Source organism: Anthonomus grandis, chromosome 5 (assembly GCF_022605725.1).
Source record: "Anthonomus grandis grandis chromosome 5, icAntGran1.3, whole genome shotgun sequence".
In the NCBI taxonomy this organism is placed as follows: domain Eukaryota; kingdom Metazoa; phylum Arthropoda; class Insecta; order Coleoptera; family Curculionidae; genus Anthonomus; species Anthonomus grandis.
Genome location: NC_065550.1, coordinates 17,759,866 through 17,874,504, shown reverse-complemented (window position 1 = coordinate 17,874,504; position 114,639 = coordinate 17,759,866). Strand labels below are relative to the sequence as shown.

At 31.5% G+C, this 114,639-nt stretch overlaps 3 protein-coding genes across 4 annotated transcripts; 1 reads left to right on the top strand and 2 right to left on the bottom strand.

Annotated features, from left to right (window-relative positions):
* Positions 1 to 20,299: 20,299 nt before the first annotated feature.
* On the bottom strand, positions 20,300 to 20,695 carry LOC126736165 (fork head domain transcription factor slp1-like). Its single transcript, XM_050440394.1, has one exon. The coding sequence runs from the start codon at positions 20,693 to 20,695 to the stop codon at positions 20,300 to 20,302; it is 396 nt and encodes a 131-aa protein (XP_050296351.1).
* Positions 20,696 to 27,426: 6,731 nt separating this feature from the next.
* Positions 27,427 to 36,690, top strand: LOC126736755 (uncharacterized). The gene is made up of 5 exons (XM_050441287.1): positions 27,427 to 27,645; positions 27,774 to 28,184; positions 35,923 to 36,209; positions 36,263 to 36,416; positions 36,477 to 36,690. The coding sequence occupies exons 2-5, from the start codon at positions 27,802 to 27,804 to the stop codon at positions 36,535 to 36,537; spliced, it is 885 nt and encodes a 294-aa protein (XP_050297244.1). The 5' UTR covers positions 27,427 to 27,645; positions 27,774 to 27,801; the 3' UTR covers positions 36,538 to 36,690.
* An 8,703-nt stretch (positions 36,691 to 45,393) lies between these two features.
* LOC126736291 (nucleolar protein dao-5-like) lies at positions 45,394 to 103,680 on the bottom strand. 2 transcript variants are annotated; one of them, XM_050440576.1, is made up of 14 exons: positions 103,378 to 103,680; positions 103,113 to 103,256; positions 91,752 to 91,890; positions 91,517 to 91,685; positions 91,247 to 91,466; positions 91,066 to 91,117; positions 84,865 to 85,232; positions 82,244 to 82,444; positions 69,225 to 70,147; positions 66,029 to 66,260; positions 65,398 to 65,945; positions 54,229 to 54,916; positions 53,052 to 53,433; positions 45,394 to 46,052 (listed from the first exon to the last, which is right to left on the bottom strand). In XM_050440576.1, the coding sequence occupies exons 1-14, from the start codon at positions 103,412 to 103,414 to the stop codon at positions 45,902 to 45,904; spliced, it is 4,254 nt and encodes a 1,417-aa protein (XP_050296533.1). In that variant the 5' UTR covers positions 103,415 to 103,680; the 3' UTR covers positions 45,394 to 45,901. The 2 variants fall into 2 exon arrangements, with proteins under 2 accessions (XP_050296533.1, XP_050296534.1); XM_050440577.1 differs by having other exon boundaries at positions 91,352 to 91,466.
* Between the last annotated feature and the right edge of the window lie 10,959 nt (positions 103,681 to 114,639).

The window sequence follows — 114,639 nt, the reverse complement described above, 5'->3', positions numbered from 1 at the left end:
TAATTTTTTTTTTAATAGCAGGTATTAGGATAATTTGGTAATTATTAGATTACATTTAATATGAAGCTAAATTAGAGCTTTCTTTTAAAACAAATAAGAGTTTTTGCTTTAATTATATAAAGCAATAAAAGAAAAGAAAGAAATAAATTTTAGAAATACACTGCTCAAAGCAATCAAATTAAAGCTCAAGAAAAGCCTAAAAATATACCTTTTTAATATCAAAATTACATACTATTTTAATATTAAATTATGACTGCAGTTATGAGATAGTCAGTTCAAAATTTTTTGATATTTTGGAAAGCAGTATCAAATAGAGATTAAAAATGCACAAAATTTTATAAATATTTTGTACAATTTATTACCCCGTTTTTTATAAAAGCACATAGAACTTTAAGGCAAGCTATCACTTTCTAATAAAACATTATTTATGATGTACAGAGTACCCCATTTAGAAAACAGTAACTTTGGATCATATCTTCTAAAAAAATTACTTACTTTTTTTTATTACGCCATTGAGCTCTACGTAAAAATATCCAATACTCATTGTAGTTCTTATATACCATGCTTTTCTTTGAAGTCCCCCCCCCCCATTTATTTTTTGAACGGGTGAAAAAAAATTTTTGAAACTTGGCATAAGTAAATTGGTCTATAGATACTATTTTTCACTGTAAACTAGGTAGTTGTAAATTCCAAGATGGCGGCTGGGCGACATCTTGAGAAAAAATTTTAAATAGAAAGGGGGGTCGTGTGGTACTTCATTTTAAAGGTCTCAATGAGTACTTTATAACCCTGAAATATTAGACCCATATCTTAACTCGTTTCAAAATGGCGGCCTAATAAAAAAGTATTTTTTTTTATTTTAACGTTTTACATTTTTATGATTTTTGAATAGGTAAAAATCAGTATACGAAAATAAATGCGTCACTATTTTATTTTGACATAAAAACGACAGTTCTAAATGTCAAAATAACACATAAGCGCCATCTTGAATAAATGCATTAAATAGAAATCTTGTGTTACCTCATTTAAAAGGTTTTATTGAGTACTTTTAATATTTATTACATGAACTCGGTGGACTCCGTTTTGACCTGTCTAAAAGTAACAGCCAAAAAAATACACTGTTGCGATTTTATTAACGTTTTTAATAATAATATACAAATAATTTATAATTTTTGAATTTTGGATTTAAAGATTAACTTTTTGGTTTCTAAAGACTTACTGAACCGCCCTCGTATGTCACATTTCACGTTAAAGGTTATTGAACATTATTTAGACATTCCAAAAACCAAATAGCTATTAAAAAAACTCTAAAAAAAATTTTAAGATATTTTTCCTTAACCGGTAAATTACTCTTGTATCGGTCATTGTTAGATATTGTTTAGTGTGTTTGGCAGTTTGAATTTATTGTTTTTTTCAAAATGGTTAATTCTCGTCCATTGGAGGAAAAAGTAGAAGCAATTTTTATTTATGGAGCAACGCGTAATTTTCATGAGACTGAAAGGGTTTTCAACGAACGTTTTCCTGATCGTCCTATTTGCCGTAAATATTTAAGGGAACTTGTAAATAAATTTACAACTACTGGTACTGTCTAGGATAAAAAACGCCCAGGCCATATGTCTATTTCAGAAGAAAAGCAAGTCCAAATAATTGGCGAAATAATAGAAAATCCCCAACATTCTACTCCAACTGTTGCTGATATCTGTGAAGTTTCAACTTCGACGGCATGGAGAGTTTAAAAAAAAAATAAGTTTCACCCATACAAGATCCAAATGGTCCATCAACTGACTGAAGATGATCCTGACCGAAGAGTGAAATTCTGTGAAATTATGGCAGAGAGAGTAGAAAGGCAACCTACGTACGTGCGCAACATTTGTTTTAGCGACGAATGTACTTTTTTTTTAAATGGTAATGTCCACAGACAAAATTGTCGATATTGGAGTGATACCAATCCACACATTTTTCGTGAAACCCGATCTCAGTATCCGCAAAAAATCAATGTATGGGCAGGAATATTAGGGAATCATATCGTAGGGCCGCTGTTTTTAAAAGAAAATTTAACAGGTGAATTGTACTTAAATATGCTGGAAAATGCTATCGATCCTCTCATAACAGAAATTGTTGAGGCTAATGTACATGAATTTGACATGGAAATTACATTTCAACAAGATGGTGCTCCTCCGCATTTTGCCAGGAATGTGAGAAATTATTTAAATGATAATTATTTTGGTCGTTGGATAGGTCGTCGGGGTCCTATTGAATGGCCAGCTCGGTCACCAGATTTAACGCCGCTAGACTTTTTTTTGTGGGGATACCTAAAGCAAAAGGTATACGAAACAGAACCTGCCTCAATTTTTGAGCTACGACAAAGAATCACTAACATTTGTCAAAATATTGAGGCAGATGTATTTGAAAATGTTCGACGTGAATTTTCAGATAGGTTATTATGTGTCAAGAGGTACAAAGAAATCATTTCCAGCATCTTTTAAATTAAATATTGTTTTTCTTTTGATAAATTGTTTATTTGCTAATTGTCAATTAGTATTTCATTGTATTCTATTAAAAACGTTAATAAAATCGAAACAGTGTATTTTTTTGGCTGTTACTTTTAGACAGGTCATTGAGACCTTTAAAATGAGGTATCACACGACCCCCCTTTCTATTTAAAATTTTTTCTCAAGATGTCGCCCAGCCGCCATCTTGGAATTTACAACTACCTAGTTTACAGTGAAAAATAGTATCTATAGACCAATTTACTTATGCCAAGTTTCAAAAAATAAATGGGGGGGGGGACTTCAAAGAAAAGCACTGTATAAGATCTATCAAATATCTATCTATCCATAAGAAATTCTCCTTTAAACTAAAAATTTTCATTTTGCTCCATCTGTCTCAGAAACTGCAAGGTTCTATGCTTAATTACCACGAAAACGATAGAATGTACCTACAGTGGCTTATTTGCAACAATAAGAATGTGATTTTATTTGCAAATGTTTATAAAGTGTAAAGATCTATCCTAGCATAAAACCTATGTTTTTAAAAAGCATCATAATGAAGTGTTGATTTAACTGTGAGTTTAGCATAGTTTACGTGTTATTTAGTTTTTTTAACTTTAAGTTTCTCTTTAAGTTTAGCTTCAGAAGGAGCGGTTTTAATAAGTGATATTTTGTTCTTTTGGCATCGAAGATTAGCTAAAGAATCTTCCTGAAGCTCAGTGATATTTGATTAGCAAAATCTTTTCGCCGGTAGACTTTACCTGACCTGAGGTCTATGGTCCTAACATTGATTATTGGATGCCGTGTCGGTAGGGCCATGATATCTCGGAAAATATTCATAAATTCCGGAAGGATTAATAGTTTTCCTTGTTTTAATCAAATGCATTTTCTAGTTCTTAAGTAAACTTCATGTAGGGTGGGTCAATCAAAAGGCATTTATTTATCTGACATATACGGTACAAATATTTGGACTGCTTGCTCTGAAATTCTTAGCTTCTTGGCTATCTTCAGGCTCCTGATCTTTAGGTTTTAACAAGGGTATATGTATTGATAATATTAGATATTATTAAATGTTATTAGTTAAGTTAATAATAAGAATAGTTTTTTAATATTTTTTTTTTATTTCTGTAGTAGTAAGTTTCTTAATTAAATAGTTAAAATGACATTTATCTGAGAAGGGTTATCTCAAAAGTGATTTTAAAAAAATCTTACTAGGTTCTGTATTAAGATTTTTAAATCTGTTACTTAATAAAACTTCAGCTCCGCGAATATTTTTTTCTTGAAAAGAAGACGAGTTTAATTAGTTCTTTCTAATTTAGAAGGGAATAACTGTATATTACAATAATATTTATTGTAAGTTCACATCTGAAAATGAATTTAGTCAGAGTAATGATTTTGCCAGCTTAAGGTTTGATGTTGTTAAGTCGCGATGTAAAGAGATCCTATATTAGCAAATATACTGAAATTGCTATATATGGAGTCATACTGATATTTTTAAATAAATTTTCAAATCCTTTTAATCCTGTTTGGGAATTAGTATCTGGTAGTAGTACAACTGACACAAAGTAGAAAACTATAATTGAAAACTTTCAAATGTTCAAAAAAATCACAGAATAGAAAAAATATACGTATTATCAGTATATAAACTCCTGGACAAAATTTTCGCACCACTAATTATTTTGTCAAGAAAATTTAAATAAAAATAAATATCAGTTAAAACAGTTATAATATCTTTTCTTGTATAAAAAGCAGAACTGGACAAAAACTATGTTTATGCTTTATCATGGAACATGCTGCTCGTGAGGAGTGAGAATACATCCGCAGGAAAGTTTTCATAATTTGATACGAGGAATGCTGCGAAGACTTCAAGCGGTCATTGCAGCTAGAGGTGGCAATACACGTTATTAAGAATTCATTATGGGTCTATTGTTTTATTTTCGTATCAAAATTGAAGTTAGTGAAAATCGATGCTTTTCCTTGTATTGAATTTAGTTACTTAAATCTCGTTTTGTTAAATAGAATATAATTGTTTTTGTTAATTAATAATGCATAGTTAACAATGCTTATAAGCTTAAAATCTCTAAAAATCAAGTGGTGCGATAATTTTGTCCAGGAGTTTATAAAGGCTTTAATAAAGTAGCGCTTACCTTTCCCTAATTCGAACTAAGTGTGGCGCCATACTAGTTCTTTTCGAATTGCGTTTGAAGCGGCTAAAATCACTATTTCTACGTTAAATGGTTTCCAAGATACCATGAAAAGCAGTATTTAACATACACCATCCTACCGACTGCGCCAATTATAACGTTAACTAGCATCAACTATGTGATATTTACAGAAGAATGGAATAGCTTTTCTAAGGAGCGTGTTCAAAATCTGATGTAAAGTATACAAATACATATATTGCAGTTATAAGAGCCAAGAGGTAATACAACATATTCATTTTCGGACAGAAATGTTAAAATTATCTCGTAGTTTTTTTCCATTAAACTTAAAAAAAAACACTGTTTCCAGTCAGCCTACTTTTCCACAAAAAAGTACAAAAAGTTACAAAAAAAAGAACTGCATTAATGGATTATAGTGCAGACACAACGAGACACGTTTCTTTTTGTCACCTTCTATAATTGTGATGATTATAAAAAATGTAAATAAGAAAATATTGAAAATTTGGCAATGTCAGAGTTATATCGTTGATTGAATATTTGGGAAATATTCAATCAACGGTTATATAAAACACAACAAAGATTTTGATAGTTTTAGCATTTACGATTGTATTGGAAATATATGTCAACAGTCATAATAGAATGTTAAATTTGACGTCACTTTAAAACGGGCCATATTTCGACTACCCTAATAAAATCTGATACAAAGAATTGCTTGCCTGTGAAAGATATCTTTTCACTTGTAATGTTAAGTTTTTAGGACAATTTATTGAGCCATGTGTTTATAATTACGCTCAAGTACTCTCAGTAGGAAGTGTCTAAGAATTTTATTTTGAGATACCATATTTGATTTACTAGTAAAATAGTACTAATAGAAACGAAAAACTTCTGTTACTGTACCTTTGGTTAACGTTTATTTTTGTCACCGATAAAAAATTAGCTGAATTTCGCAAGGCTTAAAATAAAGATCTTTATCATCATTATTATTATTATTATTATTGTGGGTCACGTATTACTTGCGAGAGGTCTGAGTGTTGTACATACTTTATAGATATTGTAAATATATCCAAAGGAGGAATATTTAATCTTAGCAATATTATAATGGTGACTTAAAATTATCAATTTGAGAATGAATTGAGTGTCAGGAATGGCCGTGTGATAATATACCCAGTGTAAGAATTTCGCCAACCGCAATAAAACCTAATACAGAGAATCATAAAACAGTTATACCACTAACCAAAACTCTTTATTTCATTCTCGATGACGAGTGTAGCATCTTTGGGAGAAGATTAAAACTAACCTAAAACTACTTATAAGTTGCCTTATATACAAAAAAGATGTAAACAATATAAGAAACAATTTAAGAAGCGCAAAGTTTTTTAACAAAGTTGAAACACTATCTAAGCTATACAATTGACTATACGGGATTAGATCTTTATCCTTATTAAAAATATTTTTTTGATTTTTGAATACTGGTAAACTTTCGTATGCATCTAATTTTCGATTGTTATTAACTGGTTTAAGTAATTTTAAATTATCTGTTCCTAGAAAGTGGACAGTATTTAAAACATGTTTAGCCAAACTTGACTTTTCAACTCTTTCATACTTCACATGGGCTTTATGTTCTTTAAATTTCACATTAATTAATGTTCTTGTTTGCTCTACGTTTTTCTTATCACAATCGTTACAATTAATCTTATAGATCACGGACTTTTCAATGGTCTTCATTTAATGTTTTGAGTTTTCTAAAAGATTCTTAACTTCGCTAAACTTTGATACTCCATTCTTAGACCTAATTTTTCTAAAACCCTATCAAAGCCTTTTTTTAAGAAGATAATAGGATGAGATAAAATCATATAGTATTGTAACGAAAGTTTCCTTATTTTCATCTTGAAATGTAGTACAGTTCTTAAGATTAACTTTAAATGTAAGTCTTTTAATCAGCTTATCAGTAATCCTATCATAGCAATTGACGCTAGCAATTGTTTCAATTGTTTCTTTTTCTTTATTAAATTTGTTACTACTTACTTAGAGGAAATTAGATATTACGATGTACCGAGAAATGCATGCTGGCCATTTTATGTTGAAAACAATGATTAGAGTCACAAGATATGTATCGAAAAGTATTTGTTTCTATTTTCTATAAGTATCAAATTCTAATCGATTATTATTTTTGATGGTGGCTTATAACACCAAAGCCAATTTTGATTTTTAAAAAAAAAACGCTAGAGGACTTTTTTTCTTTAAATGAGCCGGAGAATACGTGGTTTTGCTATGTTGCGCCGATTCTGGGACACATTGTATAATATTACTTGTAAGTAGTTTAGTTTCAATCTTCTCCCGAAGATGCGAACATTGTTAGCGAAACTCGTGTCGTGAATAAAATAAAGAGTTTTAGTTAGTGGTGAGACTATTTTGTGATTTGAATATCATACCAAAGGTTGCAACCATAGGACTCTTATGCAGAGAATTGCTTGCTTGTGAGAAATATCTTTTCTTTTTTGTTGTTAAGTTCTTAGGATAATTTAATATTTGCAGGAATTTAATAAATGTTGGAGCAAGGTGATTATATTTCTCTCAAGTGCTCTACTAAGAGTAGATACTTCAAACTGAGGTACATGTTCTGAAAAAATTTAAATCGTTTGTAAAAATGGCGTTCCGACTTTCAATGGTCATCACGTAAGCACCGCCCATCATCAGCTCCTTCATATATACATATACATGTATATTGTTGCTATGATAACAAAGAAACAATTGCAATAGGAACAACATAAACATCAAGAGTAATTTTTATTTATAAAGCGTGTTTATGTTTTTAAAAGGTTGAGAGTCATATTCATAATGACGTTCGATATAATAAAGATAACAAGGAAAATGTAAAGGGCGTATAGAATATACACCCTCATATAAATAACTTCAACGTGGCTTTGAAACGAATCTGAATGAAGTAGTAAATAAACAGAAATTCAAGACATACTCTTTGGCTTCTATAACTTTCTTCTAGGTTCTGTTTTGAGTGAGCTTCTAATTTGTTTAATTCGGTTTTTCAAGAACCGATCTGTATTTACCAAGTATAATTTATTTAGATACCTAATACACATAATCATATATATATATATATATATTATATATATATATATATATATATATATATATTATATATATATATATATATATATATATATATATATATATTATATATATATATATATATATATATATATATTATATATATATATATATATATATATATATATATATATATTATATATATATATATATATATATATATATATTATATATATATATATATATATATATATATATATATATTATATATATATATATATATATATATATATATATTATATATATATATATATATATATATATATATATATATATATATATATATATATTATATATATATATATATATATATATATATATATATTATATATATATATATATATATATATATATATATTATATATATATATATATATATATATATATATATATATATATATATAAATATATATAATATATATTCCATACCTGTATACGGACAAAAATTATTATGTATTATTTAATATTATTAATAATAATTATAATAATTGCCATTCAAGATCAAGTTGTGCCAACAAGATAATATAAAAAACATATTTCGAAGGAGGCAGTAAATATTACCAAATGACACCTTGGTAACCGGGAAGAAGAATCAGTTCTGCACCGTATCTAAGCATGTATTTATGTTACCCCTAACGTGTCCAAAAATAAGCATAACAACATGTCAAGTAATCCACCAACTCTGCATGCTGCTCGTAATGCACAATTGACTTCGCTATTCTTTTCTATGACAACCTTAACAAAACAGAAACGGACGAGTTTAGGACATGAGTAAAATGCAGGTCGTAGAGATTAACCCACTGATTATATCAGCACATGGCCTAGTTCATAAAAACACAATCAAAACATTTGGCAGAACTTAAACTTAGCGCCCTGCTTATCTTGCATGCAAAAAACAGTTGTTCTTGGCAAACCACAGCGATTATCCAAAGAAACCTCTTCAAGAATTACCTTCTGTAATCTTGAGACATCCGGTTACTGAAGAACGCCACCTATGGCTTCATTTAAAAAAATTATAATAATAATACTTGTAAAATAAAATAGTAAGACAAAACATACTCTACATTATCTAATCCCCAACAATAATAATTATTCTTAACAAGATACAAAGCGGGCATTGTAATTATATAAATATTTTTTTATATTTTAAGAATAGTAGGTTAACTGCTTTATTTCCATAAACAACAATCGCATTTATCAAAAGTAAAGCAATAAAATATAATTTCAAAAACACAGAATTTACTTTCGTGCCAGTTGCTAGGTTGTAACGAAATTCCCGTCTCCTGTTGGGTAAAGATTTAATTAGTAAATTACAGGCAATTTGTAAATTACCCGTCGTTTGCTTAACATACTTTTTTATCGGCTATTACCACTAATTTCATTTTTTTCCACGTTCCAATCTTATCTTTTTTGGTCAATTATTACGAGCATTATCAGAGCTTTGTATACTTAAAACCAGTTTAAGTGGTGGATGTAATTAAGAAAGTAAATTTAATTATTTGTTATGTGCTTAAATAATGATTAAGATAACCCGTCGTAATCGGGATTCTAAAAAAAAACTAATTTACAAATTATTTAACATCAATTAGAGGAAGGGGCATTTCAAATTACGAAGATTGGTAATTTTACTGGATGTAGTAAACCTAGTGCGCTAAATAATAGATGCTTTTTACAATACTTATACAGGGGGTCTGCAAAAATCCGCAGTCGACCAAAATATGGGAATTGACCCACACATACCTTAGTCCAAAAGTTAGTAGTTTACGACATACAACGTGTTAAATTTACAATTTTATTTTCTATTTTCCCTTATTGCTTGAGAAGCATTTCAGATTTTAGCATATATTTTTTATAGCCAAAACTTCTAGAGTGCGTCACTTACAGCACTATTTTGGTAAATAACTTATCTAGACTTTTTTGCGCTACCCTGTATACAAAAACTGACCGAAAAAGTTTCTCACATGTTCCGTAAATGCCGTTTTTCATAAACACCTCATTTTAGTTTATTAGTTAGAGACCATCTAAATAGAGTTTATTCAGACCAGTGGATAGGCCGATCAGGACCTGAATCGTGGCCGGCTAGATTTAGTCAGATTTAAATCTTATGGATTTATTTTTCTGGGGTGATTTGAAACGATGCGTTTACGATACGCCAGTAGAAGCTGAAGGTAATCTTCGACAAAGAATTTTCCACCATATAGCAAGGAAATCAAAAATAACATCCAAATGCTTTAGAGAGTGCAGCAAGGATTAGTTCGTCGAGCTCAAGAGTGTAACAGGCAAGATGGTGCTTACTTTGAGCAATCTTTGTTGTTAGTTTTGTCGCCATCCTGATTTGTTATTGTTAGAAACCATAGGAACACTACTTGGATATTATCCAAAGCAAGTTGATTATTATGTTATACATACAGCGCAGCGTGACAATTTAAAAACTTAAAATGAAGATGAGATTTTGTAATGTTTTTTATTATTTAAATAAATGTTCAAAATACTGGCATGGCTCTTAAGAATTCTAAAATAATAAGCCCGTACGTATTTTGTATAATTTTTTTTGGGATGCATGGTCTTCTTGCCGAAAAGAAGCATTGTTTATAAACGTTTGCATTTTATTATCATAAAATTTACCTTAAAACTAACTTGTTCTAGTATTTAGTTTAATTTAAACGAAAGGCGGAACTTCTTATTTTTAACAGTATAGCATGCTGAAAGTGTAAACATTATTTTCATTTATGGTTCTCAGGATAAATGATTTTTTAAGGACAACTTAACGTCTTAATAAAAGGCATCCAGGTCAAAATGTAAGTCCGGAGTTTGTTTGCCAACTAGTAGCCAAATTTGAAGAAGCTGGGTCTGTTACGAATAAAAAGAGAACTCAACAGAGATTTGTTGACGAAGCAGCGCACATTGAAATACTGGGTCAATTTGCAATGAATTCAACTTGATCAACTCGTCAAGCAGCTATATAACTGGATTATTTCGTGAATTAATAAAAAAGGTACTTAACGTTTTATCCATAATATCTATAATAGTTTTATTCATAAGTTTTATCCCTATAATCTGCATATACTGCAAGAACTTGGTGACGATGACCCGGACAGAAGAATGAAGTTTTGTGAAATAATCTAGATAGATATACTGCAGAACCTCGATTAGTTAAAAATATTCGCTTCAGGGATGAGGGTACTTTATTATTTAAATGGGATCTGAATAAACAAAACTGTTGTTACTGGAATGACGAAAACCCAAACGTATTTAAAAAAGTGCATACCCAGTACCTCCAGAAAATTAATGTTTGGGATGGTATATTGGTAGATGGTATTATCGGCCCAATATTTCTACCAGGAAATTTAAATGGCGACATATATGCTGAAATGTTACAGAGGTCTATCGCACCACTAATAGTGCGGGAATTAGAAAATCAGAGGGATATACACGGAAATTTATTTCAGTTTTGTTGCTTTTATCTCAGTTATCACGGAGAGATAACTGTTGTTGTTTTTTTTTAGTATATTTTTTATTTTTATATTAAATATGTTGAAATTTTAAAGAACAGTTGTTAAAAAAACAGCTTTCCAGTTGTTATTTAATTGTGGATAAACTAATGAAGTATTGAACTACCGCGTTCTTTCTAATCAATCTTTAATTCCAAATGTATTGGCAGTATGAATAATAAAATTTACAATTCAAAGAGGTAATTTTTGATAAGCAGCATGGGTTAAGAGGTAGTAGGTCCACGGTCACCAATTTATTTTATTGTTACAGCAAACTCATGGAGGACTTGGAGAGGAGATATCAGGTTTACTACATTTATGCTGACTTCTTCAAAACATTTTATGATTAGAAGTCGGAGTTTTCCTGAGAGGTTCTCAAGTAGCTGTTCAGTTTTCTTAAAGATAGAGTGCTTGTTGTGAAGGTTGGTTTTTCGTCAGGTATTCTTCAGGACATGAATAGCTCGCATTTATTTTACAGATTTTTCGGGAATTATTTCAAGGCCTGTCTGAGGGGCTTCTATTCTTTAATGTTCACAAATATTGTCAAATTAGATTTGATATGATATGTTAGAAGGGACATTAATTAGCTAATAAAAGTAAAAAATAAATGAATATTAACAGTTTTTAGATGTACATACATGAAACATTTGCACGAGAACAAATATAGGTTAATTGTTTTATTCTATTAATGATCTATAATTAAAAATGAATGATGTTATAAAGGAACACAGCTATACTGTCTCGAGTCTAGGTTAAATTTCAATGATCAAATAAACACTATGGCTATGAAGGTAATTAGAAAGTTGGGATTTACGCTAGGATTTAGATTTATACTTTGGGATTTACAATTGCTTATAGATCAAGGTTAGTTAAATCACAGCTTAAATATGATCTAGATATCCGGCTCCACCATACAATATCCAAACGTTATTCATAGAAGGCGTATGAGTTGTAAAGGTATTGCAAAGTATTGCAGGTATAAATTGAAACTTGATGGTATTATTGATTATTGTTGTTAGAAAGAAAATATAAATTTGCATAGTAAACAAAGAATCCTGTTGCACATCTGTTTTATATATGAGTTATTAAATGATATATAACTGCAAGAGTGACTGTGTAAACTTAGATAAATAGTAGACAATAATAAAATGCGAATAGAGTTTGTAAAAAAGTTTTGTCATGATATTTTATGTTTTTACCCCTTTAGGGAGAGAGTTTTTTGTTAAATTTTGACCCGTAGCACTGATGATGGCTATTTGTTAGCCAAAAGCACTTTGCTACTAGTGGATGAAAGATATATACACATTGTACAAATCTCTTCTCGCATTTTATTATTGTCTATTAAATGATATATTTTCTGTCCATAATTATTATCTGAAATACATTTTGCTATTTCACAAAGAAATATGCATTAATATATTTTGTTTTTATTTACCTTTCATAGAACTAATTATAGTAAACATTCTGTTTAGTAATATTTATAATATTATATAATTCTGTTTAGTAATATTCTGTTTAATAATATTAATTTCATAATTAGTTCGGGGCTAGAATTTAATTAAATAATTTTTGTTTTATTTATTACCCTTTTATATCTTATCCTGTTATAAAACTATTAAGTACTTTTTATATTCACTCCACATCTTTATAAAACATATTTCAATAATTTAACCACAGTACTATTTTATAAACTAAGAATGAAACCAAATCTCTTATGGGATCGATATATTTCCCTAAGAATATCCTGTATATTGTGCTTGTTATGTTTTATCTATTATTCTAGATCTAAATATTTTAAAGACTTCACTTCTCTCAAAATACTTTAAGTGCATTCAGATGAGTTTGACAATATATTAAAAATATTTCAACTTAAGATTCTTACAAAAAACTACTAACCCAAATGCTTCATAAGTATCTCTAAGCCATAACGGTCAAGCATCTTGATCAAAGAACGGTAATAATGTATTTTCAAGGAGCACAATCAAAATATCACCATTCCATAGAAATATACTCTAAAGAACTGAAGTTGTTGAAAACTATATTTAGCCTCTAGGAATAAAACTCCCAATGGTTTATTTATGTATTATTTGATTCTGCGCGCCTTATAAATTTAGAAAATTCATCAACTTTCCGAACTACGCGATCTCTAACGATAGTCATTTCTTCTGCTAATTATAATATTGTTTTATCAGGTCACTAACCAGGATACATTAGGACATGTTTAATATATTCGAGGTCTATTAACCCAAATTGCCTGGATTTTGGTGTCAATCCACCGCGGAAGCAAATAAGTTTTATTATATCCAAAAGTTTTATTAATATCCGAGGTTATTGATCGGCATTTCCAAAAATAGCGAGCAAGACCGTGACATCAAAATTAGAATGAACAAATTTCTACTCGAAAACAAAACATCGAAATAAAGGGACGTGGAAAACAGAAAAACAAAATGGATTCCAATCTAGTACTTAATATAGCTTAAGATTGAGATAATTATTTTAACATTTAATTTTTTATAAATAAACAGTAACAGACCCTTAGGATTAATAGTATAAACTTCTACTAGTAACCAATTGGAATGCGTTCAATTGTTCCAACATGTTATCTGCAGGGTGTCCCGTAAGTAACTAAACGTAAGCTTATATATGATACCAGGCACCAAATAGAACGTTTTAGCTTAGAAAAATGTTATTATATGTGTTAAACCTATTATTTGAAAAACATTTATTGAAATATATCAAAATCCATTGCAATAATTAAAGTAAAATTTGATGCACTCTTAGTATTTAGGAAGAGTAACACAAGTATGATACTTACTTTCAGGGCCGTATCTCGACCAACATTTTGGGGGGGGGTTAGGCCAGTGACATTTGAGATATTAGGGATAAAAAAAACTTTAATTTGTAAATAGGTTTTACTAAAAGAAGATACCAATTTAAACTAAAAAACACATTTAACAACGTTAAAATTTAAAAATAGTAATTATAATAACAACTGAATATTTCTTTACTTTTCCCTCGCAAAACGATTTAAGACCTCTACGGTATCAATTATAATATTTCTATGCACGCTTAAAAGGGCAAGTCCTGTTAGCCGCTCCTCGACCAGTTGAATTGCGCAAATAGTCTTTTAAACGCCTTAGCGATGAAAATGATCATTCTGATGAGGCTGTAGATACAGGTAACGTAGCCAGAATTTGCAACAGAGTATGAATATTGGGAAACAAAGATGGATTACATGCTGATAATGCATCAAGAGCATTTTTTGACCTATCTGCTTGAGGCAGCTTAATCCATTTTTGTTTCCACAACTGTAGTTCTGCAGATAACGTATCTAGGTCCAAAAATTCCTCATATGGTAAAAAGTCTTCCATTTTTACTATGTGTGCTTCGCACATATTTGGTACTAGACAATATAACGATGAAAGTGATTTTTCGTGATTTGCAAATCTTGCAGATTTTCATCAGTTCTTCTATAAATTCATCAAAAAAAGGAATTGCAACTGTGATTCGAAAATATTGCTCTGCAGTAGCTACCATGGCATTAGAACGATTCTGCTGTCGTGAAACTATTCTAGGTATTTTTATGCATTCTTGATCATCTATAGACTTTATAATAGCTTCAGATTTTTTACAAATATTTTTGAGTTCTTGATCTGTATTCAGTCTCATATTCCTGACCTGACTAATAACAGTATTCACATGCTCAACAGCGCTAAATAGATCAAAATCCACAGTCTGGAGAATTCTGCATAACGCTAGAGTAAAAGCAAATAAAGTGGACGCTGTTAACATACTGATAATAAACTCACTGGTCATAATAGCTCGAAGGAACTGCAAAGCTTTTGAAGAAGTTTCGATGTCTCTTACTTGTTTTAGTTCTTCTAATGTTTCAATAATGGGTTTAAAAACTTCAGTAAACCTAATTAGTCCATCATGATTTTCCACCCACCGAGTTTCACACTTGGATGTTAACTTACTCCATTTACTATTTGGAACATGTTCTTTAATTTTATTTTTTAAAATCTCAGTGCGCATAGCTGATATTTTTATAAAATTTGCAATAGATTTTATTGTTCCAATACAATTGCTGATACTCTGAACCTTACAGGAATGGGCAAGAGCTAAATTTAAAGAATGAGCACTACAGTGCACATATATTGCTGCTGGATATTTTTCTCTAATTATAGCCTGGACACCTTTAAAACTTTAAAAAGTAAATTAAAAAAAAGAGTTATAGTTACCAGTCGTTTCAATTTTATTTTACGTTATAAGATTTTCGGGGGGGGGGGGGGGTTTGAGCCCCCAAAAGCCTGAGCCCCTGCTTACTTTACCGTTAACTGGGGCTACATACAACAGTGGTTGACTAAAATGGTCGTCACTTTTTTGATCTGTACGCACATTTCTAAAAATATTAAAATATATGAAACAGCATTTAATTTTAGCCACAAAACGTAAATGCCTTTTTTTATTTCAAGTTTTTTTATTTAAAATAGGCCGTTTTCAAAAGAATTTTTTTTTACTTAGAGATGCACATGAAAACTTAATCTAAATTTAATTAACCAAAGTAAAAATATTATAAAAAAAATAATTTAAAAGTTCATCATTTACTAGGACAAATCCTTCTACAATCTTTTGAGACAATTCTTGACAGCTATTTATTTTATTTACATACATGTGATTTCAAGTAACCCCAGAAATAAAAATCTAATGAGTTAAGAGCAAGCCTACGCACTACGCTATGGATATTTACTATCTTTACCAATCCATTTATGAGGATAAATATTGTCTAATTTCTGCTTTGCAGTGAATGAGGTACTGGTACACCAACATGCATATGCCAACTGTCCAGTTTTAAATTTAAAGGCATATTTTCTAAAAGTATAGGATCATTTCTCAAGAAGTTTTTAGTTTTTTCCATTAAGCCTAGCTGACAATTTAAATGGTCCCATAGTACAGGCACCACATCAAATGGTGATTGAAGAGTCATGTGGAAAATAGTGTGTTCCATCGAACGTACATGCTTATTACCATTAGATATTTTGATTAGATAGGAAAAATACCCCTTCTAGTAAGCTTGGTCTTTCCGTAAATAAAATTTTATTTAAAAAAATTGATTATTCAATTTAATTCAATGCACCCTTTGAACAATTTACTGATCTGGAAGAAGATTTGAATTAGAGTGTGGATGAAGTGATACGGATATAGTTTTTCTTGGTTTATATTTCTGTAAACCAACGAATATTTACACAAGTGGATTAATACGTCTTAAGTTGGCCTCAGAATTTGTAGTAACTCTAGCTAAAATGTTATCTTTTATATCTGCTCCAATTACCCTTGGTTTTATCCACTCTTCTCTAGTCTTGGCCCCGCATTTGTTCTTAAATAAAATTATCCTGTTTCACCTAATCTATCTTACAAGGCTTTAAATATTTGATGTTTGGGTTGTGTTCTATTTGAATACCGATCGAAATAAATCTTCGCTATTCTTCGTATTTCTTCTTCAAAATCTTTAGTAGGAGGTGGAGGTACTCAGTAGTTAGTAGGCTATTTTAACAATTAAAACTTGGTTTGATACTTGATTAAGACTAAACTAAGTTATAAATAGATATTTACATTCATAACCTGGATGTCTGAATGGAAATTTTTTTTATGTAGAACTAGTTCTTAACATTTCACGAGTGCTACTTTCTCTTTAAAATAAAATAATTTTTAAAATTCTCATTCTTTACTGAGGAAATCTAGTCTTTTAAGTTATTTCCGTTTAACGAGTTTCCACATTAGCTAAAATTTGATGGTCTGGAATACATTTTAGTTAAGCTGTTAATACTATTGATCACCAATTGATTTTAGCGAAACTAACATATTTAGGACTATCTAAGGTTGTAATTATTTTCTTTAAGTTGTTTCTTAAAAACCGATTGCTCTGTGCTAGTTTGAAAATAGAATTTGGCAGCAGCGTCAAATGCAACTTTTTACTTATGAATGCAGTAGCACAAGGATCGATATTCGAGCCTCTTTTTTTCTCAGGTAGGATATGCAAAAGGTATGCAGAAGGATATGCACAAGCCTAAGTACAACAAAACGCTGATGGCTCTGATATGAGTTTCTTTTTTTCCGAGTAATTTTCCAGATTTCAACAAACTTAAGTAACATAATTATCTGACGCCAGAAATATTCAAGTAAATAACCCCTTTTTGCCAGTAGTTAGTAAAGCAAAGAATTGCGTTCATTTTAAACGCACAATAAACCAAAATCAATATATGCATTTAATGTACATATTATTCCATATTTTAAAAATATCTCGATTTTATCAATGTTTCATACACATAAATATATCATATCTTGTTGTTTAGATACAGAGTAATAAAAAGCAGAGATCCACCATATCTAAAGGCACTTTTTATCGCTCGTTATCATATTTATTTTAATTCTCAAAATTAATATTCGATTGCATGAACCGGACAAATTCAAAAATCTTTTAGCTATTTTGCAATACAAATGTGGAAAGTCTTGTACATGATGGAAAAGAAATATAGCCTAACCGTTTCGAGAAGTATATTAAATAGTGCCATTTGGAGGGCTAAATAGAATAACGTAAATTTGATTATTTGAGCATTTTGATATGTTTGTGTTATTTTTATATGCTTTAAAAAAGCTCGTTATAATTAAACTATTATTATATGTATGACATTATTAGTTTTTTTGTTTTCGCCTACCTCATGCAAGTCTTCTTCAAGAACTGAAATTTAAATGCTTTTTTCAGTGTTCTGTTCTCCTCTTTTGCGCACCTCGTGCACTTTTTCTTGCTCCATATTTTTATATTTATATACAGGGTGATCCATGAGGTAATGTCAATACTTCGGGTACGTATTCATGGCCGAAAAATAAACATAAAAGTGTATGCAATATATGTGTCCGCAAGGCCTTCGCCTTTTAAATACAGGGTGTTAAAGTTTTTATTTAATTTTTCTATTTTTATAATAAAATCTATCATAATCGGAGTAAAAATTATAATAAAAAAAAGTAAATATCGAAGTAAAAATTGGTATCCGAGGGTTTTAAAATTACATAATTTTAAATTATGTAAATCTTTTTTTTTATGTTTTTTTTTATCAAATACACAGAAAGTGGCTAAATGTAAATCGTATAATGTATTTCGGCTTAGATTAGGCCATCCTCGGGGCGATACAAGATAAAAATCGTTTGCCTATAAACATAATTATTTATTATAATGTATGCACAACCATGAAAACGTAGTGGACAACAAAAAATGCTTATTACATACAATTATCTTTTGAGTTCTTAAACAGAAGTAGACTCAACTAATGATTTAATTATAATATTTAACTTTAAAGTTTGTCTTGTTATATCTGGGATATTATATTATAAACTTGATATTTTAGAACCTCGTAAAAGAATTATCTAAAATGAAACAAGTCTTGATAGCTTTTTTTCTGTGATTACTTTTTCTTCTTCTGTGACTACTTCGTCTTTTACCTACTCATCCTAGTTGCCTAGTGCTCACGAATTTGGTTTAGATAGTTTTGCACAAACATAAAAATTGAGAGGTCGCGTTGTTATGTTAAAACCACTGCATATTTATTGATTTAAATTTAGTATCAAAATTTAAATCATTTCAAATATCTTCAAATAATATTGACAGTAGCGACAGACTACCTTAAGTTACCAAAAATAAGCGTTTTTATAAGTGGCGATCTCATAATACTACTTCATTATTCATTCCAAACTTGATCAATTTTTCCCTTTCGTGTTATTTAAACGAAAAAAATCGACTGTACTAGCACGTATTTCTAAACCATGCATAAAAATTTAAAAGGTAAGTTATAAGTTTCCTTGTAGAAACTTATATTTGCCAGAGCATTTACAACTGCAGCTGCATTTATATTTTGGGATATTTTTTGACTGAGTAAGACTACTTTGGCGAAATAAAATTGGTTTTCAATAGTACTCAGATCTTTGTACTAAACACAAGGAAACTCATTTTGTACAAGCCATTAAAACTTGATCCTGATTTTAAATCTCCATCCATTCAACATCGACAATAATTTTATGCTCCGACTATTTTTCCGACACTGTAAAAAATAGCGAATAAAACTACGATATCAAAACTAAAATGGAAAATTTTCCACTGAAAACAAAATACCAAAATAAAACGACGTAAAAAAACAGAAATGATGTTGAAATTTATATCTACTGATATAGCTTAAGATTTAGATAAATATTATGCGATTTAATTGTTTATTACACAATCAGTATTAAAAACTCTTAAGCGTAGGATTATTAGTACATATACGTACTTAATAGAGATTAGAGGAAATAAACAGAGAAAAATACCAGAATGTGTTTAAAATTAGGTATACTGAGGACATGTATGTGATTATATTATTACAAAAAATAGTACTTCGTATTTTAACATTTTTTAAGTGGCGTATTACTATCTTATAAATCATTAAATAAATTTTCCAATAAACAGAATAATTAAAAATTAACTTTCTTCAAAAAATACGATTTTAATTTTATGTTGCCTTGTCCTGATGATGCACCTATTAGTTGAGAAGCCGGTAACAGTATTAAATGAAATGTGACTTTCGAATTTCGAAAACTTTTACTCTTTATATTTCTTTCATTATAAATTTGAAACATTTTATAATTTAAATACTATTTACCTAATTTAAATCACCGGTAAGGAAATAATTTTCTAGACTCACAAACTGCTTTTATAATCTTGAAATATATTTTGGTGATCATAAATAGAAACACTTATTTAAAGGCGAATTACCACCAATTTGGATGTATAAAAAAAACAGATTAAGAAATAATATGGCGAATTCCATAAGTAGCTTTTAGCATTGTCCTACATCATTATCTAAATATTACGCTAGTATTGAATTTTTAGTTACATTATAATGGTACTGAATTAGAAAAATTATATTTCATAATAATTCTTATAGATATTTTCCTAATTGAAATCACAGGTAAGGAAATAATTCTCTAAATTCACAAAGTGCTTTTAAAATCTTTGAATATATCCTGGTGGTGGAAAATAATAAGGTCCGGGTGCTGCCATATGTGGATAATAAAGTTGTTCATATCTATACTGTATTTCTTGTTGGTACATTTGTTGGTAGTGCTGGTACTCTAGTTGTGCCTGTTGTTGCATTTGGTAATTCACCATTGGGTTCACATAAGAGGGCGACGGTACTTCACTTTTCCTTAACTTCTCAGTATTTTCGCCAATGAATAGGTTATGAGCTAAAGGATGTAGGAACCATAAATTACCTTTGCCGCCATCATTAAAAGGTCTTGGCACTTTTATGAAGTATTCACCGAGGCTTAGGTTATGCCTAATTGAATTTTGCCAAGATGGTTTTTTTGCTGGGTTCTTGTAGTAAGGGAAATTTGCCATAATATATTCATAAATATTGTTTAAACTTGTCTCTAGGACTGTTTGTTATAGCCATCACTATCAATGCGTTATACGAATAAATTGGCTTATCACTGGCACTGGCACTGCGAAATCACACTCTTCACTTACAGCATTCGGGTTATTGGCTCTTGCAGAAAACATAATTACACTACTGATTTTGCAATGATACTAATAAATGTTCCCAGCTCCATTTGTGCTATATATATAATTTCCAAATAAATTTGACTTAAATCTACATATCTCCATCTGGATAACCTGTTTTTCCTATAGACTTACATCATTTAAGGAGATTTAATTCGGATAGTTCAGGTAATCGATTTAATTGTATAAATTATGATTTGGTGGATAAGGGCATTAATATCAATATCTATAAGTTTGATAAATGAAGTTCAAGAGAAGACAAATAATAATAGATAATGAGAAGTATAATCTGTTTTCATAGAAGCATGGATTAGGCATTAATCTGCTGTTAGAGTGCATAATTATTACAGGAAATTAAATTCGAAAGTTCATCTTAAGTAGGTAAAAAGTGATGTTTTTTACTTTTCTTTGTATCTCTATTGCATTGCATGCGTATCTATTACTGTCTGTCTGAATTGCCATCACATTATATTTTTGTTACACTCCTTACATACGTCAAGTAGTTTTTTTATTACAATCCAACTTAAATATCATCAAAATTGAGTATGAAATGAATTATTACAAATAATTAATTTTTAACTTTTATTAGTGAACTTACTTATGGTAAGATATCTGAAACCAAGAATTACCAAAACAAAAAAAACACTAATCAGGCTTTTAGCTTTTAGGCTGATCAGAAGTTTTATGCTTGACTATGAACATTTTTGTGAATTTCTATTCTCTATTTTTGTGAAAAAGCTTCTCCTGACTTAATCCAATCCTGACCTGTAATATCTAACTTGTAAATGCACTATACATGTTATTACATGTCAATAGGATTAAAATCAGGCAAGATTGAGAAGGCCATTGGTTAGTACTGCCTCTGCCTATCTACTTATTTGGAAAATTATCATTTAAATTTAGTTATGGTTTGTCTGAAAGGTGGCAAAACCATCATGTTCATCGCACATTCAAGCACATTCCTGCAACGTTTATACCTGCATCAAATAGCGAAATTGATAAAACATTTAAAATACGAAATAACATATTTTTTGAATTGTATATACAACTACAGAATCGTATACATCGCCAAACCTTAACATCTACGGCATTACTCAGTTTTGCGGTACTGATTTCTGGAAGAAAATATCATCTTAAATATCATAGTTAATAATACATTCATAACACATATCCATAATATTTTTTTCAGCATCTAAGGAGGCCTTTCTTGATGTTTTTTTCTAATTGTTTGACAGTTATTACGTATAATAACAAAAGACATTAAAAACAGCTACTTTAATGCCAAAACCTATTTTTTAATCGAAACTCGAAAGGAATAATACGATCTTTCAGAACTATTGACAATAATCGATAAGAAACTAAAACTTTTTTATCAAAATTTTATGTTGAATAATGAATATTACACTGTCTATTAGAAAAGTTAGTACTTAATTCCTTAACGAAAGAAAGATTAGGCTACCGACTACAAGACCCCTCAGAGTTGAAGGCAGTACCGCTTCCTGTGGATAGCCTCTAGCCGTCATCGTTTTAATAACCTCAGTATTAAGGTCGACAGATACATAGCGAGAGCATACTCTTAACCCTTTGACCGGAGAGGATTCTGAGACACGGCTTTCGAGAGCTAAGCAGATTACTGCAAAGAAGTTTTGTCAAACGCCTCAATATTCAGAAACGTATGATGTGCAAACAGTAGTGTAGAGCCAGAACCATAGATGCCAATCTGGTAGGCGTATTATTATTATACATGCAGTGGTCTCTCAATCAAGATGCTTTCTTTACTGTATCGATCAATTCATTGTCTTTACAGAAAACTAGTAAGACTAATTGATCGGTAAGATTTAGGGTCTGTGTTACTTTTTCTGGGTTTCGGAATAAGGACCTCTTCCATCTCTCGCCACCTTGCTTCGGAAAATAGCTCTGGGCCAGGCATGTGTTTAATCTAAAAATATGGGTAGTATAAATTCCATCCATGCACGGAAATTTGAAAGGAGAAATGACTTCATTACTCATTTCACACTCGTGCTTTGTGCAAATCGGATCCAGAGATCTGAGGGAGGGTCGAGGAATGATTTGAAACCTGGACAACTTTTTGAGGTACAATAAGCTAATATCAGGTAATTGCTTATTGGTTTCAGGCAAAAAAAATATTTTAGTTAAATTTATTATTAGCCTAAAAAATGAGCTAAATAATAAAATTACGGAGACAAATGTATAGCCTTATTTTGGATTTAGCGAAGGCCTTTGACTCAGTCATCTCCTCTTTTGAAGCACTTGGGCCAGTTCTTTTCAATATTTATAGGTATGCATTACCCCTGAAAAGTTAATCTGAAATTGTATAAGCTGATGATGATACACCGATCAAATTTCGGGTGAGGACATTGGAGCTGGTAAATAAAAATTAAGGGTCAGATTTGCTAGGATTGATGAAAATTATCTTGATAGGTTTAAAATAACCTCAAATATAAGGTCTAAAAAAACTTTATTATTAGAATGACCAATGTACCAGATAACAGATTAATAAGCAGCTTTTAGAATAAATAATAAATAAAAAATAAAAATTATTTTTTTATTTTCATAATTTTTTAGTTTCTGAAAGGAATCTTTTTTTCCTCTTTCATCTCTTTCTTTTTGATACGAATATATATTTTTGCATCTATACCCATAAAATAAATGGTTATTATCCACTTATAGTCAATAACGATGGTGTAGTATCTTTATTGACTGACTTATAGTAATAACGATGCACGATGGTGTAGACATATTATATTTTATATTTTTATTTATGTTTGAGTCAGTGTGTAGGTTTTGTATTTAGATAGGTCTGATGATGCCCTAATGCAGCGAAACGCGTAACCTTTTAGTAGACGCTTGATTTGTGAGACTTTGACTTTGAGTTTAGTTTCTCCCCCTTTGGTCAAGAAACCCGATGGTTGTAGCGATGCTTTTCGATATAAATATATTTTTGTTATCTTTCATATTAAAACATTGAAAAAGTATCTTGCTTTCCTACTGTTTATTTATGTAAAAAAATTGAAACTGATAACTTTAATAATTTTTTCTAAAATAAGTCGAGCACAGCGAGCGTGCATAATATCCAGATTTTTTGAAACGATAACATAACTAACTAAAAAACGCGTACGCGGGTGTACAACCCGTTAAAGCCATCATAATGTTAAATATATAAAAATATGTACATCTTAATTTTAATTAAAAAATAAACTTAAAATAAACGAACGAGTGAACAAGTGAAAAAGTAACAGCCATGGGACTCCTGCAACTTATTAAAAATATATAAATATTGTTCAATGCTTGCAAGACCGGCCAGACCAAAATTGATACAATACATTAACCTAAATTTACCGAACATTGACAGGAAGAAAAAAATTAAAAATGTTTACAAACCATACTTCTTTCAAATTGGTCGACATATTTGGGCTGTTTGAGAATTTTAAAAGAATTTCTTTCCTCAACATATATGATAATTCTTTTTAATCAACTGTCTTTAATATAAACTAGTAAATTTTTCCAAATGTATACGCCAACATACAAAGAAAATTAATAATAATAATAATAATAATGATAAATATTGTCTTAATTTTAGTAAATATTTTTAGAATGTCAATATCACTGGTTTACATATTTAAATCGCCAAGCTTCGTTTTTTACTTAAATTAAAAAAGTTTAAAAGTTCTTGGCTTGGTTTACGCTTTAAAATAGAATTTACGAATTATTTATTTGTTTCTTCCACATTTTTTACCTCTTTAGGAAGGCCAAATATGTTTTGTGTATTAAAATAATTACAATGATTTACTGCAGTCTTTATACACCATATCAAAGTGGTCTAGGGACAAAGCTATTGAAAAACAATTTAAAGAAGTAAAAATATCGAAATATCGAATTAACAAAATCAAGTCTTTTAAGAGTTAAGTTAAGAAAATATATGATCACCCCTGTTGTTAATACCAGCTCGACATCTGTTTGGCACCCTCCTAATTTTAACATTTTAAACATGCTCGATAGGATTAGAGTTAAGGAATTGATTAAGCAAAGTTTAGGCAACCAAAAAAGAAAACAAACATCAAAGTTCCGCCGTGGCACCTGTTTTGTCTTCTTAAATAATTTCCAAGCAAGGCGCGTTGCTAGGTGTTGCCACATCCTCAGACTTCTTGAATCAGGACGTAAACCAAATCTTGATTCGTCGGTAAAAAGAATGCACGCCTTCACGCTCTTGCAAATTCTGATGTTCTTCGGCCCATCATCTTCTGGCGCGATTTCCACGGGAGAGTATTGGAACTCTAACTGGTACTCTGTCTAGCGTAAAGAATGTTTTAAAATAATCTCTTTCTTATTATTTATTGAGCAGTGACACTAATGCCATGAACATTTTGAAACTTACTTCTTATCGGGTTGGCAGTAATCTTGGGCTTCGTAATGCCTTAAGGCAAATAAACCTACCATGTTTTAGCTCTTTTGCTCTGGTTGGACCAGTATGTCTTTCCGTCACACCACCAGTTCATTAAAATCTCTGGTACAACCTTCCAATAGCGCTCTTGGTAGTAATAAGGAATTTACAACTTTTGCGACGTCGCGAATGTTCATACCACTCTGGATCATACCAATGGCTCGTAATTGTCTTTTCTAATCAAGACATTGCCTTTGCATATGGACTATGTTGCACGCATAATTGAAAAAAAATTTCACTACTCTGGCAGCAAAAATTATACTGAATACATTTCTCAGTTTACCAAATATGCCTTAAAGGTTTTAAACTATTTATTAATTATCAATAAGAATAACTTAATAGCAAAAATGTAATAAGGTATATTCTAAGGTATGTGCAACACATAATACACACCATTTATCTAGACCATTTTGAGCTGTGTATATTTAACGTCTTTTATTTAATTTACCTAATTTATTTAATTTAATTAAATTTTTTATTTAATGTGCGCCAAAAAAAGTTTTTTTTCTATTTAAATTGTCGTCGTAATGAAATTTCGCTTTTAGTACAGTCAAGCTAACATCAAAAAAGCTATAAATTGACAAAAAATTGTCTGTGGTCTCATACTTTGGGAGTTGTTAGTGGTCCACTAACAGTGAAAAAACTGCATTTTGGGGACTTCGGCGCACTTTAACATTGTTTCCATAGGTTTTACAGCTTTGTTACACGAGATTAAAATTGTAGAGAATTCAATTCTCTTATTTTTTTATGTTATAAAATTTTATGTGAGACTCACGGTTTGAAAGACTGACGACCTAAAATTGAAGCAAACATTTTTTAGCGTTTCTCAAAAACGGAAAGGGGGAGGATTTGATTGTCCGGATTTCGCAATAAGATTAGCAATTAAAACCAGGGTGCAGGTGGCTTAGTAATCCGGTTAAGAGGAGCATGTAGGTCTAAAAGGGTTATTATATTAATATTTCAAAAACCAGTTCTACTGTTAATCTTTCATACCATAGATGTTGTATAATTGTTGTTTATATTATGCCACCCATGAAGCAAATTCGATCGTTAAGTTGCTATACAGATATAGAGGCCTCAAAACTACCAAACAAAAGTTCGGTATGAAAGGTAGATTAATGATTTGTACACAGCCTACCACAACATTCTGAGTAAGTCAAATATTCATATTTGACCAAAGTTGTTCAAGTTGCAACAATCCTAATTCTGGTCTTCAGATAAAAAGCTAATACTCCTCTATCTCTATTCATAATAAGCATTTTAAAAATCATTGGTAAGAGGAAACCGAATTCCTTAATTCTCAAATCTATCTTTCTAACTAAAAATACAATGTTCTGTTTAATCCTGGAAAATAACCTAAATTTTACTTCTACTGCGCTACTGAACTCTACATAAAAATATCTAATTATAGTAGATTTTTTTTTAAACTTATACAAGGCTATGATATTAAAAGTAAGCTGTTTTAGTGTCACATTTCATCTCAAAAATAAAAGCCAAGGTTGCTAATGTGCCTTATAACATTAAAAGCTTGTTGAGAAAAAGTTTGTGAAAATAGCAAAGTTCCATTTGTACTACTGGGGAAAAATCGTGTACCTAATTGTAACCATAAATTACTCTATGATTAATTAGTGTTAAAACGAAAATTGAATAGGGTCACAGTGTTAATTTTAGCCAGCTTGATGTATTTTAGAAGTTATTTAAAAAAAAGATTTCAGCCCCTTTTGTCCTTCAGCGCATCATAGGAAAGCTCTACAAGCAAAAACTTTGTTAAAATTTTGCAACGTATCCAAATCCTAGAGATTCTCCAAATATTAACTGTCAGCAAATTATAATACATTAGAAAATATTATTACAACGTAACGTACGATCTAGTCGGGTACGATCCTGTCCAAAACAACAATTTCCTTTTCAGACAGCATTTTACTTTTCCCTGCGTCTTTAAAAGTAATTTAATACGAAAAACCGTACTGACCTTAACCTATTGCAAAATATGCTGCGGAAATAATTATGCTAATAGTTTATTTTGACCCAGTAATTATCACATCACACGCAAATAAAAGAAACTATATACGTTGATTTTCGGATTAATACCTTTGTCACATACGTCCGCATTTCTTTCTATAGAACCTTATGAATAATTAAATTTCTTTTGTAAAGTTTAAGAGTAATTATTTACAGGGGGCATACGAAATATAAAATTGAACCTTTAAAATGACAATTTCTTACTTTTTTAGATGTTTATATTTAATCAATGAGCAATTTTCTTAAATTATTAAAACTTTCTAGAGCCATAACAATACAGCCGCAGATCTATTCCAATACTTAGGTAAGTAATATTTTATGAATCACCTCGTAACGTAATTTTTTGAACACCGCATGAATACTAAAGCCAGAGAAAAGCAGAGACCTAGATGATCGATTAAACTATACAACTTATTTTTTTTTTTGCTTTAGTTTTTCTTGGCTTATCACGCGGTGAGCAATGCGGTGGTTACTTTTGCTATTTTTCGGCACTTTAGCCATAGCCGAAAATGTCCACAAAGTTTCTTCCAGTGATTCATATTTGGATGCCTATCAGGAGACTAAAACTAATGCCAAGGTAACCAAAGCACAAAAAAAGAGCGATGGAGTATATCCAGTTTATTCCGGAAACGCTCAGTATTTTGGACCATCTGATTCGTTTCAACCTAATTATGGACCTCTGCCAAGTAGTTATGGATCTCCTTCAAACCATTATGGACCACCTATTGATAATTATGGACCATCTATTGATAATTATGGACCGCCAAGTCCACAGTATGGACCTCCGGTACCTAATTATGGACCAGGTCCTGCCTATGGGTCTTTTGCTGAACCGGCTCCTCAGTAAGTTTTAAAATGAATAAATATAAAGATAGAGAAATGTTCATGGTCAAATGTTTGACACTGATATTTTTTGAATAAACCAGAAGTGTTTTAGCTTTCTAAATATATATTTTATATATATTCAGAAGAGCGAATGTCATATTTACGTCACTATCTGGGGCAAATGGAAAAAGAGATTGGCTTTATTGGATTAAGCATTGGATCAATATTCTTTTAAAATTTAATTTTTTGTTTATCGTTGTTATATCTGCAGGTTTTAATACCCTCTCATTATCATGAATACAGTATTATTGTCCATAATTAAAAAGTCAAAAAGCAACATACATTTTATTCAAATTTTATATTTAATAATTTTTTTTGTTAATTTTCCTAGCAAATCGTGACTCTTTTTAAGAATATTTTCATGAAATAAGTCAAAACAGTATTTGTTACCTAATACTTTTATAAAAGGACGTTTCTTATACCAAAAATTAAATTAGGGTAAAAAAACTTCTTTAACAAAAAAGTGTAGGGAGCAAAATTCTATATAAATTATCTCACACGTAACAGAAAATAGAGGGCGCCAAAATAACTGAAAATGATTTTGTTTGCATCTTAAAATTTTTATTAAATAGCGTCATTTCATTGGTTTTTGTCTATGTTAAGCAAAAGCTTGCCTAGCCTTTCAACATTAGTTTTTACAGGTATTAGTTTTAATTGCATTTTGCCATTAACCATCCTACATGATAACAATTTATTATTCACTAATAATAATTAAAAAAGTAGAACACATTGAATAGAAGTCGAGTGTCACTTCATTTGTTATCTTTAAAATATTTTCGCAATTAGAATATTCCTTGAAGTCGCATGTCTTATCAAAACCTTATTAATCGTTAATTTTTAGGATTACTATAATTTTGTGATCTTACTATAATTTTGTGATCTTACTCAAACTTCCTTTAAACCTTGATTTTAATGAAAGCAGTATCAGCAGATCTCATAAAGATACAATTTTGGTATAATATTAAAGTTATCTTTTTACACCTGCAGCTCCATGTACCTCGGTATTACTTTTTCTATTTCAAGTTGACCTGAATACTATACCATTGTGCTTACTCCAATAAAGTGGTTTTATGTATTGACTACTCCTAGAAAACTAAGTTGAAAAGCACATTGCATTTATGTCATACTTTTTTTTTGTCGGCTAAGCAAATTCTTAATGAACACCGGTAGTTCTTGAACCCCCGGTAGTGTGAGACTACGTAACCGGTTACTCACTAACTTCCCCGCTGGATGGTACAACTTGGATCCCTGCACTGCGGTTTGGTTTATTGCAGTCCTATTGTGCCCATAGTCAGACTTACTTTCATTGACTTTTTATCGCAAAAACAGTGTATTATGCACTTCTAGGCTGATATACGGTATCAATAAGCACAAATCAATTCTAACCTTCTAAGAATTTTCCGAAATACTCTTCTACGTATTGGCAGAATATGCAGGAAAAAGTTTAATATTCGCCCTCAGCATATGATACGTAAAGGTTCAGTAAATGTCAAAATTAATCAACAAGATATTAAATCATTAAAATTAATCAATCTCTCTGTTCTCTTAAATAGTAACACATTCATCTTTTAAGACTCTTTTTAATGGTGGCCAACTAAGAATACGAGGTACTGTATCTCGGAACATACTCATCGCAGACGCTAATTACTTAATTGCTTATTAGTAAAACGGCCAAGAGAAAAATCTAGAAAATATTTTGAAGTTTCTAAAATGACCGCTAGGGAGCGTAATTGCGATCTTGAATCTAAAAAAGTAAAGTTTTTGTTAAAATTTCGCTATATACAAAAAACGCTAAACAAAAAAATACTTGATCTTTAAAGTAGAGAACAATCTGAAACTTTTATCTTCGACAGTTTTTGTTGTATCTCTGATAATAAAGTTGTGAAGGGTATTCAAAGGTTTCCATAGAAAATACTTCCTTGAAATGGCTTAGTCGAGTTTAACATAATTGTGTTCTTTGAAACGAGCCATTCATGGGCTTTAACTGTTTTAGTATTCGAAATTTTGTAAGTAAAAAAAAAATTAAATGCTTTGGTATGAGAAGGTTTTTTTTCATGAAAAGGTAGCTAAATGTTGCCCAAACAGGCTTGCTAAAACCGCATCTCGATATCTTATTCCTAACCTAAAATTTAGGCCAAAGAAAATTTTACGAATGTTGAATGTGAATAATAATTTTTCTTGAATTTTCTTTTATCTTAATTTGTAGCCCTGGTTTTTCATATCTTCTCTGGTCGTAGGTTGGCTCTGAAACATGATGTCCTTTATTCGACCCCATAAATAAAAATCAAGGCAAGTTAAATCTGGTGATCGTCGAGGCCATGGAAAGAGACTTCTAATCTCTTCTTCTCTTCCAATCCATCGCTGTTGAAAAACTGCATTAATGTGCTCTCGCACAGCAATAGCAGTGTGCGGGGCAACCATCTAACTGCAAAAACATGTTTTGCCGTAATTCCAAATGGTACATTTGCCAGCAACAACGCCAATTGATTGGTCAAAAGGTTAAGACAGGCGTTGCCATTGTTATTTTTAAGAAGGAAAATAGCGAGCAGTGGCACCATCTGTAAACATCACCAACTTTCGCCAAGATGGAAACTTATTCAAAAGCTTTCGAGTACATATTCCAAGAATTCTAAAGACCTTATTAGTGAATTTGGCCACTCCGAAAGTTCTTTATAATGTTGCTTTGCTTAAAATAGATATACAGAGCAGCTCTTAATTGTATCTCTCCCCTCTTATCTTTTGAATGCGTTTATATAAAAATTTGAAATTTGGCACACATCATTAGCAACCTAAATACTACTTTTTGGTCCCTAGCTCATTTTGCAAAACTTCAATTGTCAATGTCAAAAAACAAAAAAAGGACAAAAAAAAACAAAAAATCTACACACAACAACACAATTATATTCTAGGGTCAAAAAGCATTCAGTGGGAGCGTTCAAATGATGTATCGCATGATCCTCCTTTCTCTTTAATTTTATTTTTTAAAATGATTATTTTGAAAAATAAAAATCGCCATTTTGAAGTTTTGCCAAATGAGCTTAGGCCCAAAAAGTAGTATTTAAGTTGCTAATATTTTGTGCCAAATATCAAATTTTTATATAAATGCATTCAAAAGATAAAAGAGTGTGCTGTGATATACTGTGCTGTACTAGTTAGTTCTTTTGTAATTTCTCAAATTACAAGGAAGAAAGGTCGAAAGGAGGTGAAAAAAGGTCGATTGGCAACCTAGACGTTGCTGTATCAAAAATTAACATTGAATAGACATTATCAAAGCAACATGATGATCAACATAATTTCTCGGAGGCTTATACAACGTTAAATAAATGTTGCGTGCAGGCGTGAATTTTTAAAAGAAAACTTAATTTATTTTCAGATAGCAAATGATATTTAAAAACATAATTCATATAGTCACAATGTATATACATAAGATTGGATTCATTGGAGTGGAGTGACTAAATTACATCCAAATTTTCTATACTCCAACTGAGACTTACAGTAGTGCAGGCGTGCTTCAATATAGAACGGAATGGTGATGAGTCAAAATTGAAACATTTTGTTTAAGTAGATCATCTGACATCAACAACACATTTATTCAACGTTGAATTGAGATCAACGTAAAATATGACGTTGATTCAACAAAAAAAAATATCGTTGTCTCAATTATGACATTATGCCGTCTCATCAACGTTAATTCAATTGGTGTTAAAAATGTAAATCAACTTCCGAAACAAAAAGTTTCGGAAATTCAACGTTTATTCCACTACAACTTGCTGCCTGGGAATAGCACTGTCTTCAAATCTTTCTCTGCAATTCCCGAAAAAAAGTTAATAACGTTTGATGCATCATCAAAGTGTTACACATTTCATCGTCGCTTTTCGATACTCATTTGCCAAGATGGCAAAAAACATCTTTCAGCAAATATTATGAAGACCTTTAAAGAAGATAAAACTGATTTATACAATTATAGCCAAAATTTCTGATCTCAAACTTTTCCGAAAGTGCAATTCTTATTTAATTCCATTAGATTGTTGTCTGTTTTTTTTTAATTACTTATATCACTTTTTGTAAAAAGTTTAAATTCATCACAGTTCGTGAATCTCCTATAGATTATTCTAAGCAAAGAAAAGAACCATTGAAAATTATAGTAATAATAATATTTGTATTGCTTTAACGGATATTATACAGGGTGTGCCGTTGATCATGTCACAAACTTCTAGGGCAGATAGAAAACGTCAAAAGAAAAACAAAAGTTCATATAAACATGGGTCCGGAAAAGCTTCCTCAGGGAGCTAGAGCTCTTTGAAAATAACCTTTAAAAACTAGTTTTTTTTAATAGCTCCGGAACTACTTTAGCTACCGCAACCAATTTTGGGAGGTAAATTATTGTTAGTACGTTTATTCTTTTGAAACTACTAAATAAAAAAAAAATTTACCAGGGGCTTCAGAATCAGGGGGGTATTTGGTAAATTTAGGCCCATTTCTTTAAGACTTTAATTTCTGCCCGTTTGGGCATTAGATTATGATGTTCCTATGCTTTTTACATAAAAAGGTGTGCTCTTAGTAAAAGTCGCTAAATGGTAAATATCACCGTTTTTGTGAAAATTGACGAAAAGCAAGTTATGAGATACAAAAATGAATTACCTACTATTATTAATAAACAATAAAAAAAAATCTGGCGTAAATAAAAAATAAATGTTTAAAAAAAGTTAAGGTAGCCACTTTATTAAATTGGTACTCAAATGAATTAACTGTCACTTTAATTACCTGGAGGCATAAAATGTTTAAATGATTTTAAGTGTAATAAAAAAACAACAAATTAACAATTTTAGAAACGTAAACAAAATTTATTAAAGATTGGTATTACAAAAATAAACTTAAAATATTAATTGCTCAAAATGCCGGCCGCCACGATCGATACATTTATTGTATCTACGCACCATATTAAGGTTGACGTGGTTAAAAATATCAGGCGTGGTTTGGATTACTTCAGCAGCTGCGGAAATTCTGGCCACCAGGTCTTCTTCTGACTCGACTGGAGTTTCATATACGAGACTTTTCATATGCCTCCAAAGAAAAAATCTAAGGGTGTCAAATCTAGTGAGCGCGCTGGCCAGGTGACAGGGCCTCCGCGGCCAATCCAGCGCCTTCCAAAATTTTCATTTATAAACTCGAGGATAATAAGTGAAAAATGAGCTGGCGCTCCATCGTGTTGTAGACATAAGTTCTGTAGTATATTTAGGGGCAGATCATCTAATAGTTCTGGCAGTACATTTCTTAAGAAATTTAAATAAATATTTCCCGTTAAACGAGGAGGCAACATAATTGGACCAATTAAGCGTTGTCCGAAAACTTATGTTGATAGCTCCTAAAATGAATACCATAAGGGTTTTCCTCACTCCACACATGATTATTCTTAGAATTAAAAATGCCTTCTTTTGTAAATAAAGCCTCGTCAGTAAAAAGGACATATTTTGGAAATTGAGGTTCTTCTGTACACCGGTCAAGAAACCACTGGCAAAAATTCACGCGGGGCATAAAATCATTGGGTCCTAATGATTGCACCTTTTGCAGGTGGTAGGGCCGAAGAAGCTGTTCATTAACAACATTTCATACCCTAACATGATTTACATGCATCGCATCAGCTACTGCTCGAGTACTTACTGATGGGTTATCTTCAAATCGCTGAAGCACTTCTTCCTCAAAATCCGGGATTCGGATGTTCCTTTGCAAGCCATTATCTTGGCGATTTATTTTAACGGAGCCAGTCTCCCTGAGCCGTTGATTGACCCTTTCAAAAAGTGTGTGAGCTGGGATTCGCCTTTCGGGAAACCGCTCTTCATATAGTCGAGAAGCAGCTCTACCATTACATTACATCGAACTTCCCCATAAATTAAAAGCATATCGACGTATTCAGAAAAAAGTGTAATCTTCCATTACTTAACCGTAATAAAAAGGGAATTAATATCATGTAAAAAATACTGACAGTGACAAATTTAAAAAAACACTGACAGTGGCAATGAATTAGCATTATTATTATTATTAAAATAATTAATTCAGGTGCTGTATCTTAGTTTGGTTTTAGTCAATTTCCACAAAAACGGTGATATTTACCGACTTTTACTAAGAGCACCTTTTTTATGTAAAAAGCATAGGAACATCATAATCTAATGCCCAAACGGGCAGAAATTAAATTCTTAAAGAAATGGGCCTAAATTAACCAAATACCCCCCTGATTCTGAAGCCCCTGGTAAATATTTTTTTTATTTAGTAGGTTCAAAAGAATAAACGTACTAACACTAATTTACCTCCCAAAATTGGTTGCGGTAGCTAAAGTAGTTCCGGAGCTATTAAAAAAAAACTAGTTTTTAAAGGTTATTTTCAAAAAGCTCTAGCTCTCTGAGGAAGCTTTTCCGGACCCATGTTTATATGAACTTTTGTTTTTCTTTTGACGTTTTCTATCTGCCCTAGAAGTTTGTAACATGATCAACGGAACACCCTGTATATTAATAATAATAAAACTTACATATATTAACTTTGTAAGTTATGATACATAGTCAATGGAGTAGAAAACTATACACCTTTTAATATAAAAATATCTCTTAATAAATCTTAAAATCAATATGCACATTGTTAATTTATTAAAAAAAAAACTTCTTACCAATAAAGTTCAGAGAATTACATAAGGTTAAAGAATTTAATCACATAAGGGAAAAGTACTAAGTACAGGCTACTTGAGGATAAAGTCGAACTACAAATAAAATTTTCTGTGTGTTCAACTAAATATCAAAATAAATATGTATAACAGTTCCCTTGAAAGCAAAGCAAGTATATACCATGTGTTCGCCTAAATATGTCTTATTTGTCGACCACGCGCCCAAAATCATTAGCATATGGGTATACATGATTAGGGGAGATAGTAACGAACCAAATGCATTACACCTAAATAATGTAGTTAAAGATCCCTTCGCGTCATTATTATAAACACTATATACAGGCTTTTCACCCCTTTCTGTGAGTATCTTTTCACCTTTTGGACATAATGGAATCGCCGTTTCTGCACAGTTACAGATTCTCATGAAATCATTTATGTCAAAGTTGTTAAGTGTAATTTAATTTACATCAGCTCTTAAATCAGGAAGATTTTGTAGTACTCTGCGGCAAAAATTCAGGGCACCTATTGAAAAAGAAAACATTCATACCAATATCGGACTGGTTTACCATTTGGAACGAAACGTCCTCTTTTCAGACCCTGGTTCTGTGCAGTTTGAAATCCATATCACTAAGTGACTTTCTTCGTCAATATTAAGAATTTCTTGTCTTCCTCTCCATAAATATTTTTACAGTTATTTCGTCTGTCAATATCGATTTTTGAACCCTAGATTTTACTGGCAGTTCGGAACGATATTCCACTATTAACTGCTATTGCGTTCATGGCATCTAACCAGTATTGACTCCATTTTAATTTTTTTTTCCGTTTTTTTGCCTTGTGCTTGGCACATTTAGCCACGTGTTCCCATTTTAATTTTTAAAATTATTATTAATTTATACGATTTGATTCACTCATAGTCCCTATAAAATAACTACTGCATGCCAATTTAGGATATGATCGATATAGCTGGAACATCTAACTTATAAGCTAAATTTCATTTAGCAAATAAATAGAATAATTTTTTTCAAACCTACCTTTTTTTACTAGATATGGCCCACCAATCTACGGTCCACCAGCCCAAAACTTACAAGTATTTTATGGTGTGCCTCATGCTATGATTAGCATCTGGGATAAGCTCTGGGAAAAGATTAAGTGGAAACTAGACCTATTAACCATCGGCAAAATTATTTTAAAATTAATTATTTTCAAGAAGATTGTTAACTTTATTGCCATTATCTTTTTGCTTCTGTTTATTCCTTCTCTTAAGCACAAGAAGGGATTCTTCAGTACCGAGAATGATGAGGCAGAAAGGGGAATTCAAAATACTGGAAATGGTAAGTAATTTTGCTTAACTTTTTAATATTTAATAATAAAGTTTATTTTTCAGTAATAGATGAAAGACTACAAAATATAGCATCGTTTGTAAGCCAATCTATTGAAAAGTACTCGACACTAGAAAGCCAGGATGCTGATTGTAGTACTGTTTACTGTAGAATCCAAAGAGATCTCAAGAATATTAAAAATGAAACTACATATAACAGGTAATAGTAATCAATAAATATATATTTCTCGAATGACGTAAAACATTAAATCAATTTTAGGTTAGTCGAGCTTTATGCAAGAGATTTTGAGAGCAGCCAAAAGAAAAGTGCCAAAGTTTGATGCAAACAAACTTCTTGTAGTTTTAAATTTATTTATTTTATTAGGATTAGATATTAAATTATTAAAGGAAAGACAGGCTGTACAGAATAAATAGAGTTATTATGATTTAAAATCCAAGGGGATGTTTTGCGAAATAAATAAATAAAAAATGTAGCCTTCATTTTCAACTCTCAACTAGTTAGAAGGAATTAAGTATCAAAAGGAAAAAAATATATACACAAGTATCAGTTAAAACTAATTTGACGTTCACAATGCAATATGTTTTACATAGAAAAATAAATATTTTAAAGCTTATCACAAAATAGTTTTCATGTCCAACTACTTATATTGCAACTACATATTACACCTAAGTTATGCGTATACATATATTATAGTTACAAGCACAGTTGTTTTAAATTTACGTCTAAATGCTTGCATTGAGATTACAAAATAACCCAATATTTTCTAATTATAAAACTTAAAATGCTAAAATAGTGCTGTTCTCAGGCCTAATTTTTCGGCTGTTGTTTCAATATTTTCCATAAAAAATCACAATAAAATTACAACTCTCGCCCTTTTCTGCAAATTAAGCCGACCAATCTCCGATAATTGGGATAACCTCCAAGTTACATATGGAAAATAAATATGACAAATACAGAAATTTTGTATTTTTTTACTTTTCTGCGATGTGAACATTGCATTACAGTTTACTTTAGACTTTGGTTTATAGGTTTATATAATTTCAGGACATACATTAGGTTTGTATAATTTCAGGACATACATAAAAATACATGTCATCCCTCGTCAGGTACCCAACATTTCTTAATTTAAAAATTGTTCGTTTCTGTTAAAGTCCCATGGAAAAAAGGCCATGGAATTCAGTTAATCTATTTGACCAATTTGGAAGCGTAAACTATCAATTATTACGCCCAAATTTTTATACTCCCCACACTTAACTGAAAATTTCCATTAGTTCATCCTTAGTTCTCCGAAATATATGGCGACTGATTAGGATACATTTCTTACTCCATTTTAATGTGGGTATTTAAATATAGCTTCCAAACAACTATTAATTTATCTTCCTAATATTATTTGACTTTTTGAAAGCAGTATACAACTACTTATTGCTCAGTATATCAATACACGTTGAAATCCTTTACTATAGTAGCTAAGTTTACTGTGAAAATAGTAAGCAATAACAGGTCTGCAAGGTCCTAAAATTAACCCTTACCGAATTCCAGTTCCTAAGGCCAGAGTAACAGATATAACTTTATTCATTGGAACACTTTGAGTCAGATACTTCTGAATCATTTGAACTATCTTATCTTTAATAAGGCTTTACTGTAATATAAAAGTATTATACTCAATACTCAAATATTTATTTCTCTAGACTCATACAAATAAGTATCGGATAATGTCAAAAAATAAAACTATAAGACCTAAACATGCAATTTTTAAAAGGCCTTAAGGAAAAATAATAAAAAATCTACAATTAACTAAAAACTAAGAATATAAGAAAACTAGAGCTTTTAACAAACAAACAAATGTGAATTATGGGACTAAAGACGAGACGCCGCAATTTAAATATTCTGTTACCGTATAAAAGGAATTTTTAATTAAAATTCTTTTTAATGAAGCTTTGAAATTATTAACCTTCTCAATTTTTTTTATTTTAATGGGAAGATTATTGTATAATTTAATTGGTAAAACCACTGGGCTGTTTGCCACTTTGGTTAATTTATGTTTGGGTAAATCCAAATTTAAGTTAACCCTGAGTTCATAGTGGGTACCTCTGTAGAAAGAATAGTCAGACAGGTTACGCTTTATATGCATGACCGAGTTGAAAATAAATAGGCAAGGAAATGGCATAATTCTCAAGTCTGGAAAGAGTGTTCTACAAGAAAATGTATAAAACTTAAATAAAATAGTTCTATTTTTTTTCTGGGCTGTAAGAAGAGTTACCCCAACACATTATGCCATATGACAAACATAACTGGACATAACCATAGTAATAAAGGAGTATCATGCCAATATCGATTTTATTACCAAAACTACCCCGGTTGAACCTCTAGATAGTTCTTCTAAGTCACCACTCGACGTTGATATAACAATATCATCTGCAAACGCCGCTATATGGTTGCCAGGAAATTTGTCCAAGATGCTATCAAAAAATATAACAAATAACAGTGGCCCCAAAATGCTACACTATGGGACACCACTAATAACTGGTAGGGACTCAGACGCAATTGAGACATTTCCATTCTTAAATATCGTTTTTTGATATCTACCCGTTAGGCACGATTTAATTCATTTATGGGCAAGACCACGTATACTACAGTCATTTAATCTATCCAACATTAGGTTAATATTTATTACATCAAACGCCCTTTTTAAATAAAAAATAGGCTTACACATTTATCGTTTAATTCCAAATTAGACACGACATATGAATATAGGGACAAAATTGCATCTTGTGTAGAGCGACTCGTCCTGAACTCAAACTGGTATTTACTAAAAAAAATTTAGAAAAGACTCCAAAGGTTTAGAGAAATGCTTTTCAAAAACTTTCGAAAACACCGATAAGAGTGAAATTGCTCGATAATTGGATATCAGATGTTATCACCTTCTTTATGGAGAGGGACAACAAGAGAGTTCTTCGGAGCAGATGGAAATGACCCCTCCTGCAATGACAGATTAACAAGATATGTAATCGATGTCACCAAAAATTCAAGGACGTCTGCTGTCCTCGAGATATTATTAGACTTAGCAAAATTTCATTATAATAGGTACGTTTGGCTATTTTGGTTTTTAAAAAATGTTGTTTTTTTAATATATTTTTTCGAATCTTTTTATTATGTGTGTTATGACCTTCATTAATCAAATCTTCTGTCATCCACGACCTGCGGGTGTTGGGCTTTTAGGATAGCATCTTTCCAGAGAAAAGGAATCATATACAGCAAACTGAAAAGTGTTAAAAAAAAATTCAAACTTAGAATCTAAGGAGGATCCATTCCATCTATCATCTCCATCTATCACATCCATCCACAAAAAAATTAATTCCAATTTAGATTTGACAACATAGAATAAAATTTTTTGTTATATTCCCGTGTAAAGAACCTTTTTTCATAAAAAGATGATATATTATTAGGCAGTAAGGGCACTGAAATAAGCTGCATGAAGTGATCATAAAGATCGCAGTGTACAACGCGAGCGCAAATGTCATCGTTATTATATAGGTAAATATATTGTCAATAGTAGATTTCAATTCTTGAATGCTCAATAATAGTTTTATGCGACCCAAAACTCGAGAAAACATTTAAAACTTTCAAGGAGTTTTTACATGACGAATCTTCAAAATGTACATTAAAGTCAACACGTATAACCGCCAAAGTAGAGCTTAATAACTTCATTTAATAATCCTTGAGATCCTTGCGAACATAAATTGCATCTCTCATATCAAAGCGTAAAAATTACCTTCAATACAAAGTAAATTTATATCTATATAAAAAGTTTGAGATTTATTTGAATTACACCAGGTTTCTGAAATACAAACTACATGAGGAAGATTTACTGAATTTAGGACAATTTCAAGCTCTAATACTTTAGTTCGTAAACTTCGAATGTTAATATGACAAACTAATAGGCGATTTTTGTCGCTATTATTTTAGAATTAACGTATTTCTTTGGTGCGATGCATCCCTAGAAAAAGGTGCCTCCCTATTTCGAGTAGAACTAATCTTTGGAAAACGATATCTATTAATACAAGCTCCAGCAGGCCAAAATGATGGGGCTGGTAAACCTGATTAACACAGTGTAATGGAAATGATGCAATAAAAGATATTCCCCTCTCCGTTTTATTCAATTCTTTAAATTTAAAAGCTATCTCAGGTGCTGTAACTTTTAGTAGGTTTGCTAGTCCCTCTGCAGATGCACTTGGATGAAGCCGATATACATGTAGATACCGAAGTTTAGGCATTGATTGAACATCGGAGGAGAACATTAATTACCACGATGAGCTTACGGCGTCGTCGAATGGTAGACGGTGAAATAAATTTACCCGTATTACCTAGATCCTTATACGACGATGTTATCAATAGTTATTAGTTCTTAATAATACTTAACCAAAAAGTGGATTGAAACACCTAAAATTAATCTACCAGTTAAAAATGTAAGGTACGTATTTAGGAACACTATACGAGCATAATTATTTCCAGTATCATCCAATTCACACCTGCTTTAATTTAAATTAATGATTAGGTCCAAGTTAAATTTTCATATTTGCGCAAATCGATCCTGTTCAATAAGAATACATTTCTTTCAACGACTGATAAAAAAATATCTCTGGGGCAATTCACCTTTTGCCTTGGTAAACATTTATTTGATTTGGTTCTACAAATTTGATCAAAATAGACTTTTTGTGGCGTTTTTGGGCTTGAAACTCGAATATGCATATGCTATTATTTACCAAAATGTTGCCCAATCCTCATTAAGAGCCTGATGATATTGCTCACATTTTAGAAAGGAATTTTCAGTGGCTGTCTCAAACAGATAAAAAATTAACAAAGAAATACTATATCTCTAGTATTTGCCTCTCTTGATTCTATTTTAAATAAGAACTGTTAAGAAAAAATAATACAATAATAAATTTAAGATAAAAGTGGAGGTACAGACACAGTATCTTAAGTGCGATTCGATCAGTGCAAAATAAGTAGTTCTTGAGTTTTTTTGGTAGTGACACAACGATTACGCTATAACAGCCTAAAGTGTTTTTTATTGAAAGACTTTAAATGACAGATAAATTTAAATTTGTAATATATGTTTAAACAAGGATATTTGGAACCTTAAGCAGCCTTTTATTTTTTTCATATTTTTTTTTTTTTTTATAAAAGGTAAATACAAAATTTACAGCATCACAAAAACGACAAAGGTTACATGTTTCGCTTGACTAGAGCATCATCAGACCTAAATAATAATTAAAATAATGTAACCCGAAAAAAGGAAAATTCAACAAAAACTTAACATAACATACACAAAACACCTAACATATAAATAAACAAAGCTTACAATAAAGTGGCACTAGGTGGCCATCAAATTCAAACCTTTCATTAACACAGGACAGGTCTAAGCTTTTAAAAGCTTTACTAATTTCCATTGTCTCCAACAAGTCTAATTTTTTACTTATTGCACTGATGAAGTATTTTTATATTTTGGCTGTCAGGAAAATTATGTTTGGAGTCGAGGAGGTGATTAGTAAAAGCCCATCTGGTGACTGTGATATCGGTATTTTTAAATTTATTATATTGGGCCTTGTCTTCACTAATCCTAGTAGAAATCTTCCTACTAGACTGGCCGACGTACACTGCAGGGCACTCTTTACACTTAATCTCATAAACTCCCGGAGAAGATAGTGGGAGTAGTTTATCTTTAGTTTTAATTAGATGTCTTTTTAATGTATTATTGGTTTTAAAAGCTGGGGTTATGCCAAAGGGAGAAAAAAAGCGGGATAGTTGTGACAAAATTGGTCCAAAATAAGTAAACGACCTAAAAGTTTTGATATAGTTTGTTTGTTATCTGGTAAAATTAAATGATAATTTATACTTGTTCACGAATTAAAATTTCTTAACAACAATTAAAATTGATTAAATCTTCCTACTAGAACCGACCGATGGCTGTGGAGGCTGAAAATGCTCTACAGTCAACGGATACATTAAATAAAAACATTTTAAGAGCAAGAATAATTTCCTTTTTAAATCAAAATTGTTTCCTTAACAATAAATAAAGAATAAGTAAAAACAACAACTATTAAGATCAATAAAAAAGAAAATGAGGGACAACGATATAGTTTTCATAAAAGCCGATAAGGAATCATGCTTACTTGCCTTAAAAAGGGACGATTACATAAATAAAGTAATGGATTTTCTAAACACAGATGACTTTGAAAAGGTCGACAGAGATCCGACAGGTCCATTCTTTAATAAATTTAAAAAAAAAGTCTTAGACATGACCTTGGTAACCTTAGAATATTTCAATTCCACAAAACAAAAACTATATCCCATGAACCCTAAAACAACTCTATTATATGGGTCGTCAAAAGTCCATAAAACTAGCATGCCAATTAGATCTGTGGTTTCCTTTGTTGACTCCCCTTGTTACCAGTTATCATCTTGGCTTAATAACGTTCTTAGAAATGTCTCAAACTTCAAAGCGCCATATTCTGTAACAAATTCAGTGAATTTTGCCAAAAGCTTTCAGAACGTTCACGTTCCAGATAGCTTATATCGCTAGACGTGAAAAATTTATTTCCAAGCATTCCACCCGCTGATTGTCTGGTCTTAGTCAAAGATCTTCTCAGGGAAACTTGATTCACTCTTGGTGGAAAATCTACTTTTGCTCCTTTCTACTGTGTTAGATCAAAATTCTTGCTGAATCAAATTCTGGCTCTTGTTTATCGCAATTTCTTAGTGAAGGATTTCTTAGTAACTTAGATACAAAAAAAATAATGAGCACTAATTTTAAAAATAACATCATCTTTTATAAACGGTATCTGGATGATATATGTATGATTTGGAATGGAAGTGAGGTAGAGCTTACAAATTTCTATAATTATGATAACTCTCTTCATCAACAGATAATATTATACAATATAATTCAACATCACCGTCCTCACATAAATTTGCTGCTTTCCATTCTTTGTTTTACAGACTTTTTAACATCCCACTTTCTCGTCAAGCTTTTAAAAAAGAATTCCTTACCATTAAACAATTAGCAGTCAGTTACTTTTCCCTCTTAAACCTATATATAAAATGTATTTTCAGTATGTGAACAAGTATAAATTATCATTTAATTTTTCAGACAACAAACAAACTATATCAAAACTTTTAGGTCATTTACTTATTTTGGACCAATTTCGCCACAACTATCCCGCTTTTTTTCTCCCTTTGGCATAACCCCAGCTTTTAAAACCAATAATACATTAAAAAGACATCTAATATCTAATTAAAACTCAAGATAAACTACCCCCACTCTCATCTCCGGGAGTTTATGAGATTAGGTGTAAAGAGTGCTCTGCAGTGTACGTCGGCCAGTCTGGTAGGAAGATTTCTACTAGGATTAGTGAACACAAGGCCCGATATAAAAAATTTAAAAATACCGATATCACAGTCATCAGATCGGATATTGCTAATCACCTCCTCGACTCCAAACATAATTTTCCTGACAGCCAAAATATAAAAATACTTCATCAGTGCAATAAAAGTAAAAAACTAGACTTGTTGGAGACAATGGAAATTAGTAAAGCTTTTAAAAGCCCAGATCTGTCCTGTGTTAATGAAAGGTTTGAATTTGATGGCCACCTAGTTTTTAATAACCTTAAATAGTTCTAGACTCAAATGATGGTTAGATTTCTGAAATGTATAAGGTGATTTGATTGTTTAGCTGAGTTTGTACATAGATACTGCCACTTTATCGTAAGCTTTGTTTATTTATATGTTAGGTGTTTTGTGTATATTATGGTAAGTTTTTGTTGAATTTTCCTTTTTTCGGGTTACATCATTTTAATTATTATTTAGGTCTGATGATGCTCTAGTCAAGCGAAACATGTGACCTTTGTCGTTTTATTAAATGTATTTGTGATGCTGTAGATTTTGTGTTTTTACCTTTTTTAAAAGTGTATGATCAGCATCTTTGGGATAATGGATGAATTTTTCGAGTTTAAAATTTAGTGTCAATGACAAATTACCAGGTTTATCTCTCAGTTTCACCATTTAAGGTTAAGAAAGCTGATTTGCATCACATTAATGTTCATCTTTTTAAAGTCCACAATTTTGGTTGTAGTAAAAAAACATTATGCGTATATTTGGCTTTTGGATATGTTAGATAGAGTGAGAAGTAATGAATTAGGTAGGTGAGTCAGTTGAATCACCTACTTTGTACTGATTTGGCTCCATATTGGCAAACTTAAAGCAAAAAGAAGAACACTCTCTGTTAAAGCAGGAATTAAGAGCATATGCCAAATCAAAAACGATAATTGATAAATTAATAAATCTTATTTTTTATGCATCGCGGCTTACAATTACAATAGGTACTTTAAAAAACTGTATTTTAGGATTTAAAGCTACACCAGAAAAATTCCCTAGATTCGTCTCAATGTTCCACATCCTGATTGAAAATTCCAAATTCTGAAAAAAATCATTAAGCAAACTGACCTCTTCTGCTAAAGATCCAGTGAGATTTATAATCTGTTAGAGACTTAAAGGTTCTATAGTTTTTAAACCTTTCGCATTAAAAGATATAAGAAAAATGTTAAGAAGTTATCAAGTTTGATACTCATTTTAACTACTTTTACAGAGCTGCAAAATCTTTATTAGTTTCTGAATCACAGGGTGGTTGCAAATAACAAAAACTATTGATATAAAAAATTCATAAAATACATTTAAATTAGAAGTATTCTACACTCTAGCATTCTAACGAGAAATTAAAGCTGTATACCTAAACTTATCCAAGTTTCGGAAATAGCTTAAATAAATACCATAAGAATTGGAGGAGGGTATAACAGATATCGCTTATAAATCAACCCTTTGCAGCAACCATTTACATAAGCAACTAAGTCATTAAAAACCTTTAATTTTTGGATTTTAGACATTTTTTTATACTTTTAATGATTCAACAACAAATAGTTATTTAGTCTCCTGTTCCTATACATAAAAAAATTAAAAACAAGTGTGTAAAGCTTTAAAATTATTACTATATTAAATTTTTAGAGAAAATTTCAAATAAACTTACTATGTCAACAATTTATTACATATTCTTTTTAATTTAGGACCCACTTCTTTTAATTCACCTACATATGAAAAAGATCGAGAAAAGAAAAGACGTAAATCACTTAAATAAACAAATGTATTAACATAATACAAAGATTTGCTATGATTTGAGGAAAAATCGAAGCAAATGTTTTGCTAAAATCATTAAAAATAAAAAAGTGATGTTTAAACTTAATAAAATAGCTTGATAAAGTTATTACACTTTACATATTTAAGGGTAGAATTAAATAGAAACTTACTTTTCAACAATTTATTATCCTATAGTTTTGAATTTAGACCTACTTTAGGCTTAATTTAATTTTACTTATGAAGAAGATATGTAAATAATTTTAAAGCACAAATATACAGTGTGTCCTAAGAACCTATGCTCTAACTTAACCTATATACATTTTTGGCAAACAACAACTTTTCTGAACTTTAAAACAAAAAATACAATTATTACAAATAACAATATGGCGAATCGACACTATTGGCACTAAACAATTACTCTTACACTCATTTATTTTATAAATTAAACATAATTTTCTCAGTCAGGTACCTTAAGCACATAAAGGGCTAATAAGACCTTAAGTCTTGTCAGTAGGACCGTGAAGTTTGTTCAAAATTGTCTTTATATTCTTATCATTTAAAGACAAAAAAGGGATTTGGGTACCTTTCATCCTTTTCGCAGAAGAGGTTGAGCTACTGCTGTCAGAGCGATGTTTTCTCTTTTTTGCACTGTAAAAGAATGAAAAAATGTAAGTTAAGTTTAGAGGCAAAATCGTGATTAAAATTTAAATTTTTAGAGGTTATTCAGAAAAAAATCTATGTTACAGAAAAAATATGTCAAATTCCAAATTACCCAATATCCGTTTAGTGTAAATATGTAAATCAGAGAATTATTATTCTAGTTGACGCAAAATGTTTTAAATAGAGTTGCAAAATCTTTCTTAGTTTCTGAATTACAGAGTGATTGTAATTTGTTCAATTTCAATCTAAGATGTCAAGAATATTTTTATATGATGCATTTTCATTGTTGCATTCATAGGTCACCTTAATCCATTTTTTTTTCTAATGGAACGATAGCACGGTAGCATAATGAAATAAAAAATTATATTACAAAAAGTGATACTATACAATGTAAATTTAAATTATCTTTTTATGTAAAAATGTTCGATTTGAAAATATTCGACATTTAATTTTTTAAAAAATCAAATAATTTTAAGGTTAGGTGTCAAAAATTACCAAGCGAAGAATCATTAATCGTAGAATATCATTTATTATCAAAACTAGCAATAATATACTCAGGGTCTTGTTTAAAATAAGAAAGCATAACATTAAAATAAGAAATCTGATCAATTTCCGGTAGAGTCGGATTCCAAAGCTTCCCTATGACCACTTGCTGCGGGAGTATAATTTTTTAAGACCTGATGATGCAGAAAATATACGAAATTTTACAAAATGGTAAATGGTTTTAATTTTTTCTGGCTTTACTTTTTTTTAAATCCCTAGTAAAACATTTTTGGGGCAATGATAGTTCTATTGGCATACTTTAGGAGCCATTAAACGATAAGGAGCCAAAAACTTAATAATAACAAAAGTATATATTTTTTTTATAATTCAACTTGAAATAAACAGCCAATTATTCTGTTAATTTATATTGAGCACTATAGCACCTATTTAGTTAAAATTCTACTAAAACAAGCCTACTAAATATTGATAAATAAATAATAATTTTCTTTATCTTCAAACTTTAAAGCTTCTTTATTAATTTTTGAACGCAGTTTCCGTCAGTTGTTTTTAAAAGAAATGTTTAAACCCAAATATGGTAAATAAAGGTATAATCCGAAAGTCGTAGCGATAGATATCAAATCAACTTCGTTTAATCAGTAAGAAAAATCAAATCGTTTAATCAGTAACAAAAATGTGTTTAAATTCAATTTCAATAAAGAAATGATAAACAACTTGTACCGTAAATGTATTTCTAGTCTAACCAACTTATGTCAATACAAAGTCGAAAAAAATATAATGCACATAAAAACTGAATGGAAGTTGCCAACTAATTATAATATAAGCAGAAAGAGATGTCGGTGCCCTTCATCCCTTCATAACAACAAAAATTGGTTTACGTGAAAAAAACATTAAACATATTAATGTTTTATTTTTTAAGATGTTTTTTTAAACATCTTGACGTTAGCAAACTTATTTTATAAAGTAGTTCTTTTGGCATATTTCAGGTATCAAATATGCAAACAATTATTTACTTATCTCTAGAACCCCAGTACACAAAATATATGAACACTGTCTATTGTACTCTATGTCCTTTTCTTATTTGTCTAAGTAGCTAGCTAAACTTCTAGAATAACACCTACTTTTTTAGTCACTCTAAAAACCTCCAAAGAAAAAATCTAGAGAAGTTCAAAATCAAATCTGGAGACCACCAGACATTTCTCTGGAAACCGTATTCTATTTTGAGTTCCGTAGCAGCATGGTCATTAACCTGATTTTCCAATTTGTTGAAGGAAGACTATATCACATTTGCCAAAATACACTTTCCCTGTTAAATATTCTTTCAGAAAAAATAGCCCGATAATTTCGAATTCATAAATTCAATACATCCAAATTGAGTAATGCCTTCCCGTATGGATTTTCATTATTCCAATATCTACAATCTAGTAATGAGTAGTGAGATATCTGATGAAAGTCTTTTGTGACTTGATGTGACCATGTTTTCACCGTATTTCTTCGTTCGCTTCATGCAAAATTTGCAATTTGTAAGGAAAAAATTATTCTTTTATAAAACTTTATGCACAGAATAATTATTTGTCAACTTTAGGAGAAATTGTTTGAGTTGATTTAAATCTTATTTAACAGATCGAGTTCAATCTTTAAATCAAATTGGTGTGACGCTAGCATATTAACCTTTAATATGTCTAGAAGTGATCTTTTAAACTTTAAATATAGTGTCAAAAATATATTAATAGGGGAGAGTTACTGTGTAGCAGATTTAAATGAATGCAGATGCTTGGGACGCTTTATTAACAGCAAATTGAAGTTTGAAACCCTTATTATTCGAAGATCTTCTAGTTTTTATGCCGTTCGCATTGTGAGAAACGAGGTTGGTATTGCACTGGCAAGAGATCTGTATTTCGTTCTTGCAGAATCACATCTCAGATCTGAAATATGCTTCTGGGGTTGTTGTTTGGGGCTGTGTTTATCTGGCAAAAAAGAGCAGTGCCACATATTTATGATTTCTCTCCGAGACAATTCTATTGCTCATACTTTTAAAAAAATAAAATTTTTATATTGCCATGAATTTTTATTATGGAATATGTTTGCTTAATGCATAGAAAGTATAGCTCAATGATCTTCTATCCAGACAGAATATATACTCGGTCTTGTAATTAACTTGTGATGTGATTAACCTGCCAATCCCCCACTCCACTTTGACAACGAAGTCTGTGATTTATGATAGTAAAACTGTTCAACCATCTACCAATTGGCATTAGGCAAATTAAACACTATAGAAAATTTAAAGCTAACGTTAAAAAAATAATTGCTAATTAACTATGGATTTTATGGTGTGGACGAATATCTCGCAACACCAATTTTAACGAAAACTATTATTATTTTATTATTGCTGGTATTGTATGCATATAATATTATTTTATTAATTTAACGTTAAATTATACAGTGCGGCTCTTAATTGTCCCTCCCCCCACTTATCTTTTGAATGCGTCTATATAAAAATTCGAAATTTGGCACACATTAGCAACCTAAATACTACTCTTTTGTCCCTAGCTCATTATGCAAAACTTCAAAATGGCGTTCCGCTGCCATTAAAATTTTAAAAATATTAAATAGAAAGAGGAGTCATGCGATCGTTTGAATATTAAGTCATTACTTCTACCCATAGCAAAATGGCAGCCTTTCAAAATCTTATTTTTCGAATTTTTATTTTCTTTACTACATCTGTTCAGTAGCCAGTACTTTGTTTCTAGAGTTTGTATCTTTTTTCAATGTCACATTATTATCATAAAAGTTTCTGTTCTACACAAAAACTTATTTGGTTTACCAATACCTTTAAAAGCGAATAATACCGAAAGGAGAGAATATTTTTGCTATTTCGTTCAGTGCAATTTTATTTGGACCTTGATTTAATCAACAATGCCTGATATACGTCCTCTTTCTAAAAAAATTGAAATTATTTTCATTTACGGTGGAAATTGTAATGCAACGATACTTGTGTCAAATTTAAATTGTCCGTATGTATCACTACTTGTAGGTAAACAGCTAGGAGTCAAGGCATTATTTCTTATATATTTGTTCTTAATTTTTTTTAGCTTTATCAAAAACATTTAATGTTATAATAATAAAGCATATTTGATTTGATTTACCTTTGAAATAAACAACTGGAAACTGTCCCAGTATTTCAATCTATGCAGTGGTGTCGTTGCTAAAAGACAATTGCTAATTGACAGCTGGTTTATAAGTATTTTCAAACTTATTCTAAACCAGTTCCTTCCCATACTTATGCCCAACATCGATTCGTTCGATCGATTCAAATGAATAGTATATTCGCAAGTGTGGAATAAGGTAAATTCTATACGAATAGAGAGGTTTATTTCCCGAGCCTCCCCAAGAATAAGTGTTTGAATTTCTGCATATTATAGTATATTCTTTTTGTACGACTATCAATTAAGTTATGTTTAAAATCTTTTAATTTATACTTGAATTTATGACAGATTAGATAATTTATGAATTTATAATAGTTTACCTTTTAGGCTACAGATACCTTAATACCCGTATAAAAATGAAAACAGGATAATGATTTACTTTAATTTAAATTAATGTAATTTTTACGCATTTAGATGTTGCCACAGATATTCAATCCGAAACAAGGGCGAGAATGAATATTCTCGCATTAATTATAGAAGGTGTTTCTTTCGTAATAGCCGTATAAAAAATTATTTCTGTTTTTTTTGGGTAAAATATGCCCCATTTCAAAATCTCGATTCCGATTTGAAACTAACGATGTCAAAATGAAAATCCTAAAGATAATAATCAATTAGTTGATATATCAAAGTTAGCTGAAGGTGGGGATGATAAAATTCTATCAACTACAGCAGATGTTTGTATCAATTAAATTAAAAGGGTTGTACATGTAATGATGGTCATAACCTAGAAACTGAATATTCGGCCGGGTGTTCCAATATCGCTAATACATCATTGCTTGGGAATGTATTTACTTATTTAAATTGTTTTTAAATTTGTCAATTCCCAAATCCAGAGAGCACCTTTATTGATCTTTGCTTATCAAGTATAAAAAATGCCTCAACTGGTGTTGCGGGTGATGATTTATTACCGGTGAGGCTTACGACACTTTTCTTATGTTGCTCTTAATGTGCCATATAAAGAAAAGGATTTTAAGTATTCAAAATATTTTTTTGATTTTAAAAATGCTGACTTTTTATCTGGCTTTTAATAGTACAGCATCTGATATTGACATTGCAATTAATGAGTTTTATGAAATTGTGTATCTGGCTACTAAGTTTTCTGTATTTATAAAAACCTTTTACAACGGCGAGTCAGTTTCCTGTATGGGTTTCTCGGAAATTAAAAAACTTATTCATTCGTAAAAAAAATACCACAAAGAGTATAGAAAATTTTGGTGATGATAAAAATTATGGTGGGTATGTGACTTGTTCTGAGCGTAGAGAGCAGTGCGAAGTGGTGTGTGTTAAGTGAATGTTACAAGGAATATATCGGATTTACCGAAGATAATTTATTGGTCAACCCCAAGTTTTTCTAAAAGCATGTTACTAATGTAAGAAAGGGTAACGCTATTCCTAAACACATGTACTTTGATATTAAAACAAGTGAAGAGGGAAGTAATACAGTTGAATTGTTTGCCAAATACCTTTCTAGTGTTTACTCTAATATATCAAATCAAATGCCTGATTATTATGTCAATCTTATAAAGCAATTTAATGTAGACTGAATTAATATGTTTCGTACATGCGTTTAGTAAAATCCTTGATTTAAAATGCAACACTTAATTGATAGGTTCTACTTGTCAATCTATACCTGGATTGCTACTTAATGAATGAATAACACCTATATTGTTGTGACAAATTCATTTTTAGTTTTATTAGGCATTAAGGATTAAATTAAATATACCGAAAGGTATCGTTAAAGATTTAAGTTCAACGTGAATAAGTTTATTTTTTTCTTCTTTTCAATAATTAATCTTATGAGATAGTATTTTCTAATTTGGTATTTACTGTAATAGTAACGTAAGTAGGTAACTAATTAATGAGCAAGTTTCTACTCATCGAGTCTGTATTACCAACTCTACCCAAAATCTTAGATAAAATGGTAACAAAGGAAATGTAAAGCGAAATTATTAAAAATCAACATGGTTTTCAAGTAGGCCATTCTACAGTTACCAACCTCATATCTTATGAAGGCTGGCCTTGTGTGCTTTTGAAAAGGGTTTAGAGGTTGACACCATGTATACAGACTCTTCTCAAAAGCGTTTGATAGAATGAATTTTGCTCTTATACTTGCGAAGTTTGCACGTTTGGGTTTTGGCGAAAATAATAATTTCTTGGCTAGAGGGTTAATTGCGTAAGAGATTAGTAATGCTAAATAATTAGTAAGCTGCAGTGTATAAAACTGAATAATTGTTTGTCTAAATCTTTCCCTGTTCCCTTTGGCGGTCTTCAGAGATCTCATTTGGGTCCATGGCTCTTTAACCTGATTATTAATGATATTCCAATATTGATAAAAGATTTAACTTTTTTATTATTGGCCGATGATCTTAAATTGTTTTTAGCTATTAAATCCACTTGTCAATGTCAGTTATTGCAGAAGAACTTATATCATTAGCATTTTTGGATGGCACATTATACTTTGTACCACATGTAAAAAAATCCATAAAAAACGCATATATGTAGAATGGCCTTTTATTCGGTTAAACAAATACACAAATCACAACTCATAACTAATAAATCCATAATTTAAAATACATTAATGCGTCTAGCCATAATCGAGTCACGTCATAATCTCTCCTTGTCAATCACTTCTGCCAACCCAACAAAACGTAATAGCTGTCAACACATATGACGTTATATCTAAAGGCGCGAAATTCAAATTTTAAAATTAAATACTCGTATAGAAGTTTCTCATTTTAAGATTATACTATAAGTTTTTAACAAATTATTCCTTTAACTTTAAGTTTCTAAAATTAATGGGCATACTGACTATAAATCAATTGTATCGATGGACACGCTCGAGTTAAGACGACTAACAGCTTATTTATGTTTCATTTTTAAATTACCGAATGGAACTATTAATTGTAATTATTTATTGCGGTAGATTTAGCTTTCGTGCAAATAGAAAGACAAGACGTAAACAAGTTTTTTATGTTGATTTCTACAGAAGTACTTACGGCCATCATAGTTTAATTACCAGAATAGCCTACATATTTCCAACTATATATTAAAAAGTTCTCTCAAACATATAAATTTTTAATGTTATATTTTGCTATTTAAGTGCTTTTATTTTGTAAATTGGTTAAAACCGTTAATAAAGATTTAAAAAAAAGTAAAACCTTTCTAGTATATTAAGACCGATGTATTCTAAAGGAAGACAATTTCTAAGATTATTTGTTACCTGTGAAATTTAAGAGGGTAGCAACCAACAATAAAGCAATAAATCAAATTACATACTTACCAGCCTGGTTCAGCACTTTCCTCTAATTTGGGACTGGCGTTCTCGTTATCACTATCAGGTGGTAAGTCTCTTGCTTCAAACGAACTATTTCTTCTCGCATTTTTGCAAATGTCTATATCTCCATGTATTTCCCATAAAGTTGAATGCTCAGTCACCCGAGTTGTCACGATTTGGACCTGTCCTTCCTCAAGAGGTATAGCATTACTAATCTTTTTTTTTAAGAAGCTTAAATCATAGTCTTCGAACCGCTTTGTAGAGGGATTTGATTCATCGTATGCAATGTCGAATATGTGGTGTTGTTCTTCCATGGCACATGATGTGTCCCAGAAAGACAAGTCGTCATCACTCGGAGTAGGCGAAGATTGATTGTCGCGTGCAGAAGCTGAAATAAGAATTTTATTTATAGCTTTCGTCTTAACGCAACATTCAGGATAAAAAAGAAGTCAAGATTTTTTCAGTAAGCTTTGTAACTCCAATTATACTTCGTTCCTATAAACTTGCAAACATTATTTGTAATAGTTAAAATTTAACACCTGAAATAGATTTTATTAAAAACATATTAATACATAACAATTATCCAGAAGAATTTTTCGAAAATTGCTTTAAAAAGTTTGCTAATCCATGTATAAAATTCAATCACTTAATTTTTAATACAAATCTTATTTTACCATTTATTCCTGGTTTTTGTGATAAAATTTAAAAAAGGCTAAAAAATTTAATATAAGAACTATTTTTAAATCACAAAATACATTACAATATCTATTAACAAAAACTAAACCTCTTAATGAAAATGAATTAAATAAAAATATAATATATAAAATTCCTTGTAGTTGTGGTAAGTTTTACAAAGGTGAAACCTGTAAACCTTTACCAAAAAGAATTAATGAACATAAATGTTAATCAAAACACAATGATTTTTAAAATTAAAAATTACTCAACATGCATTTAACAATAATCATAGAATAAACTCGCATGCTTCCCCAATTTTAGCAAAGAAACCAATTTCAAAATTACGAAAAGTAAAAGTAAGTACATTTATAATGTCAACTAAAGATAAATGCATAGCTACTTATTCAGTTTATTTTAATAAAACATAAACTAATCTAACAAAAATTTAATTTTTTATAAAATAAATTGGGTTTTTCATATATTAGGTCAATATAGATTTTACACTTACCTTCAGTTTTTTTTGTCTCATCAGAATTCTCGTCCGCATTTTTATACTTTCGAGTTTCTTCCCCAGCATCCACCTTTTGTTCTTTCACATCTTTGTTATTTTTATCGGCCATAATGCTAGTCTCTTTAGCCTTTCTGTGCAGATTGGATCCACTTTTAATGAAAAACTCATCTTGCGAATCGATTTTCTCCAAAAGGTCGGATTCCTCGTCAATCTTAGAGCCGCGGCGTTTTCGTTTTGAAGTTTGTGGTATTTGTCTTTTTGCGGATGTATTTTTTTTTCTACTGGGCGTTTTACAAAATTTGCTTTTCTCTAACTCGATTATACGTTTTCGCTTTTCTTCCATTTCCTCTTTGACACTGGTGAGGAGAGGCAGGGCAGTTTGACTCTCAGGAACCCCACTCAATACGGTTTCTTTCACTTTTTCTGCTGTAATAGATGAAATAGTAATGTCGGCTTCTTTATCTTGTTTTTTAATATTTTCCTTGCTAAGAGGTTTCGTTTCCTTAGCTGGTGGGAGATTTGAACTACTTCTTCCCTTAGTTGTATCAGAAGCACTTGTCTTTTCATTCTCATTGCTGATTCTTTTTTTACATATTTCTCTTGACACTACTTCGCTGTCACTACTACTTCCGGTTTTTACTCTAGATGTATTGGTTGTGTTTTCTTGGCTTATTGACTCATTCAGCTGAAATAAGAAAGTTGTTTTTATTTTTTCTTGACTTCTATTAAAATTATAGTTAATATTGAATCAGGAAAACAATTCAGAAAGGCACAATGAAACATGTGCCTGACTGAAAGACTGAAATATGTCTAAATAAGGTTTATTTTTTCATTTACCAATGATTTAATTTGCATAAATACTAAATATAAGATCTTATGCGTTATCGTTAGATCTATGCGTTAAATTAAGAAGTATGAAAATCTAGAACACCATCTAGTCAGCCATGAAAAAAATCGTTTTCATCAATTTAATGTTTTCGATAACATGATAAAAATGAAAGCAGTAACGGCCAACTTCATTTCTTCTGTTTAATAGTTTAATAATACTCCCCTTTCGTTTACTAGCGATTTTGTCGAAAACGGTTTTGTATCAAAAAAGTTCAAACGTTTTAAATTTATTATCGAAAACATGAGAGAGGAACCATTAAGTAGGGTAAGCATATCTGAAACCTTAATATTGGATTTATATGACTTTTGCGACGAAAAATTAAAAGAGCATCCAAAAAACGGAGATTTGCAAATTTTTAGGAAATTTGACGCATAATTATAATAATGGTTCCAAATAATCGATATTCTTCAAGCAATTTGCACAGGCTGTATTATGTATTTTGGGACATATATTTATAGGGAAAAAAGTATTATTTTGACCCAACAATACGCTCATAAAATATTAGCTCATAGAATTTTGTGCCACCCTGTATAATGTACTCCACAAAAGTTTGTAAACATTATAAAAAAAAACAACGATGAATAAAATTAACACAAAATATTGACATATCTCTACCTATCTCTGTCTTAAAAACACTTATGTATTTATAAAGTTGGCAGTCATATCTTTCATATTTTCTAAGCTTCTTTATATACAGAACACAAAAGTTTGGAAACATATATCAACAAGATATTAATATTTATGGACACACACATGAACAAATGATTAACGAGATATAGTCAAAACTGCCTTTAAAAATAAAAATGGCCGCCTGCAAAAAACTTGGGCATATATTGATCGCATAATAAAGCCTACTTCTACAGCTAACCCGAGATAATCATCAAAAGAAATTTATAATGAACTTATTCATGAAATCTTCTCAAAATTCTTATTATGAAAAACTCATTGAGGTATGTGTAAAAGAGCAACTCCTAAATTACTGTAACGAAGACTCGATAATTATTGAAAATCAGTCCGGTTTTTGTGAGTGTCACTCATGTGAGTATGTTGTCGTTACTATATGTAATAAATTTCTCAGAGCCATTGATAATAATAAATATGTTTTAGCGGTATTCTTAGATTTTAAACGAGCATTTGAAATAATAGACAGAAAAATTCTGCTATATAAATTAAACCAATTGGGAATTAGAGGTGATGTCTTGAACTGGTTTGAATCTTATTTGCGTAATAGAGTCCAACGTGTAAACTATGGGAATAGTCTCTCTGAAGTCCTTAATGTTGTATTTCGTGTTCCCCAAGGAACAGTTTTGGTCCATTATTGTTCTTATTATATATAAATGATATGGTAAAAGTTATACAAAAATGTAAAACTGTGTTATTTGCAGATGACACAATGATTTATATAAAAGGAAACAATATTGATCAGATGGTACCTGATATAAATAGTGACTTAACCAAAATTTTCAGCTGGCTTTGTATCAGCAAATTATGTTTAAATACAAGTAAATCTAAATTTTGCCTTTTAATCACAAAATCGAAAAATAATCAAATAAATATTGACAATGTGAACATCAGTGTAGGTGATGAGAGTATTTTTTATGAAGATGAAAGTATTTGGGTACAATTTTGGATGCGAATTTGAATTTTATCGCACATGCAGATTACGCCATGAGAAAATTTTCCAAGAAAGTTGGGTTTATTAATAGAGTTGGAAAAAACTTATGAATGCATACAAAGCTTCTGCTATATGATGCCATTGCTGTTCCCCATTTGCAGTTTTGTTTCACATTATTGTTCAACCTGCCTAAATACAAGGTAAAACAGTTTGAAGTAATTCAAAATAGAGCAATGAGACTAATCCTAAAATGCAATCGATACACTTCTGCTACTGTTATGTTAAATTGTTGATTTTAATAAGTTGCCAGCTGAAATCAAAATCTGTGATAATTTAAACCAGTTTAGGGGGCTATTAAGAAAATTTATCAGTGTGTGAATGTCTTATTTTATTTTTATTTTTATACATCTTATTCTTAGTTTTAGTTGTTTCTTCTTCTTATTTATAAATTGTACGAGCACCTACAAGCACACATTTTTTCAATTTATTTGCATTTTTTTTTATTTTTATTGATTTAAATTTTTAAGTTTTAAATATGTATTTCATTATCTATATTACCTTTTTAGCTGAAGCTAAATAAATACATCATTATTATTATTATTATTAGCAGTTAACTATTGACATTTCCATTGAAACCGGCAGACACAGATTGGTAAAGCATGAATTATTAGGATGTCGCATTGTAAAGAAGCCCTTAATTTCTCCAACAAATGGACAAAAAAACGCATCAAATTCGCGCTTGGAGCACTGAAAATGGAATATGGTGTTATTTAGTGACGAGAGTAAATTTGTAAGGCGCTTAGTCGGAAAAAGCTTTAGTCCAAATGGTATGGGGTTGTTTTTCCAGGTCCGGGCCAATTGTTCGCATAGATCAGGTAATGGATTAACTTGTTCTTTTGGATATCTTAAGAACGTTATGGAATGGGCGGCCTAGTTACCTGATCTCATCACAATGAAAAACTTTTGGGATCAAATAGATAGAGATATTAAGTCACATACCATAAAAAATATAAAATTTCTTATATTATTTCAAGAGTAAGAGCCCTACCACTAATTGTGCACTTCTTTGAAACAAATAATCTCTTGTCAGACTTGAATTTAGACAGAAGCATGAATGCTGTGCTAGAGCTCTTGGGTAGCATCATGAATGGTTATGAGGGCCGTCTCTATCTTTCAGGTCTGTTCTGTGATCTTAGCAAGGCTTTTGATTGTATCTCATCAACTACTACTTCATAAGCTGTATATATTCACTGACCATCATAATATCTTGCTTCATACAGTCTGAATAATAGACTCTCGCCACGAGCAGCTGTGTGTGGGGACTTGTATCGCCCTCTCACTCACTCCGAGAGTGGAGTGGAGGCTGTCAATTGTCAGGATGGATTCGATCCATTATGGCGAATTAGGTTGCACCTGAGTCGTGATAGAGACTGGTTGTAAAAGTCGTTGACTTCCACGTGTCTAAGCTATGTAGCTGTTTTCTTGTACGATTGGTACAATAAAGTATTGTTACCCGTTAACAAGTGTATTATTTTGGTGTTTAAGAGTATAGGATCTCTCGTCTGGTGACTACAAAACCTACATGTGTAATACAGGTGGCGCGATCTCGTGGTCATGGCATGAAACAATATACTAATACCTATTTATAGTACAAATTTGGTAGCGATCTCATCATGCGAAGAAGACGTGTATGAAAGTCGCCTCTAATATTTACAATGTCTGGATATCGAGGACAACGTTACGCAATTAAATTTTTGGTGAAATCGAACAAAAAACCACTCGAAACATATCGTGAGTTAAAGAATGTGTACGGTGAAGCTTGCATGAAAAAATCCACATGTTTACAGTGGCACGCTGCCTTTCGAAAAGGTAGAGAGAGCTGTGAACTGGAAGGCGGTCCGGGAGCGCCTGTTACTGCGCTTCGTGAAGAAACGATAAACACAGCTGGCTGTCTAATCGCTACCGATTTAGCACCGAACGACTTTTTTCTTTATACCACTGCAAAAAAGGACCTGAAAGGAAGGCGTTTTTCCTCCGGAGATGCTGCTGTTAAAGCTTTAGAGGCGATTTTTAAGCGCATGACTAAGAAGAGCTTCGAGGACGCGTTTTTGGAGTGGCAGCGGCGCTGGAATAAATGTATCGCCTTGAATGGTGACTACTTTGAACGTGACAGAAGCATTGATGTATAATTCTTTGTAATAAAATTTTCATAGCCTGAGTCTGAGTCTTTATTGAAAAGCTCTCGTATTTTTCACGTACCTTCAAGCGTCTAATAAAGGTGATCTGCGGCCTTAATACTGCTCGACTATTTGAAAGCATACGACAAGTTAATTCCTCAATTATTATTGGCTATCTTAAGTTTTGATGCCTTTGGTAATCAGCTGTGTTGTTTAGTAAAAACTTACTTGTCAGCTCGCATTCAATGCGCAAGATTACATGGACAAGCAGTTTGTAATGGAATTCCTCAAGGATCTGTACTCGATCCACTTTTCTTTATATTATATACTTCTTAGCGGACGATACGCAAATTTTTTGACATTTATTCCGGAAAATATTAATGACGCCAAGGTCAAGCTTTCCGAAGATTTTAGTTCGCCTAATAAGTTTAATTCTGAAACCTTACAAATATCAAATGGACATTTACTAACCTCAAACTTATATACAGTGTGTTTTTTTAATATTGCGACACAATTCAGGGCCGTGGTCGTGATTTGACTAAGAAATCAAGCAAAAAGTTAGATATATATTTTTTTAATTGGTACGCAGTTACATTTATACACAATTTAAATTTTTATATTCGTCATTGGCGTTCATGCGGGCTCTGAACTGAATATATTTCTTTAAGAAAAGGGTACGCTACTGGTTTTTCTTATAATTATAATTATATTATTGTGGATAGCCCTAACGCCTAAATCTGATTATTTTATCAAGGATTACTTTTATAACTCTATTTTTAGCATTTTTTTTTAAGTTTTTTCGGTCAAACATTAAACTATATGCCTATTTGATATGCATTAAAATTGGAATGTTTTCCATCTAAAACATTAAAGTACTTTCATCATACTTCACGGCTTTTTACCATATATCGCATATTGTTATTATTATTATTATTATTATTATTATTATTATTATTATTATTATTATTATTATTATTATTATTATTATTATTATTATTATTATTATTATTATTATTATTATTATTATTATTATTATTATTATTATTATTATTATTATTATTATTATTATTATTATTATTATTATTATTATTATTATTATTATTATTATTATTATTATGTTTTCATCAGTTGACATTGACATTAGTGAACTGTTTAAGTGACTGTTTTCATAAACATTACAATCATAGAGATATATATTTACACAAACAATAAAATATGCGATATGCACTTGATTATGGACTAGCTCGCGGCAACGCACGAGAAGCCATGCATATTTAGGCTGAGCGTTATCCCAATCACGTTATTCCCCATCACTCTATGTTTACTCGTTTGCATAATTAACTGAGAGAAACCAGCAGCTTTAAAAAACTTACCCCTGAAAATAGACATCCCAAACAGTTACTCCTCAATTGGAAAAACAGGTGCTCAATGAAATCGACGAAAGCCTTACTACTAAGCACTAAAAAGATTGCTCAGACGTTACACATCAGCCATTTTACAGTTTGGAATATCCTTAAAAGGAATCGTTGATATATCACCCCTATTATATTCAGCGTGTGCAGGCACTTTTATCGAACGATTTTCAGAAAAGAGTGGCATTGTGTCGTTGGATGCAAGAACGCATAAGGCAAGGTTGCACTGTTTTTGAGAAAAGTACTCTTCACCGATGAGGCTAATTTCTCTAAGGACGCAATCATGAATTGTTATAAGAATTACATATGGAATGATGAGAACCCATAAGCCGTGACGGAAAGCCGTCATTAATACCAGTTTTCGCTTAATACTTGAATTGAAATTATTGAAATTATTGAAAACTTTCTAATTGGTCCATTTTTTTTTCGAAAAGGCTGACTGAAGTAATTCTACAGACCGTAGGAATTTTCTTTTAAAAAAATATTCAGTCAAAGCCCGCATGAACGCCAATGGTGGATATAAAAATGATTAACAATGAAAAAAAACAATGAACTAGTGGAAAGGATTCCTTTAAGAAATCATTCGACACCACATATGTTTGTAAATTTAGTTAGTTTAGACTTCGTGAGACGGAGTATTTAAAAGAACGACAAGGAGACCACGCTGGAAGAAATCATCAAATCAATCATTCAACCTGAAATGTTACAAATTGAGGATAAAATTTTAGAAATGGTCAAAGACGACCCAACAATCACTACTAGAGCCATAGCAGTTTAAGTTAAAGTTTCTGATAGAAAAGTCTGGAAAACACTAAAACAGGAACAGATTTATCCTTATCATCATCAGCGGGTACAAGCGTTACAACCTGAAGAGCATCCTAGAAGAATTGTATTTTACCAGTGGCTTTTACAACAGTTCGGCAGAACTGAAGATTGTATGACATTAATTTTGTGTACAGGCGAGGCCATATTTACAAGAGATGGAGTGCAAAATTAACACAACAATCATGTTTCGGCTAGAGAAAATCCGCATGCCGCAAAAAAATCTAATTTTCAATATAGATTTTCATTAAATGTTTGGGCTTGCGTGGTAAATCGCATGCTTACGGGACCCTACTTTTTCACCTGGACTGACCGGTGAAATTTATTTGGATTTTCTTCAACACAATATGTTAGGAACCACATATTGTGTCTCGTGATGGTGCTGCACTACATTTTTGACAAGAAGGTCATGAACTTTTAAATAATGACTTTCCAAATGGATAGATAGGACTCAATGGACCCATTTCTAGGCCTGCTCACTCTTCAGATTTAACGCTTGCGATTTTTTTCTGTGGGGCTATTTGAAACACTTGATACACCTCATGCTGAAACAGTAAATACTCCAAAAGAACTTCAAGAGCGCATTGAAAGTTCTTGTGATTTAATTCGTGGACAACAAGATGTTATTTTCAAACCTTGTAAAGAGTCGGGGATTCGCCGATAAAGATTGTGTGTCAATCGAAAAAATGGGGAAAACTTTGAATTTTTGTAAAAATAGTATGGTAAAAAAACCATTTACCAAATAACGATTTTTAAAAAATAATTTTCAATAAAGTAAATATTTTATTATGAAACTTTTATTCGGCATAAATATTGATTCGGCAACGTCGAACCTAACCTAATACATAATTGGCGGCTGGGGCTCGTGTTCAAATTTGATTTTCGGCTGTTTGAACTGCTATGTTTTTCATCTTAACTATCTACTTCGGCGAAGACTAGGCTGTTGCATCGTGTGGTGAGTTTTTGCTTTCTAAATCCGTTTTGCATCTGGCCAACTCTCTTGTCCCCGAAAGTAAACACGGCGCATTTGAACTTTGAACTCACCTGGGCAGACGTCTCTCAGACATTCCAAGTTGCTAGGTTGCCAAAAGTACTTTAATATCATCAATCGTGGGAAATGGTTAATAGAAACTGTAAAGGCTGTGGCAAAAACCTGGGTAAGGGAGGCCTTAAACTTCAGTGTGGTCTACACATGATCGGATTACACGCCATAATAATCTCTTAAATGTGCCAAAGCATCGAACAGCCATGTTTCAGCACAGTTTCTCGTTTTTGGCTTCCAAGTGCTATAACACTTTAATATGTAACAAATTTGAAAATCTCAGTTCATCGGGTTTTAAAACTCGACTAAAGGGCTTCTTGCTGGGTAAATATAAATAAGAATAAAACTTCTAAACTGTTTAAGAAGCATTATTATTTTTCTCGCGTATAAGTAGTAGGTATCTTTATAAGTATTTTTTCACCTGTTTTTCCCTTAAAATTAATATTGTAACATAGTAGTTTTTAATTAATGCTGAATTATACATTTGACTGTTATTATTTAGAATTTAATGTATTTAGTTAGATGTTTGCCGATATTTTATGCAATATTGTAATTATGTAATATTTGATTTTTGTATGCTCGGTTAAGCAAACAGCCATGGCTGCCCTTCGCCGAGCCTAATAATTATTATTACGTTTATTATTATTATTATATAGGTGATTTTTAGCACATTAACTTCTTTTGTCGCGATCTACGAGGAGCTAAAATAAATGACTCAACTTTGAAAACACTTTGTATAATAGAATCCCAAATCAATTAAAAATACCTCATTTTCTTAAATTTAAAAGGAATTACTAAATATTACTTCGGATATATAGTGCGACTTTTAATTGAACACGTCATTAGCAACATAAATAATACTTTTTGCTCATTTTGCAAAACTTCAAAATGGCAGTGGGACGCCTTTTTGAAAAATAAAATTAAATATAAAGGAAGGTCATGCGATACATCCTTTCAAAGCTCCCACTGAATGCTTTATGGTTCTAGAATATAAAGTCATTACTCTACCCATAGCAAAATGGCAGCCTTTCAAAATCTGATTTTTTGCATTTTTATTTTCTTTACTGCACCTGTTCAGGTGTAATTTGTTCGTAATGTGTTACAATACAATACAATATATTACGGAAATTTTCACAAATATACGATCCAATTTATAGATACAACTTAAAAGTTATAATATAATTCATAGTACTAACTAAAGATATTTTAACAAAAATTAATGTGATTCTTATTTTTCATATTATCTGAATTAAACAATGAATCCATTAGAATGAAACCAAAAATTTTACTAGACCAAAAATTAGGCCTGTGTTCAAAATTTTACATTTCCTACATTGATACAAAGAAAAAAAAGTCTTTGTTTCCTTTGTAAGTAAATAAATATGTTATTCTACTATAAGGAGCAGAGGAGCGGAGGACGCACAAGCAGTAACTAGGAGGAAATTAAAAATTCAAACAAAATTGCAAAACAAAATAATCGACTTTCAGGGGATTATATTTTATGACAAATGGCAACTACGTAAACTGATAATCAAAAATAATTAGCAAATACTTTAAATTACTTTATCAATAACTTTTTAAAACTATTATAATTTCGTGTAATAAACTGTGTTAGTTCAATATTTAAATTTTTTTGGTTATGACTTGTTTGCGGTAAGATCTTCAGAATTTTCGGAAGCAAAAAAATATATTTCTTTGCAAATGAGATTTGTTAAAAAAATATGATTGTATTTCATTATTTCTTTTAGAACGGGTGCTATAATGATGATCAAGCTCAGTGAAAATATGTTTTAGCTTTTTGTAGAAATAAAGACTTGTACTTAACAAATAATCCTCTTAGGTTTAAAACATTAAATTCAGAATAAAGATTAATTGTAGGATACTGGATATTTTTATATAGAATTATCTTTAAGGTTTTGTTTTGACACACCTTTAAAATCTGTAATGCAGTTTCGCGAAGACCACCCCAAATTGGTAAGCAGTATCTTAAAATAGACTCTACGAGGGAAACTATTTTGATTGTTTTCCAGTTAGAATGTTTCGAAACTGGTAAAATTTGTAATATAGTATTCGAAATTTTTTCGCCGTGTTTGGACAGGTACAAGAAGTATTTAATAAATTACAGGTTGTGGCATGAATTTTAATATCAGATTGTTCGGGTTGATCGGCAGCCGTTAATGAAAATGATATAAATTTAGTTTTTATAACGTTTAGGTTATATTATTGCTACTTATCATAAAACTAAAAATACATTTTCCCAATGCTTTCCCAGTGTTAATGACCGTTCCGCTACTTAATGTATTATTACATCGCACTTTTTGGATACGATTTTCCAAATATGATTTATAAAAACCTAACACACGACCTCTTACCCCAATATGGTCCAGTTTCCTTAATAGCAAGGAATGAGAGACCGTGTCGAATGCTTTAGCAAAATCCATATAGATTGTGATGCATTTTTTATTTTGCTGCATTTTAGATAGTGTATCCCAGAACCAATAAAACACAGCATCTTCAGTGCTTCTGTTTTGCCTGAACCCAAACTGTTTACTATAAATGAGATTTTGTGATTCAAAAAAATCCATGAGGCGGGCTTTAACACATTTTTCCCATAATTTGGAAAAGTTATTTAGAAGTGAGATTGAGTTTGTCATTTGATATGGGTCGCCACTTTTGAAGACTGGAATAACAATAGCAGTTTTCCATTCTACAGAAATTTTTGAAGTACTAAAAATTAAATTAATTACATAATATACTAAAGGCTTTAAAATACAGGTCTGTATTGATTTTATTAATTTGGCGCTTATTGGTGTTGCGCTATATGGTGTTATTTGTAGATTTTCTATTTTTTTTTTGTCTTTTTTGTTTTTTGACAAAAAATTATCTTTAAACAGTATTGGTTCCTAATGATGTGCACCAAATTTCAAATTTTTATATAAGCGCATTCAAAAGATAAGAGGGGGGAGGACAATAAAGAGTCGCACTGGATGTATTAGTAGGTTTGTCTATTCATTGTGTCATTATTAATTTACTTGTTAAACTATGCACAGTACTCATTGAAATAATTTGTCAATCACTCTTTAAGTTAAGATAAGAAGCTTAGCTTCAACTATAAAGTATTTTTTATTATAATGGTTATTATTTTATTCGCTCAAAATTTTTTATAAATTAGAGTTATTCATACAGTATTTAAAAATAAATAAACTTACCTTTACACTATTATCCACATCATCCAAGATGTAAGCTTTCAAAACACTCATACTTTTCCCCGAAAGTCTCTGGCTTCTCTTAACTTCTTTTAACGCAGGCTGTTTTCGAAGGACCGTTTTATTACTCTCACCATCACTTAAACTGAAACTTTTCTCACTGCCCTCTTCGATATCGGATAAATCGGCCACCTCCTTCTCTATTAGATCCAAATCTTTTTTACCCACACGGCTTTTGTTAAAGGCATGCAACATTTCTGGACGGCTATAAACTTTGGGGCTTCTACCGATTTCTAAATCGTCATCATCAGTTTTACGAGTACTGGACTTTCTTTCTTCCGATCGGATAATTTCCTCAGCAGCTTTATTATGCCCTGTATCAGCTGCGATATAATATGCATTATTAGCATTGCCTTCCATTAAAGCCAATCCGGGAGTTACTGGAAAGTTCGGGGTTGCTATAGTGAAACTATCTCCTACAACCAAGTCTTGAAGATTTGCTTTTAACATGGGAGTAAACGGCGAGTCAGTTGGTTCTGGTTCCCTGATTTCTGTAAACAAAGAAAAATAAGTAAACAAAAAACTTTTCTCTCCGGAATCTATTAAAAAACTTCTCAGTATTAATAGCATTTACCATTTGTTGGAGGATCTTCCTTCAGAGGTGTTTCCAAAAGACTAGAAATATTTTTCCTGGCATTCATTGTAGGTTGTTGGGTTACTATTTTAGGGTTATGTGGTGTAACACCATCGAACTCCATTTTTCTTTTGCTTGTCGTATTATACAACTTTGAAGGGGATAAAACTGTTTTGTTGTCTGGTTTAGATAACACTTCTGGTTTTTCGATGATCTTTTTGTCAGCTTTAACCTAATATGAAAGTTTTAGATAATATCTCAAGAATATTTGAATAAGCAGGTACAAATTATACAGTGCAGGACAAAACATATTTTAAATAAAAACTTAACAGAAGTAAATAATAATTGTAGCTTAAATCCAAGTTATAATACGACATTAAGTATGCCTCTTTTTTTGTTGCATTTATTACCTTTTTTAATGTTTCATATTTTAAAATAAATATAATAATATAAACATGTATATTTCATAGTACAAAAACCATCCCTACAGTTAACCTAAAATAAGGTAAAAACTTTGGAAGCTTTATCTTAAGAAGTAGATATATTTTGTCTTTCTACCTGTTATATGGTACTTCTATTGAATGATAATTAAAGAAAATAAATTGTTTTAAACCCAAGATGCAGGAAAAAGTTCTTGAATTTTTTATTACATAGATTTTTCTAAAAATGTGTATACCAGTGTGTCCAAGATAAGGTTGTCTATCATGGGGATCTTAGAAGACAAAAGAGATACGAAGATGGTTACATTAGAGAAAAGTTGCGCATTTTCAAGCCTAACAATATGCCGTTCAGAAAGTTTTAAAATTCCGAGTAGTTGCGAAGATATGCCTAAAAACACGGAATTTGCCGGTTTCGTTGCCGAGATTTCCCGTACGATATTTCATTTCGGAGAAACTATCAAATAAATTTTTTACGGTGAGAAAAAAATATACCCTGTATTGAATAGCATATTTTATTACAAATAGAATGTTGTGTAGGACAATATGATTTTGCAATATTTAAATTGGAAAAAATGGGGTTTTGTTAAATTCCAAATGGTTTAGATAATAAAGATCTAAACCGATTTCAGATGGTTGCAAAGCTCCACAAACGAAAGTTTTTTGAAAAAAAAATATTAAATTGTTAGATGTTCAAAAACATATACGGCTATAATTCCCAAAACCTCCAAAGGATTTTAATAAAACTATTTTCTGTAATAAATAATAAATAACTAAACCGATTTCAGATAGTTGCAAACCTCTACAAACGGAAAGTTGTTTGATAAGAAATTTTCTTATTTCTTTCTTTATTCATATACGTAGGTAGGTCACGTCATGTTAACTAATCATGTAAACAAATTAGTTAAGAGCTACTTACTTGAAACTCAAAAAAACTAATTTATATTATGATAATGTTCAAACAAATTACCATTAATCTTCAAACACAGATAACACCTAGGGCGTTTACGCCCTCTGTGTATATATAGTTAAAAAAAAAATAATGAAATTTATAAAAGAAGAATTAAAAATCTTTTCAAAGGGGAAAATTTACTTAAAAAATGTTTATGTACTATGCTTTTAAATGTTTTAAACAAATTAGTATATTGGCAGTTCTTTCTAATGCTCAATATGTTTATATACTTTTACTAACTGATGAATCCAAGTTTTCTTGAAAAGGAATTATTAACTTTCATAACCTACATTATTGGACCCCATATGAAGAAGAGTAGTAGATTCCACATATGAAAAAAAAAATTCCGTCCAACCAAAACATCGAATAAACGGAGTTTTCGTTGGAACATCGTAGATGTAGGCGGTATATGAAAAACAGTGAACATCGAAATAAAAATCTATTTATAATTTAACTGTTTTTCAAACGGGTGATCCAATACTAGATACTCTTTATTGCAGGAGTTATGTCAAGCTGACAAAATATTTTTATTCAATATCTTTTGACGCTTACAAATTGTGGAATTTTATTTCCAAAATCAGTGAAAAATGTTTTTCGTGCACTTCGACAAATTTACAGCGTTCATAATCGTCCTACTAAATGCACAATCTTTTGCAAAATAATCGCTAAAGTTCGGCCTAGTTTTGAACTTTTGGTTATTGTTCTACCAACTAGGAATCATAGAGACCGTTCAACTAAAAATATTGCTCCTGTAACTGAAAGTGTGCAGTAAGATCGCAATCACTCAATTCGTCGCCGTTCTAAAACTGTAGGTCTCTCCTACGGACCATATTTCTTGAAAAATGCCGGAGAGCGTGTAACCCTCAATTGGTAAGACTGACTTATGGTTTCAACAAGATGACACACAACCAGCAACAGCATCGAGTTATTGGAGGAACATTTTGATGAGGAAATTATCTCGGTACGGATACCCTCGTCAATAGCCCATTTGACGTCATTACACTACTTTTTGTGGGATAAGTGAAATCACAGGTCACAGTCGAGAAACCACAATCGATTAATGGAATCGAACATACCACGCGTAATAATTGAGGCTAATATGCTCAAAAGATTGCTTGAAAATTCGACTGATGGAGAACTACCTCAAAGGTAGTTCATTCGGTCAGTTCCGGATAGCATTTGAAAGAAATTTGTTCTGAATGTTAAATTGAAAATCATGCGTTTGTTTACTTCTTTTAACTTCTGGTAGCTCTTATTGAATCATCCAATAATAAATCACCAAATACACTTTTTACAAAATATGCTAAGCAACCTTTACTCTGGGTGTATGCTTACATTATTTTATTCGTTTAGAATACTTTATTTAATCATTTTATTTTATTTGCTAGCAAAGTCGTTTTAATTAACTTAAGCTAATAGAGTTATATACATTAATTTAATATGTAGCAATTTCAGAGCCTCAAAATTTTAAAATCATTAAAAGCTTAAACATTCATTAAACTTAGATATAATATAGATAGTTTAACTAATTGAAAAGATTTGGTAAATATACATACAGCTATTCAAAAAATTGTTAAAATTCCAAAAAAATTATTATAGCTTGAAATTAGTAACACATTAGAAGTTCTTATTTTTTTTTCTCAGGGGATTTTAAACCCAACAAATAAATATATTTCTAAAGGAATGCAGGATTGTACACAAAAAGAGGTGTAAGGTATGGTTTACTATCTATTATTTTAAATTAATATGCTAAAAAATTTCGCACTTAATACTTAATTTTGGGAGAGAAAATTTTAGAGACATTTACCTTTTCAACTTTAGGCTTCTTTGGATTCGCTGTTTTAGCTTTTCCGGGCGTTTTTAGGGCCTCCTCCAACTTTTTTCCGTCCGGATCCGATGTGTCCACCTCAGATGACTTTCTGGTACGCCTCCTGGATGAAGTTCTTCTTGCTGGAGTTTTATGCTCCTCCTCTTTAGGCAAATTTTTCCTTAGAGAGGCATCCCAGGAGTTAGAAACTTCTGTTGTGTTGGTGGTTGCGATAGCTTTTTTAGCTACAGGCGGTTTTTTGACAACTTTTTTGACGTCAAGTTGTACCGCTTTTTGTTTTGCTTTAGACGGCGAACCAGATTTTTTAGGTGATGTCTTAGTTGTTGGTTTATCCACTACTGTTTGCTTTGGATCTTCGTTAAATAAATCTTTAGCGGCTTTCTGTTTATTTAGTTTTGAAGGTGACTGGAGGCTCTCAGTCCTCGGAGTTTTTCGTACCGGGGACGGAAAAGTCAAATTTCTCACGTGCGAACTACTTTTAGGAGTGGGTTTTCTTTTAGTAGTAACTAAGGGTGAGGGTGTATGTACCGATCTCGAACCTTTTAAAAATCCTTTATCATTGGACTTGGTTTTACTCTCATCTGGAGTGTCTCTTGTAACAACCTGTGGCACATCTGAAATATTTACGACAGGAACCTCGGAATCTAATGTCTCACTTAAATTTGGCAGTTCGCTAGAGGGTGCTTCTGTTGGCGGATCTTTCGGTGATTTAGGACGCGGTTCATCATGTTTGTAAATCTCAACCTTAATTGTAGGAGTTGGCTTAATTGCACTGGGTTTTTTTTGTGTGGTTTTCTTTATTAATGGACTTTGTTCGGATGATCCAAAGGCTTTAAAATATTCTTGAAGATTTTGTACCTCGTTTAACTTAAACGGGGTGTTGAGCTGAATTCCATTTATATCTAGAAACAAATTATACCTATCAAATAATTATACTTTCTTATGATTATGTTTATCCTAAAACTAAATTGTCTAGAAACATTTTAGATACAAATATTTTAGTACAAATACTTTTTATATGAATTTTCTGGTGTTTGATTTCCTATGATGAAAATAGTAAGAACGTTGAAACAGCATGATTTACTTCACGGCAATGCTTGATATTGATCGGTAATTTTTATAACTTTTGAAAGCTTATATGAAAACTTATATTATGTTCATATAGTACTTTAAAAATAATATCAACATTACACTAGAAAAATAATGTTCTACCTTGTTAGGTGTAAATATTTATTATTAAAAAAAAGATAATTTTTTCCTTTCAGTTAGTACAATTTGCATTCCTTAAATCGAAAGTTCACATCATTGAGTCTATATTTATTTATTTATTATAAGATCAATAATCTTACATCTTTATAAATACATATGAAGAATGAACAAACTTATACAGCAAGTCATATAGTTTAATAGCTTATTCATCGGTCATTACGTAAATCACTGATTTATCAGGTTATCGATTTGTATTTGAAGATGTCAATATCAATCAAAAAAGAGAAATATGTGTTACGCCCGTATGCACCGTATATACTTAATCTGGATTATGGGTTTAAGCTCGCTTAGTTCGAAAATTTGTGATGCACCGTATGAAAAGAATTGTTTAAGCTTTCGATTACAAGAGTCATGGAAGAGAAAGGTTTAGTCCCGCGATTAACTGGTTTTCTAACCTAACTTATGTTTTGTTGTTGTTTCCTGGTTTGTTCTCAGTTTGCTTGAATTGAAAATATTGTTAATAAAATTGGTGGCATACCGCATGCTCTTTTAGTTTACTATCTATCATTTTATAAAATGGATTTAGAAGATGAACTGTTTGTGGATGATGACCAAGAAATACTGGATATTATCAATTTCGGTTTTCCCCGACGAAACTATAAAAGAAGTGAATATTTCGACAGCATGAACAATTTTTAATTTTTTCGTCGATTTCGCTTAACTAAACAGACTGTTTTAAACTTTCTCAGTGAAATTGAGAAGATCAGATTGAGTACAACAATATCCTGTAAGTTGTTTAGCGAAAAAAAAAATTTGTCCCAGAAATACTTCAAAGCGTTCTTATTTCTATGATTTCTTTCTCTTATAGCAATAATAGTTTAACAGCACTAAATCAGTTGCTAACAACATTACGACCTGGTTCAGTCGCCTGGTAAGGAGTGCCCTTTTATTTTTAAACTTTATCCATTTTAATACCTTTATAGTCTCAAAATGATAATTCATGATTTTAGGAGGAGACGATGCCGAGGTATTCAGGAATAGAAAGGGGTATTTTTCTATTAACACCTAGGTTTTTGGGGATCCACAGCTACAAAATTCAAGATATTGCGGCAAGGTGGCCTGGTTCTGCACATGATGTTAACTGTGTTAACTGTTTTCGATAATAGCAGGATACGTGCAAGATTTGAGGGACAAGAATTCCAAGATTACTAATAATAATAATAATAATAATAATAGTAATAATAATAATGTCTTTATTAAAATTTACAATTGGTAAATTCTAAATGGAGAAGTTGAAGCTTACTTCCTAGCTTAACCATACAAATCAGCTTAAGGTTAGATATTACAAAGAATTTCAAAATGTATCTTAAATAATTGCATAGTTACAAAATATTAAGTTCTAACTGCCTATATGCACAACCGATTAACATTACAATGTTTGATAACCACACAGACTTATGAAAACAACACTCTAGGCTAACAGAGATCAGTAATATAACTGCTTATTTTTCGCTTAAATATAGAAGGTGAAATATATTTTAACTCAGGAGGAATTTTATTATATTGCAGATGAATACAGTAACTAAAGCTCCTCTCAAATAAAACAGTTTTATGAAGAGGAGGTGTAATAAAATGCTTATTTCTTAAGTCCAAAACATGAGCGTCATATCTAAACTTAATTTTCTGATAAAGGTAATTAGGACATTTTTTAAAGACAATTTTAGTAAAGAGAACAAGACTATATAGTAGCCTCCTTTTACTCATATTTAGCCATCTCATCAAGCGTAACTCACATCAAAAGACCAAGGGGCCATACAAAACATCACAGTAAGTGAAATGGGACAATACAAGACTGTCACATAAAACTTTTTTTAGTTCCTTATTAAGGAGCTGTCTCTGACTATAAAGTAGCTTAAGGTTAATAAAAGCTTTTTTAATACATTGATCAATGTGCTCAGTGAACCTCAACTTAATATCTAATAAAACTCCAAGATTCCTAGCCACATTACTACAATTTATTAGTTGACCATTCAATTTAATCTGAACAAATTTCTCATATGTGTCTCTGGAATGCAACCTACCAAAAAGAAGAACCTTACATTTACTTGGGTTTAAACTGAAACAATGATTTTCCGATGCCTTTGCTAGCATGTTAAGGTCGTAAGATACCTTATCATTAGCTTCTAAGATTTTGTTAGGAGGAAAAGAGAAATAAACCTCATATATATCGATATATCACGATATATCATAGACCCTTGTGGTACTCCGCAAGAGAGATCCATAGCCAAGGATTGCTTCCCATTGAGCTTCACTATCTGAGTTCAACCGGTCAAATATTGCCGAACTAGAGAGCACTCTCCCCAAAACCTAAGAATTTTAGTATAGCCAGTAAAAGTAGGTGATTTAACTTATCAAATGCCTTGGAGTAATCAGGTAGAGTCAAGATTGTTAACTCATTACAATCAGCTGACTGTATAATATCGTCAGTTACTTTTAGAAGAGCAGTAGAGCAGCTGAAGTCTTTTCGAAACCCGGACTGAATGCCGGGCAAGATATCAAATCTGTTTACGTATGTTCTGATTTGGCTTTCCAATACCCTCTCTAAAACTTTTGAGATGACAGGGAGAATGCTAATAGGCCTAAGGTCGGATAATTCAGTTGAAGAAGGGACTTTTGGAATAGGGATAAGGTATGAGGACTTCCAAGAATCGGGAAAAGTTGAAGATTCAATACAACAATTAACAAGATGCACTAGAAATGGAAGAATATATGGACAGCAGTGGAGCAGCATCGACATGCCTATACCACCTGTCCCAATGGCCTCAGATTTCATTGAGAATAAAGTAGATTTAACTTCTTCAAGCGTTGCTAGCTGAAACTCCGAGTTTCCTACCCCTTCCTTAACATTCAGTAAATAATAAGACAACGTTTCTGGATTAGGCGATTGGAAGATGCAGCAATTATAAAAAAGGTATTTATGATTTCAGGGTCACTCAAGTGGTCAGGAATGGTGTTTTGAGGCTTGCAATGTATGTTCAGCTGACGTAGTACCTTCCAGTTATTTTTGGAGTCACCCTTTTTGTAAGGTGTTATTGAGATAGCACTTCTTCTCTATTTCAACAGCCGCTGTCACTTGGTTCCGAAGTTGGCGATAGTGTTCCCAATTTAATTCAGTTTTTTGTCTTTTGTACTTGGACAAGGCCCCATTTCTAAGATAAATAAGATGTTTGATATTATCTGTGATCCAAGGACTCCTTCCTTTAGTAATTCTGGCCGTTTTAAATGGCGCATGTATATTAAAAAGATTAGGTATACAATCATTAAACCTATCAACTTACAAACAACTAGCATTAATATCTTCCATATGAAATATGTCATCTAATCGAGAATTAAATAAATCTTGGTAAAAATTATCATGTATAAAATGTTTAAAATCCCTGTAAGTTAATAGGAAGGGTGGAGGTTTAAAAATCATAAGACGTACTTTACATAAAACGACAAAATGATCTGATACCTGAAAATTTGAATCAACACTACTATTCTGTACAAAATTTATGTTTGAGCATATAATCAAATCTAAGAGGGAGCCGTTTCCAGCTAAGCCAGGCCGAGTGAACTCATTGATAATTTGACTTAAGCTGTATACCTGAAGTAGAGAAAGAAACCTTTGCGTATGGATAGATTCCAAGTTATTTACGTTTATATTAAAATCGCCAAGACAGAGGAGATTGTCACACGACAAAAGATATCTACAAATGTTAGTTTCAAACTCAGTCATAAAATCATTTATATTAGTAAGACCCGGGGGCCTATAGAAAACACCTATGGTGCTTAGAACTCCCTTAGTTTTAAACTGTATCCATATTTGCTCAGAAAAATTGCAGTCAAAATCAGTTAAAATAGAATATTTTATGGTATCTCTCACATAGACTACAATTCCGCCTCCTCTACCTATGGTACGGTCGCGCCTAACCAAGCGAAAACCTTCAATTAGTAACATCTCATCATCAATAAAGCCCAAGAGCCAAGATTCTGTGACGGCAAAAATGTCAAACTTATTTAGTAGGATATAGTCTTTGATAAGCTGAAATTTAGGAATTAAAGATCTAACGTTTATATGATATTTACTAGGTAGGTATAACAGTTACAGAACATCTTTCCATTATATCAATTTAAAATTACTGGTTAATATTACTTTATAATTTCATTTCTAGTACTCTATGTACAACTTATATATTGGTTGATAATTTTAAGTGATAGTGTACATGCTAACCGCAATTACCTATTGGTACCCTTGTTAAATCCCTCAAACCATGCAGAGGAGTTATACTGAGGTTAATGGGGCTCATATTAGGACACGCAATACTATAGAAAGATTGTTTGGTGTTTGGAAAAGAAGGTTTCTTATTTTCGCTTATGGATTGCGATACAAGCCAGAATTAGCCAGTGACATAGCAGTGGCCACTGGAGTATTGCATAATGTTGCAAAAGAAAACAATGAAGATGAACCACCTCCAGCAGAAAATATAAATACAGAAGAGCTTAATTATTTAATTGAGCTTGGAAATATCTCTGATGTCATTGAAAAAAGAAACCCAGAAAACCGTGATGCTTTTGACCAACGCAGACATTTAATTGAACATTATTTTATGCATATTTGAGTATTAAAAAATAATTTAGTTTATAATAAAACAAAAAATAGATAAAGATTTTTTATTAGAATATTTTCCAACAAATTTTATACTTCAAAAAACAAAATAAACATTTTTGGTAAATATTAAATTTTGTTAAAACAAAACAAGTCCAAAAATAATTCAATGGTTGAGACCACTGTATTAAGCAGTGATTGTTTATATGTAATTTCTGTATTTAATAGCTCTATTTTCAGTAGTTTTTCTTGCTTTTGCAAGCTCAAATTATCTTCTTCTAACTTTATAATTTTTTGTTTGTGCTCCCCTTGAGCAAATTGCTTAACCTCAATTGCCTGTTCAATTTGTTTTTCTGTTAAAACTAATCTTCTGTCCAATAAGATATACTTTTCCCTGCCATCAGATGATGTTAAAGCATGCAGGCCTCCAACGGATCTTCTTCTTTTTTATTTTTTCTTCTTTCATTTCCAGGAGTGCTCACTATTGTACTACTGGTAGTAGCATCACTAGTTTCTCTATGGGGTAGGAGTTTTGGAGTAATGGATTTTTGTAGTACTGCTGGAGGACACCTAGTACTTTGATTATAATAGATTGACTCTGGTATTTGTATAGCTAAAGCATCATATGTAAAATAAAATCTTTTTAATTAAACTATTTGTTATGCCTAAAAATATATTATCCTTACCTTATTGCCGTTGTCAGTAACTGTTAAAACATATTCAAAAATGTTAACATCTTCAACATTATTAGATGTGACCTGAATGTCAGTCTTCTTTTTCTTGAGAATTGGTTCAAAATTTTCTTTTTGTGTTATTGTCAAGCTGTCATCCTGTTTAAAATAGTTGTTAGAATCAACTTCAGAACTTAACCCTTTCACAGATTTTTCATTTAAGACTTGTAACAATAGATTGTCTACTCTATTGAGAACTATGTCAGAGGTGCAGGTCCCCTTTCAGTTAAATAAATCTCCTTCTTATATTCTACCATTTTTTTTCTAATATCATTTTTATACAACCTTACAATCTTTTGAGTTGGTCGTGAAATTAATTTTTTTCCCATATTTTAGCTTTCTCTTCAATTCTAGTTCTATTTGGTTTTTTTTTTGTCTTCTAAGACTGAAGCGTATTTCATGACAATGATCCTTTCTCCGCGGGTAAACAGTTGGGGATTCTTGCCACCTTTTTTTCTGCCATTATAAGCAAAAAATTTTTAAAATCACTTAATTTTTACTACAACTTATATAATGGTAAGTTTTTTTTGTTTATAATATCCAATTTTATTTTCTTTTTGTAACCTCAAAATCTCATAAATCCATCTGATGTGCTTTTTTTTTTTAAAGCTAACAGTGTTGCGATATCATAAATCCAGATTAGATAATTCCCGTAGGATGCATCATAAACAAAGAAGATTAATGTAATCTCAATTAGCTAAGTACGTTTAGGTTTTAAAACGGTGCATACGGGCGTTATATCTCCAATGACAAAATAAAAATTTACAAACATCAAAAAGAGGTAGGAAAGATAGAGCTAGCTAAATGATTCGTAATCATTCAGTTAGGTCTACTTTCAAAATGATGTGCAAATTCAATTTTGAACTGAAAAAATAAAATCTTATCAAACGATAGTTTAATAAAAAAAATGCAATATAAAAACTAGAGTTTTTAAAATATAGAGGAAATTTTGTTACTTGGAGAAATTATACTATATGAGGTCTGACTATTAAATAATGAGACTGGTTACGAAAAGTGGTTTTATTATTTAAAAATCTACATTCTATATATTCAGTATACTCCGCTTCCCTCACCGCACACCTTTCCGTACGTTTTTTTCATTAATCGAAGCAGTGCTGGAAGTCTTGTTTGGTGAGGGCCTTTAGGAGCTCTACGTTTTTTTTTTAATCGCTTCCATTGACTCAAATTAGGTCCCTTTCAAAACAGATGACATCGTGGGGAAAAAAAGAAAACAAAAAAATCCAAAGAGATCCAAAAGCGCCAAAGCTGGCGAGTATGGTGCGTGTTCGAGCACTGGAGTACGTTTATCGGACAAATACCGCTTCACAGCTAGCGCGTTATGGAAAGGTGCAAGATATATCAGTGTTCTTCCACAACTCGGGCTGTGTCTTGCGAACTCATTCTCGCAGTGTTGCCAAAACTGACAAAAAATAAGTCTGGTTGACAATACCTGGCTCTCTGGAATCCATTTTATCATCAAAATACCGTTAATGTAAAAAAAAAAACGATTAACATTGACCTGAATTTTGATTTGGACCGTGCTTTTTTTATTCTGGGGATTCAGGCGTCTTTTAACGCATCAATTATCGCTTTGTTTGAATATCGTATTGAAAAATCCACGGTAAGTCTCAAGGGATAATGTTCATCAGTCCGGGATCTTCTTCTCATCTTCCAAGAAAATCTGAACAGACCTGTTGAGACCTTGCAAGCTTGACCTGCAAGAGCTTTTGGTCAAGATGTTTTTTTTCACCAACTTTGCACATGTTCGACATTTTTCATGTAAATAATGCCTCATGTGAAATTGTTCTAACCGTTTCTCTATCGGCGTTTACAGCCTCGGCAATCATCCAGATACTCATACGACAATCTGCACGAGCAATTTGGTTGATTTTGGTCAGTTTCCGGAGTTGAAACAGTGACAGGGCGACCTAGGCGCTGAACATCTTCAGTGCTCTCTCGACCCTTACCGAACCGCTTACACCATTCCGAAAAAAAACCAAACACGAGATAGAAAATTGTCCCTATAGGCCTCTTGCATCAATTTATAGTACTTGGTCGAAGTTTTTTTTAATTTAATGGGAAATTTGAGACTGGAATTCGTGTTTCTCGTCCCACATGGTCTTCGCCACGAGAAAAAAAACACGTTCGTTTCAAACCGCTACTGCGCAAATACTATAATAGTAACCAAAACGCATTTTGGTACATGAATAAAGAAGATTTCTAGCTACCCAACGCAGTACCGGTTTTTTCTCCACTCCTCTAGGGCGCTCTCTAGGGGCGCAGTCTCGATATTTAATAGCCAGATCTCGTATGCTACATGTAGAGTTGAACTAACTGTAATAAGAACTAAAAGTAAATAGAACTAACGCTCTATGCTGAACTACAAAATAATAAAACTGCATGTAAACTTTTAAAAATTTAACATATTATTTGTGCAAAAAATAATATTTCATTTATCATTAATCATCAAATTTCAACTATCATTACTCTGGTGAGTTTTATTTTTTTTTATGGTAAACACGAGCACAAGAGGAAAGTCCTATGTCACTCTTGGAGTCGTGCTTGCGCGAAGATATTTGTGGGCATTTATCTTGAATCGCTGTAGGTTGTATGCGTCGGGAAATATGTGAGGTGGAAGCCCGTTCCACAAAGAAGATGTTCTCCAGATAAATGAGTCCCGATACAGCGACGTCCTTGGGGTAGGCAGGTAGAGTCGATGTTGATGAGCCGCAACTGCTAGACGCGTCCTTCTTGCCGGAACAGCCCTGGGTGGAATCAGACCTGCCAGCTCAGAGGAGCACTTACCGTGATAATAACGGTAGAATAAACAGAGATCAGCCACCTTTCTCCTGTGCTCCAGACTATCCAGACTCTTTGTCAGTTCTGGTTTGTCGATAAGACGAATAGCTCTCTTCTGTATAGAATCCAGCAGGTTTAAACTATGCTTGGGTGCAGAGCTCCAGACATGCGAGCAATACTCGAGGGAAGGGCGTATTTGAGCCTTATAGAGTCAGCAGCTGTTCTGGTGTATACAGTTTTTTCGTTTTAAAAAGCACTCCGAGTTTTTTGGAAGCCGCCCTGGCGACCTCGGCAACGTGGTCATGCCAGGACACACTGTTGGTGACCTCGACTCCTAGAAGATGTAAAGATGATTTCATTGGCAATGTTTTCCCTGCCATAACCAGCTCCGGGCCACCAAGGTTAGTCTTTATCGTAAATACTGCAGCCTGCGTTTTTTTAGCGTTAAAATTGACCAAATTGTTATCGCCCCACTCCAAGATTGCTCTAATATCGTTGTTGGTTGAAGCTACTTGTTGCTGCCTAAGATTATGAGAACTTGCGGCTGTCGTTGGTTTGGCGGACTTAAATGTGGAAATAAGCGTGCTATCGTCCGCAAAGCTGTAGATTGGATTGACAGTGGTTCCTAGCAAATCGTTGATATATACCAAGAAAAGGGTGGGGGATAGAATGCATCCTTGAGGGACTCCAGCGTTAATGTTAAATTTGTCGGAGAGGTATCCATCGACGCTACTTGGATTGTTCGTTGTTCAAGAAAACTTTTGATCCAATTCAATAATGAGTTATTTATGCCGATTGAGGAGAGCTTGGTTAGTAGTCCCTCATGCCACACTCTGTCAAATGCCTTGGAAATGTCAAGAGCGACTGAGCGGGACTCGCCGTGCTTCTCCATGGCCTCCGTCCACAAGTGTGTGACGTAGGCCAGAAGATCGCCGGTGGATCTAAGCTTTCGGAAGCCACATTGATAATCGCTGATTAGTCCAGATGATTCCAGATATCTTAACAGTTGTTGGTTGCTGCTTTCTCTGCTTTCTCCATAATCTTCGATATTCCTGGAACTAGTGCAATCGGGCGGTAATTGGAGGGCATCGTCTTCTTACCCTTTTTGGGTACAGCTTGCACTCGAGCAGTTTTCCAGCTTGTTGGAAATTGGCCCTGCTTATACGATGCCGTGGACAGTCTACATAAGGGAGGAGTCAATTCGTCTGCACAACGTTTTAGTATTAGGGCTGGAATTCCATCGGGTCCAGAAGCTTTGTTGGTGTCTACGCTTTTAAGAATTTTATTTATAATTCGTTGGGGAAACGAAATTTCTCCCATCGATGAATTCACCCTTGGCAAATATGGCGGTGTTTTGCCGTGCGAGTGCAGAGTAGAATTGGACGCGAAGAGTTTACCCAGTAAGTTGGCTTTTTCCCTTGCTGTTACCGCGATAGAACCATCATCTGCTGTTAGGGGTGGCAAGGCCGACTTAGCAAATCCTTGACTAACGGCTTTCGATACCGACCAGAAAGATCTTGTTCCATTTGGGCAGTTTAGCAGTTTGTTTTTGTTCCTGTTGTTGTGACTCTCTTTGCATTCATCAATAATTCGCTTGCAGCTATTTCTGGAGGCTAAAAAGTTCCTCCGATTTTCGATGGAAGGATGTTGACGCCATTTGCGATATGCTGCGTTTTTAGTGTTTACTGCCTTTTTACAATTCAGGTTGAACCATTGCTTGTTGTTTGATCCGCATTTAGTAGAAAAAGGGATATAAGCTTCCATTCCTGCCAAGATCGTCTCTGTAATTTGGTTTGCACATTCTGAGATGTTATTGGTTCTAAAGCAGACTTCTTTCCAAGGGAATGAGCGATAAAATTCCCGAAGATGGTTCCACTCTGCTGATTTATAGTGCCATACCTTCCGCGGCATTGGAGGATCCTGCGTTTTAACTTCCAACTGGCAAGAGACTGTTATCAATTTGTGGTCCGATGTTCCTAGGGGGGCATGTACTGCGTGAGTGTTTTTTACAGGATAAGTTTTCAAATGTATGCAAATAATCAAAAGAGAGTAAAACAGAAAATGACATCGTCATTCTTCTAGCATCATTCCTCTGATCCATAATAAACCTCAAGAATGTCGGTGTTTCGGAAAATATGGTTGAAACATGACAAACAATACATATAAATGTAAAATTACTGTTTTACCTTAAAAAGCAAAAAGGTCATAAAATAAACTTAATTATTCGCCATAACTAAATTATATATTATTTATTGTCTGCCAATCAAATACTCAGAGATATGTGCAATTTTATATAATCATGGTCATAGAACACTAAACATACAAACTTAAAAGAATGCCAAAAGAAACGGAAACCCTCGCTACAGAATACTTCAATAATTAGTTAATATTTAGAAAGACACAACTAAATACCATGTAGCACGCGGGATGCCAGTTTAACCCTTACGGATAAGATCTTTGAGAAAATACTACTTTGTAATTGAGTGCCCAGCAACCTCAAAGATTTTTGTTATATTTTCTTTCCTAGGCGCAGATGTTTTAGCTTATTTAGTAGTTAAAGATTACAATCATTATTTGAAAAAAGAATTCCATTTCAATTTTTTAAATGGAAAAATAATTTAAATAGAAACATTGTTACATCTTGCTGTGATAGTATGATCAGTTTGTAACAGCTTTGTATTATAGCTAATTGTATAAAAATAAAATAGTTTAATAACCCTTATGATGCATTCATCTTTCAAAAGTAATGCCAATTACAATATAAGTCATAATAGTTGTAAATTATAGTTATAAGGAGTGGATCTTAGCCAATTTTCGGAAAAGTATTGGTCCTCACCAGCAAAAATAAATTAAAATACTATCAGCGCTTGTAAATATTCCATGGTATTTTAAAAAGAATTTCCTTTCAGTCGGTTTCTTATAACAATTAAAAAGTAGGCAGAAAAAGGGAGTAAGGTGTACGTCTCAGAAGTTGATTAATCAACAAACAGGAGTATATCCGACTAAATGTTTATTTGAACTGATTTCCGTTACAATATTTTTACATACGCCATACTTTATAGGGAAATTAAGTGCTTTATGATGAACCTCTTTAAAAATCTCTAAAATCTTAGCTTAAGTTTAATAATACCATGTGATACACATGGTACCCCACCTAAACTATTTTGATTACTGCCAAACAATAGCTGCGTATAAGGTATAAAAGGCCTAACTGTATTAGAAATGGAAATTCTTTCATTGCACTTAAATCTCATTCATTAGCATTTGTTGTAAATATATTTTAAATTGAAGTTATAAAGAATATCATTTAAGATCAATACAAATTGAAACTATACTTCATTATTGTTTTGAAAATTGATGTTGTTAAACTGATTTTTCAGAAACATGCAGTATGAGTCACTAAAAGTTTTAAGAATCAAGTACTTTGATTCTTAAAACTTTCAGCAACAATATTTATCAATTCTGAATTTACGCTGAAGACATTTTTTATGCTTCTTGCTACGTGAGTTGGATCTGGAGTCAACTAAAACTCACGTTTATGTTATTGATTTGAAGAAATTTTTCACGAATCTCACTGAATTATTGCCTTTTGATACAAATAGTTTGCTTACCGGCATAAGTAACTTCGTTCTTTTCGTTTAATATAAGAGTCGGCATACTCATAATTTCTTCTTCTGTAAGCCCGGTATTAACTTTAGGAAAAACCTTCCGCACTGAATCAATTACTACAGGTTTAGGTACCAACTGCATCATTTGACTGCTTTGTGGAACATTTATTGGTTGATTTATAACTACATATTGTTGTTGACAACCTGAAAGAAACACAATTATTAGATTCAATAAATAACAAGCTAATGAAATAAAAGTAATAAATACTGAATGGGCATCTCCACGGCCCATCAAAAACTCCGACAAATAAGCAGGCTCTTTGAGATTTTTTACTTTATATACTAGACTGCTAAGATTTGCAAATCTTCTCTCTGCCATATTTAAAGTATAAATTTCTGAAATATGCTGACTAACATGATCCCTGCGTGAAAGATCTTTAGTAACCGCACACATGAATTTTGTATTTTTTGAATTTTATATTTGTTAATTTCAGTTAGGAATGGACCGTATACAATATTAAGGTAGGCAGGTATACTAAGTACTAGGCTTTCAGTAAGAATTTTTTTACTAATTAGAAGTAAGTATTTTTGAATTCATACAGAATTTTGAGTTTGTGATATGATTTTTGACAAACGTGAGTTACATGAGCATCAAATTGCAACCTGCAATCCATGTGCAAACCAAGGTTTTTTACTTGATTAGTCCAATTAATTTCAGAATCGTTAATTTTAAGTTTTACAGCTGTGGCAGTTTCTAAGTTTATCTCATTTTTAGAAAACAATATAGCCTGTGTTTTTTTAGAATTAATAAATAAGGAGATTTGACTAGCCCTAAAGAGAGATACGCTCCAAGTCATCATTAATGAAGGTTAAAGCAGTGGACAACTCATTAGCCGGGGTTGAACTATAGATTTGTAAATCGTCTGCATACATATGGTATTTACAGTGTTTTATGTGTTGAATCAAATCTGATGTAAAAAGTGTAAATAAAAGTGGCCCCAGGATAGAGCCCTGAGGCACACCCCTGCCCACAACCCTCCAGCTTGAGATGCTCACTGCTCCCTCAGCATCTGTAATTCTTACTGCCTGTTCCCTATTTCCCAGATAGCTGCCAAACCATCCATTAGCCTTTAGGTTATAATGATTTAAATTAGCTACTAAAAGATCAGTGTTTAAAGTATCAAAAGCTTTGGTCATATCAATGAGCACTGTTGGGCAACAGTGACCATTGTCAAAGGACCTTGCGATATTACTAGTTATTTTCAACAAGGCCGTGGCACAACTGTGGTTAGCCCTAAATCCCGACTGATATTTAGGTATTATACATTTAGGAAGAAGATAATCTAGTATTTGGGTTTTTACAATTTTTTCCATTATTTTGGATGGAGTTGGCAGTATACTAATTGGCCGTAATTCATCCACAAAAGTTGGGCTGGATACTTTAGGAACAGGCATTATGAGAGCCCTTTTCCAGATATCAGGAACAACGCCAGCCATGAAAGACGAGTTTATAATATTAACAAGAGGGCCTAGACACGTCGAAATACAAGATTTTAACATGCGTATAGAAACTCCGTCTATCCCAACCGCACCGCTCCCAACACTGTTCAAGGCCCTAAGCACCTCAAGTTCTGTTACAAGTCTAAATGTAAATGGATCAGAATTTATGGATGAGCTGAGAAAATCATTTAAAAGAACAGGATCAACCTGTGCGGCAGGTGTACTATCTATAAAATAATTATTTATTATATTTGGTTCTTTAATGCTACTTGGAATGGGAGTAAATTCATTATTAATAATTCTCCAATTAGCAACTTTTTTCCAAAAATCTGTACTAGAACCTTTACATTTATTTATTTCATTGGAAAAATATGCCTTCTTTTCTAATTTTATAGCCTTATTGACATAATTTTTTAGATCAATATAATAAGTTCTACTAGAAGCAGTTTTTACTGAGATATATTTTTTAAGGCTTTATGTTTCATTTCAATCATTTTTTTTAGATTATGGGTTAGCCATGGTGGACTGGTACTTCCAGATTTTCTCAGCTTTAATGGACAAAACATATCAAACAAATCTAACAGTTTAGAATTAAGTATTTCTACTTTAGTATTAACATCGTCAGTCTTATATAACTCACGCCAATCTAGATGCTCTAAATAATATTTAAATTCTTCAGAATTAGTCAGTGTAAAATCTCTTTTATATATCATAGTCTTAATCGGCTTCAGTTTATCACATTTTATAGTACAAAATACAGCCTCATGATCTGTCTGTATTGGATCACAGGGTATCACACCATGATCCTTGACTAGGTTAATATTATTTACAAAGATGAGGTCGATTAGAGATTCACTATTTAGTGTTATTCTAGTAGGCTTATCAATAATTTGAGTCAAATTAAAAGTCGTAAAAATATTATATAAAAATTTACATTCTACAGTGGTGCTATTTAAAATATTAATATTAAAATCTCCTGTACATATAAAGACGTCACAGGTACAAATCACTTCTGGAATTAAGTCATGCAAGTATTTTAATTCAGAGTATGCCACTGCTGGTGGCCTATAAACTACTCCCACAGTTATGTGGGAAAGTGTAAGAAAGTACATAAGAATTCTTACCAGGTGTAGTTAAAGCCCTAGGGGGTATTGTATAAACTCTCGACGGTGTTTGACACGTTAATTGTTGTGTATCCACAGTAAGAAGACAAGTTTTTGGAGTTTGAATTTCTGATGTTGCAGGTTTGACACTTTCCTTTTGTACGGGTATACTTGGCTGACTGTCCACATTGACGCTAGTTTGGGTTGGTAGAGCTGTATCAGTTGTCACTTCAGGTTTTTTACCGATTGACGCTTCTTGATCGGTAGATGTAGAACCTGCTTGGTTAGCAGATGTCGAAGCTTCTTGAGATATTGCTAAGATGGAGGATACTGCTCCGTTTATTTGGTCATCTACATAGGTTCGGTGGTTTAGGCTTTGTTTTGAGTTGCTGAAATATTTATTGTATTTTTATAAATTAAAAAACTTATTTAAAATATCTTAATTTCAAAGGGAGTCCTTAAGTATGTTTCGATAATAAAGGCCAACAATATTTGGGAAAATCTAAAAAAAAAACTTATATAAAGATAGGTATATTGCTTTAAAAATATAAAAAAAGATGCTTATACAATTTACGGGCTAAAAGTAAGAATGCATTCGTTATGTGTAGGCATCTGAAATGGTTCTCCAAAACCTACGCGAAAGGTATTTCGGAAATTAATTTGTTGCAATAAATATGCACTATCAATTTTGGCTTGAAATAATTTGTATAGGAGTGTAACTCAGAGCGTTAGACCTTCAATAAATCCGGATAAAATAATATTGTAGCCAGTACCACTCTTAAAGGAAATCCTATACTCCCTAACAAAAATGATGCAAAATTAAATAAAAATGGCCGCCGATTAGACCCTTGAGGAACCCCTTATTTCCTAATAAAATGGTTTTGAATTGACTTCAAACCTCCTTTTCGAAAATTGAACCAAATTACATGGACATGGCTTCAGTCATTAAGAACTAGTGGAGTAAATTCTGGGGTCTAGGGTGTCTGTGGTTTTTTTTTTTTGGAAGTACAACCAGGTGAAACATGTTGGGTTTCATTAAGTATGTTACATGCCATATGAAATCGTGTTTTACGACATTTTCCGGTGGTCGAGATGTTTTTTATCCGGAAAAAATTCAAAAAAATTGATTTTATGAAATCCACTTTTTTTGTGTTTCCATCGCTCTATCTCTGAAAGTACTTGAGCTATCAAGTAATTTTTTTTTTTAGATTAAAGCTGTAACAACAGCGCTTTAAACAACATCTCACGTTTATTCAAATTTGTTTTTTTTTAATTGTTAAATAATAGGAAACTAAAACTTGTTATTTTCAGAAGCATAATTTTGAGCAATTGACAAAAAAGTTATTTATGAAAATTTGTGTATGCATGCTGCGTATGAAATGAAGCCAATAGTTAATAAAAGTTAAAAAAAAAAAACATTTTTCATATATCTTTGATAGTATTGAGTCAGTGAATTCAAGTCAGTCAAGTTTTTTTTATGGGCAAAATTGGATTTGCGCGCTTAGCGCGGCTATCATGTCGAGTCCGCTGCAACGATTGGGTATCGAAGTGACTGACGCATGATGGCGCAAAGTTTGTAATAATAATAAGTACTGATGTGTTTCATTTTAAATATTTAGTTGGCTTTGTATATGTATAATATACCCATATATATATACATACATAGGTACCGATCTATATATTATAATAAATAAGTGGTTTATCATTTTTAAAGTAAATTAAAAATGATAATTTACTGCTAAATAAATAAATGGATTAATTGCCTCACACATAGGTGCATACCTACTTACATGTATTATTGAAGTAACAACGAGTATAAACAAGTTTTGCTGAAATAAAACTCTTATTTGGATAAATAAATATAGCTATACTCTATTTTAGAAGTGTGTAGAGCAATAAAACCTCATTAGGTATGCAAAAGTGGTACCTGGTGATCCACCAATATTTTATGCCACTACCTTAGTTGGGTATTAGTTTCAATGTAAAATTCTTTCTTTTCGTTGATTGCAGGTAGCCACCCGGTTTTGGGTCAATTTATGAGTTTTGCCCATTGTTACCCACTGATAAACATTGAAAACGGTTCGCCAAAGGCGTGCAACTGGGACTTGTTTTTTACCTATAATGGAATAATATATTTTTTTCACAAATTTATTGAACATAATATGTAGAGTAAAACAGTTGAAAATGTCACTTTTGGATCTGGCACTTTTTGAACAGTGTATAACAATTTTAAATTATAATAGATTGTAGTCTTCTTCGTCATCTGACGAACTGTCATCACCTCTTGACATTATAATTAAAGGATCGACTGTCTGATCGCTGAGGTTGTCAAGATCCCACATTTTGTCCTCTTGCTTAATTACATGCTGGACTGCTTTTCGCCAATTCTCTGGTGTCGCTTCCGTAACGGCTTGATCAAACAGTAGCTTGATCAAGTAGCTTGATCAACATCTTTCATTTTAAAACTCGTGTTTTGTCTTGCTACAAATCCTTTTACCTGCGCCCATATCAGTTCTATAGGATTTAGTTTGCAATGATATGGCTGTAAGCGCAGTACAGTTATATTATATTTTTCGGCTATATCTTCCACGGCGTATTTCATGAAACGAGTTTTGTGTAAGTTTGCTATTGCCAGCAGTTCTTTTTTTATCAAATTTGCTTCAAACGCAATACCTTTTGCAGTCAGCCAATCGATAATTTCTTGCTTTCTCCAACTTGAAGTTGGCGTCTTCTCTATTCGCCGTGAATGATAGCTTGCGTTATCCATAACCACCACCGAATTAGCCGGAAGAAATTTTATCATTTCACCAAAATAGTCCTCGAAAACGTCGGAGTTCATGTCTTCATGGTAATCTCCTGTGCGAGTCGACTCAAAGGTTAGCAGACCTTCTTTTAAAAATCCCTCTTCGCTTCCAATATGTGTGATTATAAGTCTTTTTCCTTTTCCCGAAGGTACTTTAATACCCGTAGACAGGCCTTCTATGAAAACTTGGCGAGCACTGGTTATATTTTTGTCTTGCCACATTTTTTGGACTATATAACCTTCGTTAATCCACGTCTCATCAAGATAAAAAACTTTCTTTTGCTCCCTGCGGTACTGCTTGATACTTCTCAAGTATTGTCGTCTCCAACAAACAATTTCGTCGCTCTCCAGTAAAAGTGCTTTGCGGTTATGCTTTTCCCAGGCAAAATCCATTTTTTTTTAAGTTTTTCATAAAAGTTTTCTACTTATCAACGGAATACTGTCATCTCGGCCAAGCTCCATTAAAATTTTGTCTAGGGTGGGTATTTCCTTTTTAAAATAAAAAGAGTGAACTTTTCTTCGAATTATACATTTAGCATTTTCATCAAGGGCTTTTGTAGGTCGTCCTGGCTTTTGCTTGGGAGATTCCACTTGACCTGCTACTTTTCTTTCCCGCAACAATTTGAAAATGGTGGACTTTCCAATTCCACTCATTCGAGAACATTTTTCAACAATTTCTTGCACAGTAAAACTAGGGTTATCGTGTTTTATGCAATCATGTACATTTAAAATAATAACTTTTTCACTCGATAGTGGAGAATTTTTAGTACATCTTTTCGTTGGACTGAATACCTCCATTTTTTAAATATTGGGATAATAATATTGTGATTACACTACAGCGTAGCAGTGACTACTAACGTTTAAAATATGATTTAAAAGTATTTATAGTCTGTATATATTACCTGACCCCATTTTTGCATGTTACAAAGCGTTAAAAGATAGGTACCTATACAAAAGGATTAAAAGTATTTATTTAGTATTTAATCTCTTTCAAAATAAAGGTATTTAATCCGTGAAAATTAAATTCATAAATATTATAAGTACCTGCGCCTATGAACTACCACGAAATGTAGCCAAACAGAACGGAATTCCCCAGTTTATTGCTCTATACACTTCTGAAATAGAGTATATATATAATGGTTATGTTGTGGTTGTTTAATAAACGCTACACTAATAATATTCTAATTCGTTGTTATCATCCGCATCCATCTCGATATTTTCAAGAACGTTACTACAAAAACGGCATTTGCACTCGATACAACATTTTAAACACTCTTTGATGCAAGTACATTTTTTATTGTTACGGTTTTTATCAGAACAATAAATATTTTGATGATTTTCGAACAAAATCTGGAATTGGCTCATCATCCGAAAAAACTGGAGTCCATACATCTTCAGTTAAATTTCATCCTGACGCGTTTGTATTTATACTTGGCATTGGGATATCACTGCTATACCTTATTCAAAGTTGATACATACAACTGCAGGAAATTTATGCATATTAAATTATAATATATATTATTATTCCTTAAAAATTTGTTTACATTAAAAAATGCTGATAAAAAGCGCCTTCAGTTAGAGGAAGTATCGATGATGGTTTATTTGTTAATGTCGCTAGCTTAACCCTTAGATCGATTAATTTCTGGACATCTTCATCTTTATTTCTATATAATAGAAGGACTAGCATTGTTACAATCTTTAATGCCTCTTCATTAGATAGCGATGGCAAATCAGACAATTTTTGAAGAATGATTATATTTTTTTTCCATTGCCTAAAAAGATTGAACTATTAGGTATAAAATAAATAACGCAACCTAAATTTTTTTACTACAAAAAAAAAGAGGTATAAATATGTACCATAAAAAAATCCTATAAATAACTAAAATAACTTATAAATGCATAATATTAACTGTTTGAATGGCAACCAAGTTTTTCTTTTTTTTAATTCCACTACTGTTGCAAATAAGGCACGTTTTCTTAACATCAAAACCATCGGACCTAAAACGCTTAGCGGAATAATTCGAAGGACCGGCACCACTTTCTAACTCCCTATTACTACTATTATCAATATTTTGAAAACTCGTGTAAGATTTACGACAGTCTATATGATATTTTACTGTTAGTGTGCCATTTAAGATTTTTTTTGCCAGAATTTCTTTTCCAATATTATCTTGCCTTTTTTCTGCACTTGATATTAAAGACAGCAAACCTTTTATATACTAACCTGTATTCTTGGGTTTTGTATCACAAATTTGTCACTATTATACACAATTTTCTTACATATAATACACTCCATTGTCTTGGGCAAAAGTAAATAATAACACACACATGAAACAACTCAGTCCAGTAGAAATTACTTCCGATTAATACTGCAGGCGCGTACGAATAATACTGCAATACTATTTATAGCCCGCCGCCGCCGGCAGCGCTAAAGCGGAGCACTCAAAAACACAACTCTGGCCTATAAAAAAAAATTCGCTGACTCAATACTATCAAAGATATTTGAAATTCTTTTTTTTTAACTTTTATAAACTATTCGCTTCATTTCATACGCTGCATGTATACAAAAATTTTCATAAATAAACTTTTTTGTCGATTGCTCAAAATTATGCTTCTGAAAATAACAAGTTTTAGTTTCTTATTATTTAACAAATAAAAAAAAACAAAATTGGGTAAACGTGAAATGTTATTTGAGGCGGTTGTTTTGATTTTAATTTAAAAAAAAAATTAGCTTGATAGCACAAGTACTTTTAGAGATAGGGCGGTGGAGACGTAAAAAAACACGTTTTCTTAAAAAACGTTTTTTTTTAATTTTTGCGAAATAAAAAACATCTCGACCACCGAAAAATGTCGTAAAAAAAGGTTTCATACGCACAATTACATTATTAATGGATTCCACCAAGTCTCCTTTGGTTGTACGCCGGTTTTTTTTTTCTCGAGAACTAAGCGACTTTTTTCACCAAATTTACTCTACTAAACGTTATAGTTTCCTTTACCAATATTCTATTTTGCATTTTATTAAGGTGCCGCTAAACTCCACCAGAGGCAAGGCAAATTCTCGCAAAAAAACAATCACACACCTAAGCTTAGAATGGAATGATCTTTAATATCAAAACCTCCTTAAGTATTTTTCCCTTAATATTAATCATACTCAGTTCATACCAAATAAACTTTGACTCACATCATGAAATGTAACATAGAACATTGAACTGAAATATTCTGCAAGTGAAAAATACATTAACAGGTGTCAATAATGACTTAAAAACATATTTGCGTTAAACATTTGTAGAGAAAAATTTGGATTGCAAGTTGAAGGTTTAGAAAAACTGAAAATTTTCTTAAATCGCATAACTAAATTACTTGTGTCGTGCATCAAAGTTTAATTGGTATGGACTACATATATAAAACATTACACCTACCTAAATAGCGAATTTTCTGCTCCAGTTAATATAACCTTTTCTAAGGTGTCAGCTGAAAGAAATTTTTATCATTTAGGTCATACATGTATACCAAATATTGGAAATCTATTAGTATAAAAATAAAGAATCAATCATAGAAATCAGTAAACAACCAACAATTCTCAAAATGACCCTTACACACCTACAATATCATCCAATAACTGATTTATAGCTGGATCACTTTCAGTTCTATTAATAACATTTCTTATAGTTTCCTCATTTACATTTAGACAAGTTTTATCATTACCATGGTTACACTTAGATAAAGTACAAGCTGTTTCCGGTGGAGTTAACTGTTTATTGATATTTCTTGCCAGGTTGTGTGAAAATGATTTATCATAAAGAAGCTTCATTGATACATCCTGAAAAAAAATATTTTGAATCGAGTCAGCATTTGATCTAACTGCATTACCATCTCATCAAAATAGGGATTCTTAATACTCTTTCTATCTGTTGCCATTCTATGAATCGCTTCATTGCAATTGCCTGGTAAGGCATGTTCAGGAGTCGCTTCAACATTATTAACCGGAGTTAATTCGCCCGGATCGTGATTTGATGATATTGATGTTGATCTTGATGATCTGAGAATTGAAAATTATACAAATTATATAAATTATGTTATATTTACTACTAAGCCTAACTATTACCTGTCGAGAACAGATGTAGTGGGTGTAGAAGATCTTTTCCTTTCAAGTAAATAGAGCAATTGCTCTTCTAAGTGAGTTGGCGACCAGAGTTCTGCTGGCTGCTCTTTATAATAGTCGGTTTCTTCCAGGTGCCCTTGTACTAAGTAAAAAGTATTTTTATTAGAATTGGAGACTTATATTTCGCCATCTTCAAATATTTTTATTGAGGAAAAGGTCATGCACAAATTACTTTAAAAAGGCGTTTATAAAAATTCTGATAAAAATAATTTAGATTAAAATAGGATTGTTAAACTATAACTGTGTCTGTGGAAGGCTATTTAGCTTAAAAATATTTTCACTTTAAACTTATTTTCTTAAAAATAAATAAAGCAATAAATTACTAAGATAGTGCTTTTACAAATAAATAAGACAAAAGGCATTAAAACCAAAGTTTTAATTTAACAGTTAGAATGGGAAGGCTAATATTTTAGATTACTTTAATTTCAGTACACATAACTTAATTGCAGCTAAACTCTGTTTAAAAAGTTAGTTTCAAAGTCCAAAGTGTGTCCAGCATTTCACTACAGTATTTAAATGTTAAGCAATCTTGCACAAAACTATTTATAACTATTTTATAAATTCTTTGGAGAAATCTGTATCAAAGCAAACTTGGTCATTTTTCTCTAAAGCTTCCTAAAGATTCATTTGATGAGTTGTGCTAATAAACTCAAGAATAGTAGAGAAATTAAAAAGATATGCAATGATTCTATACTGTAAATCAGAAGTTAACTATAACTTCTTACGCTTATGATTTTTTAAAAAAGAAATCAGTGGTTTTGATAAGGTTGACATCGGTTGACATCGATATAAATATCGGTGTATCATATTGACACACTCAAATAACGATTTTCAAAATAAAATATATTGTTATGAAAATGCAAATATGTTAATTCTTCTCACAGGGTTTGTCTACTTATTTTGTAGTTTAGGTTCATTAGTAATTTAATTTAGGGTTCTACTTACATTTAATTTATTAGGGTCACCTACAGGGTCTGAACTACTAGAAAAGTTCATCTTTTTTAAGGGCTCCAATTTAGACTATTTTATTGTAAATCCTAGTAGTTTGATTTTTCTAGATTTTATGTACTTGCTTGCTTGTATGTCAGTATGCTGACATGACATTTTTCAAGCCTTTCCAAATTGTTCCATGGGTTTTTAAAACTGGCCACATTTCATGACATTTTTATCAGTTTTGTTGTTTATCTCGGAAACAATTAAAGACAGTCAGTCAACGCGATTCAGGAGAGAGTTTTATAATCCCATATTTAATAAAAAGTGTGTTTCTGATATTTTTCAAGTCTTTATCACATTATTTACTTAAATAATGCAATTAAAACTATAAACTATACTTATTTCACAATACAATATTACCCAAAAAAAGATTCTTTTATATTTTACAAAATGAAAATTTTACACCTTTCATTTAATGATTCTACATTCTTTATATCCTTTATGTCATTGGCAAGAAATTTTAGAATTTGGGTGCTAGATATGTAGTTCAAAGATATTTTATTTAATGTTTTTAGAAAAATATGTCAGGTATCAAATTATTGGGGAAAAGAAACCGCATTTCAAAAACAGTTGTTCCCAATTATGTGCTATTTAAAAAATAAAGTAAATGACAAACCAAATTAATGGTTTGGACATTTTAAATAGGCGTGTAAAAGATTTAAGTTATAAAATGCAATGAAAACTTGTTTTTCCGTGATTACTTGATTAAAAATTAAAACTTTTAACACATTTATGGTACCCTATTTTAAAATTTTAAAAAATGATTTTTTCACATGAGTATAAAACAAAAACTAGCAGAGTATCATTGTTTTCAGAATATTATTTTCTATCGAAATACGTAATAACAAGTATACCATTTAAAATAAGAAAGTTAGTGTCACTTCCGGAAGTGATAGAAAACAATAGAATATGTCAATAAATGCTGTTATACTATTCTATCGATATACCAAATTTCATTTATTTATCTTGAAAAGTAAAAAAGTTATTAAGTGTTCCCTTTTTTCTGTGTTACCTGGTATCTATTATAGTTCCTATTATAATGCACTGGTTACAATTTTTTTTTAGATATTGTAATGTTAATGACTTATATTATATGTAATTTTATTAATTTTACCCTATTTTAATCTAATCTTTCAGATGTATTTCGGTTCTTTGTTATTGTAAAATTATGTCTGTTGAAGCAAAAGGCTTTCTTTCTTAAAAAACAAGAAATTTGTTAAGAATTTTAACAGGACTACTTTCTACCTTCTTCAGTTGAATTTTAGCAAGTCTGTTTACCTTTGCACAACCAATATTTATTGGATTCATACCAAAAATAAAATGTTAAGTAAATACAATTATTAATAATATATACATATAATATTATATATACACAAGGTGTTACACCACAGGCGGGACATAGGAAATCCCATGTAATTTTTAATAGGTTCAAATATTCGCTCTCCTAATTATTTTATTATATTTTAGAGAAAAAATTTATTAAAATAATTTAAAGAGCACTAAAATCTGCAACCAATAAGATAACTTTTAATTTTATAGGTTTGCCGATTAGAAGTTAATGGCCCGTACTTTACCCTTTATCACTCAAGTGAGAAAGGGTAAAGTGCCAAGTAAAGTTGTCATAATAAAATGAATAACATTAACATGTTGAAATATTCCTCCGTAAGCCGCTCAGTAATGACCCAAACGGTCGTAAAAGTAACATTCAAGGTTTATCAATAAACTGACATTTTATTACATTCCACTGAAATCGCATTTTTTAACTCATCGAGATTTAGATAATTCTTATCCTTGTAAATTTTGAGGAAGAGACGTTGGTGCCCTATTTATTACGCGTCGCAGGCCAATAATATTCCCATTGCAAGCGTTATTTAGATATTCCCGAAGAGCAGGCGTAGTATGCACCGGGCAACCAGTTGATATCAAATCTCTTGATATGAACTCTCTATCTTCTATTTTTTTTTTTCAAATCTCTATTTTACCATTATTCTCTTGATCATTTAAACTCGACAAAATTTGTTCAAGTAGTTCTAAATAATAAGTTGCATTTAAACTTCGATTAAGAAAGAAGGTCCCAAAATGTGGTGGCGGAAAATCAACGCCCAAACATTAACTTTCTGTGGAAACTGCCTTCGTGTCGTTACATATCTATGTTAATTTTATTTATCCCAATATCGAAATAAAAGAGCATTCGTCTGTGAAGCAAATATTTCTTATAAAATTTCCTATCCATGTTTTCCCTTTCGATCCCATCCAAATAGAACTCCTGCCTTCATAATTTATCCCCATATCTAAGCTCCTGATGCCTTCCATATTTGTATGAGAAATATTTCAGTTTTTTTAAAGCGCGAAACGCAGTTATCAAATGATTAATTCCCATGAACTCTCCAGGATTGCTTGTAGTTATTTTTCCTTCATTTTATACCACATGTAAAAAAACCTGCAAGTCTCTATAATTTTCTTGCCTTTGATGAATGTTTCGTTCATTATTTGCCTCACATTTGCAATTATTTACTACAGTGCCCTTTTGCTAAAATTTTGTAACAGTTGTATTAACTTTTGATTTTTTTCCTGGTATCGATCTATTTGGAAAAAAAGCTGTAAACAAGTCTGAAATTTCTCGGTAACTATACAGGGTGTCCCGTAAATAGTGGTCCAAATGAAAACTCCTAATAGATTGGACTATTTCCAATCAGAATAATCCAACATAGCTCTAACGAAAGTGTTACGGTTTTCGAGATATATTGATTTTTGCGAAATTTTAAGAAATACCTGCCTGTAATCAGTTTTTTTATGGTGTGTCACTAAATGAAAAAAAAATCACAATTTCTTCGGTTGGATATTATTTGCCGATAGATGCGCTTTATGATGCGTATTAAAATTTTTCAGTTATGCAAATATTTTTCTCAGGAAAAATTTTTGAAAATGCAATATCGGATTTTTTTTTCTTTTCAAAAAGTTTGAAGTCCTATGACGCAATAAAATAATAATAGAATCTTGGTGCCCATTAAAAACTTATTTATCCCATAACGTATTAAAGACAAAAACTTTTAGAATTTTTTGTTAACCTCAAAAAAAAAAATGGTTGTTTTAATGCCGAAAGAACTATTTTGTGAAAAAAAAATCATTTTTTTTTTAATGTAAATTAATTCGGTTTATTTGTGTTTTGCAATTTTACAAAAGGTGTTCAAAATGGCCACCACCTGCTGCTATACACGCCCTACACCTTCTTATAAAAAATCGCTTAATCCGTTGAGTGTCGCCAGCTCTATTTATCTTTTAAGCAGCAGTTTGGATGCGCTCGCGCAGATTTTCAATATTTTGTATGGGTCTCCTGTATACAATTTCTTTGAGGCATCCCCAGTAAAAAAAATCAAGAGGATTTAGGTCAGGTGACCGTGGGGGCCACAGTATAGGTCATACACGTCCGATCCATCGGTTAGGGTAGGATTCATTTAAAAAATTTCTAACTTGCACACCGTAGTGCGCAGGACATCCGTCGTGTTGCAGCCACATATTTCTGCAAATGTCTAAAGGACCATTTTTCAAAAGGATGGGGAGAATATTTTGCAAAAAATTGAGATAATATTCAGCATTGAGATTTTGCGGCAACTGAAACGGTCCTATAATTTCACCATTAACCCTAACCGATGGATCGGACGTCTAGGACCTAGTGGCCCACACGGTCACCTGACCTAAATCCTCTTGATTTTTTTTACTGGGGATGCCTCAAAGAAATTGTCCACAGGAGACCCATACAAAACATTGAAAATCTGCGCGAGCGCATCCAAACTGCTGCTCAAGAGATAAATAGAGCTGGCCACGCTCAACGGATTAAGCGATCCTTTATAAGAAGGTGTAGGGCGTGTATAGCAGCAGGTGGTGGCCATTTTAAACACCTTTTGTAAAATTGCAAAACACAAATAAACCGAATTAATTTGCATCGAAAAAAAAACGATTTTTTTTTCACAAAATAGTTCTTTCGGCATTAAAACAACCATTTTTTTTTGAGGTTAACAAAAAATTCAAAAAATTTTTGTCTTTAATACGGCATGGGATAAATAAGTTTTTACGCTAATGGGCGCCAAGATTCTATTATTATTTTATTGCGTCATAGGACTTCAAACTTTTTGAAAAGAAAAAAAAATCCGATATTTCAAAAATTTTTCCTGTGAAAAATATTTGCATAACTGAAAAATTTTAATACGCATCATAAAGCGCATCTATCGGCAAATAATATCCAACTGAATAAATTGTGATTTTTTTTCATTTAGTGACATACCATAAAAAAAATGATTACAGGTAGGTATTTCTTAAAATTTCGCAAAAATCAAAATATCTCGAAAACCGTAACACTTTCGTTAGAGCTATGTTGGATTATTCTGATTGGAAATACTCCAATCTATTAGGAGTTTTCATTTGGACCACTATTTACGGGACACCCTGTATATCGGTGGAAGCTGTATCTCTTGCTACAAAATTTAAAAAAATATGCGGCATTGGTATTATATTTTTCTAATGCAGGAATTACATGTGCAAAACCCGCATAAATTCTTAATTACAATTTTTTTATGTTGTGCATTACATATTGAAAATTAAAGTGTTGTTCATATTATTAAAATAAAATATAAACTGTATTATAAATAGAATGTAAGCATTATAAAAAAACAGAAAATAAAACTCTAATAATATAATAAACCTAACAAATAATTCTTTAAATAAACGACCTTCCTGACCCTGAGGCTCAAAAAGACCTTCTTTAGCTAAACAAAAGGTTAGCGTGACGTGAAAGCTGTTTCTTACTTCCAAAAGAGTTTGAGAGAAAATGGAATCGACAGATTTAACAATTTTGCTTCTTAACTCCTCTAAATTCGTTGGCCTACTATTATGATGTTTACAAATAATCTTAAGATAACACCACAAATAAAAGTCACTTGGTGACAAATCAGGAGATCTTAAAGGCCATTTAATATTGCCACTCTCACTAATAAGGCGGTTAGGAAAAGTATTTGTTAAAAATTCTTTTACGCTAACCGCACTATGAGCAAGACAGCCATCTTGTTAAAAATAAACTGATTCCAGGTCTATAGTAAGGAAGAGTTGAATGGCAGGAAGAAATTGGTTTTGTAACAACTCAAGGTATTTTACAGCGTTCAAAGTACAACCAATGAAAAATGGCTCAATAATATGGTCGCCAAAAATACCAGCTTTTGAGGATACTCAGTATGGAACTTAAAATTTCTGTGCTCGTTTTCCTGACAGCAGTAACGAACAATGGAAGGATTGTATTTACCATGCAATGGAAAAGAAAATATTTTTTAAGAAATCTTCATGTTTATTTGCCTTTTCTATCTTGGTTTCACAAAATGCCATTCTTCGCCACTGGTCTTCAGGAAATGTTCAGGAAACCTCCTGACTTTATAATTATTTAAGCCATTTGTATCCATGTTTTTTCTAAATACTCGTCATAGTTTTAACAAAATTTTACATACAAAAATATCAAACGATAGGAATCCGCGGCGCCGCTTATCAACCGGAAAGTAAGCAAAAAGTGGTGTTGACATTTATTTATTTATTTATCCAATTACAAACACCTTAATAGGTAATTACATGTAAATGTTAAAAAAAAACACAAATAATACGCAATAAGCTTATAAATCAACATACATAAATCAAACAAAAAAAGCAAGAAAATAAAGTAGCTACGTATATTATCCTTATCCCCCTGTTCCTCTTATAACCTTATTTTTAAAACTATTACAAGACTCTCCCGTGAGCATTAAAAGTCAATTGATGGTCAAAAATAACGCCTAAATCATTAAAAGTGTCTACACTTTCCAGCAAACATCCGTCTAATGTATATGTAAAACTATAAGGAACTTTTTTCCGGTGAAAGGACATAACTTTAATTTTTTTAACATTTTTAACATCCACTTCAGATATGATCCATGTACTCCCAATGCTTCAAGTTTCTTTATCAACAGACCATGGCATACACTGTCGAATGCTTTTTGTAAATCGGTGTAAACAACATCAATCTGATAGCCTTTTTCGATATTTTCACTTAAAAAATCCTGAAAATCCGCTAGGTTTGTCGCCGTTAATCTACTTTTATAAAAGCCATGTTGTTTCGGAGAATTATAGGATTTGAAGGTGTTAAATATTTCATCAGTCAAAATTGATGCAAATATTTTGGATAAAACTGAAAGCAAAGAAACAGCCCTATAATTTCCAATCTCAGTTTTGCGTCCACTTTTAAAAATAGGGAATAGAACTGACAGCTGCCAATACGAGGGAAATGAAGATGAGTATCAAATGACCTCTGAAAAATTAACCAAAGAGGCTCAACCGACACAGATGAACAGTTTTTGATAAACACTGGTGAGATTCCGTCCTGATCCTTTATTGGCATTCAATGAGTTAAGTTTGTCCAGTATTTATTCATTGGTAAAAATATGATGTGAAAGAACACCACAAATAAAAGAAGTAGATATTAGATTTTCTGGAACAGATGTAATGCATGTGTTAGAAAAATCCGAATAGCAGGATTCAAAATGGTCAGCAAAAGCCTCAGATACTTCCTTGGGAGCCTCCATAGTCATCCCCTTGTATTCCATACATTTTGGTATTCCTTTATCTTTACGCAGATTGTTAACATAGGACCAAAAATACTTACATATTATCTGGTATTTGTTCTGTATTAGTGACAAAGAGAAGGTAACACAAATCTATGAGGTACTTTGTCTCTAATCTAACCACAGAATAATTATCATAGTCCCCTTGTAGACCTGACCTTTTATATTTTCTATGAAGCCTGTTCTTATAAGCAATTTTGTTTTTCAGTTCTTGACTGTACCATAATGGAAACTTTTCATGCTCAATAGTCTTGCTGGGCACAAACTTATCAACAACAAATGTTATATGCTTATAAAATTCATCCACCATTCCATCAACAGTATTATGATGAAAAGCTTGATCCCAATCGACTGAAGCAAAATATTGAGTAACTTCCTGATAATTTGCACGCTCAAATAAATGGATGTTGATCTTAGCTCTATTTTTACATGTGGGAATATTTCCCATGATAATCTGCATTTCCAAAGCTGGATGATAGCAATCAAGCCTACACAATGCTTTATCGACAAGAGATATCTTGATGTTGTGGGGTGTGTCTGTAAACATCAGATCCATCAGATCCATATATGGTTCTTGATAAAGTTGACCTGAATCATTTCCAAATATAAAGTTGTATTTAAGAGCAGCTCATCCTCTGCAGAGTTAAAGTTCTTCGGAACCATATCTTCATTGTCAATTTCCCATGGTATATTGGGTAAATTAAAGTCTCCAAATATTATGATATTGACATTTCGATTGTTTCGCCGAAGTTTTTCGGCAGTCGCACAGAAAATCTTATAGGCATCAAAACAAAGACTGAGGTGGAAAGTAGATGACACCAATTAGTAAATTACCACCATGACTCAAACAGAGATCCTCGAAGACATTTGTAGAACTACCCTCTACAACCTTGGTCGAGTAGCAAGAATTAACTGTGAGAAGGACGCCACCACCTCGTTCACAATTGAGGGTTTCATAGTTTCTATCCCTTCTCAACACAATGTATTTGTTGGTATCAAAAAGGTCAGAGCTTGAGATTTGATCATTAAGCCATCTTTTTAAGCATTCAAATATGTGCTAGGCGAAGCCATAATACTCACAAAAGAAACGTGCGCAAGTCTACCGGTTTCTACGTTAACATGAATATTGCCTAAGTCTGCGCTTTCAATGTTTATATCAAAGGGTATTTAAAACTGATTCATTTTTTTCATAGTTTTTCTTTAAGAGAAGATAATTGTTATAAACTTATTGGTAAAGCGAGTCGCCAAATACTTCAGGTAAGTGTAGAAATGTATAATAATATGCATATTTAGTTTGATATTAATTTAATATTGGTGTTTTAAGACCTATATTTCTTAACAGGAGTTACTCATTTTTCATTGCTAGCTGGATTGGAGTTGCGCTATTTTCATAATTAAAAATAGCATATAAAATAATAAATTATTCTACATTAATAATTAGTTTAAATGAATAATAATTATTTTTATAATTTTTGGGAATTTCTAGGCCATATTTTTATGATATAAATTCCTGTTTATAATTTTATTTTTTTATAAATTAAGTATACATTCACATAAAATAAGCAGCTTTCCAAAAATTCAATAAAATATACAGTTGTGGCAAAAACCAAAATTAAGGTATTAAATCCCTTAAATCTGGATGAACTATGGCAAAACTTCCAAGAGGCTTGGAACAGTATTCCGGCAAGCGTGTGTGCAAAATTGGTGGAGTCAATACCCAAGCGATTAAGTGAAGTTATAAAAAATAAAGGATACCCAACAAAATATTAAATTGGTTTTGGTGAAAGTAAATATTTTTTAAGTGTGCTATTTAAATGGCCAGCATTTCTTTAGTTTTTTTGTTATGTTTCTTATATATTTAAAATACTCTTTTAATTTTAATTAAATACAACTCTTTGTAGAACATCTAAGCTAAATATATTATAAAAAAAATAGAAAATGGTATTTAATATTTTTTATCGCAATTTAGAAAAGTGTGCTATTTATATGACCATAACTGTAATTAAAAATTAAATTAAACCTTTTAAGAGTTAAGACCTTTATGAATTTTTATTAAATTTATTAATTGTTGCCAACATTTATAAATCAAGGTACTTTATATATTTATTTTTAACAAATTTGAGAATTTGATAGGATTTTTTTCTCTTCAGAATGGATCAGAGTTCAAGAAGCTCTAGACTTTTAAGCAAAGTTTTTACATAAAGTGAAAATTGTGATAGCCTAGATGAATCCCCTAAGATCATAGAGTCTGATAGTGATAAAGAGTGGGATAACACTGAATTATCCCTTACAATAAAAAACTTACAAAAAGAGTGTTTTCAAGCTCAAAATGCACTAAATAATGAAAATATGGACCCTAACCTAGGTGCAGATCTTGTGATGGAAGTGATACAACCTAACACCATGGACAATATAGATACCATAATTGATTTAGATTGCCTAACTAATATTACAATAATTGAAAAACAAGAAGCAAACAAGGTATTGTCCAGGAAAAATTGCATTTTATTTATTATATTCCCATTTGACATATCAAAGTAGGGTTACCTGGAGGTGATTAACAAAACTTTGTTAGATATAAACTTAAATGTCACCCTGTATATCTAAATTGATGTGTTTTTTTTAGAGAAGTGTGTGCCCTGAAGATGACTTTATAGAGGTCAAAACATTGACATAATATAACAAAATGTGGTTATCAAAGAACATTTTATTTTTGGCCTGAATCCAACAAACATTGGTTGTCCGAAAGACTTAGGTTTTGGTTAAGAGAAAGGTTACATTTCAATTATAACCGATTTTTTTGTTCTTACATTTATTATCTGATACTGTATGTCAATATCAAATTAAAAATCAAAGCTTTATTGTTATAAACAAATATTTGATGTTAACAAAGCAACTTAAAATTAAGAAAAAAAACAGAATAAAAACAGTTAAAAAGAGAAATGTATACATAAAAAGAAGGAAAATCAAAATCTATATATACATACAAAAACATACACTGTAGACTCCACAAAACCTTAAGCATAAAATGAGTGAAGGCTATAGTAGGCCTTTTCTGTCAGATACTTTTTAAGCCTATGTCTAAAGGATTTGAGTGTTACAAGATCTCTAATGTTGCATAATATATCTTGTACAAGATTGCCTAACAAATCATTGTTAACACAACTTAATTTTTGGACAAGTAAAGAACTTTTGAATTTGAATATCACACTACTGAATATTTAATGTTGACTAAAACCTAGTCTATCAACAAGCATGTGAATATTTGATACACCTATAAAATATTATCTTCAATGTTTTGCATCAAAAAATATATAATAAAAAAAACAAACAATATCAAGATTAAATTAGTTAAGAGCCTCAATAACATTAATAAAGGTTCTTTATTAGTGTTTAAAACACTGGTCAACAGAAACCTAATTGATACATCTTTTGGTTCATAAATTCTGTATGGTAAGCACAGAAAGGTTAAAGGGGTAGGCTAGTAGAGATTTCAGAGAGGAAAATATTCAGAAAGAGAGACAGATTGAATTTTGCTATGTTTATTTACTTCTTATGTTTTTATATTATGAATTCGTACGATCTGTTTACTGCTATTATACTTACTATCTTACTGCATGGAGCTTACTTCTTACTGCATACCATATGAAATTTATGAACCCACCTTTATGCTTACCAATATCCTGTATCTTTGAAAACATCCTCAAGATATCTTCTAAAGTTTGCCCAGCAACTCTAGTAGGTACATGTTTCCTTTCATGTGGGAAATGAATTTTTAGAAAAATTTTATAGGAAGCCTTACACTCAGTTTTCAAATATCCTAAAACAAACATCTTTACTTTAGTAGAAAGTTAAGTGATGCTTAATGAAATTATATATTTTAGGTGGTAGCATGAGAAAAAGTAAGACAAAGGTAGCTGACTTTCTTAAAAAACACTTACCTAATACAAGTTTTTTAATATGTTTTTCATATTCCATATTGTAAACTGTAGATAGAAAGTAGAGTTCAAAAATATTACACACAATACAATCTGAAGCTAGTTGCTTATTACATTTTTATATAATAAAAATCAGGACAAGAGGGAGGTATGAGGACATTAATTATAAATCCAAGAACACTATTTAAATCTTATATCTTAAGTATGAAGATTAATTATGTCAAATTTATAGTTTTCGCAATATAACTATGAAGAAATTAAACTATATTTTAAAACTGCCTTTAAACGCCAAAAATAAAATTTGATAATTTTTAAAAAAGCCAAACAACTCCAAACCAAAACTAAACAATACAAAAGTCGAACCGCGCATGTCAATGTCAATATTTTCTGTCATTTATTATTGAAGCTGTCAACAATAGCTAGGGTGAGTTTGCATGTAACACTTGTTTACAATTTTAGAATTACTGTAAATATTAATTAATTATTTAAACAAGGGTGCTTAGTAATTTACGACTAAACTATTTTAAGGTGTTTGGTATATTTAAGAAGCTTACCTCATTAAAGCAAAACATTTTTGGATGAACCATTTTTTAACAAAAAAAACGAAATGTTCAAACCACAAAGTTTGGAAAGGAATATTTTGAATATCACAATTTTACTTTTACTGATATGAAGTCCGAAGTAAATGAAATTTGAATGTGATGTTATTTTAGGTATCTTGATTTTATTTTCCGTATTTTCGTCATATGCCTAAACACCGTAACAGTAATTTTGTGTATCCATTTTTTAGGAACAACACGCGAAAAAAGAAAAAAAGGTCGGCAAAGTAGCAATGGAAGCGGAAGCGATGAAAATGACAACCACGATAAAACTCATGTAATGCCAAGGTCATTCCATGCCAACATTGGACAAGCGTCACATTCTCCAGTAGAAGCTGTAAATATATCTGTTGCCGACTATTCTTCTCCATCGACGTCCCAACAAACTTATCAACGACATCAACGTCGATCCTAAAATTATAGTGGACGATGGCTATCATGAAAATGATCTGAGTCGTTATGTTGGGTTGCCTACCCAGCTATCGACGGAAAAGAAGAGGGAGTTGTTACAAAATCCTTGGATCCCGCCCAGAAATTACGATTTTGAAAGTGATGCAAGCCATTTGAAAAGAAATTTTAATCATGCTTGGTTGGATCAATATGCACCATGGCTAGTATATTCTAAGCGACTAAAAGGTGAACACCTTATGTGGTCGTGGATCCTTGGATCGTGGAAGTTACGAGGATCCTTACAAAAACTCTTTGTAAGGATTGTGTTTTGTTCCCTCTACCCATCAGCACTGTGAGAGGAATTTTGGGATCATATATGGTCAGGCCATTTGTTCAAAAATGAATGAAGACTGCCGAAAGTATGCAATGACCAACCCTAACCTAACAGCGATAAATGCCGCAAAAAATGTTCTTGAAAATGTTCCTGTAGACGTCCAAAGCAAGTTTTTGGTGTCCACTCCATTGCAAAGTGGACACCAAAAAGCAGTCGTTGAAAACACACAAATATTGTCATCAATTATTTCTTGTATTGTATTTTTAGCTACACATGATATGCCTCTTAGGGGACAACAAACAGATGAGGGTATTTTATGAGATTTATTGAAGTTGAGAATCATTTCAGGGGACGACAAACTAAAGAGTCACCTGGAAAACTGCTGTCGCAATGCAGTTTACACATCGCCAAAAATACAAAACGAATTGATAAATTTATGTAAGTTATTAAGGAGAATATAAGTGAGGTAGTGAGGCTCAGAAGACCTTGGCTTACACAGTCTTAGTTGATGAAACAGCAGACGTAGCTGGGAAAGAACAGCTGTCAATAGGCGTGCGATTCTAAGACGAAAGCCAAAGGAAAATCAGAGAAGAATTTGTAGGGTTCGTTGAACTAAAAGCACAAAATGCTTCAGCAACTGCCGAAGCAATTGACAATTTCTTGATTAGTTCTAACCTCCCAACCGAAGATGTATGCGTATGGTTTGGATTCGATGGCTGTTCGACAATGGCAGGGAATATCTTTGTGCTTTATATTTTCATTGTTCAAGTCACAAACTTAACCTTGTTGTAAATGATGCGACCGTAGTGCCAGAAATTAGAAATACTGTCGCCACTGTAAAGGATGTTAGAACGTTTTTCAGAGAATCGACTTTCGAAATCGAAATTCAGAGAAATAATAGTTTGAAACTACGCTCCAAACCTATCATGATTGTGTGAGCCGAGATGATCCGAAAAATATAAATCTATTAGAGAGTTTTCTCAAAATTTCCTAGAGCTTGTGAAATCTCTAGAAACGTTATCCGTAGAGAGAAAATATTCTCCCAAAAAATCTGCATATTAGTTACATTCAGCCGTTACAAAACCAGTGTTTATTATTGCTCTACAAACAATAGCCAAATATTAAATATATCATGATTGTGTAAGACGAGATGGTCCGAAAATTTTAAATCTATTTAAGAGTTTTCTTAAAATTTCCCAGAGGTTGTGAAATCTCTAGAAACGTTATCCGTACAGGAAAATTATGCTACCAGAAAATCTGCATATTAGTTACATTCAGCCGTTACAAAACCAGTATTTATTATTGCTCTACAAACAATAGACAAATATTCAGCAGTCTTAGAACCAGTAGTTAGCGCACTGCAAGCTAATTCGATCGACATGATCTCGGTGGGGAAACACATCAAAAATATCAAGGACATTCTCAAAAATGACCACGAGTTTCCTGATATAATAAGTAGTGAAATGCTTCAAAAAGCGCGAGCTGCAATGGATTTGAACATAGAAATGTCGGTTCCACGTCTTGCTCACAAGCAAACACATAGAAGTAATCCGCCATCAGACAAATATAACGAATATTGACGACTTTCCCTAAAAATACCATACATTGGTTCATTCATTTTATCATTGAATATTCAATTCTCCCAAGAAAATACTCCGGCGTTTGCTTTAAGTAAGCTACATCCCTTGTATATGACCAAGACCAAAATCATCATTACAGACTTACACAAAAAAGCAGAATCATTCCAAGAATTTTATAACCTGGATATCACCGGAGAATTGAACCTTTGGCAATGATCAATTAAGGGACATAGAAGTAGTTGATCTGTTCAACGAAGCCAACATTTTTTATCCTGCTGTCAGAAAGGCATTGATTATTTTAAGCACTATCCCATGCCAAGTCAATTTTCATGATTTTAATATACCCGACCGACCATCTTCTCGAAACAGGTATGAGCTGCCTCCCCCTAGCTGAAATCCTGGGTACGTCCTTGTGCTCAGATCTCGTGTTGTGGGGAAAAACGGAATACCGGGTCTGAGTTCCAATCCTGTCACTGTGACAAGCGCGGATCTATAGGGAGGGTAATGGAACTAATATGGGGAACATACCATTTAAAAGGATTCTATCCCATAAAAATCAAAATGGGTTAAAAATTAAACAAAAAAAAGTAGAGATCTAGTTTGCCAACTTTTCTAAAAATCGCACCTTAAATTATGGGCAAAAGCGGGAAACAATATTCCGATGGCAAAGTACCGAATTTTCAAGTGGATTTTTTTCCAAAAAAAAAACAAAAAAATTAAATTTACATAAAAATTATCCATATTTTGAGAGAAAAATCAACTTAAATTTACTTTTATGTCATCGAAATATTGTTCCCGGTAAAATAACACATATTTTAAATTCGTGAACCAGATCTTTTCCAAAAATATCCTGATTTACTAACAGTAAAGATTTTTTTCACATTTTGATTTAAGAATATTGAATCTTGTACGAGAATGTACCTATAATGTTTCTCGAAATATTCAAATTGTTCACACACAGATTACTGACTATATCCCTAAAATTTTATGGATGTTTAAGCACTGACTGAAGAAATATTTGTTAAGATTTATGTGAACATTCTGTGATTATATTGATATTGCAGTCAAGTACAAAATTTGCCGTCATATCCCCCAATATATTACACTATAGTACTCTTAAATATACGTTTTAGTATACCCTTAAACATTTTTATCCCCAAATATATTTTACATATCTTTGGATATTTTTAAATGGGTCATTGTACCTAATAACTTTCCTATTAAAAACCTAATCCTATTAAAAATAGTAGTTAATTCATAAATGACGGTGTTAATAGGAACATCAATACTGAGTTTCTAATTTATTAAGCAATTACTCATCTAAACCTTTTATTAGATGATAGAGATCTCTCTAGTTTATAGGGTCAATGCGTATATGTTCTTGATCAGTTATAAATAAATATCAAAACCAAAAGTACAATTTTGTTAATTCTTGACCAACCATTTTGAACAGCTTTAGGACAATAGAGATAAAAATAGAAAAATGTATCTACAGAATAATATAATATGGGATCAAATTAATTTAAGTGATTAAAAAACAGTAATTATTAAAAAAACAAAAGAAAAATTGACACTTTCCAATATTGGTCCAAGTTACAAATTAAACAAAATGTAACTCATTAGAACAATGACATTTTCCAAAAATGATTATGGGACTTTACAAGTAAAACTGGTGCTGGAAAGGTAACTTAATAATAAATTAGTTCTCGACTAACACGTTTTGAGAGCGAAGGACTATTGGAATTACCTAAGTCATTAAATGTACATAATTAAATAGAATATATGCAGATTTAGACGCAATAAGCATTTCATCAAAGCACGACACCAAATCACTGACTGCGAAATAGTGGGACATTTAATTGGCTTCTTAAATATTATAGGTTGAACAGGGCAATTTTGTCATCCTAAATTTGATATTTACTAGTTATCGACACATTATTAGTATGAGAAGAACCTTTTCAATATTTCTTTAGTATAAAAATAAATGGCTAAAATATGTTTTCTACGTAGATTATTATTGTGTATATTCGTTCTATAAACTAGGCTAGCTAAGTAACATAAAGTCTTGTAATTTAATAGTTTGAAATAAAAACGTGATATGCAAAACAAAAATTTTACACAAGTGTAAAATTCTTGTTTTGCCAATTTAGTCAATTTACTTTATAAATTCTAACACGAATTCTGCGACTATTGTCTTCTTTGAATATCTGAAAAGTGCAAACAGCATCCACAGATATTATCACAGAAATTCATAGGTGAAGCATTAAATTTTCGCTTAGCATTATTAGGTAGATTTATTGTTCTATTATTTTCTATTATTCTTTCTATTATTCATTATTCTATCTTGATACTTTTTTGAGTCTTTTACTGATATTAAATTGGTATTAAGTTGTATGTTAAGGATTTCAAGAACATTATTTCGTTTATGCTCAGTGAAAATATTATCACAACCGATTTTGCTAGATTCAATTAAAATAATTTGTCATTTATTATACATCTTTGAACATACATATTTGTCATTTAATTATATTATTCATTTATATGTATTTTTATAAACCCATGTAAATTAATTTAAGAGGATCAATTATTGGCTTCCCTGTACATTTTACAGAAAAAATGTAATTGAAGAGACCAATCTGGCAAACCCAAGTTTCAAAAAATTTTAATAAGCGAATCTTGAATTATTCAATTAAATGTAATTGCTAAATTACCAAATTTTCGGTTCAAGTAAAACCAAACGGGCACCAGTAAAATGAATATTGTCACTAACGTGAGGAAAAGTGTCAATATATCAGTGACAGTCGATATTTGAAAACAAGTATGAATTATTCAATCGACTTAAAAATGAGATAAAAAAAAAATTATTATAAAGATTAAAAAATTATGTTCTAACTTTTGTTCATACAGAATTTTGTGAGATTAATAAAACGAAAAAAAAAAACATTTCTTGTATTCGGCTCTACGTCGGATTTGACAAAGCCTTATAATAAATTGTTTGCTGGTGGCTGGTGTCTGGTTTTACCTAAACCGAAAATTTGCTAATTTTGCAATTACATTTAATTGAATAATTCAAGGTTCGCTTATTAAAATTTTTTGAAACTTTGCACGAGGGTTTGCCAGATTAAATTTTAAATTTAAGATATTAATATATATATATATATATATATATTAATAAATATTAAAAAATATTGGGCCTAATACATTTTTGTATATTTGTCAAAATATACAAAATCTAAGACTGGCGCCAAGCAAACTCGTCTTCTGAAATTTTGCGAAACCCGTTGGATTGAACACCTCGCACCACTTAGCCTATTCTACGATAGCAATGGCATAAGATTCATTGATTCCACTCTGGAAGAAATGGACGAGCTAAAAGTAAAATCTGATGGTGTGCAGCCAAATGAGCTACTTGCTTCTATTCGAACGCCACAGTTCATAATTTCATTGGCAGTGCTCAAACCTATCTTTGGATTAACTAAAAGTTTGAGTCTCAATTTACAAAAAGAAGATTGTGATCTAAGTAAATGCATTGAATACGCAAACGATGTCCATGATGAAATAAAGGACATGCGTACAAAGGCAGACTAAACATTCCGAGAAATTTTTGAATCAACGACACAGATTGCTGAATCGATTGAGACCGTGCTGACGGTTCCTCGACGAGCAGGACGTCAGAAAAATCGGGACAACTATGATGGAAATGCTGAAGAGTACTATAGACGATCAATCTACTTTCCATTTTTGGACAAGTACTCTAAAGAGCTTGAAACAAGATTTTTAAAGCAACGAGATCTGCTCCAAGATACGAAATATTATGCCAGCAGAATGTGCAGAGATTGATGAGGTTGAATAGGACAAGACCATCTCTGTTTTCAAAAAAGTATGGCCAAGTGAATTTACTGAGACAACTGAAGAAACAAAATCGGATTTGAAAATGTTGAAAAGATACAGAGTAGTTTTCGAATTTCTGCAACTTTCATTTGAAACTTTTGAATAATACAAAAATATATGTTCTCTTTCAGATTTTGCGTGAAACTTCCTGTTAGGGAGCGACCGAAAACATTTCTCGACGTTCTCGACGTGTGTGATGAGCAGTTTTACAAACATATCTATCGGCTCCTTCAAATAAGTGCCACACTGCCCGTCACAGTAGCTTCAAGTGAACGGTCATTTTCAACTTTACGTAGATTGAAGACGTATTTGCGTAACAAGGCTGGAGAGGAACGACTCAATGGGTTAGCCTTACTCAATATTTATCGTGATATTCCAGTGACTAGTGACAAAACATTGGATATACTTGAAAAAAATAAAAGAAGACTAGATATTACTTTGGAAATGCTTAAATGCTTTTGTTGACTATACATTTTATTTTTCAATGATCATCGAGTGACGACATTTTTATCTAGATAATTATTGAATTATATTGTAGCCATTCGTCTCAAGTAGGCCTTAAGCTTGATTTAGAAGCACACTCAAGAAGTCAACCTTTATGTCACGATACCCATAAATCATTTACCGAAAAAACTGAATTGTATTAAAGATTATGCATTGCAATAAAATTATGAAAAATATATCGAATTTTGTTGTACTTCGCAGTATCATACAAAACTATGATTTTAGTGAAATTTCAACTGTAGTCTGTAGTAGTTTTTGATTTTTGATATTTCTACAATTTTTTTTCAGACACATTCCATTGAACTATAAGTTAATGCAATATCGATGAAAAATCATCGAGATTGAACACAGCGAAATGAGTTACAGAAAATGCGACAGAACACAGAAAAATAGTCGTAGAAAATCACTATACTTTTAGTGAATGTCATTTTGTTTCTTAATCTGTTGAAATTACTGCTATTGCATCTATTCTTGATTATTATTCAGGCAGTTAGCCTCAAAGAATAGCAAGAGGGACAATTTCCTAAACTTAAAAAAAAGAAATAAAAATTTGGAATTACATGTGTATAACAAAACTAATAAAAATATAATATAAAGCGGCGATAAATTAAATAAAACTAATCCAGCTTTATAAAAAAAATTTAAAAAACACTGTCCATGGAGATGATAACACTTACCATGGAGTTGTTCACATAACTAAAAACCTAATTTATATTCTAAATTATATTCTAGGAAGTATACCAAATGGATAACTAAGCATTTAAACAGATAATTTATTTTGTATTGTATGACTGGCTTGCACTATCTATCCCAAAATCTATGTTGTCAGTGTATGGATATATATATATATATATATATATATATATATATATATATATATAGTTCAATTTAATATATATATATAGTTCAATTTGGCTATCTTGGTAAATCAAATAATCCTTTCAGTTAAAGGTAATATGGAATAACCTAAAAGCAAGAAAATTCATATTACTTTATTTTACAATACATTTGCAGTTTCATGCTTTGTATTTAATTAGAAGGAAATATTGCAGCCTGAAAATGGGTCATTAAAATATAATCTATGGAATCCTAAAATCTATAGTTACCTTTTACATTAAAGATACTTGTTATTTCACTGTTATGTAATTCGGAAAAGTATCTTCCTTAAAAACAAATCTTTTCCTTCGTAAAGCTTGAGGGCTTGCCAAAGTTTTGAGTGTACCGTCCAAAGATACTGGGGCTGTATCCTCTTGTGTTGGCCAAATAAACACGAACTTATTTTTGAGTGAAGGAAGTCTTCTCATAAATTTTATATCAAAGATTTTGTCAGTTACTGTGCCAATGATTTGCCCAACGTAATAAATTTTAGAGCATTTTGGCCATTCAACCAGGACAAAGGAATTTTTACTTGGTAAGCTTGGAGCTTTTATCCGATTTATCTCCATAAAGGAAGATAAAGGCTGATCGTCTTCGAACTCTGAACGACGTCTTCGAAATCTGAATAAATGTCATTGTAACTAACCGCTTTAGAAGGTAAAGATGAAAACTGCGTTTTTATGAGAAAATGCCCTAATCCATAATGAGCGCAGTATGTGCCTAAAATGCAGCTTGGGCAACTAAGTCGACGAAGTTGTAAATTATATGGCTCCCTTTCATTCCAGTATAACTGATGTACACTCATCGTACCCTTAACTGGTTTTAAATTATCGGGTAATAATTTATCGCATTTAATAATGTCTTTTTCCGTAATGCTTTGGATTTGGATTCCAGGACAAGCATCTTTTAGATGAAAGATTAGTTGCTCAAAATTTGAAATATCATATCCATTAGCTACTAATCGGTCGGCAGTTTTTTTTAGACAGCCACGAACCCCATCCACTGCTCTTTTTCCATGTCCGCTTTCGAAGTAATTCCAAAATATTTCGTTTTAATATTCGACACCAAGTTGATTAGCCAACTCGGTTCCAGTAAACTGAAACATGGTTTTATTTTTATATTGAGTACTTGGCCCATCACTCCAAAAATGTACCCTGTTTAAAAATGGCATGATTTCTCTTATTGTTTTTATCAGTGGTGCTAAATGAGCAACTATAGCAGAGGGGTCGTGACGAAGGCATTCTGAGAAGCTGCAAAAACTTTCAGCTTTAATATCCTCACACACTTTTCGATACCAGGCAAATAGTGTGCATCGAAACTTGAGGTTTTGAGCCCCCCCCCAAAATGAGCACTTTGAACTTAATTAATTTAATTAATTTTATCCCTACGCCTTTGCTCTGTTTCTCTTTTTTTGTTTTCTTCTTTTTTCATTACCAATTTCCTTTTTTTTAGTCATTGTAATAGTCCTAGTAAAAAATATTTATATAAATATTCGCATTTCTAATACATTTTTAAATTCCGATAAATATATACACAAGTAAATGACATTGAAATCCACGGAGTGGATGTCCATGGATGTGATATTTTCCAATAAATTCAAAAATATAAAGTTACTGGTTATGACATAATCTCACATTTAGTAGCATGCGGATAATGGTCATGACATTGTTTCTAACTAAAGCAAAAAAAGCATATTTTTATATATGATTGGTTTATTATAAACGCAATGGAGTTGATTATTAATAAAAATAGTTACTTAGGTATTAAACTTTGAAGAAATTTAAACAATTCAAACAAATACTTGACACATCCACATCACCCACTACAACTAAAAGAATTTCTTACACAATGACTCAAAGTTCGGTACACTGCTTGTCTGTCACGACATCTATTAGTATTTTTTTAAAATTTTAGGGTTATATACAAAATGATATTTTTTTTATTTATCGATATTTGTTTTTTATATATTATTAGCCCCTTTACCGTCCAGAAAAATACAAATAATAAATAATTTCGAATTTTTAATGGTAATATTTGATGAGTTTTATGTCGATGCATTGGTTAGTTACAGTCCATGGAGGTGATTTTATAATTATTTAAAATTCTTTTTGTTAAATTAAAAAAAACAAATTTTGCTTTTTTTTTAATATTCCATTTCTATTTATTATAAAGGATATATCGATATTGGTTTAATACTTACTTTTCTTTTTCTTTTACTTTTATAACGCGGTTACAGAATATTGACATCAATTTGAAGAATTACCCATATATATTTGATTTGATATTTGTGGAGTAATCTAACTATTTATCCATCCATGGGTACAGTAGTAACGTCCTGTTTCGTGTTTTTGGTATTCATTTTTTTTTTTGTCGTATTTCATACACAATTTTATTTTTATTTTTTAAGCATTTCCTATTATCACTATCAGGAAAAATTAAATTAGATTTTTCCAGACTGAAAAGTAACAGAAACTATACAGGGTGTCCTATATTCGAGGATTACCATTATTGGGATCTATGGGAAAGAGCAAATGATGATGATACATACGGTTAAAACAACTATTGCAACTTATTACAAGTCAGTTAAATTGAGGCAAATTATTAAAAAAAAATGGGAATATGTCCCGAGATAATTGAAACAAAGTTTTGCTCTGATTTTAAATAAGGCTAGAATCAATAAAGATTTTTTTATAGAAATAAATAAAAAAAGTGTATAAAACTCATCAAGGATCGCATTGTTGAATATTTATAATAAGCAGGTATATAATAGCGAATTCTTTTAATTATCCATATGGTAATCCTATTAAAGGTGTTTTACCTCGATTCCCAAATAATAAGGTTATTGATTATATAGGGGAATCAATATTGAGTTTCTAATTAATTAATCAAATATTCACCTAAATAATTACTAGTTTTTGCTATATAACAGTAAAGCACACAATATTGCGTAACTTTAGACTACGAAAAAGTATATTCCAGAGTATAGAAACACTTCAAAAAATATAGGTCATTGAATTGTTTGCACTATAATATTTTAACCTTCTTTATGAGTTTAATGCTCTCTTTTATTTTCCGTGGTGCTGGTGTAATA

What these genes read in the sequence shown, in the direction of transcription:
- LOC126736165 (XM_050440394.1), bottom strand. Translation starts at nt 20,695, where the DNA reads ATGGCAAATTTCCCTTACTACAAGAACCCAGCAAAAAAACCATCTTGG.
- LOC126736755 (XM_050441287.1), top strand. Translation starts at nt 27,802, where the DNA reads ATGCGGTGGTTACTTTTGCTATTTTTCGGCACTTTAGCCATAGCCGAA. An exon ending in AATTCAAAATACTGGAAATG is followed by an intron (nt 36,210 to 36,262) that starts GTAAGTAATTTT and finishes TTTATTTTTCAG; the next exon opens with TAATAGATGAAAGACTACAA. An exon ending in AATGAAACTACATATAACAG is followed by an intron (nt 36,417 to 36,476) that starts GTAATAGTAATC and finishes AATCAATTTTAG; the next exon opens with GTTAGTCGAGCTTTATGCAA.
- LOC126736291 (XM_050440576.1), bottom strand. Translation starts at nt 103,414, where the DNA reads ATGGAATATGAAAAACATATTAAAAAACTTGTATTAG. An exon ending in ACTACATCTGTTCTCGACAG is followed by an intron (nt 91,686 to 91,751) that starts GTAATAGTTAGG and finishes TTCAATTCTCAG; the next exon opens with ATCATCAAGATCAACATCAA. An exon ending in ATCCCTATTTTGATGAGATG is followed by an intron (nt 91,467 to 91,516) that starts GTAATGCAGTTA and finishes ATTTTTTTTCAG; the next exon opens with GATGTATCAATGAAGCTTCT.